The sequence below is a fragment of the Rattus norvegicus genome, chromosome 16 (genome assembly GCF_036323735.1).
Source record: "Rattus norvegicus strain BN/NHsdMcwi chromosome 16, GRCr8, whole genome shotgun sequence".
NCBI lineage: Eukaryota > Metazoa > Chordata > Mammalia > Rodentia > Muridae > Rattus > Rattus norvegicus.
The window spans coordinates 1,260,324-1,391,539 of record NC_086034.1 but is presented as its reverse complement, the minus strand read 5'-3'; the positions used below and the strand labels follow the sequence as shown (position 1 = coordinate 1,391,539).

The following is a 131,216-nucleotide window of genomic DNA, read 5'->3' as shown; positions in this document are numbered from 1 at the left end:
TGAGCCTGTACAAACATCCTGCTATCATAAAAAGTCACCTCCAGGACAGGCCATTACTCAAGGACTAACCCTCAATTTATGAATTCCTTCTTTACCATCCCTTAAACATCTGTCTGTGGTTTTATGCTTTAAGAAGAACATGCTTCCACTCCCGATCCTCACCACCTCCCTAGCCAGCTAGACGTGCTTCTCGTGGTAAATAAAGTGGCTTCTGGTTTGTTTCTGACTCTGGTGGTCCTATCCTATTATTAGCACAACCCCAGACTCCACCACCCAACACTCCACTCTGAACTACACCAAACTGACTCAAGTGACTTAAACTCACTGAAAGGCTCTACGTTTGGGGTTAAAGGCGTGTGTCATTCAAGCCACATCACACAGACCTAGAAGATCTTTGGCTGTGATTCTTTGTCAGAGCAGCCATGTTTCTGGATTAAAATTCCTCTACACAATACAGACATCAACGTGTTAATCTCCCACGGCAAGAGATAGAAGTTGCCAGGTCCAAAGGAAACTTCCTCTTCCCATATTCCAAAAGGGAGAACAGACAAATGGTTATCTGTGGTACCTATTAGCATGACAAAGTTCATGCTGACCTCAAGGCTCCCTCAGTATCACAAGTGCCTGTTACACATTTCAGAGTCCACTCCAGCTCTTCTCACCTCCTCCCCCATCCCAAACCATTGAGATGACCTTCCTGGCCTTTATACATGTGTCCTTGTATTTTCAATGGCAGAGAGAAAGTAGTGGCAGGATTTCGGCATTATCCTTTCGGTGGACTTCGACCAGTTTTCTGCTGTAATGTAAATGTATGTAAATGCTTGTCTTTCCTCACTGGCCCAAAAGATGATTCCCTGGGATTACCATATTAAAAATCAAGCTGCAGATGGGAAGGCCTAACAGCCCTCAATGCCAGGGGGCAGCCAAAGTGCTGATTGGTTCTGACTGGAATGCAGCTTTCTGTGTAATGAAGAGCTGGCAGACCTGGAAAGGCAGTACCAAGGCAGGATTCCTGAGCGGGAGAGACATACGCAGAGATGAACAGGAGCCGAGGCTAGAAGGGAGCAGAGGGGAGACAGATGGAGCTGGAAACATGCAGGGAGAGCCACGAGGAGGGACAAGGTGGAGGGGTCAGGATAAGTTAGATGGGCTAGCTGAGGGACTGCCCCAGCAACAGGCCAGCAGCTTTAAACGTGTGTGTGTGTGTGTGTGTGCGTGTGTGTGTGTGTTAATTAAACTTCAAGCAGGATCCACAAAAGTTCCACAGTACTAAACTCCATTCAGTTCAAGAGGTTCTGCGCCCCCAAGCCAAGTCGCTCCTTGTAACCCTGCTCCTTGTAACCCTGCTGTTTCAGCTAGGCTCCCCTCCATTTACCTCCTCTTCCTCCCCTCCTCTTCCCTTTGAATTCCTTGCTCTGTCTCCCTCTCTCTTGCTGTCTCTCTGCCCCCCTCACTCTCTTGTTCTCCCTGGACTCCACCCTGACCAGTCTGATGCCCATCTTCAGTCTTTCTCTGTCTCCTCTGGACTGTTCCAGATGCTCCTGGATGTCTCGCCCTCATCCTCTACAAAGCTGTCACCTTAACTACCGTACAGATCAGTTTATTCATCAGGTGCCAACACACTCGGGCAAGGCATAAACGACATAAACGGGCTCCTCCTTTCCTAACCAAACCAAATGCTAATTTGACTCTCGGAAGGTATGGGCCATTTGCATCTGCTGGTTTCTGCCACCCACCATTTTCCACTCTAGATTTTAGAGTCTGCCTCCCCAGCTGCTTCTTCTCTCCCTGCATTTCCACTGTGATCAGGTCATCTCTAGGTCTCTCTGGCTCTCGGAGCCTGCTCTACATCCTGGGTGCCCATCGTGTGAAAACACTCTGCCTCTCTCCTCCTACTTGGGTGTCACCTCAGAGCCTTCTGCTCTGGCTCCTGATCCTGCTACTGCTACCAAAGCCACACAGGTACCTCAAGTAGCGTCTTTCACCTTACTGGAAAGAGATGTCTCTCCTTTGTGATTTGGGAAATTTCTCTCTGGCAAGTTTCTCTTGTCTGCTTGAGGACGCCCTGGATTGAAATTCTTGTCTCCCATCTTTGCTCTCCCTCCCCACGTGCTTTCAGCTCCCTTCTGGAGCTTACCGGAACCCTCTCTCTGGTGGAGCTCCTGTTTGTGACAACTTTCCTGCCTCTCTTACCCCATCGTCTCTTCTGCTTGCGCTATCTCTCAGTTGGTTCCTGTCTCTACAACCATGAACCCGTCCCAGTCAGAGCACTTCTCACCTGCCTTCTCTAATCTCTTCCTCCCAAGACTCTATTGTCTTACAGCGAACAGCTTGGCCAAAGTGCAGCTCCAATGGCCAAAGATGGCATGCTTAATCTCTAAATTCTCACAGATGTAACAACTTCTGCCACTGTACAAATAAATGATCCCCAAATCGCTTTCTTTAGACTTTCTCTGCTTGTTCTAGCTCTTCCCTCTAACCACTGGATTTAGTCTTACAGAGATTCATATGTCTTTTGGATATGGGCAATGTTTTAAAAAATTGTCTTATACTACTCTACTCCACAAGAAATAGCTGGCTCTGGAGTTGGGTCTTGACCCTCCCTCTCCAGACCCATGCCTGTGTGTTTAAAAGTTTCCTCCAAAATCTCTGTCCTGGGACACACAGGCCACCTGACTTTGTGACAGGGAGAAAGAGAAAAAAACAGAACATCCCAAGAAAGACATTATATGCTTTTAAACAGCTACAAAATCTCTCATACTCAATATCTCATATTTCTCTTCTGAGGTTTATTCTACTGTCTAAAGACTCCCCTCCCTTAAATCTAAAACTTGTGTCAAAGTATAAAGTTTATCTCAAGATTTGTAAGAACGGTTGTGTAAAATCACTGGGTATGGTTTAAAAAAAATCTGTAAAATCTCTAAGAGAAAGTCAGTTTAAAGCTTGTAACAAGACGGCTCAGTGGTTAAGAGCACTGGCTGCTCTTTCAGAGGACCTGGGTTCAATTCCCAGCACCCACATGGCAGCTCACAACTGTGTGTAACTCCAGTTTCAGAGGTTCTGCTCCCTCACTTAGGCATACACACCGGCCAAAGGACAAATGAGCAGAGAATAAGAAAATAAAAATAATCTTAATTTGCTAAAGCATGGTTTGTATGTAACTTGGAGTCAACTCTTGCTACAAAAATAGGACTTATTGTTAGTATTCCTTCTAGGCTCCGCCCAACAGTTGCCTGGCAACAGTTAGGTAGGCATGGCTTCTATGAAAGGGCCTGTTGGTCCCCTCCTCTCTCTCTTACTCTCTGACCCTTCTCTCTCTGACCCTCCTCTCTCCCTGACTCTTTTTCTTCTTCTCTCCCACTCCTTCCTCTCTATTCATGTGTTCCTGCCCTCCACCCTGTCTCTCTCCTTCATTCTCTGTCTCTACTTGCTTCTCAACTCCCCTCCCCATGCCCTAAATAAACTCTATTCCATACTATATCCATATGGCTGGTACCTCAGGGGGAAGGGATGCCTCAACATGGGCCTGTAGAGGCACCCCTCCCACCTCACCATACCTGGCTCTACAAGACATATCCAGGCTCTCCTTTTTTATAAAACAAAACACTTAATATCGACATATGTTTGATGAATAAGGTATGTTTGGCAAGTAAGGTTTATAAATTCCTAAGGCCTATTCAGTTTGGAAGAAACTGACTTAAAGATATTGGAATAGCCTCTGCCTTTGCTACACTTGGTTAAGCTTTAGCTACTCAGATAAATGAAGTCATACAAGAAAGGATACTCTGTAGTGGCACACTATGAATCAGGAAAGTTCCCAGTCTCTCTGTAGATTGTATTTATGGTTTAATATTTTATCTTGATGTTAAAGAATTTGATTAGATACTCAGTTTAAAAGCTTAAGGCTCAAACTTAACAGGGATAAGACTAAAATCCTAACTTGGGCTGGAGAGATGGCTCAGAGGTTAAAAGCACTGGCTGCTCTTCCAGAGGTCCTGAGTTCAATTCCCAGCAAGCACTTGGCGGTTCACAACCATCTATAATGAGGTCTGGTGCCCCCTTCTGGTGTGCAGGCATACATGCAGGCAGAATATTATATACTTACGAAATAAATCTTTTTTAAAAAGCTACTAACTTGGGCTGGAGAGATGGCTCAGCGGCTAAGAGCACCCAACTACTCTTCCAGAGGTCCTGAGTTCAATTCCCAGCAACCACATGGTGGCTCACAACCATCTGTAAAGAGATCCGATGCCCTCTTCTGGTGTATCTGAAGACAGCTACAGTGTACTTATATATAATAAATGAATAAATCTTTAAAAAAAAAAAAGCTACTAACTTGTTGTAAATTGTTAAAGATATTAAGACATGTAAATTAGTGATCAGTCACCTTATAAATGATAAAATCACTCAATGTGCTCAGAACTATGACTGTAATCATGCTAAGTACAAATGTAATTCATTTACAGGGAAAACCTTTAGCCTCCTGTATATCCTGTCAAAGTTAAGTCTGAAGCAAGTAACTGAAAGCAAGTGAAGTTTGTTTAGATGGTGGTCCTCAACCCCCAAGAAGACTTTGTAGAATATGGCATTGAAAGTGTTTAATGAAAAAGACTTCTCCTGGACTAGAGAGATGGCTCAGAGATTAGGAGCACTGACTGCTCTTCCTGAGGTCCTGAGTTTAATTCCCAGCAACCACATGGTGGCTCATAACCATCTTAACAGGATCTGATGCCCTCTTCTGGTGTGTCTGAAGACAGCGACAGTGTGCTCATAAAAATAAAATAAATAATTCTTTTAAAAGAAAAAGAAAGAGGCTTCTCCTGCTAGACAAAATGCTATTAACACCATCAGAGATCTAGGAAGGATAAATCAGAGCAGGAAGTAGAAACCAAGTTATCTTTGTGCCGATTAAAATGTCCTAGCAGTACCCCTAAGGTCTGCTCCAAAGCTGATGATCAGGCACAAACAAAATCCTCTGGGGACTTGCTTCGAATGTAGCAAAGCTGGTCACTGGAAGAACTGTCCTTCACCACCAGCAGGACCCTGCATGAACTGTGGACAAGCGGACACTGGAGACTCAAGTGTCCTCTTTGCCTCTCTAAGGTAACTTAGTCTATCAAGTTCCTCACCCACAGAAAAGTCTCTTGGGTCTTCTGGGCCTTACAGCCCAAAACTGAGGACACCCTGGGACCTCTGTGCCCGGCAAAGCTATGGAGATTACCATAGAGTCACCTGGGGCAACTGACCAGGTATCAGGTTTCTGTCATTTTAATTGACACAATGGCTTTGGCTTGTCCTTCCCTCTTCAGTTTGTCCCCCAGATCTCTGATGCTGTCCGTGGCTAACTGTAGCTGGTAAGTTTAGCAGCAATATGCCAACTTTAGCCAGTTCCTCCCCACAAGGCTGCAGCCACCTGGTCAGTCCCTTTCATATATGAAAGTCAGGCCTTGGCTTTTCTAGAGCCTGTCTATAGAGTCTGTTTCCAGATCAGGTCTCCCGTTGAGGAAGGCAGACTCAGACAGGTTTAAACTCACAGGACAGATTTCAGTGTAGAAACAACTTCAAGCTATCAGGCTGTTATTTGTTAACTAAAACTTTACATTTTTTAAAAAGCATTTCTTTACTTAAAATAACTTGCTTTTCAGTGACTGACTGCTCCCAGTAATGAATTTTGACTCTACGATTACTCCAAAACCAGCTTTGGCCTATAAAATCAAAGGGTCCTCAACTTGCTTACTGCTCAAAGGGGAGACACTTGCTTCTTCCTAAAGAACCTTGTTGCTAAGTAAAGCAGTCTGGCCAGACGGAAGAAATGTTAAAGACTTACTGAGCTGAAAGGACTCTGCAACCTCCAGGAGCCAACTCTTTTACAGAATTCTGGTTTTGGTATCTGAGCCCTTAGCTCTCACATCTCCCTATCCCACTGGTTTCCATATTCCCCGTTATAATGATTGTCCCCTGTCTCTTTTAGTCCTTTTGGGGAGGAATTGATCCCAATGGTTGGCAAACCAGATGCTTCTGGTGGAATTTCCTCAGATCTGCCTGTTCTTTACTTACTCCTGCTCCTACCTTTATTGTCCTGAACCCTGCTTTGGATCAGAATTCTCATCTGCCACAAAGCAGCCCATGCTTCCCTGGACTTAGGTGGTTCTTTGGAACCTGGGAGTTGAAGAAGTTGTCCCCTATTGCCTGACTCCCTTGCCCCCATTCAGCCTTCGGCCAATGTCTTAGTTTGGGTTTCTATTCCTGGGAAGAGACACCATGACCACAGCAAGTCTTATAAAGGACAACATTTAATTGGGGCTGGCTTACAGTTTCCGAGGTTCAGTCCGTTATCATCATGGTGGGAAGGATGGCAGCATGCAGACAGACATGGTACTGGAGAAGGAGCTGAGAGTTCTACGGAGTTAAACTGCAGGCAGCAGAAGCAACTGTGTGCCACACTGGGCCTAACGAGCCTAAGAGACCTCAGAGCCCGCCTCCACAGTGACACATTTCCTCCAACATGGCCACACCTTCTAATAGTGCTATTTCCTATGGGCCAAACATTCAAACTCATGAGTCTGTGGGGGTCATTCCTATTCAAAACACCACAGCCCACATTCCAGCCTCCCTGAGCCCTGACAAGCACATCCTGATTTCAGCTAAGAAGCAATTACAGAAGAGATAATGTTGCCCCTTTTCTTCAACAAAAGGCTGGATGTCAGGTCCAAAGAAAAATCCCTTTCCCTAAATCCCAAAAGGCAGAAGGGACAGATGGCTAACTGTGGTGTCTACTAAGCACATCACAGCTCAGGCAGGCCTCCAGGCTCCTTCAGTATCACAGTACCTGTTACGTGTTTCAGAGTCCACACTAATGTCCCAGCTCTTCTTACCTCCTCCCCAACCCTCAACTCCCTCCAATTCAGGTTGCCCTCCTTCTCCTTATAACACTGCTATTTCAGCTACTCTCCCCCCTTTTGCCCATTCTTTCTATCTTCCTTGCTTTGTCTCCCCCACTCTGTCTCCCCACTCCCACATCTCTCGCCCTCTTACTCTCCCGGTGCTCTCTCCCTCTCTCAATGCCCCTCCCCCAATTTTGCTCCGGCTTTTCTCCTGGCCAGGTTCAATCTGCTGACCATATTCAATCTACTCTTTCTCTGCTCTGGACTCTTCTGGATGTCCCTGGCTGTTCTTTCTCTCATATATACAATAAATACCCTTCACCCCTTCAACCCAACCATGGAGTGGTCATGCTATCAGTCTTTACAGAAGTTTAGTAGGTTACTGAACTACAGCTTTTATCAAGAACACTTGAAATGCTAAAATTATCTTTGGTAAAGTGGTCTCTAGTCACGTACACCAGCCATAGATTCCTATACAATGTGTCCCTGACCTCAAGGTCATGAGAACTGCCTGACCTCCTACCTGCTGTCTCTCTGCTTCCGCAAACAAGGATTGCTTGGTGCAAATGTCCACAGCTGTCTTTTTAGATACATCACCATAGATCTGTCCCTTTTGCCTTTAAAACTTGAACAAATTGGAAGTTGGGGCTGCTTCCTGCTACTCTGCCTGGGACTGCCCTACCTGGGATGAATAAAAGCTCTGTGTAATTTGACATATTCAGGCCTCTTGAGTGGTTTTATTTCTTCAGTAACAGAATAGTTTATCTTTTGTTGTTCCGCTATCAACGAGGTGACATGATGCAAAGAAACAAACAAAAGCTCTCCAGTGACCTCTCCTCAGACTACCCTGCAGACTGGTGCCACTACGTCTCCAAGCTTAATTCAGACTTCCCTGCTTTCCCAAAACAGCTTCTCTGGAGCCTGGGATGTGGCAAGTTTGCTGTTAGATTTTGTGTCTGCCACTGTGAGGATCCTAACAGCCTCTCAGACTCAATACATCTTAATTGTGAAGCCAGACCAACTCCCAACATCGGGGAACTTATTGGCAAGTGGTTGAATGGAAAGCACTCAACAGCTCTGGGTACAGAGCACGCAACTGTGACTACCTGGGAGATAATGCACGGTGAGCAGAGCGTACAGGGTCCTCCTGTGATCAAGGAGCACATCGATGGTGCATGGCGCACAATGATGAGGTGGATTCCAGACAGGCTGAGCCAAAGGGTAAGAGTTCTACAGTCGATTAATGATGTCTGCCATGGGCTTGTGGGTTAGAGGGAGAGGTCAGAAAAAATTCCACCCAGTCTACACTGATGCTAATCCATCACTTACACCATGGTGCCTTTTTATTTTCCACATCAAAGCTATTTTGAAGGGAAAGGGGAGTTCTCTTCTAGGAACCCTTCTCTGATCCCACAGTTTCTTTCACACCCTGACCCAGCAAATGGTGGGTGCAGTCTGTTCCTATGGAGCCCCGATACTCTTTTCTAGGCTGTTTCTGATTATTCTAACTGTAGCAGTTTGTGTATTTCATGAAGAAAGGGCAGGACTTTGAGGTTTCAAAAGCCCATTCCAGGCCCAAACACTCTTTCTCTGTTTGCCATTTGGTGCCTGCAGATCGGGATCCAGATGCCTGGCCTGTTTGCTTCCCAACATGATGATCATGGGCGTTAAGCAAGCCGCCGCCCCCGCCCCCCCCCCCCCCCCCCCATTCAGATGCTTTCTTTTAGAAGTGTTGCCTTGATTGTGATGTCTCTTCACAGCGATGGATCAGTAACTAAGACAGCATATGAACTGAAAATCCCTTCTCGGTAGATTTAACCTTTGAGATTTGATGGTAAGGCAGAAAGTGCACTACAGGCTAGAGAGATGGCTCTGCCGGCAGCAGAGGAACAGAGGACGCATGAGGCTCCAGAAGTCATCACAACTGGCGACTAAAGCAATGGGGAGAGTGGGGAGTCTGGAAAGCTAAATACTGTCCTCTGCTGGTCACTCCGTGTAGCGGCATCCACGCCATTCCAGGTCGTATTTAAGTTCCAGGTCGTGTTTAAATTTAGGTAATTTCTCTGCTCCAGCTAACCAGCATTGCTTGTCCCAGTTCTCTCCCCCAGCCCCCACTCTCTTCCTCTTCCCTCCCCTCTCTATCTCTTTCTATCTGTGTCTGTCTGCCTCTGTCTCTCTCTTTCTCTCTGACTCTCTCTGACTGACTCTCTCTCTCTCTCTCTCTCTCTCTCTCTCTCTCTGCCTCTGTCTGTCCCTCTCTTTCAATTTGAGACTTTTCTGGGACTCTCTGTATAGGCCAGGCTGACCTCAAACTCAGAGATCCATCTTTCTCTGCCTCCAGAGTGCCAGGATTAACAGCCTGCACCACCATCACTACCACCACCACCAGGTTTGGGACTCATTTATTTATTTATTTATTTTATTAACTTGAGTATTTCTTATATACATTTCGAGTGTTATTCCCTTTCCCGGTTTCTGGGCAAACATCCCCCTCCCCCTTCCCCGACTCATTTATTTTTTAACAAACTCACCAACATGTTTGAATTCATTTGTTAGTATTTTAAATTCCTTCTGGAAATTTTTGTTTATATTTTGTTCTGTTTTCGATTGTTTTGTCTTTCCCATCAGTGCAGAAGACATTAAAATATATATTCCACACACACCCTTTATCATTTCTGTGTGTGTTATATTTTTTTTTCTTTCTGTAGCTTGCCTTTTCAATTTCTCAAGCAGCTGCTCCTCCATGTATGACAGGACTGCATCACATCAGAAGAGTTAACTGGGATCTAATGCATCTGTGAGGACTGGAGACCTAGCTCATTGCCCAAGAGCATCTGCAGCTCTTGCAAAGGACCCAGGTTAGTCTCGTGCACTCACATGGCAGCCCCCACATGGCAGTCCATAGTCTTCTGCAACCCTCATGCGCATAAAATAAGAGTCAGACCAATCCAGGGCTGGAGAGTTGGCTCCTCAGTTAAGAGTATGTAATGGTTTTGCAAAGGATCTGAGTTTGAGTTTGAATCCCACAACCACGTCAGTCAGCCCACAACAGGCCACTGCTCCAGTTCCAGAATATCCTATTCCTGTACAGGTGCGCATGCACACACAATTAAAATAAAATAAACTTCAAAATAAAACAAATATCTATCTATCTATCTATCTATCTATTATCTATCTATCTATCTATCTATCTATTTTTGAGACAGTTTCTCTATATAACCCTGTATGTAACCTATGTAATCCTTGAACTCACTCTGTAGACCAGGTTGGCCTTAAATTCAGAGATCCACCTGCCTTTGTCTCCCAAGCACTGAGATTAAAGGCATGCATCACCACTGCCTGGCTAACAAATCTATATTTAAAAAACATTTAAGACATGGGACTTACTGAACATCCTTGTACTGAACACCAAGCACAGATGACCTTGAACATTCTCAGAGCACTCACATCAGTCTACAACTAGGAAGGACCATCAAACACCAAACCTAATTTGTGATAATGTGTGGGACATCTCGTGCAATCTGGAAGCTTGGACCAGCAAGTCTGGCCCCCATGGTTAATTCCCAGGACAGTGAAAAACCCTGTCTCAAGCAAAATGTGGAAAGTAGCCAAGGACTAACGCCAAGGCTGCCCTCTACCTTCCACCCTCCACACATGTGATGTGCATGCACACACCAGCACTCATGTCTGTACCACACACAAGTGTGCATGCATACAGACACGTTTTCAAAAGTGTGACCTGGGGCCTATAATTAAGGAGAAATCGGGCTGAAGATGTAGCTCAGTTACATCTCGCCTAATATGTACAAATCTAGTCCTAGGGGCCTCTGAGGAATAACAACACACACACACACACACACACACACACACACACACACACACACACACACACCAAACTAAAATAACAAAAAAAGATCGTGGGCTGAAACAATCAAAACAAACTCTTTCCAGGCTGGGGCAGAGTACTTGTCTAGAATGTTTGAAGTCTATTAAAAAAACAAATCTGAGTGCTTTCTCATGAAAAGCACAAGGTAGGTAAGTTACTTTAGCAGCCAACTAAAATGCTACAGTGTAGTAACCAAGGCAGTATGATTTAGGACAGTTAGATAATGATTAATAAATTGAAACATTGCACAAAATGAAGAGTCCAGAGATACATTGTGTTAGCTCTCTGTTACTGTAACAAAATGCCAAAGACAACTAACCTACATAGAGGAAATGGTTCTTTTGTTCAATTTCATTTTGTTTTGTTTTTTGAGACAGGGTTTTTCTGTGTAACAGAGCCCTGGCGATCCTGGAACTCCCTTTGTAGACCAGGCTGGACTGGAACTCAGAGATCTGCCTGCCTCTGTTTTCTGTTTTTGTTTTTGTTTTTAATTTTTTTTAAAGATTTACTTATTATATATAAGTACACTGTACCTATCTTAGACACACCAGAAGAGGGCATCAGATCCCATTGCAGATAGTTGTGAGCCACCATGTGGTTGCTGGGAATTGAACTCATGACCTCTGGAAGAGCAGTCGGGTGCTCTTAACTGCTGAGCCATCTCTCCAGCCCGTACTCAGCATTTTAAATGACATGCTCTCCCTGACATTCCCTCTACACCGCCCATCCACAAGTTCAAGAACATTAGTATATTCTCCCAGCATATTGATATCTAATGCTTTTCCAGATCTACTCTCCAAACATTACTCACAGCTAAGTCCTAATTGTGAACAACTGAGAAACTTCCCAAGGGTACTTTTTATTCATTTACAGTATTTTACATTGCACCTAGCGATTTGAAAAATATTTATTTTTATTTCACGTGTATGGGTGTTTTGCCTGCATGTATGTTTGTGTAACACTTGTATGCAGTGCCCACAGAGTCCAGAAGAGGGAGGGGATTCTTTTGTTATTTAGAGTTACAGATAATTGTGAGCTGCTGTATATGTTCTGGGAACCAAGTTTGGATACTCTGTGAGAGCAAGCCAGTGCTTTTCTAAGATTTATTTATTTATTTTATGTACAGCATTCTGCCTGCATATGTGACTGCAGGCCAGAAGAGGGCACCAGATCTCATTACAGATGGTTGTGAGCCACCATGTGGTTGCTGGGAATTGAACTCATGACCTCTGGAAGAGCAGTCAGTGCTCTCAACCACTGAGCCATCTCTCCAGCCCAAGCCAGTGCTTTTAAGGGCTGAGCCATCTCTCCAGTTCCATATTTAGTGATTTTTATCTGCTAGGGTTTTATACCTCCAAATAGAGACCATATTGATTTCCCTCCCAGGTACCCCTTCTGGACTGCCTTGGAACTAGATGTGTAGACCAGATGCCCTTGAGGTCCCCCTGCCTCTGCCTCTGCCTCTGCCTCTGCCTCTGCCTCTGCCTCTGCCTCTGCCTCTGCCTCTGCCTCTGCCTCTGCCTCTGCCTCTGCCTCTGCCTCTGCCTCTGCCTCTGCCTCTGCCTCTGCCTCTGCCTCTGCCTCTGGAAGGGCTGAGGTGAATGGGCCGTGCTACTATGCCTGTTCTCAGTACCCCTGGCTGCCGAGTTGTCTCTCCAGCCCCTGCAGTATCTCTTGACAGGTGTTGTGCTTCTCTTGAACGTTTACCATCAGTGAACAAAGCAAGTGTTTCCTTTAGATATTTAGACTGAGCTCTCTGAGAGGGAGGGCAGAACTGTGTTCCAGGGCAGCTGGAGCCCTCCCTGTGAGACAGGGCTGTGCAGCTGAGTTATTTAGCCTTGAGTGTTTCCAGGCCCACATGACTTAGCAACCACAGGGCTCTTTGCATTTCACAACCCTTCTTCCCAAGTCTGCTTCACTGACAGCACACACCATGCAAGAATGGCATTGAGACATACAGTGCGTATGCATGCGTGCGTTTGTGTGTGTGTGTGTGTGTGTGTGTGTGTGTGTGTGTGTGTGTGTGTGTGCGTGTGTATGTATGTGTATTCGGGTGTGTATGCATTTCTTATGCATTTCCATCAACTATACTACTCCTTAGCATAAAACTTGGTTCTTAAATGTCCCTTCTGTTCCTGTATTTGTACTTAAAACAAAGGGGTTCCGTACCCTACCAGTCAACTATCTAAAAATGAACTTAAAAACAATCCCAGAGCTGGGAGATGGTTCAGGGGAGACAAATATACCTGTTACATAAGCATGAAGACCAGGATTCATGGTCCCATGTCCCTCATTAAAATCAGGCATTGCCATGTGATGGGCATGTGTAAATGGGGGTGGGGGGCTTCCAGAGGGATCAGTGGCTAGGCAGACTAGTTAAACCGGCTGCAGCAGGCTCAGAGAAAAGAGCCTGTTTCAAGAAAATAAGGTGGAGGGACTGGAACAAGGGCCCAGAGGTTAAGAGCACTGACTGCTCTTCTAGAGGAACAGGGTTTAGTCCCCAGCACCCACAACTTTCTATAATGCCAGTTCCAGGGGACCTGATGCCTTCTTCTGGCCTCCATGGGCACCTGCACTCAAATGCACACAGACATAGACATAATTAAAAATAAGTAAAATTTGCCTTTGATAAACCACTTAGGAGCTGGAGAGATGGCTCAGAGGTTAAGAGCACTGGTTACCCTCCCAGTGGCCTTGAGTTCAATCGCCAGCAGCCATATGCTCATAAGCATCTGTAATGAGATCCGGTACCCTCTTCTGGTGTACATGTATACATGCAGGTAGAACACTATACAGAACTAATAAGTTAAAAAAAATACAAGCACGTAAGAGGCAGAAGAAACAGGTAGGTCTCTGTCAGCTCAAGGCCATCCTACATAGGAAGTTGCAAGATACCAGGATACATAGATACCCTGTCTCAGAGAAAGAGAGTGGGAGAGACCGAGAGGGAGAGGAGAGAAGAGGAAAGGACTGGAGAGATGGCTCAGGGGCTAGGATCATTGGCTGCTGACATGGGGGTTGCAGATTGTATTCTCAGCACCCACACAGCAGCTCACAACCACCTAGGACTCTAGTCTAGCCTGGTGGGCACTATATGAATGCATGCTCACAGACACCAATGTAGGCAAAGCACTCATATACATAAAATGAATATTTTTAATCAATATTTTTTAAAACATCTAGCCCAGGCTAGCCTCAAACTTGGGTTCCTCCTGTCTCTACCTCTCTCAGCAAATCGTATAGGCATGTGGCACCGCAACTGACTAAAATAAATATTTTTAAAAAGAATATAAGGTGTAAAGTGATAGAAGAAAGCTTCTGGTCTGCATAGTCACAGGCATGGCTGCGCACTCCTGTACACACAAATACACCTGTGCGCACGCGCACACACACACACATATTCACACACAGAGAGATGAACATACACACAAACAAAGATGAACACAGATGAACACACACACACTCACACACACAGATGAACACACACACACACAGATGAACACACACACATACACATTCACACACACAGATGAACATACATACACACATTCACACACAGAGAGATGAACATACACACAAACATAGATGAACACAGATGAACACACACACACTCACATACTCATACACACAGATGAACACACACACACACACACACACACACACACACTTTACTTACAGTGGTGCCAAAGAAAAGCTAATATGTAGAGTTAGAGTTAGTAACTGAAAGAAAAGTCCTGTGTGCCCAGCTGGGAAGATGTAGTGTTTTGTCAGGTCAATCCTCCTGACACAATCTGTGGATCGAATGAGGTTACTACCAAAATCTCATGGACTTTATTCTTTCCAGTGATCAACAAACACATCCTAAAATCCTTCTAGCAACCATAGGTGCTTGACAGAGCCAAAACAGGCTTGCAAAAGAACAATCTAGGGGAATCATACCATCCAACTTCAAAGATTAGTACAAAGTCACAGGCATCAGTAATATATGATATGGATCTATGGTAAGGACAGACATAAAAAAAAAAAAAACCCCAGGACATCAGGACCTTCTCCATGGATACAGCCTGTTTTTGATAAGGGATAAGAAAAGTTTAATAAAAAAGATCTGACTTTTCAACAAATGATGTTGGTATAACTAGCCACATACACAGTGAACAACATTGATGCTTCCTTACACATAACTAGTTAGCCACAAACACTGTGGATGATGCTGACCCTTCCTTCTAGAAACACTGACCTAAATTGATGTCATTCTTTTAATTGTTGTTATTGTTTCATTAACATGCAACTTGTTTTGTTTATTGATTTATTTACTCATTCATTCATTCATTCATTTTACATCTTGATTGCTGCCAGAATCTGTTCCCGGACTGGGCTGCCTTGTCTGGCCTCAGTGGGAGAAGATGCACCTAACCCTGCAGACTTGATGTCATTCTTAAATGCAAAGCTAAAACTTAAAGCTCACAGAAGTAATATAGGAGTAAACTTTCCTGAGGTTAAGTTGCTTTATTCAGGTGTTTAGTTACAAGAAGAAGAAAAGTATCAATCCACTTATAGTATAGTGTAACTTTGTTATAGTGGTCTGACCTGTGTCTTGATTTGCACAGTGCTTAGAACGTTTCCTCACTGGATGGATGAATAGAGTACACATTGGTGTGGTGTTGGATACAAAGCTGAATGGCCTTCTGGTTCTGTTTTTCCCTGAGCTCTGCATGACTACCTCAGCCTGAACTACTCTAGAAAGTGGATTATGTAGGAGGATTTAAAAAATTTTAGGGGAAAAGGGGCTAGAGAAGTGGCTCAGCCTTTAAGAGCACAGGCTACTCTTCCAGAGGATGGGATTTTGCTATCTGCAACCCCAGTTCCAGGAAATCTGGCTCCCTCTTCAGCCTCCACGGACACTGCATGCATGGGGTGCACACACAGACTTGCAGGCAAAACACCACCTACATTAAAAATATCTGTCGGCCAGACAGCACAGTACTCATCCTCATCGCAAAGCCCTTCTTTTGTTTGTTCACATTGTTATGTGAAGGTCTCTATTGGAACTATGTCCTATCTGCTTCATTTGTTCTTGTTGTTACTAAGTATGTGTGTGTGTGTGTGTGTGTGTGTGTGTGTGTGTGTGTGTGCGCGCGCGCGCGCGTGCGTGCGATGGCTCACACCAATAATACGCTTTGTTGTAATTATTGTTATTTGAGACAAGGTTTCTTTGTATAGTCCTGGCTGTCCTGGAACTCACTCTGTAGACCAGGCTGACCTCAAAGTCACAGAGATCTGCCTGCCTCTGCCTCTTTGCTTAACCTATAATATACTTTTAAATTGTTGACTTCTAGAAGTAACCAACACTCTAAAATCACAGTTTCTTTGTTAAGTGTAACATCAAAGTATTTTGATTGTTGCACAGGATAGATGGGAAGAAAGATTCTTTAATTCTTAAAAAGTCCTAATGTTCTTCCTTCTCCCTCTCCAGGAACAAAGAGCAAAGTTGCTACCAGCGGGGCTGGAGAGATGGCTCAGTGATTAGGAGCACCGACTGCTCTTCCAGCGGTCCTGAGTTCAAATCCCAGAAGCCACATGGTGGCTCACAACCATCTGTAATGATGCCCTCTTCTGGTGTGTCTGAAGACAGCTATAGTGTACTTATATAATAAATACATCTTTTATATGAATACTTATATAATAAATAAATCTTCAAGGTTGCTGCCAGGAAGGTATCTCATAGGAAGACTCACCCAACCCCACGGTGGTTCTGGAGAGCTCGATCAGATTTGGTAGGCTGTTGCTTTATCATGGGTAAGCTCCTGTGCTGTCTGGGCATGGTAGGTGGATAGATTGTGATGTGTGTGCTGTGTACATTTTACATGCTTGTGCATGTTTGAGCATGTTCATTGGACATGAATATGTGGATGTGCAATGATATGTAGTATATATTTTGAGAGAGAGAGTGTATGTGTGTGTGAATGATATGTAGTATATATTTTGAGAGTGTGTGTGTGTGTGTGTGTGTGTGTGTGTGTGTGTGTGTACACATCTGGGATTGAGGGAGAAAGGATAGGACATCCATGCCTCTAGATACTCTTGCAGCCCAGCTCCTCCACGAGACAAACATCATATTCCCCAGGTAAGGCAAACATAAACCGTCCCTTGGGTTGCTTCTATTTCTGGCTGAGGCCTGTTTCAATTTACCAACTGGGGCATCTGGCTATAGAAGAGGCCTGAATGCTTGCCTTGGATGTGGACTTCACATTGCCCAGTTTCTAGTTGCTGACCCCTTCAAAGCCACACCAGTATCCCTGAGCCCCAAAAGGACTTGCACCCATAGAAAAGTCTCTTCCTACGCAGAAAGGAAGGGCACCATCTCCTGGTCTGCCTCTGGGGAGTCCTGCCAACAGCCTGTTGTCTTCTCTAGCTTCTGGAGAAGCAGAAAGGAATAGTGAGTACCGATGCTCTAAGAATCCTTGGGTGAGGGAACGCTGGAGATTTCCCCAGCTGCCATTATTTCACAGATGCAGGTCTGGACCCGCCTCTTCCTGTCCCAATGCCACTGCTTCCTCTCTGCCCACTCCTGGGGCCCCACACTGTTCTACTGAGATTTGTTTTTTTACTGAGGCTGAGATCAGAGCCTCATACATGCTCGATAAGCACATACCACTCAGCTATACCCTCTGCCTGTTTTTAGAAATGTATTTATTTATTTGTGTGTGTGTGTGTGTGTGTGTGTGTGTGTGTGTGTGTGTGTGTGTGTTTGTAGAAAGTGCCTCTTATGTGGAGGTCAGAGAACCCCTGGGAGTCAGCTCTCTCCCGCCACCATGATGGATGTGGGGATAGAACATGGGTAGTCGGGCTTGGCTGCAAGTGCCCTTTACCCACTCTCCTTCTGTATTCCACAGAACCCACCTCCGTTATAAAAGCTGCCTTTCTCTATTCTCACAAGAGTGCAAACTCCAGGAGGGCAGATGCTTCCCTCTGCTTCTCCATGTGCCTAGAAGAGTGCTTGGCATTTAGAGGGGGCTAAAAACTGTATGCAAGGACAGGGGGGACCTAGCAGCAGAGTCTCCAAAGGCTCAGGGATCCTGTCTTTCCCTACTGCCTAAAGACCAGACAGCCGGGGAAGGCACCGGTGACTGAGCATGGGAGGCCCTGTCAACTTTCCTCTTCGTGATGGGAAGCCACAGCTGTGGGTAGGAGGGACACAGAATGGAAGAATGCGCAGTTTGTGGGGACAGAGCTGCTGGCCAGGGATGCACTTCATTTAGTCCAAGTCTGGCAAGGCCCGGGCAGATTAATGCAGATCAGGTGCAGCCCTTTCCTTAAGCGAGGCCGGGAGCCAGGATTTGGCTCAAGTGTATTGCTGGCCAAAGGGGCTGAGGCCAGGCCCAGATCGGGTGGAGGTAAACATGCCCTTGGGACAGAACAACTTTCTTTTCAGGAGAGGGAAAGAACTGGAGTCATCTGATTGGGCTCAAGGAGCCAAAAGGATCAGCATGCTCATTTCCCTTCAGCTTAGAGTTAGTTTCACAGTCCGGAAGCTCCGTTCATAGGATGATCTCATGTCTGTAGGGGAGACATGGGTGAGCACTTTATAGGTGAAGAGAGGGAGGCAGAAAGACCCGCAGGAGCAGCCAATGGCACGGAGATGGAACCCAGGACCCAGGGCCAGCACCAGCCCTTCCCCCACATTCTCCACATATCTGATGGAAGTCCACTTCCTGTAGAAAGGTTGGTGAGGCCACCAAGGAGCCATACAGCCCCTTGGAGCTGACCCCAGGCCCATGTTGATTTCAGGAAAAAGACTCTGCTGGAACCAGAGTACCAGGGTTCGATTCCCTGACTCTGCTGCTTATTGTGCGAGTCACTGCTGTTCCTTGGGACTCAGTTTCCTCATATAGACAAGCCTGTCCAGCTGGTGGCTTCAGAGCCTAGAGCATGACTAGGTTTTGTTCACCATCAGAGCCTAGAAGTCAGGAGCTTCTAGAAGCTTCTGGGGAAGTTTACTGCCCCTACCCCTTCCTTTGCTTCTGTCTGTCTTGGGCCTTGGAGGAAGAATAAAAAAAAGACAGCACCACAGCAGTCAGAGGTCAGCCATGACCGCTGCCTGCAAAGGTCCCATCAGAGGCCAACACTTTGTGGTTAGGAGATTCTGTTCAAGGGCTGAACAATAGTATATTCTAGATTCTTAGACTTTCACTTCAAAATAGGGACAACCCTGATGTTTATCAGCATGAGCAAAGGAACAAGATGTGGCCTAGGGCTAGTGAAATGGCTCAGAGGGTAAAGTTGCTTGCCACCCATGCTGGCAACCTGAGTTTGATCCCTGAAGGAGAGAAACAACTCCCTCAAGTTACCTTCTGATCTCTATACATAGGTTGTGGCGTGCATGCCTCACCCCCAGTAAATAAATAAATGCAAAAAAAAATCCACTTGTTTTGGAATGATGTGATCTGTATGCGTAATGGTTTTATGTCCCTAAAAAGGAACACATGACATAACTAAGTGGACCTTGGCAACTTCCTCTTTGGTGGGAGAAACCAGATAACCACAGTCTTATGTTGTATGTAGAAACTTGTTCATATGAAGCAGAAGAAAGCTAGGACAATGGGTAGATGTTCTGGTACTAGGTATCATATTCGTATTTGTGTGTGTGTATGTGTGTGTGTGTGTGTGTGTGTGTGTGTGTCTGTCTGTCTGTCTGTCTGTCTTCTAAAGTGGCTCATGGCTCTGGTGCTCACTAGGCTCAGTGTTCTGGTGGGACTGCACAACTGCTTACCTGCTTCTGAGTAATTGGTGAGTGGAGAAAGAGTACAGGCTCGGGGTTGGGGATTTGGCTCAGTGGTAGAGCGCTTGCCTAGCAAGTGCAAGGCCCTGGGTTCGGTCCCCAGCTCTGGGAAAAAAACAAAAGAGTACAGGCTCAAAGGTCACCTAGATAATCTTCCCACCTTGGCTTTGACTAAAATTTGTCCCAACTCCCTGTGTAAGTCAAGTTTCTCGATTTGTCTTTTGTCTTATTGGGTCCTCATTTTTCAAATGGGGAAGCAAAGTGTTAAAGAGAGAATAAAGTAAGTTTTTCCACACACACACACACACACACACACCCCTCTGAGGTGAAAGTATGTTAGGAACAAACAAAGGACCAGTCAGATACTAGTCCCAAGTGACCAAAAGGACACTTGGAGTCTGTAAGCAAAGGAATCCAAGAAAGCTACAGGCAGGGCTCTGCTAACGCCGCCCAGAGGCTCCCATCCCAGAGCCAGGACTTGCTCCACCATGCTGGGGTCGAAGTTTTCCTGGGAGACACAGCCAGTCCAGGGAGCATGGAGTTTGGCAGAACACCACAAAGCAAAGCTGGGCCCAAGGTTTTTGACCAAGTGACTAGCATCTGCAGAGGCCTGCAGCCTGAAAGACCCGTGGAACTCCAGGTTTCTGAGACCCCAGGGTTCACAATGACTTGGGTTGAGTGGCTTCAGCCTCTGGATTCTTTCCAGACCCCTGCCTGAACCTGCCCACTGCATCTGATACTCCTGTTGGGGGCACAGAGGAAAGTTGGGGGGGGAGTTGGGAGGGGAAGCCAACACTGTTCCTGAGCTAGGGGCCTGGGAAATTTGAGCCCAGCCACAGGCAGTCACAGGCAGGAGAAAGCCTGCTGAGCCCAGCCTCCCCAGTAGGCCCAGGATTAGCTCAGCAGCCTTCCCTGAGCCCTGGACATCTGTAGCCTGCTTCCCTATCTCTCAGGTCCATGGGGGTGAAGGAGGCAGAGACAGCTGTGTCTAAAAGCCTAGGACTAAGAGAACCCAGCAATGGCATTGGAGCTGTCTGGCCTCATTCCAGAAGGGCCTTCCTTTCCCCCTTGCTTATGAGCCTGAAGGAGCTTGGATGGAGAGGAAAGGAAGAAGAACTACACTTGTGTAGCCCACCAGACAAAGGGGCACTGTGGGCACTTTACTTCCTTCTTAAAGATGTCTCAAGGCCGCCATCATTCCTTGCCTTAACTTAGAAGACAGGATCAGAGGGGTAAGGAACTTGCCAAGAGTAACTCAGTGGAAGGGTCGGCATAAAAATCCAGGTTAAAAGCTGAATCTTGCAGTCTTTTTGGAATCCAAAGAATGAGAAGTTGGTAGCAGGTTGCCCTGTTTGCTGACTGAGAGCTTTTGGTGACCCTGGCTACATCACTGGGGTGGCATGCTGAGGCAAGAGGCTTTGCAAAGGTAGCTGGATTGCTGGATGACCCTGTCCAGTGGATCTGGGAGAATAGATCAGTTGAGAAGTTAACAAGTAGACAGCTCAGCTGAAGAAAAAAAAAAAAGGCAATTTGGCTTAGAGAAGTCTGTGAGGAGGAACGGATTTTGTTGCTGGCCTGGTACAGATTGACCAGCATGAGGACCTAGTTCAGCAAGAATAGGTTAGGTTTTGCTGCAGTAACAAGCAATCTCCACATCTCATTGGCTCCCACAACTCTTTGTTTCCTGTTTCTGCTACTCGTTCAAAACAGCTCGGCACAGGAAGTGGGGGTGGGGATGTTGGGCGGGGGGTGGGGGGAGGATGCTGTGCATTCTGCCAGCTCATGGATTCAGGCCAAGTCAAGTTTCATCCAGACCACTCTCTCCCAAATTTTGGCAGAGCTAAAACTGCACACTGGCTTTTAAAACTTCTGTCTAGTTTTTACTGGCCAAAGGAAGTCACACAGTGTATTAGCCAGCTTTCATTCACTGGAGAAAACATCTGATATAACCACCTTAGAGAATAGTTTTATTTTGGCTTATGGCTGGTCAGCATCATTGCTTTGGGACCTAGGCTGAGGTTGTACCTTGGCAGAAGTATGTTGGAGAGGAGCATATACCCATTCATGTTATCTGAAAGAAAGGACCAGGGTCCCAGTACTCTTCAAGGCCATACCCTATCTTAGTTAAGGTCTCCATTGCTGTGAAAGACACCACGACCACGGCCACTCTTATAAAGGAAAACGTTTAATTGGGCTGACTTACAGTTTCAGAGGTTTAGTCCATTGTCATCATGGCGGGAAGCATGGCGGCACACAGGCAGACATGGTGCTAGAAAAGGAGCCAAGAGTTCTACATCTGGATCTGCAGGCAGCAAGAAGAGAGAGTGACACTCGGCCTAATTTGAGCATCTGAAATCTTAAAGCCCAGCCCTAGTGGCACACTTCCTCCAAGAAGGCACACGGACCCCAACAGTGCCCCTCCCTGTGTGTGCATGGGGGCCATTTTCATTCAGGCCACCACATATCCCAATGAGACTTTCAACTTGGCCTCACCTATTAAAAAAGATCTCACCACCTCTCAGTCATGCCAAAACCACATTATCACTTACCAAGACCACATTAGCCAGGGAAACATCTAACTTGATCCTGAACATAAGCACGCACACACCTTCTGCCCTGCCGCTGCTCAGAAGCAGACGGGAATGTCTCATGGGCAGTAACAATGGCTACCATGGAGCAACGGGAAAGGGTGTGTGGGGAGGCACATTTCAGCTTGATCTACCCAGAAAGCAGTGTCTGTCAACCGCAGCTCATAGGTAGGACATGGCTGGTCGATGCATCACAGGAAGGTACTAGAAGGTTCTTCACAGCCACTGAGGGTGGTTAGGATGAGGGCTTTACATCCAGAAGTAGTTATACCCAGTCCCTGATCTTTCTTAATAGCCTTTGTTATGTGCAGGTTACTTACTTACCAGCTCTTGGCTCTCACCTCTTCTCCATAGTGTGGGAGCGAGAGATCCGGGAGATTGCTGTAGAGATTAAATGAGATACTATTTTAAAAATGCCTGTACCATACCATACACCTGGCAAACACTCCCCAAATCCACTGTGCTTCTTGTTGTTTCTACCCCAGATCCTGTGACCCTGCCCCTCCCAGAATCCTTGGCAGCATCCCTTCCTCGGCATCTCACGTCCCTAAGACTTAGTCAGCAGCCAGGACAAGGCAAGGAGAAATCTGCATTCTGGCCAAGAACACTAATTTTTCTGCACTACTGACTCATGGGCTGGGGAGGTTGGAGCCTTCTCTGTGCAGCTTCTAATCTATTACCCACCACTGTCCCCAGATATTCTTCTCTTCCTGTGTTCTAGACACCTGCAAAACAGCTACCTTGTTTTGCTCCCCACTTCTATCTAACACATCACTACTATTTGCTTCTTGTCACTTAGCAGACTTATCTGCTTGCAAATGTGGGCTCTTTTATTTCTGATATAAAACTGTCCATACCCAGACCCTTCCCATAAATTTGAACGGGTCCATTTAGGAGATATCAAGAGATAGTGCGGGCCAAAAATTGGGGGTCACAGAAGCACAGAGGAAGGGCGGGACTTAAGGAAACCTTTGGAAGAGGCAGGCTGAGCTGAGCCTAGCCTACTTAATCCCAACAGGAAGAGGGCTCTACAGTCGCTACAGGTCCACGAGGCTGGTCTGCAGTACCGACTTTGGACAGTAGGAGGACCAGCGACTGTGCTGGGGCTACCTCGCTGGGCAGATACCGGTTTCAGGCTTCTCCCTAGGTCCGTTTGAGTCGCAGTGGGTGTCAGGGTTCTTGGGCTCTCAGCTCAGCTCTCTTCGCCTTCCAGGAGGCTCCTGTCCAAAAGTGCTGTTGCAACTGCGGGCTTCCGCTTCTGTTCCCTAGAACTGTCTCATCTGAATGCCTTACCTCCCAGGATGTGGGCTCTTGCAAAGAAATCTGTGTATTTAATACTCAGAGCTTGTGTGCCTCCTGAAAGAACAGTCTGACAATCCCAGATTCAAGGTTATCCAGGATCTCAGTCCTTGGTACCTTTCCACTTTTCTCTCGCTCACATGGACCGCAAGAAAAGAGTCTGCCATTTGGGAAAACAGGTGACTTTTAGCATCTCTAGCTCTCATCATCCCGCTAAAAATGCTGCAGTCAAGAAACCCGCATCACACACTTAAGCCTAGCATTTCCCCAAATTATTTGACAAACAAGGCTATTTTCTCATGTCAACACCTTACATCTCATGCAATGGAGAGAGACCTTCAGGTCCGTCCTCAGGGATCTCCTCACGGTCCCCCGTCTTCAGGCTCTGGCACCCCTCAGTTCCCTCAGGAAGACATCCCTCAGTGGCCCATCTAACATGGGTCTTCCTGGGATTCTGTCATCAGACGGCCCTCCTTTATATGCCACTTTTGGGTGGTTTTAGATATTCTAGTTCCAGGCATCTCAGTTAAAAGGGCCTGCTGTCTGGGCTCTCTTTGTTCTGTGTTCAGCAAAAGCCCCAGGTCTCCAAAGACCTCTGTGGAACAGAAGGGCATGGCTCACCCTACCTTCCAAGAATCCAGCCCACTCTGTAGCTCAACCCCCAGCGGGTGCTCTCCCCTCCCTCCCCCCCATCTCATCCGTTGGTACTGTCTAAGGCCTCCGAAGTAGAGTACAGGTTTGCTTGCCGCTGCCCTGGGTCCAGAGTGAACTGCAGGGTTCAGGGGGAACTGAAGCCTGTTGGAGGATTTCCACTTACCCTGAGCCAGCACAGTGGTTTCAAGGGTTAGGATGTGCCCTTTGAAAGTTCATGTGTCAGAAACTCAAGCCTTGGTCACATGTCCATGGTTTTTGGAGATGGAACATTTAGCAAGTAATGGGGGTTAGCTGAGCTCGTGAGGGGGAGGCCTCAGGATGGCATTCAGGTTTATATGTCAAAAGGAAGAGAGCATTGTGGGAACCGTCTCAAGATGGACCCAAGATGGACCTTGCCATGCTAGGGCTCATCACAAGTCGCCCACCAGATCCCAAGATTGTGCTTTGGACTCCCTAGCCTCCAAAATGCTAGCCAAACAAATTGTTATACTTTACAAATTAACTTGTTTGGTGTTCCTTTACAGAAATAGGAAGTAGACCAAGTTAGTCGGTAAACACGGTGTACATCGGCCCAGACAAAGTGCACGACGGAATCCTAACTTTTTATTTTAATTTTTTAAAAATGTCACTTTTGTTATTATTATTACTGTCACTGGGTGTGTGATGTGTGCGTGTGAGTATGCTGGGTGTGTGAGCAAGCTCGTGGAGGTCAGAGGACAGCTTTCTTGAGTTGGTACTCTCCTTCCACCATGAAATCCAAGAATCAGAGTCAGGTCATAGGGTCGGTGCTTTACCCAACGAAGCTCACCACTGGCCTACATTTTAAAACGTTTACTTGCTAATGTGCTCTGTAATACATCACCTGCACCCCAATTGGTGGTTCTTGGAGCCTTTGAATGGAGCTGTCTTTCATGTAGTCACATGATTTTAAGACAAAAAGTAATGATAAATGTTTTTATTTAATTATTAAAACATGTAAAGGCAACAGAAGTTACAAAAAACAAAAAAGGAAAAGCCTTCTAATAAGTTTAGCTGTGCAAAGTTTGTTATATTGTCATAGTTAAAAAAAATCTGCATAAATCACACAGATTGCAAACTTGGGCCAGGGCCTGGGATGAAGATACGTGTACACCTGCTGTGGTACAGGTCTGCCAGGACAGTGATAGAACCACAGTGCAAGGCTGATTGGTAGCTCTGGACTCACGCCCCGCCTCTGTGTGTGTGTATGTGTGTGTGTGTATGTGTGTGTCTGTGTGTCTGTGTGTGAGTGTGTCTGTGTGTGTGTGCGCATGCATGTGTGTGTCTGTATATGTCTGTGTGTCTGTGTGTCTGTGTGTGTGTACATGCTTGTGTGTGTATGTGTGTGTCTGTATGTGTGTCTGTGTGCCTGTGTGTGAGTGTGAGTGTCTGTGTGTGTGCACCCATGTGTGCGTGTCTGCGTGTGTGTGTGTCTGTGTGTGTGCATGCATGTGACTGTGTGTCTCTGTGTGTGAATGTGAGTATCTCTGTGTGTGTGAGTGTGTGTGTCTGTGTGTGTGTGCATGCTTGTGTGTGTGTCCGTGTGTGTATGTGTGCCTGTGTGTATGCACACACATGTGTGTGTGTGTCAGTGTGTGTGTGTGTGTGTGTGTGTGTGTGTGTGTGTGTATGTGCACACAGGTGCCTGCAGAACTCAGATGAGTCTGAAGGTCAGGACACCATCTTTGTGTCTTTGAAGGAATAGAGCATGATGCAGTGAGCAGCTTGCTCTTCTAAGACTTTAAAAAGAGTCGGTGGGGAGAGAGCACAGAAAGGAACAGAGTTTCGGGGCTCAGAGATGCTCAACTATAGGAAACAAGCGAGTGGTTAAGTACTGGATGAGCATGGCTAGTCATCAGTATGGAGAGTTACCATATTTAAATGAAAAGAAAAATAATAATTTTAAGTGTAATGTGCTTTAGTCGGATCTTTTTGGTATAACTGAGTTCAAAATAGTCCTGGGGGATAAAAAATTATTTGGACTACAAATTTAATATGGTAGACTGAGCACATTCAGCTGTGAGGAAAACAGAAATGTTTCCACATCAATGGGGTTCTGCAATGCAGAACTTTCATATGTGTTATCTTATCCTTAAGAAAATAGATGAGCCAGGCAGTGGTGGCTCTGGTCTTTAATCCCAGCACTGGGAAGGCAGAAGCAGGTGGATCTGTATGAGTTCGAGGCCAGTCTGGTTCACAGAGTGAGTTCCAGGATAGTCAGGGCTACACAGAGAAACTGTGTCTTGAAAAGCAAGCAAGCAAGATGGACAAGCTGAGGGATAAAGTGGAACTTTATCTTATAAACTACAAGAAAAGTGATAAAATTTAGCTAGAGCATTGGCACCGATAACATGATAAATAGCATTTGCCTAATAATAAGAATGATTAAAGAATGAAGCGTAAATGTTAATGTCACAGCTAAGTGTGTAGCCAATGGGATATTCAAACATAAAAATATAGTTACAATGACTAAAATAATCAATAGAGATAAAAAAATGTAGGACTAGGTAGCTTTATGGTTAAGCACTTGCTGTGTTTCTACGAAGACTAGAGTTTGAGTCCCAGCACTTACGTCACAAGTGGGGCATCCTGTTTATGCCTGTTCTCTGAGCTTCAAGTGAGGAGATCAGAGCATCGCTTGGACTTGCTGGCCTCCCGCCTAGCTGAGACACAAGCCCCCAAGTTCAGGGAGAGACACACAAGCCCAGGGTTCAGCAAGAGACTCTGTCTCGAATTAACAGGCAATGAGTGTTAAAGGAGGCTAGGCCATGCCTATCTTTTGGCTTCTTCACACACATACATGAGCACACACACATTTATACACACATGTATACAGTTACACACATAACACACACACAAAAGTAAATGAATAATAAACAAATAAGTCTTTGTTTTGCTGTTTTTGTTTCTTGGTTTTTTGTTTTGTTTTGTTTTGTTTTACTTTTTTGAGACAATGTTTCTTGTGTAGCCCTGGCTATCCTGGAACTTGCTCTGTAGACCAGGCTGGCCTGGAACTCAGAGAACTGCCTCTGCTTCCCGAGTGCTGGGATTAAAGGCATTCGCTACCACTGCCTGGCTAAATAAATACATTTTAAAAACAAAGCAAAACAAAACAAAACATCAAAGAAATGAATAGTCTAATTCCCATTATGGGTTGTTGAGATACTGACAGGAGATGATAACTTTTAAAAAGAAAACAGAAATGCAAGTATATTTGTTGAGATGACCAAATGTAGCTAACAGAGGAGAAGAGGCAGACACACAGGTGACAGAACAGGAGATGGAACAAAGAGAAGAAAAGGAAAGCATTTATTGGAATTAAATTCTCACTATCATTTCCTGAAGTTGGTGACTCAAGGACTGGATCCAGTTGAGGAGACAGCTTGGTGGGTGAAGTGCTCCTGCTCAGGCACCAGGACTTGAGTTGGCTTTCCATCGACATAGAAACCAGTCACAGTGAGGTGTGTCTGTGCCCCCCAGCATTGGGGGATCTCAGCTCTTTAGCCAACGAGAATGTCCAAAATGACCAACTTCAAGTTCAGTAAGAGATCCTGCCTCAGAATATGAGGTGTTGAAACTATCAGGAAGATGTCTGTATGTCAAGCTTCGGCCTCTACATGCTCACACGCAGGCAAGTGGACCTGCACCCCAGCCCCTGATGAACTGAATCTGTAAGCATTCTATTTAGATTCACAGAGGCTAACTGCCCAAATCAAACAAACAAACAAACAAACAAACACAAACAAACAAAAAATACAAGTGGTCAAAATAAGTCACCCAGCAGAAGCGAATCAAGAGTAGGGAGGTTTGACTCAAGAAACATGTTCATTATTATGAAAATATAACACTTCTTGGTTTAAGGTAGTACAATGGGGGAGGGGGCCTCAGCAATTCAGAGTGCTTCGAACTGCTCTTCCAGAGGACCTGAATTTGGTTCCCAACGCCCATATCAGGAGGCTTACCATATCCTGTAGGTTCATCTCCAGGGGATCTGATGACCTCTTTGGTCTCCTAGGCCACTTTCACTTATGTTCACACACACACACACACACACACACACACACAATCAATCAATCAATCAATCAATCAATCAATCAATCAATCAAGGCAATAAAAATTTAAAAGAAAATGCAATGTAGGAACTGCAGGATATGACTGCACAAGAACTGGGATTCAGATCTCCAGCATCCGATCAAGTGCTGGCAGCTGTGGCAGCCTGGCTTATTCCCGGTGCTCAGGAAGCAGAGACGGGGATCTCCTAAGCAAGCCAATTAGCTGGACTCGCTGAATTATCCAGCTCTGATAGGACAAGCGAGACACCCTGGCTCAACACGTACATGTGGAAATTGATTCGGGGAGATCCTACGGTGACACCCTTTGACTTCCACACACCCTGAAGACAAAAATGCAATGTCTGCATCTTTTTGGTGTGTGTTGTTTTTATATTTAATAATGACCATCTTTCCCTACCACACAGACTGAAAAGAAGCTGAGGTGGGAGGACGGAGGGCACAAAATTAGGATTAGGAAGCATGAGATGGTGCCACACACAACCCTCAGAGCCCTTCTCAGCTCCTGAGACTCACTGCCACTCAGGGTATGTTACCTTGGCAACTGCTACTCCCTCTGCCCTGTGGCTCCCTCGTAACTCCTTTCCTTAGCCTGGCCACCCGTTTTTTTAAACGATATAACCTGAAGTCCACTACTCCAAGACTATGTGTCTCTTTATCCTCCCTCCCATCTTTGTCCCTATGGTCTCACCGTATCATCAATATTCAGTTGTCCATCTGTCTATCCAACTTACCCTCTCATTTGCCAGACTGAACTACTTAAAGAGAAGTGTGCATGTGGTTACCAAGAGGGCAGAGTGTGCACACTTCTGAGGATGCTACACTTCCAGGTTGGTGGCCTGAGGACCAAATCCTGGCCACCGTCCTGAGGCGGTGGAAGAGGGTGGGACTCTCCCATCCCTGGCCTGGGGACTCTGCCACTCTTGCTTTCCTCCCTCATCCCAAGGCTTATCTGCAAATCTCCACACTCCCAAAGGCATGTTCAAGAGCCAAGTGGAGCCTTCCATCTGGATTGAATTAAATCTCTGGAAGAGTTACGTCTTGGAGTCAGCAGGGCTGGAGGAAGACTTTCGGAGAGAAACCTGACCTTCCTCCTCCGAGAACTCACTGAAAAGAAAAACAGTGAGCTGGCGAGAGCCGTCCACAGGAGTAGAGAACATGGGGAATGAATGATAGAACAGGTCTTTGCTAGTCGTCGAGCTTCTGAGTCCTGGGGCCTCTTTTCTCCCCTGGGCAGTATGGATGAAGTGGTTCATGCTTTGTGGTGGGAACCGAGTGAGGCAAATGGGAGGAGGTGTATGTATGTACGACTGAACAGACAGACCATTATTTTATTCCAACATGCCCAGCTTCCTACCCTGCCCCACCCTTACATCAGTCAGGAGGCAACCATTCTCAAACCCTTTAAAAACAATTCTTTTGCTTATTGTCTCCATATCTCTATTGAAATAACTCGTTTGCATTAATGCTATCAAAGTTTTCATTTTAAGCCTTCCCAATTGACTTTTTTTTTTTTTAACCATGGTAGATGAAAGGCTGATTCTTACAGAGATCCTCCATTTTCATCTTCCACCTGTCCCTCTGTCTCTTACACATGCACTTACAAGTGCACACACACACATGCACACGCACACACACATATACATGCACACACACATGCACGCATGTGCACACACACATACATGCACGCACGCATACACACACATATACATACACACATGCACACACACAATACACACACCACACACACACACATTCCTGGGCTTGACCCACATTACAGCTGTGTCTTAATGCTGACGGGAGTCATAGGATTTACATCTATCGTGACTACGTAAACAGTATTCCCTGCTTAGACATAAGTTTCACCACAGTTGCTTTTTCTCCCCTAAGCTGCATTTTTTTTCCCTTGTGGAATTAGTAGTTATGATCTTGTTTAGTTGGGTTTTGAATTGCTTGGTGAGGTTTGACGTCCCTCCCGCCCTCCCCATACACACATTGTGTAATCTGCCCTCTCCCAGCGGCATCTGGGAATCCAACCCTCTCCTCTGTAGCCCCTCCCCTCCCACCAGCTGGCGGCTGGCCTGCTCTCTGCAGTCAGCCCAGCCTCAGGGATCCTCTTTCCTTTCTTGTCTCCTTTCTTTCTTGTGTTTGGTCTCCTGCTTTCTAGATCCCAACTCTTTCTCAGTTTACAGTCTCTTACATATTCTCTAGTACTGCTTAAGAGAGAGAGAGAGAGAGAGAGAGAGAGAGAGAGAGAGAGAGAGAGAGAGAGCGATCGATCAATGAGTTAAATAGTCAAAGATTATTTTTCCACCCTCGAGCTTGATTGACCGCTTAGCTAAGCCTGGAACACGATTCTATTCAACCAGAGTGTTGGGGGATGATTTCCTTTAAAGCCCTGTGCTCCAGCACTTCCTTCTAGTTTACAGAGTGCTGGTGTACTTGACGGCTGCTTCTGTTTATAGCCAGGGCTGTGTCTCCGAAATCGGCAGGACTTCCTTTTCGTTCCCCGCGCCCTCCGGCATTTCGTCCGGTCATCTTCTAGGCGTGGATCTATTTTCACCTATTGTGCTGAGCTTCTGCCAGGCTCTGACCTGGGAATACAAACTGTTTGGTTCTAGGAGACGCTCTTGAGTTATTTTGCTTTTGTCTTTCTGATGTCCTCTCTGATCTCTAGTTTCTGGAGCTATGATTACTCGGATGTTGGACCCTGAATGGGCATCCCTCTGCCTCAGCTTTTTCACCCTGACTTGCATATCTATATTTTTGTTTGTATTTCTCCCAGATAATTATCAGTTTTTCTTTCCTTCCTTCCTTCCTTCCTTCCTTCCTTCTTTTTTTTTTAAAGATTTATTTATTTATTTATTATATATAAGTACACTGTAGCTGTCTTCAGATACACCAGAAGAGGGCATTGGATCCCATTACAGATGGTTGTGAGCCACCATGTGGTTGCTGGGAATTGAACTCATGACCTCTGAAAGAGCAGTTGGGTGCTCTTAACCGCTGAGCCATCTCTCCAGCCCCCCCTTCCTTCCTTCTTGCCTGCCTGCCTGCCTGCCTGCCTGCCTGCCAGTCTATAATCCCAGTACTCAGAAGACTGAAGCAGGGTGTTTTAGAGTATATATGAGTACACTGTAGCAGTCTTCAGATGCACCAGAAGAGGGCATTAGGTCTCCATTACAGATGGCTGTGAGCCACCATGTGGTTGTGAGAATTGAACTCAGGACCTTGGGAAGAGCAGCCAGTGCTCTTAACCGCTGAGCCATCTCTCCACCCCGATAGTATGGTTCTTTTTAACTCATTGTAAAACATCTCACTGTTCGGATGCATGACAGTTTATCTAACTACCTGTGCAAAGACATGTTGGCCGTCTCCATCACAGAGCGATCATGGATGAAGCGAGAAGAGGTGGGCATGTCTTCCAAAGTGCTGCCTTCTGCTGGCCAAATGAGGGCTCTGTCACCACACATGCTCAGTGGCACTTGTGTGTGGCGTTTGGGATTCTTGCCATTGTAGGAGATTCATGGCCGTGGGATTTAAGTTTTGGTGCTGAGCACTTCACTGTTTCCCCTATTTGGTATCTCATAGTTTGTCCTCCCTGGTTTGTGAAAATATGTCTCAGCTGGTTCCAGGGGTTCCAGAGACCTCAGATACTGTCAAACCCTACACGGGGGCACATGTCTCCTGTCACACTCACTGACTGGGGAGCAGCCAGATTTCTATCAGGCCAGCGTAAGATGAACAAAGACTCCCAGCCAAACCACAAATTTAACAGTATACTACAATGCAAGTAACGCCAAATTTATGAACTACCCATTCTAGAATTTTCCATTTAAAGCATTTGGAGCATGGCTGACCAAAAATAACAGATTCTGCAGAGCAAGACCAAGGACCAGGGGGAACTGCTGTCTGTCTTCCTCTGGGTTATGATGCTCCATCCCAGCAATGGAAACCCTAAGCAAGCGATACGCCATGGCAGACTTCACTGAGCATCTTGGGGAAGATCCATTGTAGAAGGACTTGGGAACTTTGGCCTAGAAAAGCCACTGAGGGTTCGAAGCTTGGTAAGCTGTTGAGGAAACTTGGAAGGTGAGGTTGAGAGCAGTGCAGAGGACGGAGGCCTGGCTTGCGGAATTCCAAAAGGAGAGGCTTTACGAGGGCTGAGATTACAGACATGTATGTGATACCACTCTGGTTAAGTGTTCCCTATACGTGGAGCACACGTAGGGCTTTATGCATGATAGGCAAGCATTCTACCAACCGAACCACACCCTCATCTCTTAATAACGCTCTCATAGTATAAGTATGATGGTGTTATTTTTGTTACCTTAAAACAAGATTCCACTAAAAGGACCTTCAAAGTCTGCTATGGTAGCTCAAAGCTTCAATCCAAGCACTCGGAAAGCAAAGGCAGGAGGATTGTGAATTCTAGGCTAACCTGGGCAAGACTCTGTCCCAAAGGAGAAGCAAACACGTGCATGCATGCACATACCCTGCACTTTAAAGATCCAGACTTTTAACTTGAAGTCTGTTCAAACAATGGATGAGTTTGAAGAAATATTACATCAGAAGCTATTTCAGTAGCTTCTGTTTTGTTTTCTGAGACTGGGTTTCTCTGTGTAGCCCTGGTTGTCCAGGCTTGCTCTGTAAACCAGGCTGGCTTTAAACTCACAGAGATTCTCCCGCTTCTGCCTCCCAAGGGCTAGGATTAAAGGTTGTAAACCAGCACATCCATCTAGTAGCTTTTGATGAACCCCTCCAGGAAAGTCCAGATTGAAGATCGTCTTCCTGAGCTCCCATTTGTTGACTTTTATGTATGTGAGTGATGTGCTTAGTGCCCATGGAAACCAGACGAGGGCATGGGATCCTGGAACTGGAGTTACAGGTGGCTATAAACTGCCACATGTGTGCTGGGAGTGAAACCCAGGTCCTTGGCAAGAGTGGGATTCTAGTTTGCTTTCTTTTGCTGTGATAAAACACTGAACAAGGCCAATGTGAGGGAAGAAAAGATTTGTTTGGCTTACAGGGGAACCTGGGATTAAACTCAGGTTGTCGGGCTTGATGGCAAACTGCTAAGCTATCTCACCAGCACTTTATTTTTATCTGTGTGTTTGTGTGGTGGTGCTGCTGCTGCAGATATGTATGCCACAGTGGTTAGTTCTTTTCTTCCACCACGGGCATCCCAGGGTCTGAACTCAGGTCATCATGCTTGGTGGCAAGCACCTTTACCTATTGTCACCAGACCCTGTTTTGTTTTAATTTGAGACCAAGACTAATATGGAGATCTGGCTGGCCTGGAGCTTTCCAGTACTTGAAATAGATTGCTTATTTTGTCACATCTTCATTACATTGAGACCTACTAATATCTTAAATGATCAAAATAAATTTCATATAGCCAGGTTCATTCTTAGTGATGTAATGTCCTATAGGTTTTGAGAAATGTATGATGCAATTATTGTGCAGTGGTAGTTCCATGGCCCTAAGGTATCCCCACGTTTGCCTGTTTTCCCCTCTCTACTTGCAACCATTGGCCTATTTTTTTCTCTGGAGTTTGCCTTTTCCAGAGTGCCAGCCATGTCAGGAGTCAGGCAGTTCACAGCCTTTCCAAACTTGGTCCTTTTAGCAGCATGCATTGACGAATCATGACCATCGATAGGTTCAGGCTCGGTAGGTCTGTTCCACTCCATGGAGACAGCGCAGCTCTCTTGTCCCTTCACACACTGCAGGACACTCTGGGTGATTCCAGTTGTGCACAATTATGAACAATTTGCAAACCAGATTTTGTGCGAGTACAAATTGTCAATACTTGGGAAATTAAGCAGACTGTTGGCCAATCACTTCTCTTACCTTCACGATTGTCTCTATCAGAAAGTAAGTCTTCTGCTGTGCCCACGATGCAAGTCAGCTTGTTTCCTGACTTCTCGAAGTCTGCTTCTGACCTGATGTCATTATGCAGGTGAAGGCAGGTACAGGATAGAACAAGGCCTGTCATTGGACAAGAAGGAAGGATGGGCAGGAGAAAAGTTTTAGAGAGGAGGAGGAGACTGGAGCGAGAAGAGAAGAGCAGCCCAGAGAACATGGAGGTGGATATTAAGATTTCTCTCTGCACATTTACAGGTTGTTATGAATATTCTTAAGGGATGAATGTGTATCTAGATGAGCCAACTGTATCTTATCTAGGTGGGCAATTATATCTTATCAACTGGATCAGAAGTTACTGCGTTGTGTGTTCTTTCTTGTGGCGATTTAATTGAGTTCAAGAGAGTGTGTGGTGGCTGGACACACTGGGTGGCCACGGAATTGGGATGTGTATGTCAGGCATGGTGGCAACCTGCCTTGGGAACCAGATGGGTGGAGAGATTTTTGCCGGGCTCAGAGAGTAGCCATCCACCATGGTGCTGGATATAGTGCAGGGTAAAAGAAACCTTTTATTTAATTTTACTGCAACACTGACCCGCCAGCTTCCTGTAGCTTGCTAATTTGGTTATATTCTTCCCTCAGTTTTCATCCTCCCCGTCCCCTTTCCACTGCCCCAAGTCTCATTATTCAAGTGAGTTTTATCTGTCTTTTGTCCCTTGCTGTCATTTTAAGTGGGATGGAGTGTTGGAGTGTAAGTATCAACATCCAACTTACTAACCAGCACTGACTCCCTAACACTCAAACTTGAGCTCCCCAGAGATAAGAAAGAATCTTGAGCTCTTTTCTGTGGCTATGACAAAATGCCTAAGGCTGAATATATTACAAAGAAAAGATTCTTGTTACAATGAACTCCATTACTCTCAATTAAAATCATCATCATTATCCTTTAGAAAATGTATAGCTTATTGCTTTTTTTGAAAGATTTATTTATTTATTATATATGAGTACACTGTAGCTGTCTCCAGACACACCAGAAAAGGGCATTGGATCTCATTACAGATGGTTGTGAGCCACCATGTGGTTGCTGGGATTTGAACTCAGGACCTCTGGAAGAGCAGCCAGTGCTCTTAACCACTGAGCTATCTCTCTAACCCAGTTTGCTGCTTTCAAGGTTGAAAGTTCAAGACTGTTCAGCCTATAGTGACAGACTCTTTGGCTGGGTTGCAACATGACTGAAAACAGAGAAGGGGTCAATTACATGCAGAAGAGGCCACCTGTATAAGGTGTCTTTACAATGAACCACTGCCAAGCAGCCAGCACTAATCCCTTCCCAGGAAAGCACTCCATGATGTAACCATAACCCATCTCTTAAAGGTTCCACACTCCCTCAATGTAGTCCAAGCTTCAGACATGTGAGTCGTGCACGCGTACCTGCGTACCTGTGTGCAGGTGTGTGTGTGTGTGTGTGTGTGTGTGTGTGTGTGTGTTAGGGGCTGTCACTGCATCCTATCCCTATCTGGCAGACAGGATATTAGTGAAGTATTGCCTTCAGCATTGACCTCAGGCATATAAGAATATCCTGTGCCTACGAGTCCCACCCCTTGGCCCCACCAGGGTCACGGCTCAAACCTATGCCCAAGCTTAGTGCTTTGTTGGTCCAGACCTATGGAGGGAACATGGCCCAGCATTCTGAGCTTGAGGTCTCAGAGCATGGTGCTGTCTGGATATGGCTCCACCTGGGGAATGGATGCAAATGGGGAGGTAGAAGGGGGTGTAAATGCAGAAGGAGCATCAGGAATCAATTTTCAGGTATATCTCTGTTTACACACACACACACACACACACACACAAACACACACACTCACACACATGGACATGCACACAAGCACCCCTACACACATAGACACAGGCACACAGACAGACACAGACACAGACACACGCACCCACGCACGAGCTTGTACGTGCGCGCACACAGAGCCCATGGATAGATCAATGACTCTCAACCTCTTGCTGGTTTCTATGTGTGTAAACATGCACACTTCCTAATAGTGCCTGTGGTCAATCCTCTGGGGAAGTGACAGAGATTTTGATGTGTGGGGTAGAGTCAAGTAGGAAGTGATGACTCAGCCATTGAGCGGAACCACCTCCCTGCCAACCCTTCCTAGTCTCTGCTCTCTTATTTTGAATCTTTCCCTCTACCATAATACCTACCCCTGGGGGCTGCCAGCCACATAATGTCCTCACCTACAGTCTCATCCTTAGGACTGTCCTGGTGCCATCTCCAGCCATACATAGTTCCCTTCCTGAGAGCGTGCCCTGGAGACACTGGTCAAGCCATCTATGCTTTTCGTGGAGGCCCTCTTCAGTCCCTGTCTATCTGTTTGGGGTTTCTTGAGGCTCCCTCTGCATGTTTAATTCTCTTACACTTCTCTTCCTTCTGGGAACTCTTTTTTTTTTTTTTTTTAAACATTTTATTCTTTTTTTTTTTTTTTTTTTTTTTTTGAGCTGGGGACCGAACCCAGGGCCTTGCGCTTCCTAGGCAAGCGCCCTACCACTGAGCTAAATCCCCAACCCCCCTTCTGGGAACTCTTACATATTCATTAAACTCTCTTCATTAGTCGGGTGGTGGTGGCTTACACCTTTAATCCCAGCACTTGGGAGGTAGAGGCAGGAGGATCACTGTGAGTTTGAGACCAGCTTGGTCTAGAGAATAAGTTCCAGGTCAGCCAGGGATACACAGAGAAACCCTGTCTCAAAAAAAAAAAGGTTAGAATATTTTAGCAAAATTTGTGTAAAGTCAAGGCAGGTGTATGACTCCGGGCAGAAGAACAAGGTGTATTTCCTTTCCTAGGCTGCTGCTGCTGCTGCTGCTCCTCCTCCTCCTCCCTTTCCTCCTCCCCTCTCTCCTTCTCCCTCTCTTCCTCCTTCTCTTCCTTCTTCTCCTTTTCTTTTTCTACTTTCTCCTTTTCCTGTCCTTCTTCCACCCGTTCCTTCTCCTCTTCCTCTTCCCCCCTTCCTCCTCCTTTTCTTCTTCCTCCCCTTCCTCCTCCTCTTCCAATGGATTCAAGGTCAGTCTGGTCTACTTCATGAAACCCTATCTTAAATACAACAGCATTAACAGAGAAACAAAAACTCTATCAGGGGATCGCCCTCCTCTTTGTCCTCCTCTTCCTCCCTTGCTCTCCCTCTTCTGTCTGTTCCCCCTTCTCTTACTTTTTTCCCTCCTCCCCCTATTTCCTCCTTTTTGAGGTAAGGTGTTACTTACCTGTAGCCTTGTCACTGATTCTGGGATTACTGTTGTGTTTGGCATTCAGACTCGAAGGGCCTTGAGATCTCCCTTCAGGCTGAATCCCCTTTGGTGTTCTTGTTTCTTTCTTTGTTGTTGCTTTTTAAGACAGGGTTTCGGGGTTGGGGATTTAGCTCAGTGGTAGAGCGCTTGCCTAGCAAGCGCAAGGCCCTGAGTTCAGTCCCCAGCTCCGAAGGAAAAAAAAAAAAGACAGGGTTTCATTACATAGACCAGACTGGCCTTGAACTCAGAGATCCATCTGCCTCCAACTTCTGAGTGTTGGCATTTAGTCTAGGCTCCGCCCCACAGTTCCCTGGCAACAGCCAGGTGTGCATGACTCACTATAAAGCCCCCTCCTCTCCCTTTTGCTCTCTTGCTCTTGCTCCCCCTCCTTACCCTCTCTCTCTTCCCATCTCCTCCCCTCTCTCTCCACATGCTCATGGCCAACCTCTACTCCTCTACTCTATCACTCTGCCTTTCTCTGTCTTTACTCCCTCAACTCCCCTCCCCATGCACTGAATAAACTCTGTTCTATACTATACCTTTGTGTGGCTGGTACTCAGGGGAAAAGGATGCCTTAGCACAGGCCCGCAGAAGCATCTCCTTCTCCCACACCATACCTTGTCCTCATCAAACATACCCCTTCTTCTCTTTATTTTTTATGAAGCACAACACTGAGTGCTGGGTCTAAAGCCGTGTGCCACCATGCTTGACTTGGTGTTAGTTTTAAAACCGAGACTCATTATTAATTCCTGGCTGGTTTAGAACTGGCTATGTGGGGCTGGAGAGTGGCTCAGTGGTTTGAGAGCACTGACTGCTTTTCCGAAGGTCCTGAGTTCAAATCCCAGCAACCACATGGTGGCTCACAACTGTCACAATGAGATCTGATTCCTTCTTCTGGTGTGTCTGAAGACAGCTATAGTGTACTTTTTTTTTTGGTTCTTTTTTTTCAGAGCTGGGGACCGAACCCAGGGCCTTGCGCTTCCTAGGTAAGCGCTCTACCACTGAGCTAAATCCCCAGCCCCAGTGTACTTTTATCTAATAAATAAATAAATCTTTTTTTTTTAAAAGAAGAACTGGCTATGTAGCCCAGGCTGGCCTCAAACTTGCAATAATCCTCCTCTCTCAGTCTCTTGAATGCTGAGATTCCCAATTGAAACAGCTTTTACACTAGCCCAAGATTCTCTTTAGTAGGAGTTGGGAGGAGATGTTTACCAACTGCTTTTCAGAGCCCAGGTTTGGTTCTCTCAGTCCGTAGATTTTTTTTGGGAGGTTATTTGAACCATGAAGGGTCCATCTAAGGACCCTTCAAGTCTGAATGCCAGGAACAAGACATAGTGGCTTCATAACAGTAATCCCAGAATTAGAACCATGGGTTCTTCCCCTGCATTACAAAGCCATTTTCTGCTGGGGTCAAGAGTCTCCCAGATGTCCCCTTTCTTCCCTGGAAAACACACCAGGGGTTTTGTTCCCATGTGAAGGATGGGGCAAAGATCTGGTTGCTAGGATGACTCCATGGCTATTTAACCAATTACTGTGGGTTTAGGCAATGTTTCCACTCTCCTCACGCCTATGCCAGAAAATTCCCAGTTTATAGCGTACATAACTCCTGTGATCACACCATGTTCGCATTAATATTTTCCCAGGCTGCAAAGAGTCCACGGGGCAGAGTTTAGGAGTATGGTGGCAGCCTCCATTATCGTCAGAGTTCACCACACAAAGTTGCCAGGGAGATGTCACACAAGCAGCTTTTCTCTGTGCCTCAGTTTCCAACCCCGTGAAGTGGGAGGGGCTTCACAGAGTTCCAGGAAGATCAATGACAAGGGGTCAGAGCAGTTTGTGCTCCACTGAGAGGCTAGCCCTGTTCTTCCTGCCTCACTTCCTGGAACGGACTTTCTCTGGGGTCCAGCAGCTCCCCTCCCAAGCTCTGGAGCTGCTGTTGGCCAGTCTACAAGGATCTAGAGGGCTAACGGGTGAGTTTCATCGTCTGAAGCACTGGCCAGGCTCCAGGTCAGCTGCAGTTTACTGCTCTGAGCCAAACAGCCTCCATCACAGGGAGGAGACCCAGCTCCCCTGAGGCTGTGCTTATTTGAAGGGTGTGACCTCTATGCTACCTCCTACCCCAGCTCCCACAGGACCTCAAGTGCCTTCTGTGACCACGTGTCCCGTGACATCTGCTGCTGAATCTAAACTGCCCCAATCTGGACTCAGGACCCCCTCCAGGCCCTCTCACCTTTAAAAGAATTTCTTTTCTTTTCTTTCTTTTTATAACTTTACACACAAGTATACTGTATTTACAGCCTTCCTTTTCATCCTATCTGCTTCATGATGAAGGATGAGATATGCACCGTCTGAGAGAGTAAAGGTAAATATGTAGAACGCAGTTGGAGGATGTCATAGGATTTTATTACTGTGAAAAGGCATCATGACCAAGGCAACTCTTACAAAGGAAAACATTTATGGGGTCTGGCTTACAGATTCAGAGGTTTAGTCCGTTATCATCATGGTGGGAAGCATGGCGGTGTGCAGGCAGACATGGTGCTGGAGAAGGGGCTGAGAGCTGCTCATCTTGATCTGAAGGCAGCAGAAGGAACCTATGTGTCCCACACGGCATAGCTTGAGCACAATAGACCTCAAAGCCCGCCTCCACAGTGATCCACTTCCTCCAACAAAATCACACCATCTTCAATTGCGCCAGTCCTCATGGGACAAGCATTCAAACACATGAGTCTATGGGGGTCATAGATATTCAAACCACCACAGAGGCTACATACGGAAATACCAATAGTGGTTCTCCTCCTCTGTCCCATGGGTTTCCATAGAAAGAATCCTTTCAGATTCTTCAGTTTGCATCAAGACCTCTAGAGAAGCAGAAAACGGAGATACGGCTTGTGTTTTTTTAAGCTTTGTCTGGCCTAATGGTACAACCAAGAGACAGGAATGGTCTTCTCCACCCCCTTTCAGAGGTCCAGCTGGTTGGAGTCGATGCTTGACCAAGGGGAATGGTTTCTGAAGCTTAGCCACTCCAGGCTCTCACAGCACTGGAAGCAAGTCAAGGCCAGGTGTCTGGTGATGCTGAGATTGTAGGTGAGCAGAGAAAGCTCTCAGGCAGGGACCAGAGTGTGACAAGTTGAGGGACGGCAGCAGCCGTCCTGGGGAAATTTGACTGGAGCCAACTGGGAGAAGGGTGCTATGGCTCCAAGTGGCCTGCCCCTCAACTTCCTCTCCCTCAAATGTCCTAACCCATGGGCACAGTGGCATGCAGCCTGCAGCAGCTCTTCCCTTTTGCTCAAGTGGCTGTGGCAGGGCCCCAGTGACACAAAGCCCAAGATGAGAAAGCCCATACTCACTCGGGGTGCTAGAGAGACACTTCCTGTTGTGACCCTGGCAGTTCCTCAGCCTTCTTTTTCTTTGATATCAGGATTCACACGGAGGAGAGTGAACCCTTTCAAGGGTGTGGCTGTTCCTTACTTAGTTCCTAGTTGGAGAACTATTAGTATTATTAAATTCCAGGTAATTTTCAGCCCCAAATGAAAATCCATGTCCATTGAGCAGTTGGTCACCATTGTTCCCCAGCCTTCAGTACCTGCAGATTGCTCTCAGGGTCAGTGAACTTGCCTATTTCTGACATTTATTTAAGTAAAAATCCTTAAAAAATGGACCTTATCAGTATGGCTTTTGCACTCACCCTAAGGTTTTCTTGGCTTGCTATGCACTACCTGGACTAGCAATTTGTTTCTCCTCTTGGATGAATATCAGCATTTGCCCCCCCCTCCACCAGATCATGGAGTTCACGGTCCCTGCCCCTTGTAACATGAGTACTGCTACCACAATCATTCGCGGACATCTGAGCCTCTGTTTTCGGTTCTTCTGGGTAGATCCTTTTTGCTGGGTCATGTCATAATTCTGTCTCATGCTTTAAGCAACCTTCAAACTGTACGTATGTATGACTGCATCGTGTCCAACGCCAGTATTCAGACTCTTAGCTTCTCCACACCCTGCTCAGTCCTCGTAGGTTTAAGGAGGTATTTCACTGTGGTTTTAATTTTCATTACTCTGCTAACTAAGGAGGTTCAGTGCCTTAGGGTGATTTATTCACCTTCTTTGGAGAAATTACTAAGCAGATTATTTGCTCTTTAAAAACAGAATTATTACAATTTATTATAAAATATAATGTATAATTTATTTGTAAATTAAACACACACACACACAAGGGGAGACAGGGTGTATATATAGTCTAGTCCAGGTTTGCCTCAAACTCCCAGTGCAGTAACTAAGGATAACCTGGAACTCCTGATCCTCCTAAGGGCTGGTATTTCAAGTGTACACTACCATACCTGGTTTATGAGGTCCTGAGGTTAGACCCCAGGTAAGCATCTGGTAGACTAAGCTGTATGTGTGTGTGCGTGCATACGTGTGTGTGTGTGTGTGTGTGTGTGTGTGTGTGTATGTGTAGAGGTCAGAGATCAATAGGCTGCAGATGGTGGTAGTTATTTCCTCCCATCATCCTTTGGGATGAACTCAGGTCATCAGGCTTGGCAGCAGGTACCTTGACCTGCTGAGCAATCTCTCCAGCCCTTCACTTGACTTTCTGAGACAAGGTCTCTCCGTGAACCTTCTCAGCTAGACTAGCTGGTCAGAGGGGCCTCCAGGGTTTTCCTTTCTCTTCATGCTCCCACATTGGACTCTCTCTGTAGAGCCATCACTTCAGTGCCTATGCTGGTTGTATTATTATTATTATTATTATTATTATTATTATTATTATTATTATTAAAGAGCTGAGATTGTTGGTCATCTATGGCAGATGCAAGTTCCTCTTGAGGTACGTGAGATGAGGAATGTGTCCCTTGTCCTGCGGGCTGCCCTCTGGAAGCCTTGGTAATGTGCTTCAGAACACAAAGGACTCTCGTTCTCCTAAAGTCCCGCTTTCCCGATGGGTGGCCACGTGAGCTTTTGGTGTCACATCCAGGGCATGAAACGTTTTCCCTCTGCTCAGATCCTTTCCGTCTGTCGAGTTCCACACTCTTCCTTGTGTTTGCAAGCCTTGCTTCCAGGCATCTTGAACAACTTTATCTATCTCAGATAATAAATTCCCCCAGGGCAGTGACCAGCCCTGAAAAAACAAGTGGACATTGCACAATTAATTAAAGTTTTTAATGATGACTGTTGATGATGACCAAGGACCACTAAGTGCCCCCCCTGGGTCTGTTTCACACTGGAGAATAAATCCATTTTACTTTCACAGACGATGGCCCTGAGAAAGGGAACCTCTTGGCCTACAGTAGAGGGGATTCGAAGATGCTGTCCTACTTGAAACAAGACCACCATCTATCTTGGCTTCCTGTCAAGCTCAGGGCAATGCTTTTGCTAGAGTAAAGTGTGGAATCCTGCTCCAAGAGAAAAAAAAATAATAAAATGTGGTGCCTGCACTGGATGTCTAGTGCTCTGAATCCAGGCTCAGGAAGTGGAGAATGCAGGAGGGCACTGCTTAACTCCTGGTCCAGGAGCTCCTGGTCCCTATAGGGAGCTTGTTGCTGGGGGATATTTCCAGATCTGTGAAGAGCCTTTGCCAGGGCACAGGGCCCATGGCATACCAACCTCAGATTCCAGGCCTTCCACCCTGAGAGGCTCACTGTGCATCTGGATAGTATCTCACGGCAAACTCAGCCCTTGTCTCTGCCTGGGCCAGCAGACCTGCTTGAGTCTGAGTCAGAGCTTGTCACGCTGGATTGCTACTTAACCAAAGTGATGCAAAGGGAAAAAAGCGTTACACAACTGAGGTGACTGCAGTACTGTAGTGTGAGTACCCAAGGCGAGACGCATGCAGCAGCCAGGCAGGCAGACGCTCCAGAGAAACAGCCGATGGGACAGAAAGCAAAAGCAGACAGAGGAGGGGCAGTTAGAGCTCACCGTTCTGGAGGCTGAGATTCCACACGGCCTGCAGCAAGCCCAAGATGCCGCCCTCTGCCTCAGACTCTAAAGCTCTGCTTGTCCTCATCATCTCTACTTCAGGAACACATCCAAAAGAGCCCCAGTTGACCACCCAGACACCAGGCAACTCTTCTCAGCAAGTCCTGGCATCTCTTGCCTGGTTGTGTGCAGTGGCCACTGCCCCGAGTGTATCCTTCCCTTGTTGGCTTTTAGTCATCATTCAGATGGTGTCACTTCACTCAGGACACTCAGGGATCCCTCCTACCCACTCACAATAAGAGCTACTGTCTTGGCAGGGCCCCGTGAAGCTCTGCGCTGGTCTCATTCTCCCTGCGTCCTCTACCCTCCACTGGACTCCGGGTCCACTGGGTCCCTTGGTTCTCCCATGTCCCCTGGACACTTGAAGCACAGTTCGACCTTGCAACTTTTGGCTTCCTGATTTCTGGACCATCTTCCTCCTCATGTCTCCAAACTGGGCCTCCTCCCTTTGTACAGGCCTTGATTTGTCAATTCTCAGAGAGGCCATTTCCAGTGGCTCCATTAGAGCAATTCTTGACTTGATTTTTCTCTTTTAGTTTGAGACAGTGATTCCTTATGTAACCCAGATGGGCCTTGAATTTTTTTTTTTTTTTTTTTTTTTTTTTTTTTTGAGACGGAGTCTCTGTGTAGCCCTGGGTTCTGGCTTCCTGGAACTCACTCTGTACTAGTCTGGCCTTGAAGGAAGAGAGCTGCCAGCCTTTGCTACTGCATCCTGAGTCCTGGGATTAACCACGTGTGCAGTCACTCCTGGTTTGGCCTTAAATCTGTGATCTTCTTGCCTCAGACTTCCAAGATCAAGGACCAAGTCAGGGCCATCATGTCCGAGTGGATTCTTCTTTATCTTTCTGTTTCCCTCTCTGTCTCCTTGTCCTCCTTCTGTTTCTCCTCCTCCTCTTCTTCCTTCTCTTCCTACTCCCCCCTCCTTTTCTTCTTTTGAAGGCACAGTTTGAGGTCCCACAGGCTTACCTCAAGCTTACTATGTTGCTGGGGAGACCTTGAACTCCTTACCCTTCTGTCTTCATCAAGTGTTCAGATCGCAGCAGGCCTGCAACACGATGCCTGGTTTCTGGAGATTGAGTCTAGAGCCTTATGGAGGCTAAGCTGTAGGCTCAGTCCCCACACCTGGACTTTTCTATCCCACCTTCTTGCTTTGCTATTCTTTTTCTTTCTTTCTTTTTTTAAACCAAAACCATCTTTATTTTTTTTAGTCTTTAAAAAACAAGACAAAACAAAACTCTTCTCTTCCCAAAATAACCATGATTAGCTTAGAAAAATGGATGTATATCTTCAGAGTGTTTCCCTTTAACGGAAACTTCATTTTATAGAATCTAAACATTAAAGGTTTGAAAAAAAACAAAGCCAGAATCCAGCATAAGTCAAGGAAATCCACTCAAACTTCAGGCCCTTCTCCAGGAACCAGCATTGTTATATTATTTCCATTTAGTAGAATTTGATCTAATTTTGTAATTCTTCTTCCTTCTGGTGTAATTTCAAACTCTGTGACATCTTCCAACACCATATTGACAAAGTCATCAAATCCTAGAGGTGTACCCACGATGTCTTTATCACTCTTCATCACAATGTGAATTCTTGATCCTATACACTTGGCTACAAGCTCTAGTGGCAGGAGTTGAGACCGGTTCGTGGTCGCGTTAACCGCCATGGCCACGCCGGAAGTGGCCTCTTTTAGTGTTTCTTAATCCAATCTCTCTTCTTAAGCCGTTGACACTTTCAAACATGTCAACCATGGATACCAATCATATCCATCCTAACCCGTCCCCCTCCCTGCTTCATGGCTCTTCTTTCTGTTTTTAAATGACACACCAAGTTCATTTCTCCTTTTTGCTTTCTTTTTTAATAGCACACAGAGGTCAGTCAGGGCTGCCTATTGGAACGCTGACTAATCTTGTTGGCTCCATCTCGGCTGGTAGCCATAGCCACAGTCAGTTCATGTGTGCAATGGCCGGATCATGTCTGGAAGACAGCACTTTACGGCTCTTACAGCCCCGCCCCTTTCCAGCTGCTTCCTGGGCCTTGGGGGTGGGATTGATAGAGAGGTCCCACTTAGCGCTGAGAGCACTGATAGTCACTGCTCATAGTACTTTGGCCACTTGTGGGTCTCTGCATTCGCTGCCGAGCATGGACAAGAGAGGCTTTTTCTTTTTTTTTTTTGGTTCTTTTTTTCGGAGCTGGGGACCGAACCCAGGGCCTTGCGCTTCCTAGGCAAGCGCTCTACCACTGAGCTAAATCCCCAACCCCAAGAGAGGCTTTTTTTGGTTTGAGGTTGAGTGTAACTTTAATTTTTTTCAAAATCCTACTTTTTTTTTTAGTTTAATATATTTTAATAGCAAACTTACAGGAACAACACAGAGACAGACAACGTTAAAAACATGTATTTGCATGTAGGACAACTCTGTTAGAAAAGTGGATGGAATCTACTGTATGATAAAATGCTACAAACACCATTTAGTTGCCGACAATAAGAAATTTTCTTATTCTTTTAAAAAACAATTCCAAATGCTGGCAACTTGTCCAGAAGATTCTAGCAGGTTTATTTATAATTGTTATAAAGTTGAGCTGTTGAAATGTGTTCACTGAAACATTTTGCTTACATTAATGCTTTACATCTTGTATTTACATTAAAAATTCACACACAAATGAACGTGGAGAAACTGCCAATACCTGATTCTGTCCCCTTTGTTTCCATTCCCAAACATAGACTTAGGTACCTTTGACCCCATGGAAAAAATATCTAACATTCAGAACTAATAACAGAAAGAGGAAAAAAATTTTTTTGAGAATGAGATGCTTCCCCTCATAGTGGACTCTTAAGCATGTTCTCCATGTATGCAGTATGCTAGCTGGATATCCTTTGGCGTAATTGTTACACGTTTGGCATGGATAGCACACAGGTTGGTATCTTCAAAAAGACAGGCCTCACTTTCCTCCTGCAAAGCACCAATAGCTTCGCTCCGTAAGCGCAGGTCTGTTTTGAAGTCCTGAGCCATTTCTCCCGCCAGACGCTGAAAGGGGAGCTTGCGAATCAGAAGTTCAGTGGACTTCTGATAGCGTTTGATTCACAGAGTGCTACAGTACCAGGCCTGTAACGATGAGGTTTCTTCACTCCTCCAGTAGAAGGCGCACCCTTGCGAGTGGCTTCTGTAGCCAGTTGTTTCCTGGGTGCTTTACCACCAGTGGATTTATGAGCCATGGTGTGGGCACCTCCTTACTTACACCCCCCCCCCCCTTCTTCTTCGGCTGGAGCTCAGCAAAGCGCGGTGAAGGCTGCGAACACAATTTCAAATCCTACTTTTAACCGCCCTTTTAGCCCAACACTCACCAGAGGTTTGGGAAGGAAAGGATACAGGGGAAGTGAACCTGTTTAGAAAGGATTCTTTGGAGCAATCTGTGTTGTCAGGAAATTGGCAGTCTAGTTCACAGAAGTCAGCACCAGCAGCTCAATCCAGTTGCAAACACTTTATGGATATATCAGCAGTCCTTTCGGTAGAGTTAGCAGCAGCTGTGGCATGTCCTAGCAGGAAGAGCTAGGCTTCAGCCTCAGCACAAGTAGCAGGAAGGACCAAAGCCAACAGGAACTCCAGGAAAAGTTCTCAGCTCTGCCTCTCTCAGTGAAGCGAAGATCATCGAAGACTCGAGATTCACAAGCATTGCTCAGCCAGCTCTAAAAGAAAGCCAAGCTCAGCCCCTGTCACTGTCTGTCCGGTCCTTTCTATACCCGCCAAACATCACGTGTCCTCCACAGGCCTTGCCTCAGCACGTGAGTCTGTCTCAGCTGACGTCACTCTGCCAATCAGCCCAAGTCCTTGGAAGCAGCGAGAAACCACAGCACGCCACCAGAAGTTTTTTGGTGCGTTTCTCTCTATGGGGTCCCGGCAAATGGAGCTCAGCCATGCACTGTAAGGTGGACTAATATATGCATGTCATAGCAAAGAATCCATCATGTGTCCTTTCACATGCTTCCTTTAGTGGAACATCCTTTCACTTATGTCCACTTTAGGAAAACACTCCTTCATGTGTTTGCCCCAGCAAAACACCATCCAACACAACTGACTTTCCAAAGAACTGTTAAATTTCCACTTCAGTAGAGGCTGGCACTCTATCTTCTGTCTGTCTGTCTGTCTATCTATCTATCTATCATCTATCTTTTATCTATCCATTCATATCTATTTATCTACATACTTATCTATCTATCTATCTATCTATCTATCTATCTATCTGTATCTATCAATCATTTATTAGTCTATCCATTTATATCTTTTTATCTACCTACCTATCCATCCTTATCTATCTATCTATCTATTTAACTATCTATATCTATCTGTCTACCTATCTATTCATCCATCTATCTATCCATGAATGTTTAACACATAACAAGATAACAGTTGTAGGTATTGCCTTGGACCAATGACTGTCTTAGTCATAAGCATGTGACCACGTTTATGGTACCAGGCCTGAAGTCCTTCCTGTGCCTCAGGTCTCAACTCCAATTAAAACCAATTGCCATTATTGCATCAGAGAGTGCGGCTTTCCTGACAGGTTTGTAATGGAACATGCAGGGTAATATCACTGATGGCTTTTCTACCCCAGTGACGTGCACAGCACATTTTAAGACTATGCAGTTTAGCCAGCTGGAAGGAAGTTCTCTGTCAGTTCCAGCTTGATGGCTTTGTCTTGCAACCAGAGTGTATTGTGTGCCCAGCAATGGGGCCTTACCACTGTTCACACTTTCTACTGTGCTGTTTAATCACACTTCCTTACTTATGGTCTAAGTCTCTCCTATAAAGTGGAAGCTTACCAAAGTTACAAACTTTCCTATTTTACATTGATGATCTTATTTCCAGCACATGATGTAAGGGTCCATGACTCGCCGAAGAATGGTACCTCAGACTCAAATAGTATGTAAATGCAGTGTTTTATTCTGCAGAAGTCCAGCACGCTGGGGTCTCCCATTACCAAGATAGAGAGACAACCAAGTGAGCTTGCAGGTCTGATTTAAAGTGCATTAGAGAATTCCAGGGTAGGTGACCTCTATGTTAATCTGTTGGACCCATCTCTATAGACATTCCATTACTAGGGTGTGGTGACTGGGAACTTGCTGGAAAGGTCTGGAAACTGTCGCTGAGGAAGAAGCTGAGGAAGTCTGGAAACTGCTGCCGACCCATTGTCCTTGCCTCAGGCCGGGTGGCAGGGTAGTTTCTGAGGTGTGTACTTGCCTGGACTTGCCCAGTTCTTGGAAACAGAGATTTAGGCCTAGTCTTCTTAACGGCCAATTTGAAGCCTGTCTTGGAATCAGTCTGACCTTCTCAATGGAACGCATGTGCTCTGCCACACAAAGTGGAGAACCTGTGAATTTGGGTAAATGAATAACTCCTCTCCCTTCCAGACCAGACCAAGCTCACACAGCAGCCAGTGTCCTGACAGACCACGCTGATCACACCTCTTCCTCCCTGAACGCCTTTCAGCCTCCACCTCTTCCCCGCTCTTCAAGACCATCCACCACCCAGGTCTGGCCATCTCTTCAGGTCATGTCTGTCCTCTCCACCATGAAACTTTATGAGGACAAAAGTACATGTATATGTGCATGTGTGCACACACACAAAGAAACCCACACACATACGTCTGAACACATGCAATAAAGACCAACACAGTCAAACTCTCTTCTCAAGATTCTGGTCAGCACAAGCCACCCTCCGAAGCTCAGGGGATCCTTCATTACCACAGTTGAGCTGAGCTGTAACCCTTATAGAGGCTGCTCCTCCACCATCTTCACCCCAAGATTCAGAGATGCGGATGCTTCTGTTGGAATGGGAGGAAGAGCAGAGCCCTTCCCCCTTAGTCTTTCATTTGGCTTTCAATGTGTTTTCCCAGGGGCATCTCAAAATGGATGATCTCCCTCAATGCTGACTGGAGAACTAGAGTTGCAGGAAGTTAAATGCATGTGTGGGGGAGGGGGAGGTTGGGAGGAGGGGTTGGGAAGAGTCTATGGTCATACATAATGGGACAGCGGACAACTTGAGAGGAGGTGGGCTCACTGGCTGAGCTTGGCCCTATGGCACTGCGTGCTTAGCAGCAGACACTACGTCTAAGTAGTTTGTTGTTGCTGTTTTTGTTGTTGTTGTTGTTGTAAGGGGGACATTGAAGCAGGGTCTCACTCTTAGCCCAAGCCTGAAACTCACTATGTAGAAAGGCTGTCCTCCTTCTTTCCACCCTCTCCCTGGTGTTTCCTGAGCCTTAGGAAAAGGATAAATGGAGAGGAGACCCACTCAGTGCTGAGCAACCAGTAGTCATTGTTCTTAGTGCTTTGCCCATTTCTGGGTCTCTGCATTAACTGCCAATCACTGAGGTCCCTTTGCCTCAGCCTCTGTGATTTCAGTAAGAAACCCTGCCTTAATCAGAAGGTATCGAGTGACTGAGACATGGGTGCACATGCAGGCATACTCACATGCACGCACACCGTCATAGAATTGCACATACACACTCACACATGCAAGAGGGAGGCAGAAAACGTTGGGCTGGCTAGTTTTATGTCAGCTTGACAGAAGTCATCTGAAAGGAAGGAACCTCGACCGAGAAAACGTCTCTATAAGATCTGACTGAAAAGCATTTCTTAATTAGTGATTGGTGTAGGAGGGCCCAGGGTTCTATAGGAAATCAGGTTGAACAAGCCTTGAGGAGCATCAGCAGGCAGCACCCCTCCATGGCCTCTGATCAGCTTCTGCCTCCAGGTTTCAGGCCTGCTTGAGTTCCAGCCCTGACTTCTTTCAGTGACAGACTTCTCTGTGAAAATGTAAGTCAAATAAACCCTCTCCTCCCCAGCTTGCTTTAGACTGTGGTCTTTCGTCACAGCATAGTGACCTGACTAGGCCAACAGGCATTTATGATAAGCCCCATCCCTTCAAAGTGATATCGGTCCACTCAGGAGGCAGAGCCCCTGTGACCCTAATCATCGTTCTTCTTTTGAGATGCGGGCAATGGAACCCAGAGTCTCACACACGCTCGGCAAACATTCTCCTTTAGAGCTACAACCCCAGCATCTGACTGCCTTGTGAGAGCTCCACCTCTCGATACCAATCCTGCAGGGATTACATGTCCAGGACATGAACCTTGGGGCACATTCAAATGTTTCGAGGACACAGATGGTCAGCACATGCTGGCAGTTCGCATTCCCTGCCGGGGCTTCTTGCAATTCCTCAATCCCCGTGTCTCTCTGAGCTGTCCCATGACATGACCGATAGTCTGCATATCTGAGCCTGTAAACCACAAGGACATACTGAGTTTATTACTTCATCCCTTAAGTAAACAGAAGGCTTGCTGTGGTGCAGAGAGGAGCGAGCAGAGGAGATTATAGCTGCCAAGCAGCTCACAGTCCAGTGGTGGGCTGGGTGGGAAGCGAGAGGAGGATGGGCTTTACACCTGTCACGCCATGCAAACATCCATGGAAGAGTCAAGAACAGAGGGGAGCTGTCTAGTAGGTAGGGTGGGGGTACGATCACAAGACGTCAGTTTCCAGCTGCTCTTGCAGTGGGGAGATACTGCAGAAAGACTCCCGCTGTTCTAGAGGCCTGGGGGGAATCCAGTTTCCTCACTCACCTGGAGGATGGGGTCCACGTGTGTTAGAGCTGGGAGACGCTTCAGGTAGAATGTAGACACGGAGGGTCAGGAACGAAGTACTGGCAAGCCCCTGAATGCCATGCCAGTATTAGGACTCCACGACTATAGCTAGCACAGAAAGACTGAATGGGTATGTATAGAAGATATAGGAAGCCCGGGGAGGCGGCCATCAGGTGGCCATCAACTTCCCCTTGACTCTTTGATGCTGACAAGGATTTTCTCAAAGTAAAAGAGAGAGTTCTGCTCACTCGGTTTCAGGGCCGGCATCTTCATCCCATCTCTCAGACAAATGTCACAGAAGCCATAGCACAGGAGAACTGCAGACTGTTCCCCACTGCTGAGACGCACGGGAGGCCATGTTCTTGTTTGGACCACTGACCCTGAGTGATCACAAAAGGTCTGGTGAGCTGATCTTGAAGAGAGATACTGCAGGAAGACTCCCTTAGGAGCCTGTTATAGAGGCATGGGGCAAGCCAGTAGTCACACTCATCTGGAGGATGGGCTCCACATGTAGACCTGGGAGGCATCTCTCTCTCTCTCTCTCTCTCTCTCTCTCTCTCTCTCTCTCTCTCTCTCTCTCCTCTCCCCCTCTCTCTCTCCCTCCCTCCCCCTCTCTTGCTCTCGCTCTCTCCCTCTCTCTCCCTCTTCTCTCTCTCTCTCTCTCTCTCTCTCTTGCTCTCGCTCACTCTCACTTGCTCTCTCTCGCTCTCTCCTGCTCGTTCTTGCTCTCTCTGGAGTAGCCAGCATCCACTGGAGACCTGGGGTCCCTCTTGCTGCCAGATGGTTGAAGGAATTCATACCACCTGCCTTTCCTTTCCCTCTTTTCACTTCTCAGAAATGGGTGTGAAATCCGAAGGTGGGAGCAGAGTGGCTGCTGCCCTCCACTACTGTTTGGTGTCTTGCTCCTAGGCCTGGCTCTAAGACTTCCAGGTTCCTGAAACTTAGAGAGTCCGTTGTGTTGACTGGGCTCCATGTGCAGGTGTCCAGGCCATCAGCATACAGGTTGTCCTTCTCTTGCTCACCCTCAGTGTACTGCAGCCCTGAGACGGAGCAGAGACCTGCTGAAGCCTGCCAGTAGTAGCAAGCCCTTGGGCCACTTGTGCCCTTCTGAGTGATCCTGGGATTCGAGCAACAGTAGGAGTCCCCACCCCTACCCCCAACAGGACACTGTTCAGGTGGGACACTCAGCTTATTGAAGTCTCATAGCTAGGGAGAGTTTGGTCTCTAAGTGGGGGGGGGGGGGGGAGAAGAAGAGGGAGAGGGAGGGAAAGGGGGAGAGGGAGAGGGAAAGGGAGAGGGAGGGAGGCCAAAAGGGAGCACAATCACCAACCTTGGGGCTCAGTATCCCAGGCGGCAGGTTGTGAGAAGCGTTGGTGGTTGTTTTCTCCCTCCCTCCCTCCCTCCCTCTCCCTCTCCCTCTCCCTCTCCCTCTCCCTCTCCCTCTCCCTCTCCCTCTCCCTCTCCATCTCCCTCCCCTTCCCCCCCAGGGATGGGTGTGTAATACAAAGCCTCACACATGCTAGGCAAACAATCTTCAGTTGAGCTACATCTCTGGTCTCTTGCTGCTCTCTTAAAGGCTGGTCAGGAGTCTGTGTGAAGGCTCTAGAGTGGTCAGGCTGCTCTATGGCTTTACCATCTGTTCCCTGCAGAGGGGTATCTGGGGTCAGTGGAGGTAAAATCTAGCTAATGTCTAGTAAGCTATGTGCCCCGATGACAAGGGTGTGTGTCCCCGGATAAGAAGTTGCCTTCAGTGTAAACATGCACGGAAGGGGAACAGGAAGCTGGGGTGCAAAGGAATTTTCACTTTGTGGATTAATGCCAGCTTCTTGTGAATGGGAACCTGGAGCATTGCATGAAGAGCAGAAGTAAGATCTGGGGAAGCTCCTTCTGCCCTAGAGAGAGCTATCCTGGTGGGGGATGGGGCAGGAACCGGAGCAGGGAGAGCATTTGTCATTTTGCCCTCTCTGCTGTAAACTGACACCTTCTGTGTCAACACACGGTCTGAAAACACCCAAGTGTCTGGCCCTGGCCCAGGGGGAGAAGAACCTCAGCCTTGTCCGATAAGGGCACTTCCTTGTATTCCTGATGCTATAGGGGAACGGAGAGATCCTCAGATTCCTGGATTTCTTAGAGTGATAAATCACCAGGCATTGTTTTGCAGAGATAAGCAGCCTAGCTTGTAAGCTCCGCCACACATTCCTTTGCCTTACAGGCCCCTCCCCAGGCTCAACTCCCTCTTCTTCCTCCAGGTCTTCCTATTTATGCCTCTGAGTTCTTGGTCCAAAGTCCTTCTAATGCTTCTCAGACCCACTTCCTGGGTGACTTCAGGATAGAGATGTCCCCTCTACCTCCTTCCTCATTTTTCCTAGACAGCATGAATATTATTGTTATTGAAGTGCCCGGTGCCACTCTTCTCTACCACATGGTGCAGACACTTTTTTAGCCCCACCAGTCCCTGGAGAAGTGGGTGGGGATGGGTAGACTAGAAATCCTTAGTTTAAACTGAGGATAGGAACCTGCCCAAGCTTCTCTGAATCCCGATTTCTTCTATCTCTGGTCCCATTTTGTAGACCGTAGAGTAGACTCCTCAGGAAGGAGTGTGAGAAGGAGGCAGAGACTGGAGCCTTACACCAACACTCTCTCCTACTCCAGTTCCAAGCTGGGACAAAGCTGCCAGTGTAGGACCTGTAGGGAATCGGTATGGTTAGGAGCAGTTACTGTGTGACTCCTGCAAGTCCCTTGCCTTGCCTGGGCCACAACACTGCCTCTCGTTAAGGTGTGTGTGTCTGGGCAGGGAGGCACAGGGGGTCCGGCCCAGCCTATTGGCTGAGTACCAGCCCTCTGGTGCCCTCCTTTCACTTCTACCCATCCCAAAGCTCATGTTATCTCAGGAAATTGGTAGTTTTTGCCTCCAGAAGCCATCTGGAGACTGACCTCAGGCCAGCTAGCTGCTATCCAAACAAACTGCCCATAGGTTGCTCACATTTACTGATCATTTACTCAGGACAGAGCCCACATGTTGAGCAACATGTGCTGAGAACAGACGTACACACCCACAGAGGCCACCCAGGTTTCGAAGAAGCCTAATCTTACTATCCTTCCATCTGCCTACCTCGAAACCCACCAAATATTTCCCTACCAACTCCTAGTCATGAACCAGGCTCTGGATAGAAAATGCAAGGAGAGGGAGGGGAGAAAGAAGCAGAGGTCATCACTTAAAACAAGTACCCTCTGGCATCAAAATCATTCTGGAGGCCAGGAAGAGACCAGTGTCTCTCTTTAAGTAGGTGTCAGACTCTTAGTCTCAAGGCAAGAATGGTAGTTACGTGTATGAACTCTAAAAGCAATCTGGCCCTGCAATTCATACTAGGGGGAAATATCATTATTCGTGATACCAAGAGGTGACTTCATCCAGAAAATTGGGGAGATAAAGAAAGCCAAGAGTTGCTGGGCATCTCAGGCTCTCCTCTGGGCTTTCCAACCACCCACTCTGCAGTCGGAAGATATTACCGATGTAGTGGTAATTAGTAAAACCAATTTGTGCTCCTGATGGGTTACATGCGCACACCCGCCCAAGAGCTATCTGGATTTGCAAATGGAACACACACACACACACACACACACACACACACACACACACACACCAGTTAATTTTAAATATGCCTTCACTAGCTCAAAGGCAGAGCAGTTCTAATCCTCCCCTCGGCTAGCACGCATTTCCCTCCAGTTCTCCTGACTCAAGACTTTTTAAATCTGTGTTGGCTGCCCTGTGACCTTCTGGGCAGCCCCTCCCATAGGGCTGATTTCCCTTCCCACCTGCGTCTTTGATGAATTTTCTTCTGCAGCTCTAACTCTGATCTATCTCCCTCTGACACATGGCAATCTCTCTTCTTCCTCCCTTCCAGCTCCTAGCCCTCACCAATCTAAAAGTTCCCACCTCTCTCTCTCTCTCCACCCAGCCTTTGGCTCTTTATTGACTGATCAAAAACTACTTGGGGACAAGGACCTTCAGTATTTGGACGCACAGATTTCCAATATTTGGGACTGGATTAATTCAAAGCACTAGAACCAATCCCCAGCACACCAATCTTTGTAAAAATGTACTTTACTTGGAATATGTGCATGTATGTGTGAGTATGTGATGAGGTACAGTGTATGGTCATGTTGAGTTTGGGTGCCAAAGAGACCAGAAGAGGGGATCAGAGTCTTTGGAGTTGGAACTTTTGGTGACTGTGAGCCAGCAGAAAGGGCACTGGAAACCAAACTCAGGTCTTCTGCAAAAGCAACACTTGCTCTTAGTGGCTGAGCCATCTATATCTCCAGCCCTTCTCACTTGTCTTTATAAACGCTAGGGAGGGTGGTTTCATATCCTGGCCATATTTTGGAGCTCAAAATCTCTTGCAGAAATGTAGAGATGCTCAGGTGTTCTTGCTTGAAACAAGGACTCATGTAGCCTGATGTCATGGTAAATAATATTTAGGGGTTTCTACCCTACCTTAGATCATTTAGTTCCCAAACAAAAGACATAAAACCGTTATATTTATAAACCTTAAAGCATTAGAGCTGAGTAGATACCAATCCACTATGCTATTTCGTCTATTTCCCTGTGGAGATCCCCAAGATATCGCCTGCCATGTTCTGCCTGGGCTGCTTCTACTCCAACAGGCTGACCCTCAAGGCCATGAGCTCACAATCCACCTACCCTTGGTGACATCCTTCTCCCTTCTCCCATCTTCTTCTCCCTCAACAGTCCCTACCTCAGACCCAAAGCCTGGGAACGGAAGCCCCGACTACCTTTCTTCTGCCTAGCTACAGGATACAGGCCTCTTTATTAACCAATCATGGACAGCAGTAGACCATTAATTCATATCAACCTGGCAGCACACGTTCCTCGCCATCTGCCCCAATGTTCTTAGGCTCCTGGATGAAACACACACACACACACACACACACACACACACACACACACACACACACCACCGCAGCCTTATATTTTAATATGCCTTAAACAGCTCAATGGTTGGGCCACTCCCAAACTTCCGTGTGGCTAATACCTTCCCTCCGATATTCCTGAGTTATTACTTACTAAAATCTATATTCCGTCTTTGCTCCCCTAGACCCAAAGGTCTGGGGGTGCAGGGGGGCAGGGGCGCTGGGGCCACTCTTTCCTTGGCTCTTACATGATCGGTTTGCTCTTTCTTCTGCACTTCTCAGACTTGCTTCTTACTCCTTTCCTGGCCGGCATGGTGGTTCTGAGTCTTCTTCCTCTCTCTGTCCCATTGCCCTAGAATCCTAAAGTCCCACCTCTGTCTCCCTGCCCAGCCACTGGCCTCCAGCAACCTTACTTACCAATCAGAACCAACTGGGGGCAGGGACCTTTAATATCTTCCATTAGGATTCTCATGCAATTTTGGGAACCCAATTAACATAATGCCGGCATCAGACCAAATCCATAACACTTGGGGGGGGGGGCAAGGTTTTTGCAACAGAAGATGAATGCAGGAGGATCTGCTCATCTTGGAGTAACCAGAACTTGGGGTACAGAATTTAGATTTGAATACATAGAAGCACCAGACCAACCCACCCAGCCCAGGCTGGCAAGCTTACTATACAGACAAGGAAGACCTTGAACTTCTGATCCTCCTGTCTCAAGTCTCACCTCCCTGATGCTGGGATTTCAGATATGCACCACTACATCCAGCTTATAGATATGTCTTGGATGAAGAAATATATTGGGATTTTATTGGCATAAAATTTTGTCATTTGAGTTAGTAACTGCCAATTGTTTGATAGGCGAACTGGTTCAAAACGTGGAGATCAAAGGGTCTCTTGGTTGGTTGGTGACTTAGGCTAGCTCTCGGTCACACTGAAAAGCTGTTGGGTCCAAGATGAGCTGAGGTGCCCTGGCTTTGTGGCTGGTTGGAAGGGACAAAGGACATTCCTGAAACAGCTTCTATTTACTGCACTCATGCTTCCACTCAACAGATACTCAGCGTGAATATAATCTCCCACATTACAGAGAACACAGGCTGGTTGGCAGAGGTGAGGTGGCTATGGAAGTCCATTTTCTGGCATTTGAACACCAGGCATAATGGCTCCAGAGCCAAACGAGACGGAGGTGACTTAAGTATCCACAGGGTTGGCCTGGTTCTTTAGTCCCAGGATATGGGGCAGAACACACCATTCTGGGACTGTGAGGTGAATGAAGGCCTCAAGATCTGGGAAGCCACTGGCAATGAGGGCTCCACCAGGAAGATGTGGGTTTCCGAGATCTTCTAGGTCAGGGTCCTGATAGTCCTTCAAGAGACTAGGGCGAGCTGATGTTAGAACCAGGGAGCAGAAGAAGGGAGAAAAGCGGAGGCCCGCTTGGAGCAGAAACAGGAGAAGTGCGAGGAGATGGGGGGGAGGAGAAGGGGAGCCCTTCCTTGGGCAGGAACCCGGGGCCCCCCTCAGCGCAGGCTGTCCACAAAGCGATTCTGCAGATGGAAGGAATTAAGTGGGAGGGGGAGGGTCCTATGGTGATAGCGAGGAGTGTGTGAGTGTGTGTGTGTGTGTGTGTGTGTGTGTGTGTGTGTGTGGCGAGGGAGACAGAAGGAAGCTTTAAACGAGACACATTTAAAGAGTCGTTGGAGAACATCGAGACGGTCACAGAAATACAATCGGACTAACAGCAAGAGGAGGAACTAGGAGAGGGGAAAAGGTGCAAAAACCGAAATAACTAGAGAGCGCCTGGGAAGTGATGGGAAGCAGCCCACAGTAAAGCCGGCTGAGCATTTGGGCCCAATTGATTCTGAGCTCCGGGCTGGGGAGCTGAGCTGACCCAGGGTAGTGGGGAGGGATTTGGGAGGGGCTGCTCCTGGTGTGTGTGGGGGGTCGGCGGGGGTTCTATATGTGTGGACCCGCCTTCTTTCTTGTCTTGCCCTTCCCCTATATCCATATTCAATGAGCCAACCAATGGGGGAGCGAGGACGGGGCCGAACCGGTCGGGGTGGGGCGGGGTCTCTGTGGACCCCACCCTAGAAGCCGTCCCCGGAGGGGTCAGCACAGAGGCAGATAGCGGATCCCCGGGAGGGGCGGGGCTGGCAGCGGGCAGGGCGGGGCCAAAAGTTTCCTGCCCAACTTTCTCTGCCTCCTTCCTCCGCCCGTGCGCGCCCACTGCTGCAGTTCGGGGAGGCGGCGGCGGCGGCGGCTGGGGACAACGCGCGGGGCGCGAGGCGCGGGACGCGGGGCGGATAGCCGTCCGGGCCCGGGCGGCTGGCAGTGGGCACAGGCTCCCCGGTGCCCGCCCCTCCGCCGGGAGGGGGGCGCGAGCGGGCGGCCGGGGAGGGGCCGACACCGCCACGGCAAAATGAGCCTGCTGTCTGCCATCGACACGAGCGCCGCCTCGGTGTACCAGCCAGCCCAGCTACTCAACTGGGTCTACCTGTCTCTCCAGGACACACACCAGGCTAGTGCCTTCGATGCCTTCCGGCCCGAGCCGCCCGCCGGCGCCGCGCCCCCGGAGCTGGCCTTCGGCAAGGGCCGCCCGGAGCAGCTGGGTTCTCCCCTGCACTCCAGCTATCTTAACAGCGTCTTCCAGCTGCAGCGCGGAGAGGTGGGTGCCCCAGCGCGCGCCAACCCTGCGCCCACTGCCTCAGGGCCTTCTTCTATCTGTTCTGCTCTTCCTGGCATGGCCCAGGCCGGCTCCGCATTGCCCAGCTCGGCTTGGCTTGGCTTCGATCAGCTCTGCCAAACTTGCCGCCCGAAGTCTCTGGGGCACCGGGAGCGCGTCACCTCCCAGCAGAACCGCCCGGAGCAGCTCAGGCCTGGGCAGGGCCCTCCCGCCCCCTCTCTGAATTTGGAGTCTTGCTCCTAGTAAGCAGGCTCGGGGTGTCTCCGGATTCTCTTCAGACTGCTGGGGTGCGGCTAGGGCGGGGAGCCCCTTCCTAGTCTTTCTTTCGCCCAACTCTATCAACTTTTCTGGCTCCTATCCGCTGGAACGGAGGGTTGCAGAGCCTGCTATGAACTCCTCTGAAGGGCCTAAAAGAACCCCCCCAACCCCCCCGTCCTTCATAGTTCTTAACCTGGAGGGCTCTCTGGAAAGCAGTTGTTCTTCCAGGGGCTTTTTCTCCTGTTCCCACCACTTGGGAACTCCTAGATCCACCCTGCAGCTGCTTGCCCTCCCCCAGGCACATAGGAAGTGGTTTTTGAGGGCTTGACCTAGCAGACTGTTCTGTCCCCTGCCTTCCCAGGCTGGAAGGAAATGAAAGGGAAATCCTTGGGGGGGGGGGGGGTTAGGCTGTGGCGATGGGAGGGCTCCAGCTGCCTAGTGCCTTCTCCCAAAACCTGGGATGTGTTGCAAAGGCTGCCTGTTCGGTGGATTCGGTTACAAAGTCTACTGGGCAGTGTATGATCCCAGCTAGATAAATACACAGGTGGCTGTGACCTCCCAGCCCCCTTTGCGGGACTTATCCAGAGCCTTCCCAGAATCCCTCTACCAACGGCACCCCACACCCCGTTTACTCCATTTTGGAAATTGCTGGTACCCTCTGTGCCTTTCCCTTGCTCCCTTGTGGTTTCCCTCCGCAGGAGGGGCAGGAGGTAGAGGGAGAGACACACGGGGGTCACTTTCACCTCTGACCCCAGAGAGGTAACGGGGTTGGGGGGGTAGGGGGGGTAAGACCTGTATATGCCGAGGTGTGCTGGGGTTGAGATGTGGCGCCAGGACTTTACCCTTTCTGGTCTCAGGTTCAACACTGCCATGGTTTACAGGAGAACTCACGGACATGTGAAACACTAGCGGAAGGCCGCACCTCTAAGGCTGCCCTGCTGCCCTGTGGAATAGAAGCGGTGCAGGAGGGCTGGGTATGGGGCAGGACTGGAAAGGTGCCTGCAGAGCCCGGAGGGAGAACATTTGCATGCCAAGGTTCTTTATAAACCATAACACATGCTCTCTGCCCCAGGAATGGTTCCTAGCTGGGATCTTCCTTTATATGACAATCTGTTGTCTCTTGGGGAGCTAGCTTTAGGTGACCAATGGCTTTGGAGAACCATTTGTGGAGTATTTCTCTATTGGCTGAGTGTTTTCCATTATTAATTATCTTACCAAACATTTGCTGAGTTCTACACAAGGATGGTGATGAGAAGCCTGGGGCTGGGGGCTGGGAGTAAGCACAGACAATGCGTATGTTAAAGGAGGGTGAGTGATGGGGCACTATCATGGCTTATAATTGGACAGAGGTGCACCCAAGGGAGCAGCTAGCATTACCCAGAGGTCCGGTGACCTGGCAGGGTCCCTAATGAGCCTTTACTGGACTCCCTCAGCTCCCATGCCAGCATTACTTTATTCCTTACATGTGTTCTCTACTGGCTTGCCCATCAGTCACAGATCCTGTCTTTGGAAATTTCAAACCTCCAGGACCCCAGCTGTGGTTCAATGAGACCTACCCCCTACCACTTCCTCTCTGTGTTCCTCAGTTTCGCCCCAGGAAGGGGCTCTGTGGGTGGGGCTGGAGCAATGGTAGGGGAAAGGTGCTCCCATCTTTCTGGGTCCTGGCTTTCCCAGTGCGTAGATTGAATCTTGGTTGTCATCCGGGGGTGGGGGGGTATGTTAGAGGTTGGAGGTTTACATAAACAAGAGAGCATCAGGGGAGCAGACAGCCTGGGCCGGGGAGATCAGAGGGACTTTTCACACTTTAAAGGCTTATGGCTTCCATGGAGGGTTGTAGAGCTGTGCCTCCTGACTTCCAGAAAGCTCTCTTGGGTTCTGGTTCTCTCTCCTCACATCCTAGCCCTTGACCTCTTAAACTCTCTCTCAAACTGCCCCCTCCCCCGGCTGTGCTCTTGGGCCTTTCCTAGTCCAATTGGCTGAGAAGGTGAGAACCCCCTTCCCCCCTAGCTAATGCCACCACTAAGGGGGCTGGGTGCAAAGGCAACAAGTTCTTTGTGGCAAGAAGGAACTTTAGGAAGGGACCCAGGGTCCACAAGCATTGCCATTCTGTTCAAAGCCTGGCAGGACCGGTGGCAGTGCCTGTGGATGTGACTTGCATGCTGACCGCTGACCATAGCCCGTCTGCACCAGCCCCTGTGCCAAGAGCCCACCCCCTCCTGCACCACCCCCAGGCTGCTCCCTCCACAATAGCAAAACACCATGAATGCAGCTGGCATTGGGGGAGGTGAGGACACAGGGCCACAGAAGCCTATTGTGCCCCTGGAACCTCAGCCCTGGGAGCTGAAGACAAGCCAAGGGTCCCAAGTAACCCTCTGGCCCTGGGAGCAGAGAGGAAGGTGGCTGAGTTCACATACAAGTGCAGGAGAAGCTCCAGGAGATGGCCTTCAGGTGGAAGTGTGTTCAAACCCTTCTGGGTTCTGAAATGACGTCTGGTAAACTTAGCTTTCGGAAATGGCATCTGTGGTCACAGCTGGATGTCTTCAGAAAGAGAGAGAGAGAGAGAGAGAGAGAGAGAGAGAGAGAGAGAGAGAGCCTCCTTGATCTCCTTGATCGAGCCCCTCTCTCCAGGTGCTACACAGGAGGTGGGACTTAGGAAAGGGATGGAGGGTGGATTGCCTGAATCTTCCTTGCCAAATTCTGTTTGGAATTTAAATTCCCAGCAGTGTAGACACTACAAATTCCACTTCTGGAAAAGTCGAGTTAAGCATTCATTACCTCTTGGACCCTTGGAGGCATTCTCAGAGCCCTGGTGGTCTTTTTACCCTACTCCTGCTACAGCAGGGAAATGAGGCTGCCCCATGTCATTCAACATGTCATTCAGAGTCCTAAGACAAGTTTCTCCTTTTCTCTGAGAATAGAAGTAGCCGGGAAGTGCGGCTCCACTGTGGAATGACCACCCCTCCTTTGTGCATGCTGGGAGAAAAGAAGGCTCTGATAGGCTTGGAAAGCACCACAGTATGCTCACCGGTTCACACAGTGCATGCCAGCCTGGTAAAGGCTCAGAGAAGTTCTGTCATTCAAAGAGTGTTAACAATTCTTCACCCCAACATCTCCTAGACTTAATTCAGCCAGAAGATAGTTTTGGCTCAGGATACAGGCCAGTGTTCTTCCAGGGATGTTCCACTGAGTCAACTGTCTCCTGGGTTGCATAGCTCTAAACTTCAGGAAGCTCTTCTTGGTGATATGAAGTAGAGAGATCCCTGGGTTCATACATCACTTTCCACAGTACTACAGACCCCCGCTTTCCAGCTGTGGCCCGCCCATTGCAGACTGACTTGTTAATGGTGTGAAGGGACTCCAGCCCTTTAGTACAGAGATGGCAAGGAAAGCACATAGGAGAAAGAGAGGGTCGTGTGCAAGGTTCCAGATGGGAAAAGTGGCTCGCGTCTGTAGTCCTAGCTTAGGAGGGTAGCCATGAGTTCAACAAGGCCAGCCTGGACTCGAGTAAATCCCTGTCTCAAAAACAAAATAGGGATTGGTGGGTAAAGGCTCCTGCCGCCAGGCCTAACCACCTGAGTTTAATCCCTGGGTTGCACATGGCAGAAGGAGGGAACCAACTCCTGCAAGTTGTCCTCTGACCTCTATATGCATGCTGTGGTGTGTGCCCATAAACACACACAGCTAAATAAATAAGTGTAAACATTAAACACAAGCTAAAGTTCCCAGTCTACACAATTGCAGGGAGTTTGGATGAAACACCACCTGGGCCTACAGCAAGTATCCAGAGGGTCCCCAGGGGACCCCTCCCCTTGGGATGCTGAACAGTAACTCAGGAGGCTGACACTTGGGAGGGAGTGTCACAGGTAGCACTCTCCTCAGTTAAGTTGCCTGGGCTCAAAGGGAGACCATGCCTTGGGTCATGTAAATCAGGTGGAGGGAGGGCAAGGGCTTCAGTAATAAATGTTTAGTGGCCACAGAGATCCAATGTGGCCTATATGGGGACTAGGAAGCAGCAAGCTGCCCTGTTTTGTTTTCTGAGACAGGACCTCACCCAAGCCCAGACTGCCCTTGAATCCATAGCCTATGGCATGTGCCACCACCTCCAATGGGACCGTGGACAGCAAGGCTCTAGAATGCAGTTCCTTGTCAAGTTGCCATTACGTAGAGAGCAAAGTAGAGAGAGCCTGGATGACTCAAATCATCAGCAGAGCTCGAGCTAAGCCAATTCTGCATCCCAGCCTGGAGCTATCCCTGTAGCCTGTGATACAGCAGGTCTCCAGGCTAGCTCCTACCTGCATGTTCTCGGGCTGCTGTGTGTACGAAGTACTGGGACTTCCTATCCAACCACAGAGCCTCTGATGTTTTGTCTGAATCCAAATCTTTTGTTTGTTTGTTTTTTAAGACAGAATCTCATAAAGACCAGGTTGGTCTCAACTGTACTCCATGGCTAAGGATGGTCTTGAACTTCTTTCTGATCTCCCTGACTCCACAAGTACTGGGACTATATCATGTCCTGTTTAGGTGGTGCTGGCTATAAAATCCATGGCTTCCTATATGCTACGGAAGTACCCTACCAAGAACCTTTAACCTTTAACCCTGAACCCCAACTCCTTTAAAGAGCTCGTCATGGGCTCTTGTGTAGGTACTGGGTTTCCTAATATGTTCCTGCTCTGATTGGCTTGGTTTAGGAGACACAGAGGAGAAAAACATATTTTCCTATTTTATATCTATGTCCCTGCCTGGGGCAGTTGCTTTGTTGTCCAGAAGAAAAGGTTGCATTCAGAGACCTAGAACAGAATCAAACATGTGCCATTGGATCTGTTTCTCTCTCTCTCTCTCTCTCTCTCTCTCTCTCTCTCTCTCTCTCTCTCTCTCCCCTCTTCCCTCCCTCCCTCCCTCTCTCTCTCTGTATGTTAGTATATCTTCTGTAGCTCAGAAGCACCCAGCAGTCTCGTGTGCCCAAGCCTTTACAGTTGCTGTTGATCCTACCTGTGGTATTTTCAGCCCAGTCCCGATGGACAGATTCCAAGGCACTTCCTCATAGGACAAATGGATTCTCTTGTGGGAGTCGAGGGACCGCTGCTTTAGGGAGCAGTTCTCTAGCTGCTTTAACAATATGGGCCATGGTAGCCAAGGTGTGATGTTTTAGGGCAGGCAGTAGGTTAGGCAGCTGGGCTGCCATGCACTGTGCAATGGTGGTGTCTCTCGGTAGCTCTGTTGTCAGACTTGGGAGTAGCAATCCTACCTCTGATGCCCAGTCAGTAATTGAGCTACACTGGCTGCTCAGCTCATTCTACTAGGTGGGTAGGGTAGGGCAGATGGCTTGAAACCTGCTTTCTCTTCTGTCTTCGTCCCTGTGATGTAGTAGATGGTCTCCCTTGTCTCAGCCTCCTGCGTTATCTCAAGGAATGAGTGTTTATTAGTGGCTAGATTAATTGCAAGGGGCTGACTTGGGAGATGGTGAAGCTTTATCCCTAGCCATGCCCTGGTAGTGGCTTAAATAAGTAAGCAGATGGTCCTTACCTGTTTGTTCACGGGCATCTTTGAGAATCTTAAGGCGTTTGGAGTCCGTGGTGTGAGCCCAGTACACATGGCACAAGTACACACACCTGCCCATGACTTCACAGTTTGTGGACACTCTCACTTCACAGTGGATCCCAGCTCAGGCCTTGCTGTAGAGGACATGGCCTAAGCAGTAACCTGCACTGGCTAATGCTACAGTCCTCCCCGGTCCCTGGTTTTTCAGATTCATGCTTTCTACTTTTGCTTGACAAGTGTGTTTCACGAGTGTAAGGCACAGGGTCCCCAATGCTCTTGTGCTAGCTGGGAAGCCAGTAAGGAGCCCTGATCCATGAGTACCGCCAAGTGAGTGGTGACCCTGTGTTGGGGGCCAAGAAACTGAGGTGGGGATAAAGTCTTTCCTTGGCTCTAGGTCTGCTAGGCTCCATCTGGCATCTACTCTCTACTCCCCTAAGCCCTGGTCCCCATTTCTCTCTGCCCACTTCTTCATCTAAACGAATTGGACATGACCATTATTCTCCGATCTTTTATTGAGCGCCAGCTTTGTAGGGAGAACTATTTCACATGTGAAGGGTAAGCAATGTCTGTACTGGCAAAGGGTCATGATCTCTCTCGATCAGTTCATATGTTCATGGCCCGGGAAAGAAGAATATGGGCAGAACTGTGTGTGGCAGGCAAGCTCTCAGTTACGGTGTGCTTCGTTTTCCTGTGGCCCACTTCTCACCTGTGTGTACTGTCTCCTACACCCCCAACCCGGCGTACACCCTCTGGTGTGCAGAGGATGAATATGCGCCATTCCAGGGGGATCCTAGGGACAGAGGTACAGTTCTCATGGAAGAAGGGGTGTGGTCACTGGTGATGTGTGTGTGTGTGAGTGTGTGTGTCTGTCTGAGTGTGTCTATGTGTGTGTGTGAGTGTGTCTCTGTGTGTGAGTGTGTGTGTGTCTGTCTGAGTGTATCTATGTGTATGTGAGTGTGCCCTCGTGAGTGTGTTTGTGTGTGTGTGTCTGTGTGTGTGAGTGTGTGTGTCTATGTGTGTGTGAGTGTGTCTGTGTGTGAGTGTGTGTGTGAGTGCGTCTGTGTGTCTCTGTGTGTGTGAGCATGTGTATATGTGTGTGAGTGTATATATGTGTCTGTGTATGTGATTGTGTGTGTGAGTGTGTGTGTGTATGAGTGTGTCTGTGTGTGAGTGTGTATGTGTGAGTGTGTCTGTGTGTGCATGAGTGTGTGTGTGAGTGTGTGTGTTGGGTGAAGAGGTGAGGAGGTGGGTGATTTTAGGGGATAAAAAGATAGTTATATGGCTGATGAAAGGAACCCCAGAGAACTAGGGACTAAAATCAAGCTCTTTCCTCTAATACTGTCTTGGGTTAGAGAGCAGGACATAGAGCATCTATATCTGCTCGATCTCCCTGGCCTCTAATACTGTCTTGGGTTAGAGAGCAGGACATAGAGCATCTATATCTGCTCGATCTCCCTGGGCTACCTGGCCTGGCCCTGAACACCACCTTCGCCATTGGCCTTGCCCATGACTGTGTTTATTCTGGCACAGGCTATCTCATTCCCACCTGCTACCCTGCTAGTCCTGCCTGACTGATCTTTATGGTTCAGACTTCCATTCTGTTTGGACTACTCTCGGAAGTGTGCCCACAGCACAGTGCCTGCCGTTCCTCCCTTACCTGTGGTACCTTGCGATAGCCCTGCAGGTGAGTCCAGCTGGTCAGGCTTCTCTGGGGAGAGTGAGTCACAGATTTTCGAGCCTGTGCCTCTGTCCTTCCGAGTCCACAGCAGAGCTGCCTTCCCCAGATTCTCATCCCCTCTCAGAGACCAGAGAGGATGGAACCACATCTTCCTCAGTACCTAGGGCTTTACATACGATGTCACACCCGATGCCATCCTCTGGATCCTTTTTTTTTTTTTTTAAATATATGTGTGTGTGTGTGTGTGTGTGTGTGTGTGTGTGTAGCTAGGCCGTAGAGGCTGTGAGGGTGAAATATAATCAGCCAACACATTTTGACTCTGTTGCCTTGGGCAAATTACTAAGTCTTTTTTGAGTCTCAGTTTCCAGCTCTACAAAAATGAGATCAGTGCTCAGATGAATGGTGTCTTAACAGTCAAGGGGAACTAAGAACAAGAAACAACTCTGTAGAGTGTACAAGAACAACTAGCGTTTAGAGTGAAAATAGAGTGTTCTAATCTACTTTTCTCTGTCAGCCCATCCAGAACTGTGGAGAAGATTCCAGCAATGACTGTGAGTCTGATGCTGTGTCTCCCCACGTGTGATAGAAAGATCCCAGGCTTCTACCAGCTTCTGGGATCTTTGATGCAGGATGATGGTGTAGGCCGGAGGTTTATATCCATCGCATAGTGGGGCTGCCCTCCCTTGGAGAGCAGGGCCTTCAGAATGTATGCATCTAGGCTCTGCTTGCTGGCCCTGCATCGTAGTACATTGCTGATTGCCCTTTATGTTTCAAGACTGGGGTACCCCAGAATCTGGGTGTCTGGACCCAGCAATGGTGTACCTTCAGGGACAATCCCTTCTGTTCTAAGAGAGAAGGATCAACACTCTGCCCAGTCCCTGCAGGCCAGAAAACAACTGGGACTCACCTTTCACCTCTGCGGCCAGAGCTCAAATAGGGCTTTGCAGAGGAAATGCCTTTCTGACCTGCCCAGCCCGCCCTGACCAGGCAAGCTGGACTCTTGGCTCCCGGTTCCACCTAGGCCTGAGCCTCTGCAGTACTCAGAACCTCGGTTTCTCTACTAATAGCATGGGAATGTGGTTGAACCATCTGACTCCTCTTGGATTCTTAGCTCTGCCTGGTGTTTGTCTTGGGATGGTGCTCCAGATAGAAAGCTGTGGCAGTTATAAAGACAGGCTGGGGGACAGTGGAGGCCTGGGCCTTCAGCCTTGCTCTGGCCATGGATCTATTAGGAAAGGCTTATCTGTGACCCTTGGTGGCATCTGGGAGTATTGAGCTGCCACGGAGTGGGGGTGGCTTGCTCAGAGGCCTTTGGCTGTTTGGGGAGACCTGAGGGTCTGTCATGAGTCTAGGAGTACGGCCATAGTCCTGGGAAGAGAACTATTTAGGGGTGTAATTAGTGTAGTTTTGGCATCCACCAAACTTCCCCTTCCTCTTAAAACAGTCTTGAAGGCTGTGGTCTTGTTTAAATCCTATCCAGCAAAAATGAAAGAAAGGAAGAGGGAGGGGGAAGAGAGGAGGGCTGTTATTTTGTGAAATTGCATTTCCCAGCCGTGAGCATGAGTCACGGGGTTTGGAGCTTTGGATTTCTTGTTTGGATAAACTTCTCTCTAAGAGGCCAGGGCTGTGTTGTCCTCAGTCAGGCCAGTTTGGGATGATGGAGTCGGCCGGTGGCTTCCCGGCACAGGACAGGTCTCCCAGTCAAGATGTAGAGTGACCCAGGAGTTGGTGCTCTGAGGCCAGTGAAGGAAGTGGCTGCTGCTGCCCCAATTTTCCAGGGTAGGGGGTCAGGACTGGCAAATCGCTGTCCAGTGGATTCTGAGTTTGGGCTTGGGGAGGTGGAGGACCCTGGAGGTGGGTGGTGGTGGCCACTGTGTCTTAGTGAGGCTCTATGCTCAGTGCCACGGAACTGAACACTTTAAAGTCATTAAACTGGTAACTGCCATTATGGATATTTGGTCACACACAAAAAAATAGGCTTTTGGTCCCAAGCCACTGCTGTGGTGACCCTGAGGTGGAGCCCAGAAGACTGTTTTTGTTGCTCGTTTCCAAGTCACTCAATACAAGTTTTTTTTTTTTCTCCCTCTCCCCTCAATACAAGTTTTAAATGCTCATTTCGTGTGTGAAGTAGTAGGCAGTGACTCACAGGGGATGACGAGTAGCAGCTGTCTTAGTAAGTGCACCATTCCTAGGTTTGGCCTGTCACCATAGCCACCTTGTCTGATTTCCACCAAAGCTGTCCTCCCGTGTGCTTCAGAAAGTGACCCTGTCATCTCATTGCCTCCAGGACGGGAGCCATTGCCCCTCAGGGGATCACTTCATCCTGGGCTTGCCCAAGTGCTAAAGAGTTGGTTCAGACCACATGCAGGCTGGTGCCGGGGTGCTCTGTCTTGGGTTTTGTGCTACACCAGATGGATTCATGTGATCCTGACTGCAGGAAGGATGCTATCCCTGGGCCACCCCAGGTATGGTGTTTGTGTTCTCCTGTGCCCAGGCTCTGGTTAAAATAATGTAAGATGGATAGAGGCCCAGAGAAGGAAAGGGTCAGTTTAGGGTCACCCAGCAGGCATTCAAGGTACTGTCCTACCTGCAAGATGAAGGTTGAGCTCTCTCAGCTGAGTGATCAGTTTCCGAAGATGGAAGTGAGAGATTAGAAGCTACTCTGGTTGGAGTTGGGCAGGCTGTCCTCCATGCTGTAGACCACTGTCGATTTTCTTCTGTCCTTCCCACACTGGAGAAACAGAGGGTCACCCCCGCTCTCCGCTCCGCCTGACCCTCTTTACAAAACAGCTCTTGGTTCCTGGCACCTTGTCTCTATTAGCCTAAGGACTCCTAGCAGCAGGACCTCATCTCCCCATCAGTCCAGGGCCAGAGCTTATCCCGGCCATTTGGGACATCTGGATTGGGCTCAGAGGACTCTGACCACTGTGTCCAGGTTCACTGCTGACTTTCCCGGGGAGGCTGCTGCTTTCTAGCCTTGGCCCTTCACTAGGAAAGGGGAGCTCTTGGCCATTCCTTGCCAGCCCCACCACAGACTCCCCCTTCGCTAAATTCCAGTATGCCATGCCACCTAGAGCCTGTGGTGCCTATAAATAGAGGCTGTATACACCAGGAGGGCCTGAACCCCGTCTGCTGGGAGCTCAAAAGGATGTCTGGTTCCTGTCACGTGGAGATGGGAGAGGTAGCCACTTCCCACTCCAGGCTCTCAGAGAGGTGGCTCACTCAGGCCAGGCTTCTCCAGAACTGGTAGCCACATTGCAAGCTCCCAAGTCTCCTCCTTACTAGGTGGGAGATAGAGTCAACAGAGATATGTCTGAAGTCTCTCCATGCCCGACAAGTGGCTTCCCACAAGGCCGTCTGTGTTAGTCACTCTTCTTGTTTCTGTGGCAAAATATCAGGTAAAAGCAACTCAAGGAAGGAAACTGTACTTTAGCTCACTGTCAGAGGATACAGTCCACCAAGACAGAGAGGTGGTACCATCAGGAGCCTGGGACGGATGACCACAGTGTGTGCACAATTGGGAAAGAGAGGGGGTAAAGACCATTGTGAACCCCATTTGCCTTTTTGTTGAGCCAGGACCCCTGTCCCTGGAATGGCACCTCTCACATTTAGAGTGGCTCTCCCCAAGTTGCCTAACCCAGTCTGGAAGCTCCTTCACAGACACACTGAGAGATTTATCTCCTAAGTGATTCTAGATCCTGTCAAGTTGAGAGTGTTAGCCTCCTCCACATCTGGTGTGGTGTCAAGGACTGATAGAAAGAATGCTTGCAGCTGTTAACATCATCACCATGTACCCAGGGGTCCTCAGGCCCAGACACGTGACAAAGAGCTTTATACTCATGACCTCACTTCACCCTTATGGAAGCCTTAGGGGGTCGCTCTCATCTTCTCACAGAACAGGCGAGGCCCCTGAGGCCAAACCCACAACTAGAGTTAAGATTTGAACTCAGGGAGTTGGGGATTTAGCTCAGTGGTAGAGGCTTTAGAACCGTGTGGATCCATGCTGGGTCCTGGTGACTGAAAGGTTCCTTTGCCACAGCTCTGAAGAGCCTCTGTTCCCACAGACGCTGAGCAGCAGTGTGTATAGGAACGCTTCACCCTATGGCTCCCTCAACAACATTGCTGATGGCCTCAGCTCCCTCACAGAGCATTTCTCGGATCTGACGCTCACCTCTGAAGCCCGCAAACCCAGCAAACGGCCTCCTCCGAACTACCTGTGCCACCTGTGTTTCAACAAAGGACACTACATTAAGGATTGCCCTCAGGTAAGGCAATGCAGCCCAACTGGGCTCTCCCGCTGAGTCTGTGGGTAGATGGGCACCATGGTCTCCCTGGGGCCTTGTGTTTCCATGGTGCTGTTAAAGAAGACAAGGCTGTCTGAGGTAGAGTGGTACAGACCCCACTTACAGACCCCACTTGGGCCCATGGTGCTTGCTAAGCAATCTTCATGGGGGATTCTGGATCCAAACCAGGCCCCCACATGAGGTTCTGGCCCCTCGGGTCCCACAAGTGTTCCTGCAGAGTAGGTCCCATTATAGTGGGGCAGGAGGCAGCCGGCAACCTCTTCATAACTCTCTGGAGGCCCCATCTGCTCACACTCACTTGGAAGGAATGTGGGCTCCTGGCCAGGAATCCAGATGTGCACCCCCTCCCTCAGACCCACCACTGCCTCCTCTGCCTAGACAAAGGAAGGATGAGGGTCCTTGCCTGTTTGTGCCCCAGAATAGGTCAGGGTAAAGGCATCGGGTGCCAAGAGGCCCGGCATCCCTCGAAGGGTGTAGGGCTTGGAGGTGGAGGGGTTGGGGGCAGCCCCATTCTGTCCCTATCCTTTACTGTAATGAAGCAAGACATCTGCAGCCAATGCCACTCTCTGGGTGACTGACAGCCAGTAGATTCAGGACCCTGGGAACAGAAGACAGCACCCATCTTTTTTTAGTGCAGTGTGAGCTTATCAGCGATCCTTTCCCCCTCCTTTTTCATCTTCCCATTTTCCATTTTTTCTTTGATAATGTAGTGCTGGGTTTATTTTCTGTACCTAATGGAAATGGAATCCCGTCGATTCCAAAAAGCTGTGCAGTGCCACCCTCCAGATGCTGGGAGGCAGAATAGAGTGGGGTGGGGAGGCAGAATGGGCCACCACTGCGTCCTAGGCATTTCTCAAGACGGGCTGTGCCAGGCTTTGGGTCTTTGCTGCTTAAAGTCTAGCCCGAAACATCTCTGTTAATGGTTCCAGGGAACTTGGTAGAGAAGCAGAACCCCAGGTCAGCCCTACACCCCTGTGCCAGGTCAATCTCCATGGTGACATGTGTACATCCCTTACTGGAACCCCACGAGGTGGGAGCTCACCAATGATGGCGCCCCCCCACACTTCACACCCCATCCTTCCATGGGGGGGGCAGTGGGCCAGAGGCCCTTGGAATCCTGGGAATTTGCTGGAGGTTGAGCTCCCTTCCTCCCCCAGGGCTCTCTGATTGGGCAACAGATAAGGACTCCGAGGCTGCCCACCCCTTCCCAGCTAAGCACTCCCACATGCAGCAGTTAAGGATATCTCAAGATCTGTTCCACCCAGGGGCAGCTTGGGAGATGGGCAAACAGGGCCCACTCACATTGAGGAGGTGACAAACCCTGTGCCACATGTCCCCTGGCAGCCTCTCACGTAGTGCGGGTGACTGCCTGTGTGTCAGGCTCAGAAGAGCCTCTGTCTGGGAGGCTGGGATGAGTACTTTGAGCAAGGGAGAAACATGCAGAAGTTGAGCTGGTTAGGGGAGGAACCAGGATTTTAACACAGGCAGGTAGGTGAGCGTCTTCAGACTACTAGATAGAGGGTCCCTCGGTTTCCAGCACAGTGCTGACACTGGCCTTCCTTCACAATGACCATTGTCTCTCAGCTCTTTGGCAGATGAGGGAGGCGGGCCCAGTGACAACAGGATAAATGGGTCTCTGAGAGCTATAGAGCTGAGGACCCAGAATGGGTACTTGGTGCCTCCATGAATACCTGGGTCACACCCATTTGAGACCTGTGCTTTGAGCAACCTGGACGAGCTTCTGAGGCTGTCTGTCCTGATTTCTTCCCAAACATGATGGTATCCAGGACTCCCGGAAGCCCAGGGATCTCCCTGCCTGCCTCAGTGGTAGAGGCAGGGTTGGGATAAGGCAAAGGAGGACTCTAACATCTGGATACAGTGACCCGAGACAGGAAAAGTACCTGATGGGGTCTGGCACAGCAGAAATGCTTGTTACAGTGTCTGACAGTATTTCCTTCCGTTGGACACCACCGTGAACAGAGCACACCCTCGCCCCTGCAGAGTGCTGGATGGTGGGGATTTGGGTGGCCTGGAATTTAGTTGGATGCTATCCACCCTCCACTGACCACAAGCAGCTGCTGGGCCACGTTCTTTTCTGGACCCTCGTCACCTGTCTCCTGAACCAGCTGGGTTTCTTATCCTATCAGGTGTTGAGCACAAGTCTTCCCGAAGAGAGGAAAGGGGCAACTGAATTTTTATAAACCCATGTTTCAAATGTAATTTTATACAGCAGGTCAAAATAATTAATATGTGAGAAGTGGTGACCCACCCCTGTACTGTGGGGTCTGAGACAGGAAGGTCACATGACTCCTCCTTGTGGTATCATGGGTCGCCACTGCTTGTCGGTCGCAGCGAGGCTGCGTCTACCCGATACTGTGGGTAGCACTGCTGTGGGTGTGGCCTCCCAGTATCCCTGAAAGTCCTTGACTTTGGTTTTCCATCCTGACCTTTATTGTTCCCTTCTGTGGAGTCGCTTACCTCATCTTGGTTTTTGTTTCTCAGTGTGGAGGCTGAGATTAGGTCACACAGACCCTATGCTCCCTCACTGTTATGATTGGTTTTTGTTATGAGATGTTCTCTCCAGTCCAGGTTGGCCTCAAACTTGTGATTATCATGCCTTGGACATATGCCACCATACCCGGCCACACCTTCACTCTTTCTTTCTCCCTCCCTCCCTCCCTCTCTCCCCCTTCCCCTCGCCCTCCCCTTTCTTTCTTTCTTTCTTTCTTTCTTTCTTTCTTTCTTTCTTTCTTTCCTTCCTTCCTTCCTTCCTTCCTTCCTTCCTTCCTTCCTTCCTTCCTTCCTTCCTTCCTTCTTTCTTTCTTTCTTTCTTTCTTTCTTTCTTTCTTTCTTTCTTTCTTTCTTTCTTTCGGCATCTTATCTAGCTAGGCAGCCCTAGCTGGCCTTGAACTCTTCTTGATCTTCCTTCTCCCGGTGTCCAAATGCAAAATTGTGCCACTTCCTCTGCCTTCACATCTTTCTGTGTATATAACAGGTGTGCATGATACATGCACGTACATGTGTGTGATATATGTGCATATATGTAATATGTATATGTGGGTGTGATACATGCGTGTATGTATGTGCGTATGAGATGTGTGGGTGTGTGTGCTCCTATGTGAGACCAGAAGCTGGCATCTGGCGTCTTCTCAAGTCACTTCTCCATCTTATTTTAATTAAAAAAAAAGATTTATTTATTTTATTTACATGAGTACGCTGTAGCTGTCTTCAGACACACCAGAAGAGGGTATCAGACGTTGTGAGCCACCATGTGGTTGCTGGGAATTGAACTCAGGACCTCTGAAAGTGCTCTTAACCACTGAGCCATCTCTCCACCCCCATCCAACATGCTCTTTTAAGCCAGGTCTCTCACTGAATTTAACCGATTCAGCTAGACTGGCCGGCCAACAAGCCCCAGGGATCCTCATTTTTCTGCAGATCCAAACTCAGGTCTGTATTGTGCACTGAGCTCCCTCCCTAGGCCCCCACCCTTCCTTTATCATTGTCAATGTTTATAACTTCGAATGGCTCCTCAAGCCACATGGCGTGCTTCAGGGTGTCGTGACTTTCATATGCCACCTAGTATTTTCTTGAGTTTTCCTTTTGGACCCGCTGGTTATTCAGAAATGTGTTGTTTAATAGCCGCATATTTGCAAGCTTTCCAAATATCTCTTGATGATTTCTGAATTTATTCCACTGTGGTCAGAGAACATGCTTTGTATTGTTCTTCTCTTCTAACTGCATTGTGGCTGTTGTGGAGCTCGGCATGTGGCTGGCCTGGAGACTGTCCTGTGAGAAGGTTGGGTGGGGCGCGCTGGGCTGTCTGCTAGGCATGCTGGCTGACAGGGCTGTTTACGTCTCCTGTTGCTTTCCTTGTCGATGCTCTGCCCAGTTCTCTATCCATTAAATGCAGATACCAGTGTCTCCAACCACTGTTACTGAATGATTCCTTTGTCTTCAATTGTTTTTCTTCATGTGCTTTGGTGTTCTCTTATTAGGTATGCCCTATCTTTCTAATGGCTAAACCTTTCTGATGAATTGATCATTTTACCATTATAAAATACCCCTTTTTATTTTTACTCTACTAACATTTGTTGGTTTTGTTTTTTTGTTTGTTTGTTTGTTTTAAAGCCTGTATTAGGGTTGAAGATGTAGCTCAGTGATAGAGCACTTACCTAGCACTTGAAAGCACATCTTGGGTTGAATCCGTAGGGTTGAAAGAAAATAGAACTTGGAAAAGCCCACAAAGTCTGGTTTTTCTCACAGTGGCGCACCTGGCTTTCTAGTGATTACTTTTAATCTATTCAGATATTTGAATCTGAAGTGAGTGTCCTGGAGATAGCATCTAACTGGTTGGATCTTGAGTTTTATGCCCAAGTTGAAAAACCCCTGCCTTTTGATTGGATTCTCTAATACATTCACCTTTAGTATTATTGACCTGGTTTGGTTTACTTCTACCATGAATTTCTGTTTTATACATTGTTTTCTTAATTCCTCTATTTTCTTCCTTCTCGTTAGTTTGCCAATGTAACATTTTAATTTTAAAAATGATTTTAATGCTGCTTTGTAGTGATCTGCTTGTTGAATGTGGTTAATAGTATACATCCTAATTCACCAGCATGACATACAGAAATACCACTCCTGCACAGCTTGGTGAGCTGCTGGTTTGGGCCTTCCAGTGTTCACTGTGCTGGCTCTGTTTCTGTGTCTATCCTACACGGAGACTGTCGAGCTGCCTGGATGCATTGTGGTGGCACTCAGGAGGCAGAGGCAGGAGGATCTCTGTGAATGTGAGGATAGCCTGGTCTACAGAGTGAGTTCCAGGACAGTCAATGCTGCACACAGAAACCCTGTCTTCAAAACCAAGAACAAAAAGCTGTCATTAGATTTTGAGAGTTTTAGGCCATTGTTTCGTCAAATATTTTTTCTACTCTTTTACCTTTTGTTCTGTAGAAATGTGTCTAGAATTATCCACAGTTTAACTGGGGTAGACTCCCCCCGCTCCCAGGTTGCCCATGAGCCCTGGCATTTCACAGAGGCAGCAAGGATCCCCACGCCATCCTCTTGCAACATATCAAGTTCAAGAACAGCTTGGGATACATGAGACTCCATGTAAAAGAAGACGACATAGTAGAAAGATCAGGCGAGCAGTCTCCCAGGTTCTGTTCACATGTCTCTGGGGCACTGGGAGGGAAACTGAGTACGACAAGAAGTCTGCAGCCTCCAAAGCAGAGGCAGAAGTGACGGGGATCTGCTGCTTAAAGGACTTCAGTCCTTGTGGGTGAGGTTGGGCCAGGCCCATCTCCAGTAGGTGTCTTGTGTAGAAAGCTCAGGAGCCAAGAGTGTTGTCACTTCATTCCTGGAAAGGCAAAATGAAGTGTAACAACAGCAAACCAGCCTCACAGTCCCTGCCCTTGGGTATGCGCAGCAGAGATTCAGATGGTTTTGAGGCCTGAAGGTAAACAGTAAAGTCATCATCCAATAGCCTGTAAGCCTGTCACCTTCTCAGTAGGTACAATAAAGTTCCTCCGTTTCCTTCTCACAATACTGTGGCCCAGGGATGTTAAGTGACTTGTCCATGGTCAACACAGCTGGTAACTCTCAATGCTTGGAACTCAGGTCCTCTGAGTCTAGGGCCCAGCCTTTTTTGTTTATGTCCTACATCTACTGTCTTTAAGATCAGAGGTTTTGTTTTGTTTTTTTTTTTTTAAAGTGATGATGGCTGGAAAGAGAAGTCAAGAAGTCACACCTGCCCATTCTGACCAAGTTGGTATGGGTCCATCCTCGGGGATCTGCTGCCTGGCAAAGCAGAGAGGTCAGGGTAGCATTGGACGGCCAGCTCTGGTGGCCATAGACACCTGTTGTCACCTGCTTCCTGGGCCCAAGGTGTTGATGTCCGCAGCCTAATGGGGCAGGGCCCTGAGGATCTGAGCCACAGTGGCTCTGAATCACCAATCCCGCAATCTTTCCAACTTGGCATGTGAGTTTGGAGTTTGGGGCTGTGAAGATCTCTCTAAGGTCCCATGTTTCTAGAATAGGCACAGGCTGGGTAGTGGCTCAAGAGTTTGTCCCACTCTGCCTGAGTCACCGTGGAAGGTTTCAGAGGAGAGGAGCTAGACCAGGGAGGGAAGGCATCCTGAGCCTCTCTGGGTTCTGCATGCCCTTGTTCACAGCTGGCACTCCCAGAGGAGAGGCGGGAGGTGTGGTCAGAGCAGATGGTGAAGGCTTGCATGCCAGGCTGTAACCCTGAGCTTAGTGTTGAGGGCAGGGAAGCCATCTGGTTTTAGGTAACAGGCTCCCGCTAACAGTTTAAAAGATCACTCTGAGGGCAGGTTGGAGGCCGGGTGGAGCTCAGAGGCTCAGAACATTGCAACACAGAAGGAAAGGGGAAGCCCACATCAGGAAACATTACACTTGAAGGAGAACCAAGGGTCCCCTCCTGGCAACCACTTCACAGCATAGGCTGTTCATGGTCCTTTTAGGGGTCCACAGAAAAGGTTCTACTTTAATGTGTTTTAAGACCATGAAAGGAAGTAGACACCACCCTCCTCCTCCTCCTCTTCCACCTTCTCCTCTTCTTCCTCCTCCTCCTCCTCCTCTCCCTCCTCTTCCTCTTCTTCCTCCTCCTCTTCCACCTTCTCCTCTTCCTCCTCCTTCTCCTCCTCCTCAACAACAACAACAACAACAACAACAAGTGACTAGAATCTAATCTGGATATCCACACTAACGCAGTTAGAAGATATAATTTTTAGTAACTTATAAAGGAAGGGTCACACAAAACAAAAAGTCTATGGGCATAAAAGTTGTCAGGTAACCATAAGAGGAACTGGCGGCTGCTTGCAATTGGATGGTCTTGCTGATTTCAGGAAAATTCACACAGGGTCTGCGTGCCACCAGGAAGGCTCCTGATGTTGTCCATTAGAGAAAGGGAAAGAGCCTTGAATTTATAAGCTAAAAGGTCAAGTTCAAGTCATTGTTCTGTATGTTGCTCTGCTATGCAACACTGGATAAGTTGCCTAACCTATCTGGGCCACTTCTCCACATCTGCCATTTGACCTTGCACCTCTGTGCAGTGTCCTTTCTCAAGGACTCCCTCTTCCCAGCGTGCCTTGTCTGGGGCAGCTACCCTTCAAGCCTTGAACCTCCCTTAGTCCCAAGACTTTCTGGATGAGTGGTGGTCCTTGTCTTGAGGGAGGTCCAGGGGGTTGTCACCTGTGCCTCTGTGTCCAGCTGAGGGCTGGCACCCAGGGGAGCACGGGCCTGAGTCAGCGTGCCTGTCTGCTAATGTGATCCAGATGTCAGACGGAGCAAAGTCCTCACCCCCACCCAGCTGGCAGCTCGGGTTTCTTGGAGATTGCAAAAGAAAAAGGAAAACAGAGCAGAGAGAAAGGCTCAGATCCCAGAACAGCTGAAATCTTAGGATGTAAATAGTTTTGGAGTCTTGCTGGGGGAGGCCATTGGCCTTCTGCCTACCCTGCCTGGGCTGCCCTTGGACCCCAGCCCTGCCTCCTGCCACAGCTAGAGGCGCCAGTCCCTGAGGACTTGGGTGTTCAAAGGGGATAAGCAGAGCTGATGGCCATATCTGACCCCGGCCTGGGTTGTCAACCCCCTCATTCCAGTCCTGACAGCAGTTTTGTTATTCTCTGGGGTCTGAGTGGGTGGAACTGCCCAGGGCACAGGTGGGGAGGAACCATGGATCTGTGGGGTTTTCCCTAAAGCACTGAGGCTAGGGTCTAAGAAGTTCCTTAGAGCCTCCAAGCTGAGTGGTATGGATAGCTGAAAGGGGTTATCCTGTTCATCGAGCCCAGCCAAGCGCTTCCCTCTGCTTGTCAGCGCCTCCCACAGGAAGGAACAGACAAGGGAAAGTTCTCAGGTTGATGTGTTTAAAGCTGCTGTACCTTGGACTTGGTTTGAGTGTGCTTCTCAAGGGCTTGGCTCATGTGGGAAGCTTGCTTCCCACTGTGTTGATGGATGAAGTGAGAGGCGGTGGGCCTTTAAGAGGCGGGGTCTGGTGGGAGGTGGTTAAGTCATTGGAAGGCACTGAAGTAATTTCCAGGACCCCGGTTATGTCTCAAGGGTTATTATGAAAAAGCAAGTCTTCCTTTGCTAGGTGGCCTCTTAGTCTTTCTGGCATTGGGTGCCCTTCTCCGTGAGAGCTTCAAAGGACTAGATGTTAGGACTTTTAGCCAAAGCTGTGAGTTACATAAGCTCATTTTCTTTGGGAAGTATGAGCTTCAGGTATCTTATTGTAGCAACAGAAAACAGAAAGGAACACTAGTGAGCTGGTGGAGAAACTGAGGGTTTTCCCACAGAATCTGCACTAAGATCACTTTGAGAAAAGGTTTGCTGGGGGTGATGGGGTAGGAAGAGAGCCAGAAACAGGGGAGGGAGGGAAGGAAGGAGGGGGAGGGGGAAGGGGAGGGAAGAGAGGATAATGGAAGCTAACAGTATCATTCTGTGATTCCCCGGAAGAATTCTGGGCTGGGTTCAGGTGGCAGGGGTGAATGACTCCCCTGGAACCAAGGGTGGCTGCCTGTGGGGACCTGGGCTGTGTTGCTCTAGCACCTGGAATGAATGCCATGGGTGCCCAGGGCATGTTCTCATGTATCTTGGCCTGCCTTCCCTCCCTCTCCCATCCCTTTCCCCTCCCCCCTCCTCTCTGAGACCCCTCTGCTGCCTCATACCATGCCAGTGTGGCTTCTTTCCAGCTGTGAGCCTCTGGGAAAGTGAGCCAGTCTTTCCAGGTCTTGTTTCCTCCTATTTCTAGTAAGGATACTGAAAAGTCCTGCCTCGAAGCATGCTGGGAGTGGCCGTTTATCTGAAGCTCTCCCCACACTCTCTGAGCACTTGCACTAAGTCTGTTTGTAGATGTTGTTATTTTTAGGCCGCAGGTCAGCTCTTTCAAACTGGTTTGGGGTGGTCCCAAAAGTCTGGAGTGTGTCTCAGAGCTGTGGGGTCCCCCAGAGGGCTCTGGGCCTCCTGTCCTCCCCTCTGTCCACAGAAGGGGCTATTTCAGGGATAGGCTGTAAGGAGCTAGGTAACAAGGCTGTTTCCTCAGGGACTTTGGAGGAGCAGAGGGCATTCCAAAGAACTCGGGACCACATGGGGTACTCTCTGTAAGAGGCTCGGGGAATCTGCTCTGCTCAGGGTGGTGCTCCAGGAAATGACTGGGGGAAGTACAGATGTCAGTTCCTGCTGGCTCCCATGGAGGGATGGACTTGTCAGGTCCTCACCCTACCTAGCACAGACAAGAAGGGACAGCTGCAGAGAGGCATGGAAGTGGAGAAAGAGGGGTGTGGTGCAAGGCACGTGACCGGATGGAGCTGTGGACCCAGTTTCACATCCTCAGCTGGTGGTTCTCTTTTTAAGCATCATACAGGGCAAGAAGGAGCCCCCAGGATCTCCACGATCAGTGAGGGCTTCACCTCCTAGATTCTGAGGGACGGAGATGAGGGCAGAACCTGGAAAGAGCCAGCTCATGCCCGGGTGGTGAACAACTTGCAAGGCCTGGAGGACAGTGTTGGAACAAAGCAAAAGCAAACCGCTCTGTGTTGGTCAGCACAGCGTCACCATCATTAAGTGTCTGCCACAAGCTGGTGTTCTAAGGAGGTTTATTAATAGAGCCTGGAGGTTCCACCAAAAGGTTTAGCTCAGGCTGGGGCCAACCCTCAGCTGCGTGGCTGTGTGGTTAATGACGGTGACAGAAACACTCCAGGGGATGTGAGAGATTTGGTACAGAACAGGGAGAGAGGCAAGGGCTTGAGCTTTTCATGTGGTTTCTGTTTATCTTGGGACTGTTCAGGGATGAGCTAGCTTTGAAGGCTGGGGTTCTCGCAGAGCCTTCCTGAACTGGACTCAGACTTTAGTTTTGTGCTTACCTACTGTATACTTTTGGCTGGGAATGTGTTCTCTTGTCTTGCAGGGTGCAGTGGGACATGTGGGTCACACTGCCTTTCCCTTACTTGGCCTCCTCTAGCACTGGGTATGCAGCTGCTCCCATAAGTTCTGTTGTTGCTCTTGAGGCCATTGGTCCCTGCCTCATTCACCCTCACTGGTAAACTGAGGCTGGGACTAGAGCAAGACTCCTGAAATACAACAGACCCTGGACCCTCCCCTTTTCTTCCCATTGTCTACAATGGCTCTTGAACCTGTATTCTTGGGGACACACACATGCTATGCATACACACATACACATACACACACGTGCACATAAACATGTACATACACATATGCACACATGTATGCACATACACACACATGCACATAAACATGTACATTCACACACATGTGCACACACATGCACACACACACAACTTGCACAGGTGCATACATACATGCATATACTTGGTATTTTCCAAGCTGCTAAGCCCTGCCATCTTGCACTGCCTTAACTACTTCTCTCTGGTTCCCTTCAGAGCCTAACTTGAGCCCGCCACCCTTGGGACTCCTCCCCAGCCATATCCTGCCTGTGGGAACCTGGCTTTATGTCTGAGCTGATTCCTGATTCCTTCAGATACTCAGTGGCTCAAGCTCCAGAACACCAGCAGGTCTTCTAGGATCAGCTGGAGAGTGAGGAGGCCTCAGGCTCTGTTGAGTTGAAGGCAGGACAAGACGTTGGTTGCTAGGTAGGGCTGCTCATTGCCGTGTGTCTGGTTCTGATCAGCTTCAAGGGAGTTTAGAGGTAGGATAGTCAACTGGGTGACCTTGAATAAGTCTCATGCCCTTATGCCTCAGTTTTTCCTTCTGTATAGTGGGCCCGTGGACACACATCCAGCCTGTCCCTTGGGGCTTCTGTGAGAATCTTCTGAGCTGACAGCTATACATGAAAGGAAACCCAGATAAACAAAATTAAAGGGCCTGAAAAGGAGTGAGTGTTTCTTGACATCAGGAGGCTAGCCTGGAGTGGTCCTTGAACCAGCTGCTGCTTTGAGAGGTTTAGAAATACAAGCTAGGATTGAGGGTATGGCTCAGTGGCAGAACTCCTGCCTAGCACACGATCAGTTTCAAGCAGCATCAGACTGGATGTGATCTCAAGTCTTCTGGGTCACTCCTGCCCACACCAGAGTTCTGGAACTACTGTCCCACGGCACAGTGACCCTCACTTTCTTGTCCTGGACTCAGCAGCATGGTCTGCCCTCTAGCGTCTGATGGGATCTTGCCTGGGAGTTCCCACCCAGTTACAGGAAACTACCTTGCTAGTCTGCTTAGGATGCAGAGACATTGGGTGAAATGGAGCAAAGGGCTGACAGCCCTAGTGAGGCTATTCCAATTGGCTTGGGAGTCAGCAAGGCCACCGGAGCTGGAACAGGGCAGGCAGGGTTGGGGGAGCACCCTCAGCTGGGGGCAGGAAGCTGGAGCTTCCTCTAAGCAAACTAAAGGCATTATCACCAGGCAATCACCATCTACACCGGACGGGCAAAAGGGCCAAATCACAGCTGGAGTGTTTGGGTTAGACCGATGACAGGACTTTCTACCAGCCAGGAGCACACCAGGAAGGATATTGAGAACCTCCATCCCCTGAGATGGATGGGCTTGCTGTGTGAGGTCCACAGCAGACCAGGGAGAGGTGAAAGCAGTTTCAGTCCAGCTTCCCACTCTGAGACAGTTCCAGGTGTGCTTGTCTTTTATCATCATGACACAACACTGTCATATACAAAGGCCATGCTGAAGATTGAGCATGGAACTGAGGTGTAAACATAAACACACACACACACTCAGAGAGAGAGAGAGAAAGAGAGAGAGAGACAGAGACAGAGACAGAGAGACAGAGACAGAGAGAGACAGAGACAGAGAGAGACAGAGACAGAGACACACAGACACACATACACAGAGACATACACACAGACACAGAGAGAGAGACACACAGACACATACACACACACAGAGATAGAGAGAGAGAGAGACACACACACACAGACACATATACAGACACACACACACAGATGCACACACAGAGACACATACACAGACACACACACACAGAGACACACAGAGACACATACACAGACACACACACAGAGATACGCACACACAGAGACACACATAGACACACACACAGAGACAGAGAGAGACAGAGACAGAGAGAGACAGAGACAGAGAGAGACAGAGACACACACAGACACACAAACACAGAGACAGAGACAGAGAGAGACAGAGACACACACAGAGACACATATACAGAGAGAGACACACACACAGAGACACACAGACACACACACAGAGACACATAACAGAGAGACACACACAGACACACACACAGACACACAGACACACACACAGACAGAGACAGAGACACACATAGACACACACACAGAGACACACACATACACACACAGGACACATATACACACAGAGTAAATTAATGATTTTGTGTTGATCTGCATTCAAAGCTATCCTGGGGTGTGTGCCACATCATTTGTCTAAGTCCACAGCAAGGCCTGGACTGTCACCGCAGAAGTCCTGGATTTTAACTGCTGTCCCCAAAGCCTCTCTTTATTATAGGCCTCCTGGGAGTGAGGATTGGCATTAAGGACCCTGGTGACCCTCCTGGAGGCTGTTTGGTAGGCCCTGTACATAAGTCTTGGCCTGCTGGCACCCAGGTTCTAATATCACACCAAAGCAGAGGCTCCTCCAAGGAGGCAACTGAGTCCCTGGAGCCAGAGGGGTCCAAAGAGGGTACAAGGAGAGGCTTAGGGGACTTCAGCCTGGTGTAGAGGTTGAGAGACACTTCTGTGCATTCTTGGGATAGTTGCTTGGAGTCTCTGTTTCCCTGAAACAGGAAAGAGGGGTTGACTCCAATCAATGCTGCTCCTCTGGGAGGAGCATTCTTCCCCTTAGGACTTCCTGGGATGTTTTGTCTTGTTTACTGGGGTGCTGTGAGTGTTGACTAGAGCAGGCTGGGTCACAGAGACTTGTCTGGATGTTCAATGACTGTGACCGAGAGCTGGGCAAATTCAGTACCCAGTGTGAAGTAGCATGGTGCCCAGAGTAGCAGATCTGCAGGTGAGCAAGCTACATGTTCTTCTAGGTTCCAGGACACAGGAAGTCCCAGGGCTTCTGCTCATTCATGCCTGGGCTTCATCCTAGAATCTTGGTCCAAGTGGCCATAGAGCTCGTGACTTGGGAACAGGCTTCCTTCCAGGTGGCTCTGGCTCTTAGGCTGTGGGTCGTGTGGTTTCAGATCTGAGGCTCTCTGATCTGTCCGTAGCTGAGTTCCAGCATTCTAAGCTTCACACAGGTGTCTGGGTTCTCACGGCTCTCATTCTGGGGAGGAAGTCTCTTGCCTAAGCATAGTGTCTGTTACCACCCCCCCCCCCAATTCTAGAATCTAAGACGTGATGTTGTTGTAGGCTTAACCCTGGCAGAGTCTACACTCGGCAACTCTGTGATGGTCCACCAGACCATCTACTAGATGCCTACTAGAGCCAGGGGTCTGGCCTTTGTCTTCTTGAGATGATGCAGTAAGCTGTATGAACCTGGGTCCAGGCCGCTCTGCTTTGGGGGACAGTGAAACAGGAAAGCAGGACCGTGTAGAACTCCTGGCTTTGCCCCCAGCGCTGAGGCAGAAGAGTCAAAGCTAGAGTAGAGAAAAGACACCTTCCACCGTGCAGCAGGGACCGTGGTACAGGCACGAGGAAGCACCTCTGGATTATGTTTTGGGTCGGTGTATCTCACAGCAGAGTTCTTGTGCCCAGACTGGTGGATTAGGCTTCAACATGAGGGGTTGTCACATACAAAGACCCCTTAAACTCTGCTCTGACAAACACACCTGAATTCCAGGCAGGGAAGAGACCTCGGAGGGGATGAGTTGCTCAGTAAGGATGGTGCTGTTACTGCATGGGCCTTTCCAGTTAGCCCAGCTAGGCCTGGCTTTTTATATAGAACCATCCTATTTCTATAGGACCCAAATGACCTCGGTCTCTCTAAGGTAACAGAGAGCATCCCAACCCCCCAGGAGTATATACTTACTGTCTATAGCCTAGTGACTTTACCAAGCCTGGGAGGGTTCCCTCAGCGCCATATGACTCTAACCCTAGGCCATTTTCAAGCCAACTAGACCACACAGTCATGTCTAAGGACTGGTGTCCCAACCAGTCCCCTCCGGCCCACCTCCCACCTCAGCTATGCTAGGATGTCAAACCTGAAGCCATGAAACAGAAGGTGGGCTGCAAAATGTCACACCTTGAGTCTCTCAGTCTGTGTGACCTTGAAAATGCCCCTGAACCTCTCTGGTTTCTTCCATGCTGAGGGACAGCAGAGTATGGATGACAGAATGGCCACAAGGACCGAGCGAGATCCTGTAAGGACAAACCTGGCACACCGAGAGGGGGCAGAGGCTGCCCACGAGCCTGCCAGCTTATCAATCTTGGCACAAAGCCTGCTTTGGGGAGAGCTTGTGTTTGCTGAGGGAGACTGGGTGGCCACCGTTATAGCCGCTTTAGGTGTGAAGTTATGCTTTTTAGAAAATCCAGGTTTTTTTTAAGGGGCTATCAAGGTACAAGGGTGAGGAGTCTAAAAGTACATGAAGTACTAGGCACGTTGGTAATGGTGAAAATGATGGCGGTGGTGGTGGTGGTAACAGCGGTGGTGACGGCGGTGATATTAAGAATGATAATGATGTTTGTGATGATGTTGATGGTGGTGATGACAGTGATGGTGGTGGTGGTGGTGGCGGGGGTCATGATTGTGATGATGACTACCCTAAACTCCAACCCTGTGCCAAACATTTGCTCTCAGCGAGCCAATCGCTGTCCTCCCTACCTGGATGATGGGATGATGCCAGAGTAAGACGCAGAGAGAGGCAGAAATTCCTCTGTGCTTTTGCTGCTGCTCAGCGGCACCAGCGTTCACACCCAGGTCCCTGTTTTCATTTGTCCTCATTGGATGAGAGACTGCAAGCCGCTAGCGGGGTAGCGGCCACCTCTTTGTGGGCCCACAAGGGGCCCATGGCAGGGACAGATGACTCTTTTTTTTTTTTTTTTTCAGAAGAGATGGAAGAATTGTGGGGTTTCCCCTCTTTCCCACAGGGTTTTTTCTTGTCTTTCTTTCTTTTTTACTTTTTGGTCATTTTTATAGAAATCCAGAATGCCATGACGGTGCACCCATTCCCAGCCCGCCTTGGCTGTGGAGATGTGCTGTGTGCAGAGCTCCTGAGGCAGACTACTGCGTTGCAGAGGGGTGAATGCCCTTCACGCCAGGCCTGTGTGTATGCCACAGGGCCAGCTCTGCACTGTGCACCTCTCCCTATCCAGGAGCTGGAGGTTAGGGGTAAGCCTCACCAACCTGCCCCCTCGCAGATAGATGTGCAGTTGGTTTGAAGCGCTGCTTTGTCTGCATGACAGCGTGAGTGCCCTGTCTGCATGTACACCTCCAGGCCAGAAGAGGGCATCAGACCAGTTACAGATGGTTGTGAGCCACCATGTGGTTGCTGGGAATTGAACTCAGGTCCTCCGCAAGAGCAGCCAGTGCTCTTAACCACTGAGCCATTTCTCCAGCCCCACTGCTCTTTTCTTGGCCACTCTCGGTCACTGTCATTTGGCTTAGCAGGAGGGTCAGGGTCATCCTGAGATGTGAAGGGACAAGCTCTCTCATGACTTTCTCCCTATGCTTTGCGCTGCCCGGCCTGTCCTACACATGGGTTCAGGATCTACACGTACAGAGCTGAAGCACCAGCCCCGATCTGCTCCTCTTCCCTAGATGGTATCCCTGCTCCCAGGATTCATTCTTGCTTTCTAGGCCACTGGGAACACAGATAAGATGGGTCAGACAGTGAGGGACCCTGCATGGCACATGTGAGCAAGTTGCAGGCACTGGGAGGCACATCAGAGCTGCTGGGATTTACCTAAAACCTTTACCTCAGCTGAGGAGTAGGAAAGCACAAAACCCCAGGAGGCCTTTCTGTGGGTGTGGCAGCAGGCCTCTGGAAGTGAGGCCTCAGATACTGTGGCAGAGTTCCAGGACAGCATGGCTCTAGGCCGTGGAGGGGAAGCCGACAGTCCCTGTTTCTCACACTCTCTACAGCACTGAATGCCTGAGCCCCATCCTGCTAGTCAGGATTTGGTGCTGCTGGAAGCCTCGGCCCAGAGCATCCTGTGCTGTGTGAAGGCCAGTGGGAGGCGATGAGACTGGGGGCGTCTGTGCCCCGTGTCTACGAAGTGCCTGATGGCTGCAACCTTGGGCCTTTTGACTTGGATTTCACTTGCTCTGCCTCTGCTGCTTCTGCTGTGGGCTCAGCCTCTTTCTCAGCCCCAAGAAACCACTCTGGGGCCTAGCAGGCAGCTTGGAGCTTTGAGGCCTGCCTTAGGGTGCTCTGCGTGCCCTTCCAGCTCACCTACTGGGGAAACAATCAGCCTGCATCTGTGTAATTACAGAATAGCAGTCTGCCTCCTGCCTTTGGGGTGGGCCTTTTTCCAGGGCTCATATCTGTTGGCCTCGTGTCATCATGTGACTGTCCCACGTGCTGTATCCTGCTCCGGACTTGGCCAGATCTCCTCCATCCATCTCTGTTGGATGGCCACAGCCGTGGGCAGGCTCCCCCATGCCACGGCACAGAGAAGCTTGCTGCTTCAGACTTCCTGGGCCTCACAGTCTCTCCCTGCCACCATCCACCTGACACATGTGGCCAGAGAGATTCCAGGAAGTCACAGGAACCTATCCATACTGATGCTAAACTGTGGTTTCCCATGGCTCCTGGGCTAAAATCCAACCTTGTGATGGAGTTCTGGGGCCCCTGAGGTCCAGCCTTTGCCCCTCCAAGGCCTTCACCTTCAGGCTTCCTGCTACCCAGCTCTGCCCTGACGGCAGCGAACTGTCTTCACTGGAACTTTCATTGGCATCCCCCATACTCCTCGACACCTCCTCACCACCCCGAATTTCACGTTCCTGTCCTTCCCCGGCGTGCCCTTTGCTAGGCAAGTCAATGCTCAGCTGGCTTCTCTTCTCTGTTCATTCATTTATTAAGCTCCTACTGTGTGTGTGGCATGGACCACAGTGAACAAGGAAGACATGGAAAGAGCAGTTCACACTCCTGTGGCGGTGACAGCAAAGAAATAGAGACACTATGACATGAGTCATAGTTCAGACAGAGCTGCCAGGGACCACATCTCTGAGGATGGAACAACTTGTTTAGAGACAAGTGAATCAGGGAGAAAATGTTTGATGATCTGGGGCAAGATCATTCCTGGCAGAGGGAAAAGCAAATGCCGCAAGGTCCCAGGATGTCCAGGCAAGGATGGCCTCAGGCTGCATGGGACGGGCTGAAGCCCCCAATTTTAAGAATATCCCCAGCGCCACTGTCCCTTCTCTCCGTCCCCCTGCCTCAAGCTGGGCAGCTCTTCTCTAGGGAACACAGATGGGCACTTGTCTGAGAGTCCCCCTCCTCCCACCATCCCAACATGTGCAGTAGGGACAGGAAGTGTCGGATCTCGCCTCCCAGCTGCCTGGTGGGATGCCACCAAGCCAGCCAGGACAGCCTACTTGGGAAGGGACAGAGGCCCCATTGAGCCAGCTCTCTGGCCAGTAGGGACAATAGCCACACTGAGAACTAGGAACATCGGCCAACGTGCTTGTACAGGAAGTTGCCAGGCCACTACTGCCCCCTTCTGTGCCACCCTGCCCCCAGCCCTCTCTCCCCTGGCTTCTCAGCTTAGGGGATGGCAGATGCCAGTGGCCAGTTTGCTCTGGCACTGGCTGCTTTGCGCTGGACCCATGCTGTCCCTGAAGAGGGAGAAGTACAAGATCCTGGGCATGCTGCCTACAGATAGGCACAGGTGCAAGGGCTGGAGGAGCCCATTGGGAAGGCGGTGCCCTCTGGGAGCTGGCTAGGAGGGCTTCCAGGAGGAAGAACCATGGTTCTAAGGCATGTATGTAGCCAGGGTCATGCTTTGAAGGCACAGCACCCATGAGGCATTGGAAGAGCTGCCTTGAGTGATAGGCCAGGAGGAGGAAGGACAAGAAGAGGAGGAAGATGAGAAGGAGGAAGATGAGAAGGGTGAGGAAGAAAGAAGAAGAGAAAGGAGGAAGAGGAGGAGGAAGAGGAGGAAGAAGAGGAGGAGGAAGGAAAGAAAGGAGGAAGAGAAAGGAAGAAGAGAAAGGAGGAAAAAGAGGAGGAAGAAGAGGAGGAGGAAGAAAAGAAAGGAGGAAGAGAAAGGAAGAAGAGAAAGGAGGAAAAAGAGAAAGAGGAAGAAGAGGAAGAGGAGGAAGAAAAGAAGAGGAGGAGGAGGAAGAGAAAGGAGGAGGAAGAAGAGAAAGGAGGAAAAAGAGGAAGAGGAGAAGAGGAAGAGGAAGAAGAAGAGGAGGAGGAAGAGGAGGAGGAGGAAGAGGAAGAAGAAGAGGAGGAGGAAGAGGAAGAGGAAGAAGAAGAGGAGGAGGAAGAGGAGGAGGAGGAAGAGGAGGAGGAGGAAGAGGAGGAGGAGGAGGAGGAGGAGGAGGAGGAGGAGGAGGAGGAAAGAAGCAGCAATGGTCGGGGGCCACCCATCACTCAAACCATCTGCTTCTTAATCCTGAGTGTTGTCTATAGGTGGGACATTTTTTCCAGAGAGATCTTCATTGGCATCCTGTTGTATTTTGGGAAGTACCTGGGGTAAACCCCCAGATGCAGATTGACCTCCACATAACCCCCCCACCTCCACCTGCTGACAAATGGGAAAACTGAGCCCTGGACCACAGAGCACAGTGGTAGGTGTGCGGGGTGTCAGGATCAAGTCCTGCAATTTCAGATTCCAGGAATGGTCCTCCTTATTGCCCTAGATACCCTACAGTGTGGCTTCTACGCAGAGTCAGATAGATCCCTGTTGGGCTCCATTCCAGCACCATATTCCTTCCCAGCAGTCAGAAATTGTTTCTAATAAGATCCTTACTGTGTGTACTTGTCTACTGGCTGAGAGTTTGGCAGGTTGGGGTGTGTCCTATTCCAGAGCCTCAGCTACATTGTTGCCTAGCCCATTCTGGTTGAGATGAATGGAGAGCTGTGGGGCGGGTGGAAAAACATACCCAGCCATTGGCTGACTTAGCCTAGCACCTTCTAGGTGCCCCTTTGCTCACAACTGACCTACCAAAGACAAGCAGGGGACCTGGGGACAATTTGTCAGACATATGTCACTATATAGGAAGCAGCCAGGCCAGCCTCAACAGACCCTGCAGAGAAACTGAGGCCAGGGAAGCTAAGTCTCAAGCCATTGATCTTGCAGGCAGGGCAAAGGGTTGAGCTGGGGTCACCCGCTCTGGCCATCGGCCTCCATGTCTAAAGCTCAGGGCTGACGGCTCCCGACAGCTGGGCCCATCGGGAGCCGCATATGCTGGTGCCAAGGCAAACACTGGTGGGGAGGTGGGGGCAGGAGGTGTGGCTGTCCCATTCCTCTGCTTTCCGAACGAACAAACCGTGGCAGAGCAGAGTCAAGCAGCCAGGTCTGCACTGCAGTCATTGTTCCTGTGATGATTTCCAGATGCTGTGGACTCACAGGTTTGGGGCTTGGCCAAGAAGCCAGCCCTCCTTCCCCGACAAGCCACCCCTGCCAGTCCTGTACTACACTGCTGGGCCATCCATCCAGCCTCAGGCTGACACCTTCGAACCTGCAACCTGCCCAGCTCCTGGGCCAAGGAACCTAGGCTACATTCCTGGCTTTTACTCTTAACTTCCTGTGTGACTTAAGGAGGTTGCTTGCTTTCTCTGAGCCTTATTTCCTGGGCTATAAAAGGACACCAAAGGTAGCATCATGGTGCTCAGGACTCTTCCCAAAATGAGGCCTCAGACCAGCAGCAAACCACCCCCCGGAGGGGGGGGGGATGAACTGAAGGTGAAGATTGAGGGACTCCGGGTGGGCCCGTGCACGTTACTCTGCTGCCTTCTCAGCGGGGCTCAGGCATGGGCAATAAACCTCCAGATTCTGAATCCCTGGGGTCAGAAAGATAAGAGCTGACTTCAAAGATGTGTGGCTTTGGGGACACAAGAGGCTTTGCTTGAGGTGAGGGAAAGGGGTTATAACACTCACCTCAGTGTGTGGCAGGGTGGCCATGCCCCAGGGAGATGCCGGCTCCAAGGTTACAGGTCTTCAGGATGGACACTGTGTGAGGGCAGGTCTGTGCCTGGGGTCACCGTTCATCAGCACTGCAAAGGAGCTGTGCCCAAGATCATGTGTACCCCTGTCACTCAGCAGCCTGCAGTGAATTCTGGAGCCGAATGAAGAGCTCTGTAAGAGGTGAGAGACCAGAAGCCTCCAGGCACAGAAGGTTGTCAGGGAAGCTTCTAGAAGAAAGCACTGCTTCCTTTAGATTTGACTAATTTGACACAATATGCCAGGTTGTAGGACTGAGATGGGCACTGAGTGCAAGAATGACCAGTCACTAACTAGCCCTGACCTGATTGACTTCTGTAATGGGTTCCTCTCCTTCCTCCTCTGGATTTTTGTGGATGAATGAGGTTGCCCATAGACAAGAGCAAGGAGACCAGCTGGAAAAGAGACTATGCGGGAAGCACTCAATGTGTGAAGTCCACCCTGACTTTGAATGCCACCTCTGCTACCTCCTGGCTGTGTGACCTTGAGGGAACTGCCACCCTCTCTGTGCCTTGGAATCCTCATCTATAGGAGTTTATGGTCCAGCTGCTGGGAGAAACTGCACCCAGAGCAGGAAGCTGTGGAGTGCTCTGCACTTTAGCCTGCAGAGCACGCATTTTGCTCTGGAGGACAGTGGGGAAGGGTGAGTTCTGCAGCCTTGGTCCCACCCTCACATACAGAAGCAGGATGCAGATGGGGAATGTCGGTTGACCTTGCTTACTGCTGGGGCCTTCTGGGCAGGAGCCTGGCAAGAGGCTCTTCACCTGCAGGGCACTCTTTCTGAAGAGGTGGGACACTCTGGGTGTTCTACCCACATGGTGGTGGCACCTCACACCAGCTGATGCCCAGGAATCATCAGAAGAGTTGCAGACGCTGGAACTCGCAACAGGGGCCTCTTAACTCATGTCCTTGTCCTGCCCTTTTGGATCACCACAACTGGACCTCATACCCCAGTGACAGAATCAGACAATAGTCAGAGGTCCAGGGTTCAAGGCCAGCCTGTCCTTTCCTTAGTGACCTTAGACAGATGAATTAACCTCTCTGGGCCTTCCTTTCCACACCTGGAAGTGGTTACTGTGAAGTCACAACTCGAGCATATAGCCGGCCTCAGCCGAACTAGGTACAATCAGTGCCTGTGGTTCTCAGGTCTGCTGTGGGCTCAGAACTCGGGTGTTCATAGGTATGAGGCTGAAAGCTTGCTCTTTTCAGCTTTGCCAGTGAGGGGGTTGACATGAGTCTAGGACTAAGGGTGGAAGGGCAAGCCAGGCAGCCGACAGCTGAGGAAGCCCCAGCCTCAGGCTCCTGCCAGAGCTGCCCCAAACAGCTGACTTCAGCGTCCCCCATCCAGGGTGCAGCGGATCTCTTTTTTGGCACTTGGCCACCCCACACCCTTCCCCCATTGCTATTTTGAGCTGAGCTCACTGTCCCCTCCTCCTATAGCTGTGGCACTCACATCCAGAGTCTCTGTAGCCTGTAGCCTTCCCACCTCCTGCACAGTCACCTGCCTGTCCCTAGAGCTGGGCAGGGCCTCCCTCCAGCCAGGTGGGCAGGCTCTTCCAGGGAAGACCTCATAGTGTGCACCGTAGACTGCACATCAAGGAGAGTCATCTTAGGGGTGGGAGGTACCCTGCCCAGGGCAGACCTAGCCTCTCTCCAGGTCTCCTGCCTGAGAGACCTGTACTCTTTATGCCTCTACTCGAAATTTCATGTCCAGGGCTTCTCTAGCCACTCCTAGGAGAAGCAGGAGGGCCCTGCATGGACACACACACACACACACACACACACACACACACACACACACACACACACACACTCACACACTATGGTGAGCCAGGAAACTTTGCAAAATGTCTTTAAACACCAAGATGAACTCTTGAGTTTGGCATCTGGATAGGAGTTTAGGGAAGGACATGACCCAGACCACACAGTCCCTTGAAGTCCCGCCCTCTCTAGAAGAAGGCTCTCAACTAGCCACTAACTAACATGGAGCAACAGAGTCAGAATTGGAGACCAATTAAACCCAGGGAGCCTGGGAGGAACGGCCTTTGAGCTTTACCTTTGAAGGATCCTGGAAAAGCATCAGCACTCCAGGATGCCAAAGGAACGGAGTAGGGCTGTGTGTGCTGTTATTGGCAAGAAGTTGAGTTTTGTTTTTAAATTTTGAGTCTGAATTTTACAGAAAGAGTTAATATAGGCTAAGGTTAGGACATCCAGATAGAAAGAGGCCTCCTTGTCACGTGTGCATGTGTCTTCTCTGTCCTTGCAGTCCCGGGCACCTCAAGTCTGGAGTGGCCACTGAAGTTCTTGTTGGGGGACTGTTTAGTTGAACCGGGGTCATATCTGCTGCAGGAGAGAAGGGAATCATTTGAAGAAAGGACCTGCTGGATGGGTACACAAGGACACATGGTATACATAGGGTCCTGGGCTCTCACTGAAGTGACCAACTGTCACCAGCAAGGAACAGGGTAGCTGCAGATCTTCCCTCCACCCCTCCCTCCGCAGGCACTACTCAGCCCAAGTCTGAAGTCACAGCAGGGAGGAAGGTTGAATCTTTTGCAATGCCTGTCTGTCATTCCACCTCTCCACAAAGGCCCCTCTTCCCCTCCCTGCCCTCGGCCCCAATCCCATCCCTGCGGCCAGTGGAGGGAAGCCAGAGGCAGGAAACAGATAGCCAGAGAGTGGCTGTGCACATGGTTAGAAGTCCTGACTTTCCAAAGAGTTTTGCCCGAGATTACTTCTAACAGCCTGGTGTGGGATTTGGAGAGTGAGGTCTGCTTCTATGGTTCATGACACAGCCTAAAGGCATGTGGTGTGCCGGGGTGGGGGTGGGCTTCTCTGAACCTCCTGGGGAGCCTTGTGGTCTCCCTTGAGGGGTTCCTATGTGTGTCCTCCTCCCTCTTGGTTGATGTTGCCCGTTGTTGCACCCTTCCTTGTCACCCTGCAGAGAGAGACCTGTCCTTTTCTCCCTGGCTTCTCCCGGGTCTCCCCCTCCTCTCTGTTTTCTCCTCTCTCTCACCCCACAACCCCCTCCCCAGGGTTTTCCTGAGGCCTTTTCCTGTCACTGTGAAAGCTTCCATTGTTCCCCAGACTCTTATAGACCCTAGTGTTGTGGGTTAGGGATGGCATTTTTGTGGAGTAGGAGGGGGTGCCCAGGGGCTGGGCCTTCTGGGCCCATGTGGGGCTGTGGCAGGAACCCAGAAAAGGGAGGGGTCTGGCAAGGGGACATGGACAGACGTTGAACTCAGACAAGGAGGCCCTTGAGGCTCAGAGGAAGCCAGGCTGGCTTCTCTGAGTGGCCTCTGTCCCAGCATCCTGCAGGCTGCATGTCCCCAGCCCACCTGTCCCTCCACAGACGGCTTCCTCTAGGGTTCCTGGAAGCCTGCAGTTGCCAGGAGTGGGCTGCCACAGCTTGGGGCCTCCTGACTGCCCGGCTGTGCTGTGCAGACATATGCGTTAGGGATGACAGTTGGAGGGTTCCTGAGGCACAGAGGAGGGAAAGTGCAGGTTTGAGCTCTGGATGGAGACTTGACCTCAAACATGACCCTGTGAAGATGAATGCCTCATTACTCTGTCCCAAGCCTCAGTTTCTTTCTCTGACACCAAGATCAAAGGCTGATTTTGAGGAAACTGTTGCACCAGTTAGAAATCGTTACCTGGGAAGTCAGGGTGACCTCTGCCTACAGCCAGTTCTACTATCCCACAGACATGAATTGATCCTTGGGCTTGACCTTAGAGGCTGTGGCCAGCTGTGGGCCATGAGCCCAGAAAGGGTCTTCTTTAGAAGGCCCCAGACTGTGCTCTGTGGAAGCAGCCCAGTCCCCATCTTGTTTATTTCCACGTTCCTGGAATTTTCCACAGTCTAGTCAGAGTGAGTGTATGATACATGTTGGTTGAGTGAATGAATGTTGATATGTCAGCCTAGGGTCACAGGTCAGAGGGTTGTGTTACTCAGAGCGTGATTGTTCTCTTGTTTTCTTAGCCATTTCGGGGAAAGGCCAGGTACTGGGTGGGAAGTGTCACACTGGAGTCAGCGAGTGGCGTTCAAGTCTTGGTTTTGCAGGAGTGGGGCCTTGTGCAGGTGCCTAGGCTCTCTGTGGTTCATAGGGATGTTCGTTGAAGGTTAGGGTCTCTTCCAGAGCCCCGTCTCTCTCACTGGGCAGACAAAGAAATGGGCTTCAAGAAGGGCCTAGAAGAGCCAGGGCCTAACATCTGTTTTCCAAAGCTTGTTTACTTGGAACTAAAGGACTCAGGAGAGGCACAGGGAAAACAAGAGGAAGGACTTGCAGTTAGAAGTTCTGACCTCCAGGGAGAGCCATGGAGCCTTACAGAGCCCAGGCAGGGTGAGGTTGTGGTCAGCCCCCAAGACTCTTGAGCTTAACCATAGGAAGCCCATGTCAGATCCCGAGACCCAGGGGCTGGTACCCCTAAGGCCAAGGCCACTGTAGTAGCCAGGCTGCAAGAGAGCACACAGACAGGGCAGGATGGGGCTGACTGGAAGCCCATCTCTTCTTAATTTCCTCTCCCTGCCCCTCTGGCTCAGGCCAGAGCTTCTCATCTGTGTGCATAGGGCCAACTCAGGGCTTCATGAGGAGGATGCCCAAGGGGCTGCCAGGTATACACAGAGTGAAATGATGGACATCCAGGGAGGTGAGTGACCCCGCCCAGAGGTTACCTACGCCCTCCTGGAAACAGGGAAACTGAGGCCCAGAGAGACCTGTGACAGTGGTAGCCACTTCCCACTTCTCACCTCCCTGATGCGCGATGGGTTCTTTGTGCTGTTCTGGCCAGGGTCTGTCCTCCTAGGTAGCTGGAGGAGGTGAAAACCACAGCTAGAGAACCCTGTATTCAGAAAAGTATCCAGCCTGAACTCAGAATAGGCACCCTACCCTCCTTCGAACAGCATCCTTGTCATGCCCCACCTGAAGCACCAATGACTGACATCTCTATGAAGAAGAGCCCACGAGGGGACCAAGCTTACTCGAGAACGACTCACTCGCTCTGTAGGGACTCCAGATAGGGGTCTCGGACAAGGATAAAGTAGCTCTGTGGATCATGGTCCAACAGAACCAGCAACCAGAGTGGCCCACCGCCCTCTCCACTGTCGACACCTGCAGGGATAACAGTAGGAACTAAAGGAAGAAGTCACCTTTGATTCCAAAGGGTTCCCACTGCCTGGGGAAAGCCCCTGAAGCCCCCTGGTGGTCAGGGTGGGTAGTCGCCATTGCTTTTCTCTAAGTAGAACTTGCTCTGTGAGTGCGGGTAGGAGATGGGGGCGGAGCATGCATTCATTAGGCCAGAGCCTGAGCAGAAAGAAATCCATCCACAAACCCATCCCCTACAGCCAAATTCTGAAACCTTCTAGCCTTGGACTGTTTCTCGTGTGTTTTTCCTTTTCACAGCATGCCCTCTCTTATCCTCCCTTCCCTCAAGCACGTTCCCAAACATCGATACCTTTTAAAACCTTTGGTTTACGTATGGTTGCCGTAGCATGTGCGTGGAGGTCAAAGGTCAGCTTGCTGCAATCGGTTCTCTTCTTCTACCATGTAGTCTCCAGGGATCAAATTCTAGTCCTCAGTCTTGGTGGGCAACTGCCTCTACCCACTGTGCTATCTCCTGGGATGTTCACAGTAACTGTCTCAACACCTCGCTGTTGTGCACCCCCTGGGAACATCTGGGACCTGCTGGGGATTGTCCCATTTGCCCTAAATCACATTGCAGTAAGATCATTGCAAATGCTTTGGGTCCATATCTCTGATCATTTCCTTAAGGCCACTGTAAGGCCATTTTTTAAGACGACTGTTAGAAATGCAGGAGGAGATACCTGTCCAGCCTCTGCTCCCAGCAGCACCTGATAGTGGCTTTCTCTTCATGTCTGCCTCAGGGGCAGGCCTTCATTAGCTCCCAGAGTCCAGAGGATTGTGAAGCTAGTACTCCCAGAGTTACCAGGCTCAACTTCCTCCAGGGCAAAGGTCCCCTTGGCAAGCTTCCTGGTGGTTGTTTACCCAGGCTCTGCTTACATTGCCTTAGGGACAGGGGACTCACTACCTCCCAGGCCTTCTTATGAAGGGAAGGAAGGCCAATAGAACCTCATTCTGGAGGATGGATATTCCTAGGTGGAAGCTCCTTCCCCTCCTTTCTCCCCTCCCCTCCCCATCCCACACCAGTGTGGCCTCCCACCTCTCAGGCTGCCTTTCTGCTACTATTCCAGCCACAGTCTTGAGGTCTGAGGCCCTTCCTTCCCGGATCCCTCATGTGCCATCTGTCAAATCTCCTGGCTACTGTGGTACCTAGGACCCGTTTGTGATACCGGGGGTAGCTTCTGGGACTCACTGAGCCATGCCTGAGGTCTTGGCAGATGTCATTCCCTGTTGGGTAGGGTAAAGGGGGTTGGTAGCCTGGGTCAGGAAAGCCTGCTGGGGCCTGGCAGCCTGCTTGGCTAAGTGGTAACCCCTGCAGAGCTGTCTGTTGACCGTTGTGAGAAGAGTCCAGGCCTCTGGAGTGAGGAGGCAAGGGGAGGCAGTCTGTTGAACCACCTTCTCTCTGGGCTGTGGGCCCTGCCCTCACTGGTCAGTATAAACAATGTCAGGACAGAGCCTTCCAGGAAGTGACTCCTTGAAGCTTGCCCACCTGCTGGCCTGTGGCCCTTCTCTCTGCTGCTGTTGAAACTTGCCCTGTCCGCCACCTCTGCCCCTGCAGGAGGGCGCAGGAATACCTGCCCCCCACCTACCTACCAGCTGGGTTGGCGAGGAGGCCCAAGGAATTTTCTCACGATCTCTCTGCTGAGCCACAGCAGGCAGCAGAGCCTCCTGAGCCTGGATTTCGGCCTCTCATATGTGTATGTTCTTGGGCATCCTGCCCTTCCCCACTCCCCCACCCTGAATCTTCAGTTTCACCAGCTGTCCTACTGCAGTGAGAGGCCGGGCAGGCTGTGAACCCTAAGGACAAAGCCCAGACACAGGTAGCGTCCCACAGATGCTTGGTCTCTTCCCTCTGCTGGTACAGATCTGAGCTTCTGCAGCCTTTCTTTTGACTTCCCGAGGGTCCTGCTGGAATAATATTCCAGAAGATGAAGACACCTCACTCCTCTTTCTTCGTTGGCTCACACCTTGGGAGAGAGGACTACACCAGCTCCCAGGCTGTCATCTCATTTCCAAAATATCCTTTGGATTTTGCCCAGGCCTCAGCCCCAACACCAATAGTCACTGAGCAGGAGTGCTGCATGTGCCTGGACTGAGCTAAGCACCTGCAAGGATACGGGTTTGCAGCTCGGGCCCTTGATCAGCATCTGGTGTCCAGATGTGGAAACAGACAGAGGTACCGAGGGACTTGTTGTGGGTCACTGGGTAGCAGCAGGTCGAACCAGCTTGTGATTTAGGTATCTGACACTGGAGTCCAGGATCTGAGCTTGTCCTATGGGACAGAGGCATTAGGGAGCTGCCAGCATCTGGCCTGTCAGTGTGGCATTGGTGTGATGGTACATCTGGGCCTATCAGAGGCCAGGCATCCCAACCCTGGATATCTGGCATATTAAAACCTTGAGGTGTGGCTCAGATCCCCTTTCATTTCTTATCCAACTGCCTGTTTATCCCTTTAGTTACAACCTACACCTTACTACTTTTGTGGGCTCCCATCACCTCTAATTCTGAATCAGACATCCTGAGACTGAAATTCAGTTTATTTTGAATCCTAACTAGGATGCAATGTTTTGCTCTAATGTGCTAGGATGAACTGATCCCCACTTCTGTCCCTTGGCCTAGATATGGTAGGCAAGCCCCAGGTCTTGAGGTCTCTGAGCAAGAATAGCTCTACAGAACCAGATTCCAGAGGCAGCCTGCTGGGAACAGGCCCTATCCCTCCATCAGCTAAGGAAAAGCCACCTGTGGCAAGACACCTACCTATTTGTAGGTGTGTGTGTGTGTGCGCGCGTGCACGCATGTGTGTGTGCACATGTATGCAGAGCTGCATGCATGTGTGTGTGGTATCCATGTGAATATTGAAGTCAAAGGACAACCCAAGTGCTATCTGTCTTCCTTTTGAGACAGGGTTTTAATTCGGCTGGAACTTCAGCAAGTACGCCAAAGTACCAGAGCTTCCAGGGCTCTGCCTAACTCCACCAGCCATTTCACCATCCCTGGGATGGCAAGCATGTACTACCACTCCAGACTAACTTAAGTGGGTTCCTGGTCAGTCTCAGGTCTTCATGTTTACAGGGCAAACAGTTTATCAATAAAGCCACTTCCCCAGCCACATCAGTCCCTCAACAGCGTAGGCAGACACCACTGGAAACTCAGGGGAGCACATGCCACGGTGCCTTGTTTTGGGGATGACAGAAGCAAGCGGGCTATGAACACAGGCAGCTCAGAGCCAGGGCACTGGGTGCTGGATGGCAGTGGGGAAATTGACCTCAGAAGGACTCAGAAAACCTGCAAACCGGATGCCTAAAGAGCTCATCCTCAGAGGAGCCCCTTTGACCATGTCATGACTGTGTGGGCTGTGTCTCTCACTACGTGGCTCTCTCTCGGGTTCCCAGGGCTCATAGTGAACCTGAAGTCACACTGACTATCAAGTCCAGGGACGTCAAGCAGGTGACTCGAAAATCACCACTGCGTTGTGCCTACTTTCCAAGTTTTGATTTTCACACCAATCCTCCTTTTATTATTTTGCCTGAACACTAGTCTTTGCCTGAATAATAGAAATTATTATCTTACACACTGGCACTGCTTCAGGTTAGTAAATGATAGTAGTGCCTGTCACCCTATTTTACCGTATGTGCCACCTGCTGCTCTCAGGGCTTATCTCTAGCATCTCCCTTAATGCTCAGAATACTCTTTTCAAAGGTTGTGCTGTGGATGTGTGTGTGTGTGTGTGTGTGTGTGTGTGTGTGTGTGTGTGCGCGCGCGCACGCGCGTGCCACAGCATGCCTATGGTGGTCAAAGGACAACTTGTGGAAGTTGGTTCTCTCCACCACGTGGGTTCCAAGGATTGAACTCAGATCATCAGAGTTGGCAGCAAAGGGCTTTGCCCACTGAGTCCTCTCACTGGCCCAAAACACTTTCAGATGCAGTCACCTCTTCTCACTTTGTCCAAGGTCACAGAAGCAGGATTTGGATCAGAGTCTGGGTTTTTTTTTTTTTTTTTTTTGTTTGTTTGTTTGTTTGGTTTGTTTTGGGGTTTGGGGTTTTTATTTTGTTGTTGGTGGTGTTTTTTTTTTTTAAGATTTATTTATTTTATGTATGTGAGTACATTGTAGCTGTCTTCAGACACACCAGAAGAGGGCATCAGATCCCATTGCAGATGGTTGTGGTTGCTGGGAATTGAACTCAGGATCTTTGGAAGAGCAGTCAATGGTCAATGCTCTTAACTGCTGAGCTATCTCTCCAGCCCCGTTTTGTTTTGTTTTGTTTTGTTTTGTTTTGTTTTGTTTTGTTTTGTTTTTAAGACAAGGTTCTCTGGATAGCCCTGGCTGTTCTGAAATTTGCTTTGTAGACCAGGCTGGCCTCTAACACAGAGATCTGGCTGCCTCTACCTCTGTCTGGAGTGCTAGAATTAAAGGTCTGTTTTTGACCTCTATGCTCTGTTGCTATGTCACTCAGGGAGTTACCATGGCAATGATCATCCCACAGCCCAAGCTTCCTGAACCTGGTAGAGGTTGTCAAAATGCAGGTTCTGGGCTGGGGGATGGCACGATGGGTAAAGTGCTTGCTGCACAAGCATAAGGACCTGAGTTTAATCTCTGGCACCCACAGAAAAAGCTGGCTGGGGTGGCACTGTGTATAATCCCAGCACAGGGGAGATGAGGCAGGAGGGCTCTTGGAGCTGAATAGCCAACCAAGCTGAATTGGTGAGCTCCAGGCTCAATGAGAAACTGTCTTTACATGGAAAGCAATTGAGAAAGACACTTGTGTTTGATCTCTAGCCTATACATGCATGGGTACAGGTATGCATATACAACACACACACACACACACACACACACACACACACACACACACGTTCTGATTTGCTAAACCTAGTATGAGGCTCAAAGTTCTTCCCCTCTATCGTTGCTGGACAATCCTGTCACTGCCAGGCTGGCTACCACACTTGATGACACGCAGAGAGCCTTGTCCAGGCCTCTCAAACTCAAAGCCCACGAGAGCCAAGCAGGGGAGGTGTGCGGAGGGAGCTGTGGCACAAAGAGGTGACTTGGAGAGAATGAACACTAATCGTCAGCCATGCCTCAGCCTCGGCTAGTGAAAATCCACGGCCGGTGACAGTCCACAGTTATGGGTTGTCTCCCGGTTTTAAATCCTGTGGTAAGAAATCCAGCTTTTACAAACCATCCTCCGTACATGTGTGTAGGCTCACAGCGCTTTATTTATGACAACCCTGACTGAGAAGCAGCCCAGCATGCCCTGCGTCATGTCATTGGCATGCAGTGGGTATTTCTTGGCAGTAGGAGAGGGTGAAGTACGGACGTATGTGCATTGGATCATTGGATCATGTTTCAGTGGAGGCATCAAGCTGTGTAGCTCCTTTCCTATATAAAATGCAGTTGCAAATCAACAAGAAATAAAGGTAGGAGAACACTAGCTCCTTTCATATATAAAATGCAGTTGCAAGTCAACAAGAAAAAAAATAGGAGAGCACTAGCTCCTTTCATATATAAAATGCAGTTGCAAGTCAACAAGAAAAAGGTTAGGGTTGAAAAGATGGCTCAGTGGTAAGCACTTCTGTAGCTGTTTCAGAGGACCAGAGTACAGTTCCTACTACCCATACTGACTGGCTCTTCAGCTCCAGGGGATCTGCCGCCCTCTTCTGACTGTGACAGGCACCTGCATGTATAGGCACAGACACACGTGCACAGAAAATATTTTTAAACATTCACAGAAACACTCCGAGGAATATGAGCAAACCATTCTTATCCTTTTTTTTTCTAAGATTTTTTTAATGCATGTGAGTACACTGTCACTCTCTTTAGATGCACCAGACGAGGACATCAGATCCCATTGCAGATGGTTGTGAGCCACCAGCTGGGAATTGAACTCAGGACCTCTGGAAGAGCAGTCAGTCCTCTTAATCAGTGACCCATCTCTCCAGCCCAAGCAAACCATTCCTCAATGCATGCAAAGATGCCTCTTGCTCGTTATAAAAGATGTCTGTCAAACCTCCTCTGAGAAGATCTCATACCTTTTAGATTAGTGATGCTATGGTCTCCCCTCATGGAGAAAGGTGCATTTCAAGACGCCTGCTCTGGGGCTGGAACTAGGGGATGCAATTTCAAAACTAGCATGGATCTCCCTTTCTTCAATTTCCCAGCAGAGGCTTTGTTCTCATCACAAGTTTTTAGTAACCTCAGCCTCCCCCCCCCCCCTTTCTTTACGATATTGGCAGATTTCCCCTTTCCAGGTAACCGAAGCACTTTACAATGTCTCCTTGGCATATAGGTTGTCTGCTACCCTACTCCTGTGCCCAGGTCAATCCCTTCACAAAACGAGAGCCAGGCACTGGTTTCTGTCACATCCCTGGTGGGACAAAGCACCTGTGCCCCATAGCGATAGTGAAGGATTCCTCAGAAGCCTTGCACCCTGCCGTCTCTATGCTGGGGTAACTGGTAACTTCTGCTGCAGGATTCCCGTGCGTGCTCTGGAGAAGGCGACCTTCTTGCCTTCTAGATTTCTGACAAAAGGGCTAGCACACAGGGTCCGGATGCAGGCTGGGGGGAAACTGAAGGCTGAGCCCTCATTCTCCTGTATTTACTTCCGGTCTCTCCAGGCACGCCCCAAAGGTGAGGGTCTGACACCGTACCAAGGCAAGAAGCGCTGCTTTGGCGAGTACAAGTGCCCAAAATGCAAGAGAAAATGGATGAGCGGAAACTCCTGGGCCAACATGGGGCAGGAGTGCATCAAGTGCCACATCAACGTGTACCCACACAAGCAGGTGGGTAGGCGGGGCCTGGGGTGAGGGCGGAACTAGATGCGGGATTGAGCAGCCTGCAGTGGGTGGGAGTGGAAGGAGTCGCAGGGCGTTCTTTCAGGACCCCTGGAAGGTGATTCTTTCCCAGGCTTAACTGACTCCATACTATAGAGCTTGAAGCTGAGGTGTGTGGGTTGGGTAGGCATAAAGGGTAGGCCATGGTGAATGACTGGGATAAGGAATTAGGACAGCCCGGTTTCTACAAGTCTTCCAGTGTGTGGGTTCCGAGGATCTGGGCTGCAAGTCTGGGGAACTCAGACTGTCTTATGACCTAGGCAGAAAGGCAGAACCAGTTGACACATTCAGAGCCAGAGGACACTTGGCAGTTTTCCTGTGTGGGCCAGTGTCTAGTAGAACAGGCTACTTATGGGGTCCCTTCCATATTGCCAAGATATCCCTCGGTCCTTGTTGACTTTCCCTGCCTTCCTCCTCCCCATAGCCTAAGTGTAGCCTGCTGACCTGCTAGCCTGCTTCCACATAGAAGAGCCCAATCAAGAAGCAGCTTCCAAGAGTTCGAGGCTCTATGCTTCCCACTCACCCTCATCCAGCCAGTATTTGGCTTGAGATTTGGGAGTACTACTCCTTGTTCTCCTTGTGAGGCAGTAAAGCCTGTCCTCAGGCCCCATGGAAAAAGGCTCTTGCCCCTCCTCCAGGGCTGACCTGGGCCACCTCACTCCTCTGAGAAGCCCTGCCCCCACTACATCTGTTTCCTGTCAGGCTCCAGCTGTGTCTCCCCCAGACAACCCAGCCCCCACCCCCACCCCCACCCCAGAAGAGAAGAAAACACTAATGGGCTTTGCATCCCTGCTGGGGGGTGTTGGGGGGGTAAACTCACAGATCAGTCCCAGCTGCTGGGTGTTTCATTCCACCGAGGGGAGTCATCCTGACAGCTCCCCCAAGCTCCCCACTGGCAACTTGAGGCTCAGGCTAAGCAAGTCTTAGCAGCTGGCCAGAGTCCATATTGGCCAAGGCCAAGGAGAAAAGCAGTTTAAGGGAGCCTAAGGCTAGGGCTGGTGAGTGTAGGCCAAGAGTGCCTCCCAAGGATTCAGCTGACCGTCCAGCTCTTTCAAAGCATTACTGATAATATTCAATATTAATACTAACTGATGCATGGTACCCTTCTAACCACTCTGCACAACAAACCCATGGAACAGGATTTCTATTAGGTACACTTTATGGAGGAGAAAATTATGCAAAGAAAGGCTAAATGACTTGCTGACTGTCCACACAGACATTACGACGTCTTTGTGAAGCTCTGTGGTTATAGAGTCCTTTAAGACATTCATTTTCTCTTTGATACACACACACACACACACACACACACACACACACACACACACACACCATACACACACCTGCATGCATGCACAACATATGAAGACACATATGCACATACAGGCACACAGAACTAAGCCTAGACAACACTTGTCACTAACCTGCTAGCTTAGGCTGCAGAAAGGCAAGCTGAGGTAGCAGCCATCAGCCAATGAATGGCAGAAGTAGTGTTCAAAGCTGTCTGATGTGTGATACTATGACCTATGGACACACTGCAGAGACGTGAGCAGAGCCATTTCCCAGAATACTCTTCAAGCCTCTCAGCCCTCCTCATTGGCTCTGCCCTTACCCGTGGGAGCTCTGGCTCTGTCAGCCCTGGAATGAAAACCAGGACAGCAGTGCCTGGAAGGGTGGGCAGAGCCGTGCAAGTGAGTTCTCAGGACAAGGGTGGGACATGAGATCTAGAGCTTGCCCCAGGCCCCAGGATGAGGACAGGCAGCCTCCCCGAGAGTGCGGGGCTTGAGGCTCACCATTTCCTCTCTGGAGGCCTCTGGGCAGGAGTTTTAAATGGCTTATGGTTTCCTCATCTGTGGTAGACACCACTCCCGTGGAAGCTGTCCCCTTGAGGCAGCCGGAGTTCCATGGCAGTGCCTGGCCACACAAAAGGAGGAGCCAAGGCAGTGTAGGCTAGCCCACTCCTGTCCCTCTCTCCTCTACTAGAAAGCTGGTTCACGGAGGGCCTGGGAAGAGCTGTGGGGAGAGAGGAAATTGACTAGATAGATTGGGTTTGGCCTGGGGGAGGTGACATATCAGGGTTCCACTAGTCGCCTCTGGGAGCTGAGTAGAGAGCACAGAAGGCCCTGGGTGCCAGATACATCTAGGATGAAGGCACAGGGACCCAGATTAAAGCTCCAGATAGAGTTCTTCATATAGAACGTACCATGAGCCAACCCTGGGTGCATGCCCGTCTACACAGAGAGGAGATTAGTGGCTGGCTCTTCTTCATGGAGTCCAGGGAGTCACTCTCAGCAAACCTAGTAAAGACAGAGACTTGGCAGGAGAATGCTTTGGGACACCTGGAGCAGCAGGGGGTGGGTTAGCCACCTTCTACACTGAGTGACCCTGTATAACTGTTCCATCCCCATTAATATTAAGACTAAACAACACCGGGACCTAGAAGGAGCATGCTTCTGTCTAGTCTTTGTCTTTACGAGGTTTGCTGAGAGTGACTCCCTGAAAAAGAGTCAGCCCGCCACTTTACGGCAGGGAAAGAGATGGTGTCTCATAGGGGTCAGGTCATTAGGTCAAGGCCATACAGAGGCTAAACAGCCCTCTGGGACCTCAATTGAGCTCTTTCTCCTCTCCCCTGCTCGGGTAGAATGGTGGGGGTGGTGAGGCCAGTCCCCTGGAAGGTCCTCAGTTGCAAACCCAGGCTCTCCTTCTTCCAGACCTTTCCTCTGTAGCTAAAGCTTGAAAGGACTGAGTTGTATGATACGCCCTTCTAGGGCAGCTAAAAGGTAGAGCTCTGGGCACTGGCAGTCTAAACAGAACCCTCCATCCATTTGCCTATCTGCGCTGACTGTCAGCCTGGATCAAGCCTGGTCCAGGCAGAACAGCAGCCTGCTGCTCTTAAGTAATTAACAGTCTACACAGCGGGCTACAGCGTCCATCTCACTGCCCCTCCCTGAGCCTCCTGGGTCCAAGCGTCTTTGTCCCAACCCCATGTCAGCCTATAGTTTCTGTTCCCCTCTTCTTGGCAGATGGCTCCAAGATGACCCAGACCAGCTTCCTCTGAGCCTCCAAGTCTGTGTAGAGGACCCTTCTGCTGCCATGGTGTCATTTGGGGCTTAGAGGGAGATAAGAGTCTTTGTGTCCCCAACTGAAATACTGCCCACTACAGAGCCACTCCTCATGATCTTTGCAATATTTATAGGTCCTTGGCTGACTATTATGGGTAGGTCATGGAGGGAAAGGAGGCAGAGAACCCCAGAACCATCCAAAGTACAAAAAAGGTTGAGGGCCGGTGAGGTCCTCGAGGGGCAAGGACCTTGCCACCAACCTTGATGACCTGAGTTCAAACCCGAGGACCCACGTGGCCGAAGAGAACTGACTCCTCCAAACTGTCCTCTGGCCTCCACACTCATGCTGAGGCATGTGCATACACAGGAACACACGCTTAGCAGGTGTGATTTTTTTGAGGGGTACTTTGTGTGCCTCCTGTTGCTCACATTACCAATACTCAGCGTCCCTTGGGATTGCTCCACACTTTGCAAATGAGCAGTGTGATGGATGACACGCTTTAAAGACGAGCATCCTGTATAAGTGGCACGACGGTCCTGGGCCTCAGTTTCTTTGCCTGGGGTTGACTATAGAGCCCAGATTGGCTTTATATAACTAAGAGCCCTGCCGTCCCATGGGCTGAAACATAGCTATGTTCAGGATAACTGATCCCCAAGGCCACTGGATTGAAGGGGACAGATGTGCGTTGGGGTTTCCCTTGAAACCCCAGTTTCTTCATCTGGTAGAGGTTTTTGAGCCCCTGTTCTGAATTTATTCTGGACTAGATTTGGGAGATCTCTGATCTTCCTTGGGGGATGAGGGGGCACATTGCTCAGATCTCTCTGTGGATCAAGCAACATATCTGCCATTGGTTCTGGGTCTAAGGCCGCTAAGCCTCCAGGACACAAATGTTTGCAAACAAGCAAAAGGTGGGATGCTTAAGCACTGGCTAAGCTATCTCTGTAACTGCAGGTTCTCTCCCCCTCCCCTCGGCCCCTTCCTCCCCTTCTTTGCAGAGACCCCTGGAGAAACCTGATGGCCTGGACGTGTCTGACCAGAGCAAGGAGCACCCTCAACACCTCTGCGAAAAGTGCAAGGTCCTGGGCTACTACTGTCGTCGTGTGCAGTGACCTTGGCCACCACTGTAGCACCCCTCAGCTGCCACCTCCCTGTGCTGCCCAAAGGGCTGAATGTCCCCATCCTCAAGGAGATGTCACAAGCCTGTGGCTTACACAGAGGAGACTTGTGCCCTTGTCTCACGTGCTGACAGAGCAGCCGACATGCTCCCAACAGGGTGCAGAGACAGGAGGATCAGGGACTCTTCACCATAGGCCTGGGCTCCGTAGGAGGCCAGAGGCCAGCAGAGGTCTTGATGTTCCTGCAAGCTCTCTTCCTGAGTGTCTCTGGGGCAAGCAACCTTGCATGTGACACCAGTACACTAAGTGAACTGTGAATCCCAAGGCCTGTGGGAAGTTCTCCCTCCAAGACCAGCCAGGCCCTCTCCTACCCAGCACCTTGCAGCTTGCCTCCTATGAAAAACCACTCTAGGAAGCCCCATGCCATTCCTGATCTGTAGCCACAGGGCAGTCACTTGTTCTAGCAGCTGCTGAGGAGAGGCCTTCTGAGTGGCCTTCTGTCCCTGCCCACACTGAGTCTCAAATCTGAGCAGCCCTGACATCACCGCATTGCACCTGGTAGCTAAACCCAGCCTCCCTCCGCCAATGGGACAGGCAGGCAGAGGGTGAGCCCAGGGGGAGACTGAACAGTAACCAGTGTGCCAAGACATCCTAGGGACATCAGGCATCACCACTTCCCATGATGCCCCGAGACTGTCCTGTAGGTTTGGGTTCTGTCAGCTGCTCTCTCTTTACCCCTAGCCTTCACCCATGTTCGAGATGCCACCCCGCAAAAGCCCGTAAAAGGCACGAAGGATGCAGGCCTTGGCATTCTGGAGCCACTTTCTGCCATTTGGGGCAAGGACATCTCCAGCCTTAATTTCCCCATTAGTTAAGTGACAAAGTGCCACCAGAAAGCAGGAGGTCCCAGTGATCTCTGACGTTCTAGAAGAGAGCTGGCTGCCTCTGGAACACAGAGTGTCACTGGGGGGTGATCTGCCTTTAGAGATCCAGGTGCACTGCCCTCCAGCCTCTGTTCTGAAAGTCACTTAGGATGTCAGGCTGAATGATGCCAGGTCCTCTCCTATAGTCCTCCTTGCCTGGTGTTCCCATCCCCCAAGAAGATGATTCCTCCTCTTCCTCCTCTTCCTCCTCAGCCCCTCACATGGGCAAGCCTAAAATGAGCCACAGAACCTCTCCTTTGGAAACTGGAGATAGTGATTTCCTACTTCCTAAGGAGGCAGAGAGAGATTTCCTGGCATGTCACATGGTCCCAGGGGTGGGGCTGTCGTCCTGGCCAGGGTCAGCAGTGCACCCCCTACCCTGTGACAAGCTGAATTTCTCTTATCTTTCTCTTCTTCACCAGCTGTCAGGACTGAGTTGCTTGACTTTGCCCTACACTATGCTTCTATGGAGAGAGAGAGAAAAAAAATCAGACCATGAAATAGGCCTGAAATTCAGTGTTTACATATGGTGCCCAGCTGCCCTTTGTTTTCAAATGAAAATGTCTTGTACGACTGAGGAGTCATGTGAAGTGTTAAGCGAGGGTCCAGGGGTTAAGTGGAAGAGATGGCCGTGTGTCTGCAGCAGCTAGTTGCAGGGTGGATTGTGGGAGAACGTACCCTCTCAGCACTTAGCAAAGGTATACCCAGACTTACAGCAGTGTGGTGGCCCAGACTGCTTCCACCCGCTGCCCTCAAATGGTGGCATGCTGGGCTGCAGACGGTGAGCACCCAGCACCAAGGGTTTCCCAGTCTTGCTGCTGCACTAGGGCTGCCTCCGTGCCAAGCTTCCTGTCGCTTGGAAAGGACCTTTTCTGTCAGGCATCCCACCGGGGGCCCTAAAGAGAATGTCACAACAATGGACAGTGTACCTGTGTCCCAAACGGGGACAAGTCGGGAATAGGTAAACTGAGTCAAAAATGCAAAGAGCTAGTGACAGTCTTCAGACAGCCAGGGCCAGTAGAAGGTTAGCTATCAGCCTAAAGAGACATTTTGGTCACTAGACTGATGTCTGTGCACAGCCAGGCCCCTCTCACCCCAGGCAGTCTCTTCCTGGCCCTGCTTTGCAATGCTTTGGCTGAACTTGTGACCTTCCTGAGGCTAGCAAAAGATACCACTATTAAGACTGGGTGTTGGAAGACTTAATGCTCAGAGGGCCTAGGAGCCCAGGGGACAAGAAAGTGTGTGGTTGTAGTACATTCAAAAGGGACAATCGCTTGCAGTCAGTAGATCTAGTGATCTAGTTGAGAGAGAACGGCGTTTACCCCATATGAAGTATTCAGTAGCTCTACTTGTGAATTTGTATTTATTTTGAGTTATACTTGACACGGAATTCTTTTTTTTTTAAATGCTATGTGTGTATTTTGGGGAAAAAAATTCATAGATGTTAAAATTTCTGCATGGTTACCAGGTTTTCTTTGGACGTGGAACTTGGTGGCCTCCCCCTCCAACCCCCAAATTTCTTCATAGGGATTTTTGTTTGTATATATTTGAGGGTCTTTTTTTAAAAAAGAAAAATGTGATGGCTTGACACTATTGAAATTGAAAACAACAAAAAGGTATGCTTTTAGCCTCCAGTGCTTTGGAAAGCGCAGTACACATCAAACTGATTTTTAGATATATTTTGCAAGTCTGGTTGAGCTATAAGAAGATATTTATGGTGAGAACTTTTCCTTTTTTTCTTGTCATTTTTTTCTATGCTTTGGTCTGTAAAAAGTATGCAACTGAACTACATTAAGAAGGAAATATTATCTACATAGAATTATTATATGAAGCTGGTACATAATTCTAACGAGGAAAAAAAATCTTCGTAATCTTTTAAGCTGTTTTTTTTTTTAATTTCGTTTTCCTTGGATGAAAATATCAGTATTAAGCAGCCAGTGTATTATTCAAGTGTTTAGACTTATTAATATGCTCTTGTCTTGTATTTATACATTTGTGTATTTTGGAAGTATTGCCTCTCTAAGGGACGTTAACAATGGACAACATGGCAAAAAGGGAATAGCCATCCTGTGTCTCTTCCACCAAGGATGACAGGTGGCATTGACTCTTCCCCTGCATCCTTGTACTATTGCCTTGTTATTACAGGTTTGTTAATTTTTAGGGGAAGGGCAGGAAATGGACAAGGGAAGAGGACACATCGGACGAACAGATCCTTTGGTCTGTGAGCCCAGTGACCTTGTCAGCAAGACCCAAGGAGGTACAAGAACCCCCGAGGCAGGCTTCCTCCTTGTCCCAGTCCTGCCTGGAAGCCCCAAGCTCTTTGAACTCGGATCTGTCCACTAAGCCCTCACACCTGCCTTCTAGTGCTAATGGACTTGAATTTACCTTAAAGTCTAATCCAACCTCACTACATTGTAGCCAGTGCAACAGCTAATACTGAAATAAGGGGTCTTTGCAGCCATCTTCTGCGAAGTGGCAATAAGGCTTGTCCTTTGCTCTTATGGCCAACTTCCCTTCAACCCTGTGTGGTGATCCTGTCCATGTCTGTGTCTGTTTGTGTGTGTGCATTCAGCTAAAAAGACAAACAGAACCCGTGAGCCCGCCTAGAGGGTGCATGGAGAAAGTTCCTGACTTCCCTGAAAGGGCCGGCCTCGGGGTGGCATTCCGTTGTGTGCCTTATTCCTGGAGACTATATAAAGCTTGCCTATGAAAATATAGCCTTTCAGTGCTGTATTAAAAGGACTTTGGAAAGATGGAGGCTCGAGAGTTTGTTTACAGGGAACACGGGAAACGCTGGACCTTTTCACAGAAGTGGGACAAAGCAGGGGTGGGAAGAACTTGGGTGGCATTTGGTTCCAATGCTGGACATATTGTCTCTGTCCTGTTCCACCAATGACCCGCCTCCTCCCAGCCTCACTATGGGACACTGCCCTCATGTGGACACTTCTTCCAGAGTGAGGGTTCTCGCCAAGTGGGGCCCCAACTGGGTGAGATTGTCAGCAGATTAAGTCACACGTTAGCTCAGATGGGACTCACTCCTGGGTAACCATATATAGGAGTAACAGCCTCCAACTGCAGCTCTGGGCTCCAGTGTGGCTGCACATGCTTGAATTTGAGCCAGGATTAGGGTCCGAGACCCTGCCATCACATGCAAACAAATGGAAGGCTCCAGAGGAGAGGGAATAGGAGGGTTCTTTTGAGCAAAGGAAGGCCTGGATGGGGCTGTCACCGGTTGGCATCTGTAGGGATAAAGCAACTTGTCCCTGAAGCCTCTCGGCCAAGGACCAGGACTTCCCTTCAGTCTTGCAGCTCACCAGTCACCTCCAGAGGCAGCAATGCTAATACATCGGTCTGAATATGTCCTTGGACTCTTTTTTTTAAAAAAGATTTATTCATTTATTGTATATAAGTACACTGTAGCTGTCTCCAGACACACCAGAAGAGGGCATCGGATCTCTTTACAGATGGTTGTGAGCCACCATGTAGTTGCTGGGAATTGAAATCAGGACCTTTAGAAGAGCAGTCGGTGCTCTTAACCGCTGAGCCATCTCTCCAGCCCTGTGTCCTTGGACTCTTAAAGATGCCCTGGGTGCACTGTGCCCCTTGAGCATCACTTGGTTTGAGGAGTCCCCTTATGGTCCTGGTGGCAAAGGTGTGTGTGGGGGTGATGATGGACTGACTATTGGTACCATCAGTGAGGGGCTGGTGAGAGGGCCTCCAGCCCCACTGTAGGGGTATCTAGTCCCTGGCCAGAGCAAACTCACCATCTAAGACCACTGCTGCCTAGTGGGTGGGGAGGAAAACAGAAAATCCCAGTTCTGAGTCTTAATAACCAGATTACTAAATTTAAACAGGTCAAAGTGCATGTGTGTGGGCAAGCCCCTGCTTCCAGACTGTGGCCTCTAGATGGGACTGAGAAAGCCAGACGGGATGAGAGGACAGGGCCAGCAAGAGCGGAGACCACTAACTCCAGAAGCAAGACCATTATCTGATTTGGGTTGTAGGGTGAACCCTGGAAGTCAGACACCAAGCCCTTTTCTTCAGAGTAACGTAAGAGAACTCCCACTCATCCTCGGGTGTGTGCATGTCAGGCAGGCTGGGGTCTGCTTGGATACAGTGAGTGTCAGTTTAGCCAGGCAGGTGAGAAGAGGGGACATCACGGAGCAGAGTGAGCGAAGGTTTAGGTGACTCCACAGCTGGGACCTCAACTAATAGCTGGAGGGGTGCTGAGCAGTGCATACACCATGTCTGCCTAAGAGCACCCAGTCCTCTGCGGGGCTGCCGTCCAGGCCAGCCCTGCCTCCCCTCATCGCCATCTCTCCGAAGCTTCACTCCCTCAGCATACCATCCAGATAAAGGAGCCCCACAAGCATGAGTCGCAGCAGCTGCTTGGCAGTAAGGCAAGCCCAGGGGAGATGACCTCTTAGTCCCACTGTCTGCAGCTTAGCCAGCAGCACTTAGCTCAAGAATACATGAGGGAACGAGCCTTGAATCCAGGACCCCCGTGCTATCTGCCCAGCCTGAAGCTTCCAGGTTGGCTTTCAGTTGTCTGACTCAGCTTCCTCTCTACATGTCCCCCACCAAGCCCCAACATGTGTGTTTGTATATGTGCATGTGTGTGTGAGAGTGCACATGTGTGTATGTATGTGTGTGAGTGCCTGTGTGTATGTGTGTGTGAGTGCCTGTGTGTATGTGTGCATGTATTTGTGTGTGTATATATGTATACACATGTGTGTATGTGTGAGTGTGTGAGTACGTGTGTGTATGTGTGTGTTATGTATGAGCATGGGTATATGTGCATGTATTTGTGTGTATGTGTGTGTTATGTATGAGTTGTGTGTGCATGTGTGTGTGTGTGTGTGTGTGTGTGTATACATGCGTGTGTATTTTGGTGCTTTGTGATCCATAAAAAGAAAACAAACTCAAAGCAAACAGGCTGGATTTCGACACTTCCCGAATCTGTGGAAACCAATAATTTCCCTGGACAGGAAGGATTTCCGTTTGGACTTAATGCTCATGGCCAGAGGCAATAGCCACTAAGGGCCCTAGGAGAGAGCAGCAACCACTAAGGAAGGGATTTTGGAGGGATGTGAGAAGCCAGCCCAGTTCTAGGAACAAGCTAGGGTGCCCAGAAAGGACAGTCTTTCTTGATGTCACCAACTGGGCTTGTAGCAAAAACAGGATTTGATCCCCAAGTTGTCCCTTCACTCCCTCCTAGATGCTAGCATCTCTCTGGGTTTTCTAGTCTCACATGTCCTTCTAACAGTCCTAGGGGGAGCTGAAGTAGAGGGAAATATGCCAATGGGGCAAGCGGAGCAACTAAGGCTGGAGGGTCCTGATGCCTACAACTGTGCTGAAGTCTCGAATTATTATAGCTTCTTTTGAGCCAGGCTTGGCACCCTGGTATTGAGTTAGATCTGCTATAAGATGAGCAGCCAGGTACCACTGGTGTCCAGATGTCCTGACCCCAATCCTCTATGACCCGAAAGGAGCCTGTGCCCCTGGTAGAGGAGAAGCTGAGGTGGAGAGATATGATGGGTGAGGGTGGGCTTGCCTCTCAGGGAGTTAAGCCTGCTGGCTGTTCCCTCACAGCTCTGGCCACAGCTAGGAACAGCCTGTCCTGGACTCAGGGCTCGTAACACTTCCTCCCTCATCTATCCTGATGCTGGGGTCCCAGGGGAGGTGTTAGAGGTCTTGGCTCCTGCATCCCCCACCCTACCCTCAACCCCACCCCTCCCCCACTCGTATGCACAAGGACACAACATTCACACAGCAGGCCTGCCAGCTGCCTGCAGCAGTCTGAGAGCCCTTGGGAGGTGGGGGTTGGGATGGTGTGCTTCCCTGGTGGCAGGGCTCAACCGAGGGTGGGGACTAACCCCCAGTATGCTCAGGAAAGTTTTGCCCTTTCTCTCTTAACCAATGCTTTCTCACAGGAGTGAGGAAACTTCCGAGCATAAGGGAAATGAATTTCCTGTGGACCCAGGCCCTGAGTCCCTCAGCAGCAGCAGGAGATCAGAGATAGGGACAAAAGCCAGGCCCGGGCCCTGAGCCCAGCACATCCAGAAGTCTCCCCCACAGTTGAAGGAATCCTGTTTGCTATGATGTCACTGGGGTCACATCTACTGAATACTGGAGTGTCCTGGCCCAAATGAGACAACTGCTGGCCTTGGTGTTTGGGGGTAGGAAGCTCTGAAGAGGAACTGGTAAACAGATGGTGGTGGCTTGGAGCCAGTCTGGTAAGAGGTGGGTTGTGCGGTCCTCTCCACAGAGGTGAACTCCAAAGCAAGACAGGCCAGATGGGTCCAAGGCAGCATAGGGACAGGTAGTGGGGTGTGCCAGATACCCGGGTCCAATTCATACACATCATCTCTTTTGGTCCTTGAAGTAACTTGGTTGGGGGAGGGAGTAAGAGTAAGTAGTAACCTAGAGGAAGCTACAGTTCAAAGAGGTTCAGCATTGTTCCAGGAAACCACAGAGCCCAGGTCTCCTTCCCAGGCAGGCCTGAATTCCATTGGCCTTTCCCAGGCCCCCTGCACCCTGTTCTGACCCCATGATCCTTCACTTGCCCTGTTCACTGGCAAGTCATCTTCCTGCCTTGCTCAGGGAAGAAAGAACCTTGGGCCCGTCTGCTTTCCTTGGCCCACCGGCTGTTCCTCTCCCTTTGCCCGGCACACACCCTGTTAATTCCATTCTCTGCCTGTTTCCCTGTTGGGTTTTAGCAGAGCTCTTGCCCAGCACATCGTAGAGATGTCAAACTGTGTTCCTTGCCCTCCCACCACACACATGCCAGCCCGGAATTTCCTGTGCTTTGGGGGTTGAGGTTGGTGTGAGAGGGTGTGTGTGTGTGTGTGTGTGTGTGTGTGTGTGTGTGTGTGTGTGTTTCCCCTTTTGTACTAACTAGCTGGTCTTTTGCTGTCCTCTGGTGGCTGAATCTGAGAGCCACCATCTCCTGCTGTAAGGTGAGTTTACCCTGTAAAAGACAGAAGGGGATTTCCATCTCTTGCTTATAGAAATGTGTGCACCGCTCACTAAGTGCTAACTGGTTGTACCTGGCCTGCCCTTTTGTCACCTCATTATCTTCACTGTCACCTGCCCTCAGCACACAGCTCTCTCACTTGTCTAGCCACTAGGAGTGTTCCTTGGATGGGTACTCTCAGCCAAAGGCCCTGGGGAGAGGACCTTCAGCAGTCTCTTGTCCCCTCAAATATTGCTTTCCTTGTCCAAATAATTGTGCTGTCTCCATCTCCTGCTGGGCCCCAAATTGTACCAGGAGGGGTCTCAGGAAACCCCATGGAAACTGGGTCCCGAGTGTGGTGGTGCCTTTGGACCTGAGGAAGTAGCTGAAGTACCTGCCAGCGGGAAATGGCACTCGAGCCAACCATGGCAGGCAGTGACATCACAATTACTCATGGCATCCTAGGATGACACCTAGGTGATAAGAATGTACCTTGAGAAGCCAGCCATCTATGGTATTTGACCATAGGACAGTAAGGATGACCAAAAGGTCTATGATGGGTGAGTTCTTCTGTGGATACTTGACTGATTACCAAACGGAAAGGAAACACGTACGTCACAGGCAAGGACACAAAGTCTTCTGTGACTGGAAAAGACTCCTGCACACACTGGGCTGACTTAACTAAACATGAGACAAACCCTTAACTGTGTAGGCGGCTGAGCCCTCGCTGCCTTTTGAATTTATAGGCTCCCGTGAAAGAGCATAAAGAGTGGAACCCTAAAATTTGGATTGAGGACATTTGCATGGATCCGAACAAAACCAACTCTTAATTTCCAGTCCCCCCTCCCCCATGTCTGAGGAGAATTGGTTGCTTTGTGTAGAAATACCATTACTAGGGTTGGAGAGATGGTTTAGCCATTAGGGGCCCTTGCTGCTCTTACAGAGGAGGAACCCAGGTTCATTTCACAACACTCATATCAGGAAACTTACAATTGTTTTTAACTCTAGTTCCTGGGACTCTAGCGCCCTCCTCTGGCTGCTGCAGGCACTTTCATACATGTAGTGTACGTACATACACTCAGCCCCACAAGCATATAAGTCTCCTTTTTCTTTTTCTTTTTTTTTTTTTTTTTTTTTTTTTTGTTCTTTTTTTTCGGAGCTGGGGACCGAACCCAGGGCCTTGCGCTTCCTAGGTAAGCGCTCTACCACTGAGCTAAATCCCCAGCCCATAAGTCTCCTTTTTAAAACACCATGATAAGCTTATGTGAGTCCTGAAAGACCCTCCACAGAGCCCATAAGTGGGTCAAATGTTAGTGTCTTCCAAAAGAACAGAAGGATCCCAGAGGAAGTATCTTGCATACTAAAAGAATTAGGAGAGCCTGCTAAGACATATTTCTAGTAGGATACATTCACATTCCATACAATTCACACATCAAATGGTTGTTAACATGTCATGGTCATATGTAACTGTGCCCAGAGCTAAATGTTTTCAACATTGCATGAGGAAAGCTCCTAACAGAGACGGGAGCAATGCCTCAACAGATGAAGATGCCTGAATTCAGTTCCCAACACCCGCATCTGCTGGCTCAAAACTGAACGCAACTCTAACTCCTGGGGATCTCACACTCCTCTTTTGGCTTCCAAAGATACTCACACACCCATATGCTGTTGTAAGGATCTTTGCATAGGGAATAGCTAAATAATGCCTCTCCTCTCCTTCTGTAATCCCCATGATAAGCCAGAGTTTGATTCTACCAAAGACCTCCTGCTAGAACCAACCCCTTTCTACAGGAGAGAAATTAAGGGCAGGAGTCTGGGTGACCAAAGCAGCCATGCTAGAGGGTCTGTGGCTTCAGAGATGGAGGCCCCCTTCTTCTAGTCCTCTGCAGCCTATACTCCAGCCCTTTCCTTAGACTCAAAGCCATGTACAATTAGGGTAGAGATGCACACAACCAATTAGGGAAAGTGGCTGGAGAGTCAGGAAAAAGGGTCCCGTGACTCACTCTGTCCCCTCCTTCTATAATGGCATGTCAACAAACCCAGCTATGATGATCTCTCCTAAGCGGGTTCAGTTCACAGCTGAACTCACGGACATTTAGGTTTTCCTTAACTTTAATCAGAATAGTAACTGTGCTTAAACATCCACACAGCTCTCTGTGTGGATACACGTTTTCGTTTCTCTTGGGCACATGGTGACTCTGTCTAACCATCTGAGGAACTGTCCACATCTTTACAAACACTTGGCACTCTCTTTCTTACACTTCCCAGTGGGTGTGAAGTATCCCACTGCAGTTTTGATCTGCATTTCTCTGATGACTAACGATTTGCAGTGTCTTCTCGTGTGCTTACTGGCCATTTATATCTTTAAAATCATTTATCTATTGTGTATGTGTGTCATAAGCACACATATGTCATACAACACATGTCTGGAAGTCAAAAGACAAGTGGCTGGAGTCAGTCCTTCCATAGTATAGGTCCTAAGGACCAAAGTTAAGTCATCAGGCTTGGGTGGCAAGGCTTTACCTCTAGAGACCCCTCACCAGCTCAGGTTTCTTTTTATCTTAAAATGATGCCATATTCCAATACTCACATCTCTGCCTCTTATAATCCTCTGTCTCATCTTCCATGTATTTCCTGAACCTAGTAAGGCAAGAGTGAAATACAGATGCACCATTTAAAGTGGAGCATTTCAACATCAGCATCACCTATTCTCTGTACCCTGGCCAGTTGTGTGTCTGAATTAACTGATATCCTTTATGACTGCATAAAGAGGCTTCACTGATGAGGGCTGAGACTTGCACTTGCCTATGGGTATAAGGATACATATTTAGACATAGTTAGACGTCAACTTTGCTTTGTAAATGTTTTTTCCATGTCAAAATCCTGTAACTTTGGGGTCTTATTCTAATAGTGTGTATATGAAGTTACAATGTTATATTAATTGATCTTTCTGACTTCAAACCAGCCTAGCGTTCCTGAATTAAAAGACAGTTGGTTTTGCATTTGGCAGGCTCCAGCTGGGCTAAGTTATAGTTCAGTGGTAGAATGCTTGTATAAAGCCTTGAGTTTGGTCACCCATACAACACACACATGCGCACGTACACACACACACACACACACACACACACACACACACACAAGTGAGCAAAGCGCCTTTTATGGTGTCCTTCAGCATGTACCCACAATCCCAGCTATTTGAGAAGCTAAAGCAAGTCGATCTCTCCAGTGCAGGAGTTTGAAACGCACTCAGGCGGCAGAGTGAGATCCAGGATCAAGAAAGCAGCTCAGGGTCTCTATGCCCTCCAGGGTCCTGTGAGTCCCAGGCTTGAGGCCTTATTACACCTCCGAAACATCTGCAGAAATTACTTTCCATGAAGCAAAATCCTGCAGAACCCAGCTGTTTTAGAGCAGTGGTTCTCAGTCTCCCTAATGCCACAACCCTTTAATACAGCTCCTTCCCAACAATAAAATTATCCATAATTGTAGTTTTGCTATGTACTGAATCCTGATGTAAACACCTGATATGCAGGATCGCTGCTATGTGACCCCCATGTGAAAGGGTAATGAGACCCCACAGGTTGAGAAATTCTGTCAAGAGTCTCACAGGCACTATGCTGGAGATGCCAGGTCCAAAAAAAGTGTCTCCTACCTCATTTCCACATGAAGTCCTAGAACAGGCAAAGGTCATGGTGTGGTAATAGAACTTAGTGGCTGGGGCTGGGGATTTGGCTCAGTGGTAGAGAGCTTGCCTAGCAAGCGCAAGGCCCTGGGTTCGGTCCCCAGCTCCGAGAAAAAAAAAAACAAAAACAAAAACAAAAAACTTAGTGGCTGCCTAGAAAGATGTACAGGGAAGGTTCTGAAAAGCTGGTGAGGTTTTGTGTCTTCACTGATGCTCATTAATCAGTAGATACAGTTTTCAAAATTTATGGTGCAATTAAAATGTGTGAATTCTACTAAATGCGAACCTTTACCCCAGTGAAGTCACTCTGGAAAGCTACTGAGCATCTCAGAAATCTGATGTTTTCACTTTTGAAAATCTTTTTTTTTTTTTTTTTGGTTCTTTTTTTTCAGAGCTGGGGATCGAACCCAGGGCCTTGCGCTTCCTAGGCAACACTTTTGAAAATCTTATAGCATCTAGGAAGCACACACGCTAGGCACTGAGGGCTACCGATGTATGTATACATAGGCGCTGAGGGCTAAAGATATATGTATACACTAGACGCTGAGGCTACTGATGTATGTATACACTAGGCACTGAGGGCTACTGATGTATGTATACATTAGGCGCTGGGGGCTACTAATGTATGTATACACTAGACACTGAGAGCTACTGATGTATGTATACACTAGACGCTGAGGGCTACTGATGTATGTATACATTAGACACTAAGGACTATTGATGTATGTATACATTAGGTGCTGGGGGCTTACTGGCAAGCAACAAGCCAGGATTTCCTGGGTTACTTTAAAAGGTGTTGCACATAAAAAACAAAACAAAACAAAACAAAACAAAACAAAACCTGGCTTAGGCCTCTGAAAATAGCTGAGAGAGCTGCAAAGGACGACCTTGCCTTTGCCTTTAGGGAGTTGTTTCTAGAAAATTCTTGCGTGCCTGCTGTACCACTAGATTCCACTGGGTGGAGGCAGAGCACAGACATCCCCAGGCAACACAAGCCCTCCCACCTTCTAATTCTAGACCCCTCAGAAACTGACAAGAGGCAGGTCACAGCTCTAGGAGGGAAGGCCTTCCCTTCAACTTGTCATGGGTGTCTGGAGTACCCCAGGTCAGCAGGCAACTAGAGACAACAACACATCTTTGACTTGTACCAGAAAAAAAATAAATACACAAATTTTAAAGTGAGTAAATATATACATTTTATAAATAAACAGATGTTCTTAAAATACGTTTAAAGTGCATTGCTTAAAGGCACTGGGGTCTGGGGACAGGCCTATAATCACAGCTATTCAAGGGTAGTAAAAAGAGTGACAAGTTCGAAGTTGACCTGGGCTACAGAATAACTTCAAGGCCATTGTGGACAATGTAGACCTAGCCCACAACTGAACAAAAGGCTGAGGCAGCTGGGTCACAGGTCAGTGACCTGAAGATTTTAGGTAAGGATCCCTCTCAGAAGCCCATGTACTTTCTGCCCTTACCAGCTGCCTGACATTCTCTAGATTAATCATGACCCAGCCTATAGTCTCGTTTACACCTACTCACCTGTACGCTGTTGTACTGCACGAGTGACTATCAGATATTAGTCAGCTGAGATCTGCTTCTCAGATGGAACCCCTTGGCAGCCCTGCTGTATAAAGAACTGCAGAGTGCCTGTGCAGGGTCCACACCATCACATCCAGCTCTTCTGAGGATGCCTGCTGCTCCCAAGATGGCTTTGAAACTACTACTCCAACCAAACTCTCAGCTCAAGTGGCTGAGCTCTGGCTTCATGGAAACTCCAAGACTGTGAAGACAGCCTAACCACGATGACATCAAAGTGACTAGGTTGTCCTGTAACGAAATCCCACATCACCTGACTCAGGAATTCGTACGGAATGAATGCATTACTCACCCCAGCTAGAGCCCAAACCTCTTCTCCAGGAGCTACTGACTTGCTACTTGCTATGTCCCTACCCACCTAAGGAAACTCTCACTCATGTGCTTGCCCCAATCCCGCCTTCCCTGAGAATCAGCAATGACATAATTCCATGTTTCAGTGGCCAAGTGTGGAGGGAGAAACCCACCTCTGACCTGTGGTGATCTCAGTTCCTTGCTTAGGCAAGCCCCCTTTCCTAAGGATCTCTGACACATGGAAAAATGACACCCTCTTTTCAGTCATAGAGGGTGACATAGAGCTTGCTATGATGACACATCAGGCCCAAGACCGTGCATCTCACATGGATCACACCCAATTCCAGACCTAGGTGTCATAGGTCACATTATGGCTGAGAGAAACTGAAGCTCGATCATTAAGCAAAACCCGGACTTTACCTAGAGGCAGTGCTCATGGTAGGGGTTGTGGAGACTGTGATCCTGTCTGGATCATCCCTACAGCAAAGATGGCAACAGGATGCTCTCACTGGTCTCCGAGCTAGGACCTGGGATTATTAATCAGATGTCCTACAGGGATTCCCTTAGCATAAGGCTGAGAGTGTTGCTTGTGTACACAAAGGCCCTAGCATCACAAAACGACAGACAGCTTAAAGCATAGAACCTGAAACATAGTAACTCAAAGACTGGCCCCAGCTTCATCCAATGTTGCTTGCCTGATATCCCAACAGCATTCAGGAAGATCAAGCGAGTTTGAGGTTAGACAAGGCTACACAGCAAGTTCTAGGCCAGTCTAGACCACACCGCAGGACCTTGTCTCAAAACAAAAACCAAACAAGCCCCAAACATGTAAGTTTCATTCTAAAACCAGAGACAGCCATTTTATAGAAAATAGGATTTATTTATCACATTTGAGATGAACACAGAGGACTGTTCAGAAATCTTCTACATATATATCATTGATTGATTGATTTAACATACAGAAAAAGCAAAGCCTACCAGAAAACACTTCCCTCTTGAGGAGAGCATGAATTCAGGCAGTTTCTGTAAGTTTTCAACACAGGAATTCACATTGAGCAGACAGGCCTGGCTCACAGGTCTGTCCCCAGGTCCAGCTGCTTCTATTTCACAGGCTCCTTTCAGAAAATCACAGCAGCCAACCAGCAGGATTCACAGTGACCAGAAGGAGAGGCATTGATGGTGGGACTTTCACAAGAGCCCTGAGTTATGTTTCAGAAGCCAGGCGGGGAGGTGGTGGTGGTGGTGGTGGTGGTGGTGGTGGGGTGTCTGTGGCTTGTGCCAACTCAGGTCACACATAGGACAGTGCAGTTAGTGTAGTAGCTTTGTTCCTATGAGATCTTGTTAAATTATTGCAATGAGGAAGACAACATTAAATAGCAACTGCTGTCCCCGCTGGTCAAGGAAAAAGGCAGGAGCCTTCTCTGACTAACTGGTCAGCATTGCCGATGTCCAAGGCACACACAATGGCAATCACCGAGACACTTGCTAAGGATACATGGCCCAGTGGCCATGCTGATGCCCAGAAATGGATCTGAGGAAGGATGGACAGTTGAGAGCAGCCTGGTCCTGTGGGGGACCATGTGCCCAAGTGGCCTTCCTCATACTCAGTAGAAGTGGGTACAAACAGTTCTTTGGAGTACCTGGGTGAACCAAGACATGGCTGCCTGCTGCTGTCCTAGCACCTTGGCTGTGACTTAGCTCAACTGGCCACAGTCTGTGATGACAATCTTCTTAGATGTCTTCCCACTTTTTGAGCCGAAAGATTCTATTTTCTTCACAACATCCATGCCCTCTTTGACATGGCCAAACACAACATGCTTGCCATCCAGCCTGTGGGGAGGGTTGGGCCAAGTGAGGAAACAACCAGCATCCTGGCCACTCGCAGAGTTATTTGCTAAAGGTACTAATTCTCAAGGGAATGCCCCACCCCCAAAGCTCCGTCACCATCTGTGAGCTCTCCAGCTGCACTCCAGTGGATTCGAGGCTCCCAGGACAAGTTCTGTCACCCTGGGATTTGTCCTGGCAGCTTGATCTGATTCTTGGTGACCTTACCTATGAGAAGTGGGTTGTTCTCATTCTACCCAGGAAAATGATGGTCACTGGAGCACTCAAAAAAGCAAGACGTTTGTGCAACAGACCACTGTACATTGAGCACCAAACAAGTGTGAGAAGTCTGGAAGTGCTGAGCAGATCATGATGTGTGAGCTCCAAGAATAGAACTTAGCTCAGTTCCAGCAAAGCAAGAATGGTGACCACCTCGGCCAGAACCCCAAGACCCATTAAGGCTTCTGTGCAAGGAGCAAAGATGGGGTCAACAACAACATGCCTGCCTGGCCCTGACAGCCCTGTGTGGTTTGTCATCCTATCACTTAGATCCTATCACTTAAAGTTGTGGACACAGGTTTTCTAAACTTCAGTCTGCTGTTGCCTCTGACCTCCAGGGTCCTGAGGTCTGGAACACTCAGGACTCAATGCAGAGAAAGGTGCTGCTTAGTGGAAGTTTTACCAGGGAAAAGGCATTCCTAGATAGCATAGGCCTGTGGGAGAGGAGGTTGGGAGGTCTGGGAGTCAGGTGTGGCCACGCTAACAGTGTGGCCTCAATATGCCTCAATGCTCATGATACCATAAGCACATTCTGTAGTGGAGGCAAGCCAAGGAAACATCAGGGTAAGCCAGGCAAAGCGGTTTCCACTCAGACCATCATGAGGTCACTTACTAAAGGATTTTCCAAATGTGGGGTAGAGAAACCCTTCTGTGTGTGTGCAGGCCTGACACAAATCAAATTCCAGCCAACAGCACCACTGGGATGCATAGGTGGGACACAGTCACAGAAAAAACATAAACTGAGCCTCGAATCCTTCCCGGTCTCTCATACACACACACAGTGAGAAGCAAGCCATGGGCCCAAAGCAGATGGCCCAGCTGCCATCACCCTCCTGACTGCGGACCTCCTCTGGCATCCTTCTCAGAGTCCTGCAGTGTGAAGTACTCACCAGTCTGTCTTTATTGTGCAGATAAAGAACTGAGAGCCATTGGTGTTGGGGCCTGCGTTTGCCATGGACAGGACACCTGTAAGACAAGCAGAGGTGAGCTGTGTCACCCACGAGGCACCTCACCTGAGACGCTGCTCAGAGAGCAGGTGGCTCACACTCCATCAAGGACGTGAAGCGACAGGTCCTGGGACCAGAGAACCACTGCTGACACACTTCCTGGAGCTTGTGCACTTTAGTGCCAGCTAGCTCTCAAAGGGGGACGCCGGGGTGGAAAGACTTCAGGGGTCTCGGAGGGAGCTGATTGGAACCCCAGCTATGACTTCTAGACTCTCCCACACTCTGCCTTGGGTTTTACTCAAAGACTCCCCAACCAAGTTCCCACAGGGAAATCTGTTTTTCTTTGTTGAAACAAGTCTCACTGTGCAGCCCAAGATGGTCCTGACCTTTGGATTCTGCTGCCTCAGCCTCCTAAGTGCTAGAATTACAGTAGAAAAAGTCTGGTTTTGAGAGAGTTATGAATGAGAAAGTTCTAGAGAAATCCAATTAGCTAGAAATGAGAGCTGCCTAGATGCTAACAGGAGGAGGACGACAGGATGGATGCCGGGCAACTGTGGACCACAGCTTCTCTGGGCAGCAGCAGCACCCAGATGGGATGCAAAGGCCAAGAGCACTGGGAAGGGCTCAGTCCCACATACCTGGTCCCACGTGCTTCAGTGTGAAGTTCTCGTCAGGAAAGCGGCTTCCGTAGATGGACTTCCCTCCCGTGCCATTGTGATTGGTGAAGTCGCCAGCCTACACACAGAATGCCTTGTAACTAGTTACCACACAGCTGGCAGACGGGCAGTGGGCACCCTGGGAAGGCTGCCCTCAACACTCTCAAGGCCCACCCTCGGGCGACAGGGCCAACAACTATTCAGTGACTAAGATAAACTGGGAAAAACTAGAACCAAGCCCCTGTGTCTGGAACCACACTGTAATAAGCCTGGTTTCCGAGCAATAGGTTTCTAATCTGAGCTAGTGTTTTCAGTGAACCTCAAGAAAACGTGCCTGTGGGGTTCAGATTCTCAACCCACAATTCCTAAGAGGGCCACAAGCAGGTGAGAGGGGTCCTGTTCTCAGAGCCGGGCTGGAGGAGACCAGTTCCCGGGCTGAACCCCATTCTTTGCACCAGCATGCCCCTCCCAAAGCCCAAGTTTTGTAGACTCATGGGCGCTGGATGAGCCATGGGTGCTGGGTGGCCCATGGGCGCTGGGTACTTCTCTCAGAGCCTGCTGGGTGTTGGAGGATGTTTTGTGCACTGTACTGAGCTGCCGATGTCTGTACCCAGATTCTGGTTGCAGTCTGGATTTTGGTATTGCCATTATTATGAAATGTCTGATTCAGGCTTTGTAAACACCATGCCCCGCCTCCTTCTGATGGACTAAAACAAAGATCTGAGCAGCCTACAGCTCGGCAGAAGAAAAAAAGGCAACTTGCTGCCCAGAGAGAGGGAGAGGGCCTCAGCCAGGACAAGGGGAGTCGCCATTGGGACACGAATGAAGAGAGAGGGGCCAGGGTGAGACTGAGGTAGCACGTAACAAGCCACACACCTGGGAAGTAGCCTAAGGCCAGCACTGTTGTGTTAGAATAGCTCAGAATCTGACTAGTTATACTGCCTGAAGCTTTAATAAATATATAGATTTCCATGTCATTAATCGGAGCAAAGAATAAATAAGCCCCAACTTTTACAGCCCAGGCAGCCTAGGAAGGACCTATATGCAGTTCTTTCCCGGAAGAGTACAGGAACACTTCTATCTATGCCCAGTTGTTGGCCATGGCCATACTGTGGTTTCTCTGAGACAGGACCCTTAAATGGGAAGAGTGAACCTTGTCCAGCTAAAGCATCCACTGATACCAATAAGGTGTCCCCAGTCACCTCGCCTGTGCCTCCAGAGGCCACCATGGCAAGCCATAAAGAGCTCTCCCAATTTGCAAGTCCCTTCCTGAATCCAGTTACTCTCAGTTCCCTACCTCACCCACCAACTCCAGGTGGAGCTGGGAGCCTCTGTAGCAGGAAGGTTATAGGGCTTGACTGGGTTTAGCCATAGCGACAGCCCTGCCTGCCGCCCTGCCTCTCCTTCACTTTGTCACACCCAATGGGTAACCAAGCATTACAGAGTGACAGTAGGCACAGTCCCAACCCACTGCTGCTTGGTTACAGTGGAGAGAAGAGCATAGGCAGAAAGGACTCCAGAGAGGCCATGACATCTATGCTTGCCTCCTGGTCTCCACACATCAGCCTCCGACCTTGAGTCTGCCCGTGAGGTTTTTGTTGTCAACACCTAGCCTGAAACCTGATGCAGCATGTTTGTAAAAAAACTGGAAGAAACTAAAGAATGTGTTCACTTAGCCAAGAAAAGGCCCTTCGCTGGCAAGGCCCCTCCAGGTTCTAGCATATGTAAGACAGACTTAGCCATCTTATCCCCACCCCCTCTTCTCCCAGGCCCAGTGCTCAAGGGCACAGGGAATACCAAGATTAGAGGCGGTCTAACTCTGATAGCCCTTCAAAGCCTCAGGGTCAACCCCCACCAGCAGCCCTCCACTGTGTCCCCTCCATGCCCCAGGGCCCAGCTTGCTTGTCAGTGATCCCGATCAGTCACAGCAGAGGCTGTGCTCCTGTTACCTGGCACATGAAGGCTGGGATGACCCTGTGGAAGGTGGAGCCTTTGTAGCCAAAGCCCTTCTCACCAGTGCACAGGGCTCTGAAGTTCTCTGAAGAGAGAGAGAGAGGAGGGGGGAGGAGGGAGGGAGACAGGCGGGTTAAGAGCAGGCCAGCCTTCCCTGCCAATCCCCCAGGTTCGGTGTGTGTGGAAAGACCCTGCCCCTCCTCTGGACTCAACTCCTGATCACATAATTTCCTGCCTTGAGCCAGTAGCAAGTGCTGTGGCTTGAATCCAAGCGCTAAGCTGTGCCAGTCAGGGTAACAGGGTGAGGAGCCCAAAGACTATACCCTGCCCTGTGCTGCCATGCAGAAATGGGGGGGAGCTTACATGGGGCTTCCCCTGGTTATGGGCTGTCTAGCTACTCTTGGTCTGGTTAGCAGAGCTGACAACGAGGTCCAGAGAAGGACAAAAGGCTGCCTTAGGGGTACCTATCAGCTATGCCTAAGTTGAGATACCCACACGTCACAGTCTGTTCTAATTCAACCCCGAAGCCTACCAGCCTTGGCTGGCTCACATCTGGGCCTTACCTGCTGTCTTTGGCACGACATCTGCCTTTAACTACAGGGAAGAAAAAGAACAGAAAAGGACGGTCAGTCGAGAAGCAGGTGCAGGGCAGAGCCCCCTCGAGGTTCACACCCAGAGGCCAGGGCATCAGGACCATTCCTCTCCATGCCCACTGACTCTCCTAGGAACAGCCAAGAAAGCTATCATCCCTGGCAGCTGCTTCCTGAACCCAACCAAGGCTTGCCTGAGACGGCCTCAGTTTCTTATCAGAAGAAACTACTGTCATCCTGGCCCACTTCCGGGACAGAATTGTCAACTGGAGGTCCTCAGCAGGAGTCCCTGGACCAAGAGTATCATCAGGACCAGCTGATGTTCCTCAGTGCAGGGGGAAACTGAGGTCCCCAGAAGGAAGGAGCAGACAGTTGAGGAATGACAGACAGGCCTCATCCAAGCCTGACTCTTGGCTTCTTTTAAGAATCCCTCTTCACCAAATGGGGTTGGGGAGATGCTCCTCATTCTCCAAAAGATGAAACTGAGGCATAATAATAAATATTGGCCACACACACCCCCTTCGCAAATCGGGCAGCCAACACTAACTGGTACCTTTGTTCAAGCCAAAAGGCTCCTAGAGCCTCCTCCTGATATTTTGACTGTTTCCTAATTTTCTCTTCAAGGGTCGAACAGGAGCCATTGTTGAACGTGGACCTCAAAGAGTGGAGAAGCTTGGGCTCCCAATTCAGAACCTTCTCATTCATTCCATGTGCCTCCTCTTAGGTAATCAGGCCTTGGGGGCGGATCCCGAGTGTGCTCAGGCCAACAAATGAGCACCAGGCAACACCTGGACCTCAGACACCCACCTGAGCTCTGGGTCCAACCTTGGACGCAGACGGTTCTAGGAAGCCCAACGTCAGTCCTGGCCGGTCAGTGGGCTGTCACTCAGTACGATCTGACCTTGACCTTTTCCTCCACACTAGCCCTCCCTCTCTCTTCCATATCACCCTCCCCCCCCCCCCCATCCTCCAGGGTTTTGAAATGCCCGGAAACGGACCAAGTTGATGCCGCTTCTTCTGAGAGAGGGAAACTGAGGCCCAAGGTCATCCGGTGTGCCAGGCACAGTACGGGGCCCGGGAAGTCCAGGTTTTCCCTACGGCCAAGTCTCACCTCCAGCACCACGCGGCCGAGCGGCTGTCCGTCGGCGCCCACGTCCAAGTACACGAGCGGGTTTTGGGAGGAAGAGTTCGCGCCTCGGGCTCCGCCGTCGCTGCAGGTACGGGTCGTGGAGAGGAGGAGCGGCGCGGAGCGCGGGCCGGAGAGCAGACCGAGCAGGCGGGGACCGCAGCGCAGAGCTAGCATCGCTGTCACGGGTCGGGCGAGGGCGCGCGGAAGAACTCAGAGCAGACACAACAGAGGTCGTACGACCCAGGAAGCGATACCTAGGCCGCGTGCCATCGCCTTTATTGGTCCTCTGGCTTCGAGACCACGCCCCTACACGCCTCCGTCACGCCCCCTCAGAACTGGTTCTCTAGTGTCCCCTGCTGGTTGCATCTGGCAGCGCAATCAGTTCGTGCTTTGTGCCCCATCCCGTAGCCCCACGCGCGGAACCGGAAGTCATTTGAAAGAGCCTCTAGACCAAGAGAGACACTGATCCTGAGAGTCAGAAAGACGTGGGAGGCTCTGAGGTGGATCAGAAAGGGAGAGATAACAGAAAGAACAGAGAAGTAAAAAAGATACGACACCCACAAGGTGACCGACCTCAGGCCTCCTGCTCCAGGGCTGAATGTCTCGTTTTGCCTCTAGAGATCAGTGCCTTGGCTAGAGGACTGAAAATACAGTTTGCCCAATCAATAGTGCATCTCCCAGGCCTCAGTCCCAGGGTGACCTCTCCTCTCCAGCCCACACTGACAACCCTTGTTTGTCCCTATCACTTCCAGCCAGGCCAGGAAGATACTGGGCTAGATTTACACCCACTAGAACTCACCTGGAATACACCTCCTTACTGACTGCATGCACCTGCAAATAACTTCTTAAGCAACCATTCTGAACGGATGCCGGGAAGTTGACAGTGTGTGATACAAAAGGAAAGGAGCCTGCAGCAGAGCCACAGCCAGGGATTTAAGCCCTTGTGTTCGGGGCACAGCAGCAGCCTGGGAAGCGAATGAATGCCAGCAAGTGGGGGCATGTGAGCCAAACCCGATACTCAGTTAGGAAACTGAGGCTCAGAAAGAGAAGAAAGCTCTGACCAGGGCTAGAAAACCCTGATTGGGCCAGTCCTTCTGCAACCAAGGAAGTTATGAGAAACTTATCTTGCTTTTAACTCATACCTATTCAGGGGATAAATAAACTTGAGAGAGAGAGAGAGAGAGAGAGAGAGAGAGAGAGAGAGAGAGAGAGAGAGAGAGAGAGATTTGTTAACTGTTAAACACTGCTCTGTGGACAACAGTGACGGGCATAGCCTAGACTGCATACTCAGGGTATGGATTCAGAGCATAGGGGGGACTCTCCACTGCAAGATCTCAAAGTCCTGAGAGACTGGAGAAGGGGAGGAGCTGAGAGACTGAGGAGCAGGGGAGCCACAGATGGTACAGTGTTCCCTCCTCTACCTGACTTCCTTCATGTTCTATCTTCCAGCTCGTTAGCGAACACATTTCACTCCCCTTTGTGTGAACCAAAGACAAATTCTGTCTTTACCACAGGCTGGATTCTGGTGTCTGTCTGTCCTTCCTGTCCTGCCCTCAGTGGTCTCTGTATGCAGCTAAGCATATGCCCAGCCCTGAAGACACTGGGCCCCGCTGAGATACATACTCTGCTAGCTCCCCAGCAGCTGATAGACTGGGTCATCTTCAGGGGTTTCTCCCCAAACTGCCCAGGGGCTTCTTATTCATGAGTACTGACAGTTGATGTTCCCTGGGACCCTGTGACAACATGCTTGGAATTCATAGAGCCAAGAAGCAGTCAGGAGAGATTGGGATCACACTTGGGTTCTGGAGTTGCAAACTCAGGTGCCCGTAGGTGCCAGGAGTAATCTGGGCTGGCAAAGGCCAGAAGTGGGTAAAAGATAAATGCTATCTGAGTGGCTGGGGCATGCTCCCACTCTCGAGGCTCCATAGGTGGGAACCTGGGAGCAGCTAGCTAGGCCGTCACATCATCACATAGGAGCAGAACACTTGAAGTTTCCAACAACTTAAAAATTGTGTGTCTCTGTGAGGGTACGCACACATGAGTGCAGGTGCCCACAGTGGCCAGAAAAGGACATCAGATCCCCTGAACAACTGTAAGCTACCTAATTTGGGTGCTGGAAACTGAACTTGGATCCTCTAGAAGAACAGCAAATGCTCTTAATGATTGAGCCATCTCTCCAGAACCCCTCTTAGAGATCAGAGTTTCATGTAGTCCAGGCTAACGTCAAGCTTGCTGTTTAACCAGTGATGACCTTGAATTCCTGACTCTCCTGTCTCCCTGATCAATGTTGGGATTATAAATGTGCACCACCATACCTGGTTTAAATGGCGTTGGGGGTCAAACCAATGGCTTCATGAACGGTACGCCAACACTTTACCAACTGAGCCACATCACCATGGTCAAAATCTAACTTCTAAGAATGTTGGAAACTATTTCCTCTCTCTTTTTCTTTTCTTTTCTTTTCTTCTCTTTTCTTTTCTTTTCTTTTTCTTTGGTTGTTTGAGACAGGGTCTTGCTGTATAGCTCTAAATGCCTGTAATTCACTAAGTATATCTAGTTGGCCTTGAACATACATCAATTTTCCTGTTTGTGCCTCCCAAGTACAAGGATTCAGGCATTTGCTTAGGAATTAATTTTACTATAAGATTTAATAAGAAATGAGCCATGGAAAACATATCCACCACATATCCACACATATCTGCCACATATCCATATATCTATCACATATCCACATATCCACTACATATCCACATATCCACCATAGATCCATCACATATCCAACATATATCCACCACATATCCACACATATCTGCCACATATCCATATATCTACCACATATCTGCCACATATCCACATATCCACCACATATCTATCACATACCACCACATATCCATCACATATCCACCACATATCCACATATCCATCACATATCCACACATATCCACCACATATCCACCACATATCCACACATATCTACCACATATCTATATATCCATCACATATCCACACATATCCACCACATATCCATATATTCATTACATATCCACCACATATTCACATATCCATCACATATCCACCACATATCTGCCACATATCCATCACATATCCACCACATATCTGCCATATATCCATCACATATCACCACATATCCACCACATATCCACACATATCCATCACATATCCACCACATATCCACATATCCACCACATATCCACAAGGCAGGTGCTGGGCAGTGTGATGCATGAGGGCGTGGGAGGCAGAGGTGAGTACTGTGGCTATCATATAAGCTGGGATTGTCTAGAGAGGCTGTGCAGGAAGCACTGGACTGACAGTGGGTGCCATAAATGGGCACAGGGTGTGGCTTCATCCTAAAGGTTGTGTAAGTCCACAAAGGTGTTTTGTTTGTTTTGGCTTCTTTGAGCCTCGGTTTCTGCACCTGTGCAGAGGAGTTGGTTATACCTAGTTCAGAGGATTGCTCATGTTACGTAGAATGGAAGTTGAATAGAACAGGGGCTCAGTGAAGATATGAGTATGAAGTGAATGAATGAATGAGTGAGTGAGTGAATGAATGAATGAATGAGTGAATGAGTGAATGAATGAGTGAATGAGTGAATGAATGAGTGAGTGAATGAATGAGTGAGTGAATGAATGAATGAGTGAATGAGTGAGTGAGTGAATGAATGAGTGAATGAATGGTTGAGTGAATGAATGAATGAATGAGTGAATGAGTGAATGAATGAATGAATGAGTGAATGAATGAATGAATGAGTGAATGAATGAGTGAGTGAGTGAATGAATGAGTGAATGAATGGATGCCTTCCTGTCCAGGCCAGTGGAAGAATCCAGGGGTCAGGGTGTGGGTAGGAGTTTTGTTGTTGCT

The 131,216-nt window shown here is 49.0% G+C and overlaps 3 protein-coding genes and 1 long non-coding RNA gene across 5 annotated transcripts; 1 reads left to right on the top strand and 3 right to left on the bottom strand.

Annotated features, from left to right (window-relative positions):
• Positions 1-44,455: 44,455 nt before the first annotated feature.
• Positions 44,456-44,992, bottom strand: Lsm5l1 (LSM5 homolog, U6 small nuclear RNA and mRNA degradation associated like 1). Its single transcript, XM_039094931.2, has one exon. It carries the CDS (start codon positions 44,957-44,959, stop codon positions 44,687-44,689), a length of 273 nt encoding a protein of 90 aa, XP_038950859.1. The 5' UTR covers positions 44,960-44,992; the 3' UTR covers positions 44,456-44,686.
• A 3,104-nt stretch (positions 44,993-48,096) lies between these two features.
• LOC102553299 (uncharacterized) lies at positions 48,097-51,472 on the bottom strand. The gene is made up of 3 exons (XR_360307.5): positions 51,177-51,472; positions 50,908-51,036; positions 48,097-50,567 (listed from the first exon to the last, which is right to left on the bottom strand). It is a non-coding gene; the product is annotated as an uncharacterized LOC102553299 (long non-coding RNA).
• Positions 51,473-58,261: 6,789 nt separating this feature from the next.
• On the top strand, positions 58,262-110,190 carry Zcchc24 (zinc finger CCHC-type containing 24). Of its 2 annotated transcripts, none has more exons than NM_001108394.1 (4): positions 58,262-58,522; positions 70,079-70,279; positions 102,124-102,288; positions 106,395-110,190. In NM_001108394.1, the coding sequence occupies exons 1-4, from the start codon at positions 58,277-58,279 to the stop codon at positions 106,506-106,508; spliced, it is 726 nt and encodes a 241-aa protein (NP_001101864.1). In that variant the 5' UTR covers positions 58,262-58,276; the 3' UTR covers positions 106,509-110,190. The 2 variants fall into 2 exon arrangements, with proteins under 2 accessions (NP_001101864.1, XP_063131559.1); XM_063275489.1 differs by lacking the exon at positions 58,262-58,522 and adding an exon at positions 63,767-68,479.
• A 10,627-nt stretch (positions 110,191-120,817) lies between these two features.
• Ppif (peptidylprolyl isomerase F) lies at positions 120,818-127,539 on the bottom strand. Its single transcript, NM_172243.2, has 6 exons — positions 127,319-127,539; positions 126,181-126,211; positions 125,614-125,702; positions 123,647-123,743; positions 122,952-123,027; positions 120,818-121,788 (listed from the first exon to the last, which is right to left on the bottom strand). The coding sequence occupies exons 1-6, from the start codon at positions 127,508-127,510 to the stop codon at positions 121,653-121,655; spliced, it is 621 nt and encodes a 206-aa protein (NP_758443.1). The 5' UTR covers positions 127,511-127,539; the 3' UTR covers positions 120,818-121,652.
• Between the last annotated feature and the right edge of the window lie 3,677 nt (positions 127,540-131,216).

Excerpts from the sequence above, each read along its gene's own strand:
- Lsm5l1 (XM_039094931.2), bottom strand. The coding sequence starts at position 44,959 with ATGGCGGTTAACGCGACCACGAACCGGTCTCAACTCCTGCCACTAGAG.
- Ppif (NM_172243.2), bottom strand. The coding sequence starts at position 127,510 with ATGCTAGCTCTGCGCTGCGGTCCCCGCCTGCTCGGTCTGCTCTCCGGC. Across the intron at positions 123,744-125,613 it reads TCCCAGCCTTCATGTGCCAG|GCTGGCGACTTCACCAATCA; the intron begins GTAACAGGAGCA and ends TTCTGTGTGTAG. Across the intron at positions 121,789-122,951 it reads TGCACAATAAAGACAGACTG|GCTGGATGGCAAGCATGTTG; the intron begins GTGAGTACTTCA and ends CCCTCCCCACAG.
- Zcchc24 (NM_001108394.1), top strand. The coding sequence starts at position 58,277 with ATGAGCCTGCTGTCTGCCATCGACACGAGCGCCGCCTCGGTGTACCAG. Across the intron at positions 58,523-70,078 it reads TCCAGCTGCAGCGCGGAGAG|ACGCTGAGCAGCAGTGTGTA; the intron begins GTGGGTGCCCCA and ends CTGTTCCCACAG. Across the intron at positions 70,280-102,123 it reads ACATTAAGGATTGCCCTCAG|GCACGCCCCAAAGGTGAGGG; the intron begins GTAAGGCAATGC and ends CGGTCTCTCCAG.